At 44.8% G+C, this 144,179-nt stretch overlaps 1 protein-coding gene across 1 annotated transcript; it reads right to left on the reverse strand.

The window, feature by feature from the left end:
- Positions 1-45,448: 45,448 nt before the first annotated feature.
- On the reverse strand, positions 45,449-107,397 carry LOC143766939 (uncharacterized). The gene is made up of 7 exons (XM_077254955.1): positions 107,353-107,397; positions 74,815-74,964; positions 74,505-74,684; positions 74,300-74,423; positions 74,119-74,216; positions 73,830-73,920; positions 45,449-46,946 (listed from the first exon to the last, which is right to left on the reverse strand). The coding sequence occupies exons 2-7, from the start codon at positions 74,890-74,892 to the stop codon at positions 45,562-45,564; spliced, it is 1,956 nt and encodes a 651-aa protein (XP_077111070.1). The 5' UTR covers positions 74,893-74,964; positions 107,353-107,397; the 3' UTR covers positions 45,449-45,561.
- Positions 107,398-144,179: the final 36,782 nt, after the last annotated feature.

Genomic DNA, 144,179 nt, shown 5'->3' on the forward strand with positions numbered 1-144,179 from the left:
AATTGTACTGTCAGAAATTTAGAAAATGGTCTGTGTTGACTAAATGGAATGATTATGCTTTGGCGGCAATTTTCAGAAAGGGTCTTTCTGAATCCGTTAAAGATGTTATGGTGGGGTTCCCCACGCCTGTCGATCTGCATGATTCTATGTCTCTGGCCATTCAGATTGATCGGCGCTTGCGGGAGCGCAGATCTGTGCGCGCTGTGGCGTTGTCCTCAGAGCAGATGCCTGAGCCAATGCAGTGTGATAGGATTCTGTCTAAAATGGAACAGCAAGGATTCAGACGTCAAAATAGGTTGTGTTTTTATGGTGGTGATGCTTCTCATGTCATTTCGCTCTATCCTAAACGTACAAAGAGGATCGCTAGTTCATTTACCATCAGTACTGTACAACCTAAATTTCTTTTATCTGTGTCCTTGATCTGCTCAATGTCGTCAGTTTCTGTCATGGCGTTTGTGGATTCAGTTGCCGCTCTGAACTTAATGGACTTTGAGTTTGCCAGGCATTGCGGTTTTTCTTTGCAGTCTTTGCAGAACCCTATTCCTTTGAGGGGCATTGATGCTACACCTTTGGCTAAAAATAAGCCTCAGTTTTGGACACAGGTGACCATGCGCATGGCGCCAGCCCATCAGGAAGAGTGTCAATTTCTGGTGTGCATAATTTGCATGATGCTATCGTGCTGGGTTTTCCGTGGTTGCAGATACATAATCCTGTGTTGGATTGGAAGTCTATGTCTGTGATTAGTTGGGGTTGTCAGGGGGTTCATAATGACGTCCCTTTGATGTCAATCTCCTCTTCTTCCTCTTCTAAAATTCCTGAGTTTCTGTCTGATTTTCAGGATGTATTCGATGAGCCCAAGTCCTGTGCCCTTCCACCGCATAGGGACTGCGATTGTGCGATTGACTTGATTCCAGACTGTATGTTTCCTAAGGGTCGACTTTTCAATCTATCTGTGCCTGAACATACCGCCATGCGGAGTTATGTTAAGGAGTCTTTGGAGAAAGGGCATATTCGTCCATCTTCTTCACCGTTGGGAGCGGGATTTTTTTTTTGTTGCTAAGAAGGATGGTTCCCTGAGACCCTGTATTGATTATCGCCTCTTGAATAAGATCACGGTCAAGTTTCAATACCCTTTGCCTCTGCTTTCCGATTTGTTTGCTAGGATTAAGGGGGCTAGTTGGTTTACGAAGATTGACCTTCGGGGGGCATATAATCTTGTTCGTATTAAGCAGGGTGATGAATGGAAAACTGCGTTTAATACGCCCGAAGGTCATTTTGAATACCTTGTGATGCCATTTGGGCTCTCTAATGCTCCTTCTGTTTTTCAGTCCTTCATGCACGATATCTTCCTGACCTATCTTGATAAATTCATGATTGTATATTTGGATGACATTTTAATTTTTTCCGATGATTGGGAGTCTCATGTGAAACAGGTCAGGATGGTATTTCAAATCCTTCGTGATAATACCTTGTTTGTGAAGGGGTCTAAGTGTCTCTTTGGAGTTCAGAAGATTTCTTTTTTGGGCTTCATTTTTTCTCCCTCATCTATAGAGATGGATCCAGTTAAGGTTCAGGCCATTCATGATTGGATTCAACCCACATCCGTGAAGAGCCTTCAGAAATTTTTGGGCTTTGCCAAGTTTTATCGCTGTTTCATTGCTAACTTCTCCAGTGTTGTTAAATAGGGTTGAGCGAAACGGGTCGATCATTTTCAAAAGTCGCCGACTTTTGGCTAAGTCGGCGTCTCATGAAACCCGATCCGACCCCTGTGCTTGTCGGCCATGCGGTACGCGACTTTCGCGCCAAAGTCGCGTTTCAATGACGCGAAAAGCGCCATTTCTCAGCCAATGAAGGTGAACGCAGAGTGTGGGCAGCGTGATGACATAGATCCTGGTCCCCACCATCTTAGAGAAGGGCATTGCAGTGATTGGCTTGCTGTCTGCGGCGTCACAGGGGCTATAAAGGGGCGTTCCCGCCGACCGCCATCTTACTGCTGCTGATCTGAGCTTAGGGACAGGTTGCTGCCGCTTCGTCAGAAGCAGGGAGAGCGTTAGGCAGGGTCCACTAACCACCAAACCGCTTGTGCTGCAGCGATTTCCACTGTCCAACACCACCTTCGGTGTGCAGGGACTGTGGAAGCTATTTTTTTTTTTTTTTCCCCTCAGCGCTGTAGCTCATTGGGCTGCCCTAGAAGGCTCCGTGATAGCTGTATTGCTGTGTGTACGCCACTGTGGAAACCAACTGCTTTTTTCAAAGCACATATCCTCTTGTTCCTTCCTTTCTGCACAGCTATCTTTTTTGTTTGTCCACACTTTTTATTTAATTTGTGCATCAGTCCACTCCTATTGCTGCCTGCCATACCTGGCTTAGATTACTGCAGGGAGATAGTAATTGTAGGACAGTCCCTGTTTTTTTTTTGTTTTTTTTGTGGGAGATTAAGATTGGCATTTCTGCTACAGTGCCATCCCTGTGTGTGCCATCTCTCACTGAGTGGGCCATAGAAAGCCTATTTATTTTTTCCGTGATTTGTGTTCTAAATTCTACCTCAACACAAAAACACTACATCAATCAGTGGGAGAAAAATATTGGCCTCAGTCAGGGCTTGTGTGCCACTGCTGTGTGTGCTATCTCTCATTCAGTGGGCTATAGAAAGCCTATTTTTTTTTTTTTTTTTTTTTTAATATTATTTGGTTTCTAAAGTCTCCCTGAAAAAAAAAAAAAAACCTAAAAAAACAGTGGGAGAGTAATATTGCCCTTTCAGCTTGTGTGCCAGTCTTGACTCCTGGGTGTGCCACCTCTCTCTCTCATTCAGTGGGCCATAGAAAGGCTATTTTTTTTTTTGGTTTTTTTAATATTATTTGGTTTCTAAAGTCTCCCTGAAAAAAAAAAAAAAAACATAAAAAAACAGTGGGAGAGTAATATTGCCCTTTCAGCTTGTGTGCCAGTCTTGACTCCTGGGTGTGCCACCTCTCTCCCTCTCATTCAGTGGGCCATAGAAAGCCTATTTATTTATTTTTTTAAAATATTATTGGGTTTCTAAAGTCTCCCTTAAAAAAACAAAAAATACATAAAAAAACAGTGGGAGAGTAATATTGCCCTTTCAGCTTGTGTGCCAGGCTTGACTCCTGGGTGTGCCACCTCTCTCCCTCTCATTCAGTGGGCCATAGAAAGCCTATTTTTTTTTTTTTTTAAATATTATTGGGTTTCTAAAGTCTCCCTTAAAAAACAAAAAATACATAAAAAAACAGTGGTAGAGTAATATTGCCCTTTCAGCTTGTGTGCCAGTCTTGACTCCTGGGTGTGCCACCTCTCTCTCTCATTCAGTGGGCTATAGAAAGCCTATTTTTTTTTTTTTTTTTTTTTTAATATTATTTGGTTTCTAAAGTCTCCCTGAAATAAAAAAAAAACTTAAAAAAACAGTGGGAGAGTAATATTGCCCTTTTAGCTTGTGCGCCAGTCTTGACTCCTGGGTGTGCCACCTCTCTCTCTCTAATTGTGGGCCATAGAAAGCCTTTTTTTTTTTTTTTTTTTTTAATATTATTTGGTTTCTAAAGTCTCCCTGAGAAAAAAAAATAAATAAATTAGGTGGGAGATTAATATTGACATTAGTGCTTGAGTGACAGTCCTGCGTGTGTGTCATCTCTGTGATTTTGTGCCACAGAAAACAGAGTGTGTAACATTGTGCCTGATTTTCCTTGTGGTCTCACCAACCTGTTAAGGGATATTGAAATCATACTGAAGTTATAGCTCACCGTGTAAGTTGTTTGACAGCAACAAATAAAGTTACTTTGGTTAAGATTTTAAAACAATGAGGAAGTCTGGTGCAAGAGGTCGTCGTGGGCGTTCATTGTCAGCTGGTAATGATGGTAGTGGTAGTGGAGCATCAGGTGGTCGTGGGGATAAAAATATTCCACCTAAGTCTGGAGCTGTGGAGCCAGTTTCGTCGTCAGGCTACACAAGGCCTCGAACGCTCTCTTTTCTGGGAGTAGGAAAACCGCTTTTAAAGGCGGAGCAGCAACAGCAAGTTTTGGCTTACATTGCAGACTCAGCCTCTAGCTCTTTTGCCTCCTCTTCCGAAACTGGTAAATGTAAAAGCAGCGCGTCGCTTGTGGATGTTCACGGTCAGGGACAAGTCGCTTCCTTGTCCTCCTCAGCAAAAACTACAACAAGAGAGAAGGATGCAGCAGGCGACACAACGGGTCACTCCATGGAGCTCTTTACACATACCGTCCCTGGCTTAGAAAGTGAAACATTTAACAGGCCATGCCCATTACAAGTATATTCTGACATGGAGTGCACTGATGCACAGCCACAGCCAGAGTACTATGCTGCTCCTTTGACTCAGACCACCACATTGCCCTCTCAGGGTACAGATCCACAATCAGACCCTGATGAGACTATGTTGCCCCACCACGAACGCTATACCACCGACCGACACAGTGACACAGACGAAGTTGCACACGAGCTCGAAGAGGAGGTAATAGATGACCCAGTTATTGACCCCGATTGGCAGCCATTGGGGGAACAGGGTGCAGGCGGCAGTAGTTCAGAAGCGGAGGTGGAGGAGGGGCCGCAGCAGGCATCAACATCGCAACAGGTTCCATCTGCCGGGCCCGTATCTGGCCCAAAACGCGTGTCAAAGCCAAAACCTGTTGGAGCACAGCGTTGCCATCCGGTTAAAGCTCAGTCTGCAATCACTGAAAAGGGATCCGAGTCTAGGAAGAGTGCAGTCTGGCATTTTTTTAAACAACATCCAACTGATCAGCGCAAAGTCATCTGTCAAAAATGTTCAACTAGCTTAAGCAGAGGTCAGAATCTGAAAAGTCTAAATACTAGTTGCATGCATAGACACTTAACCACCATGCATTTTCAAGCCTGGACTAACTACCAAACGTCCCTCAAGGTTGTAGCACCCTCGGCCAATGAAGCTAGTCAGCAACGCAACATCCCTTCCGTCACTGTAAGGCCACCATTTTCCGCACCACCGGCAGTATCTGTGCAGGTTTCTTTGCCAGCCAAAAGCAGTCAGGGTCAGGGAATCACCAGTTTTGTAGGAGGAAATATTGCATCTAGGGCACCGGCGGAAACAATACCGTCTCCAACCGTCTCTCAGTCTGCCATGTACACCGGCACACCCGAAAGTTCCACGATCTCCAGCTCTCCAGTCCAGCTCACCCTACATGAGACTCTGGTTAGAAAAAGGAAGTACTTATCCTCGCATCCGCGTACACAGTGTTTTAACGCCCACATAGCTAGACTAATCTCGTTAGAGATGATGCCCTACCGGTTAGTTGAAAGCGAAGCTTTCAAAGCCCTGATGGAGTACGCTGAACCACGATACGAGCTACCCAGTCGACACTTTTTTTCCAGAAAAGCCATCCCAGCCCTGCACCAGCATGTTAAACAGCGCATCGTCCATGCACTCAGGCAATCTGTGAGTACAAAGGTGCACCTGACTACAGATGCATGGACCAGTAGGCATGGCCAGGGACGTTATGTGTCCATCACGGCACACTGGGTGAATGTGGTGGATGCAGGGTCCACAGGCGACATCAATTTAGGGACAGTTGTGCCTAGCCCACGGTCTAGGAAACAGTTGGCTGTAGGCGTTCGCACCCCCTCCTCCTCCTCCTCCTCGTCCTCCTGCAGAAGCTACAGCTCTTCCACAGAACGCAGTCTGCCAACCACTCCATCGGCAGATGACACTGTTGCACACCAGTTGTCCCATTATGGGCCAGCTACTGCCAAGCGTCAGCAGGCTGTATTGGCTATGAAGTGCTTGGGCGACAACAGACACACCGCGGAAGTTCTGTCCGAGTTCTTGCAACAAGAAACGCAGTCGTGGCTGGGCACAGTAGATCTTGAGGCAGGCAAGGTAGTGAGTGATAACGGAAGGAATTTCATGGCTGCCATCTCCCTTTCCCAACTGAAACACATTCCTTGCCTGGCTCACACCTTAAACCTGGTGGTGCAGTGCTTATTGAAAACTTATCCTGGGTTCTCCGACCTGCTCCTCAAAGTGCGTGCACTTTGCTCACATATCCGACGTTCGCCTGTACACACCAGCCGTATGCAGACCTATCAGCGGTCTTTGAACCTTCCCCAGCATCGCCTAATCATAGACGTTGCAACAAGGTGGAACTCAACACTGCACATGCTTCAGAGACTGTGCGAACAGAGGCGTGCTGTTATTTATTTGTGGGAGGATACACGGGCAGGCAGTAGGATGGCAGACATGGAGTTGTCAGGTGTGCAGTGGTCTAAGATACAAGACATGTGTCAAGTCCTTCAGTGTTTTGAGGAATGCACACGGCTGGTTAGTGCAGACAACGCCGTAATAAGCATGAGCATCCCCCTAATGCGTCTGCTGATGCAAAGTTTGACGCACATAAAGGAGCAGGCGTCTGCACCAGAGGAAGAGGAAAGCCTTGATGACAGTCAGCCATTGTCTGGTCAGGGCAGTGTACAGGACGAGGTAGCGGGCGAAGAGGAGGTGGAGGACGAGGAGGATGATGGGGATGAGTATATTTTTAATGCCGAACCTTTCCCGGGGGCACAGGAAATTGGTTGCGTGTCACGGCCGGGTTCTGGTTTTTTGAGGGACACAAGTGACGTAGATTTGCCTGCAACTGCCCCTCAACCAATCACAACCGGAGATTTGACAACTGGAACTTTGGCCCACATGGCGGATTATGCCTTACGTATCCTAAAAAGGGACACACGCATTACGAAAATGATGAACGATGACGATTACTGGTTGGCCTGCCTCCTTGATCCACGCTATAAAGGCAAATTGCAAAATATTATGCCACATGAGAACTTGGAACTAATATTAGCAACCAAACAATCAACTCTTGTTGACCGTTTGCTTCAGGCATTCCCAGCACACAGCGCACGTGATCGTTCTCACACGAGCTCCAGGGGGCAGCAGACTAGGAGTGTTAGGGGTGCACACATCAGAAGTGGCGTTGGACAGAGGGGTTTTCTGACCAGGTTGTGGAGTGATTTTGCTATGACCGCAGACAGGACAGGTACTGCTGCATCAATTGAAAGTGACAGGAGACAACATTTGTCCAGTATGGTTACTAACTATTTTTCATCCCTTATCGATGTTCTCCCTCAACCGTCATTCCCATTTGATTACTGGGCCTCCAAATTAGACACCTGGCCAGAATTGGCAGAATATGCATTGCAGGAGCTTGCTTGCCCGGCAGCAAGTGTCCTATCAGAAAGAGTATTCAGTGCTGCAGGTTCAATATTAACCGAAAAAAGGACTCGTCTGGCTACCCAAAATGTTGACGATCTAACATTCATTAAAATGAACCACAACTGGATTTCGAAATCTTTTGCCCCACCTTGCCCGGCCGACACCTAGCTTTCCTATGAAAGGCTCTTGCCTGTGAATTACTTTTCTAATGTCTAATTTGCTGCAGCTGATTGTACAGCATACGACATGTTTACACCTCCCTAAATGGCCAAACTCCCCACACGGGGCCGTGGTATCGCGACTTGGCGCAAGCACCCGTGAGACTGCTGTTTGTCTGAAGAGGTGGGTGTGCTCGCTTTTGGTTGACGGCATTGCTACTGGGTCCCTCATAGTACAATGTAGTGTCTCTGGCGGTGGTGGTGCGCACCCAACGTCAGACACACCGTTGTAACATGAGGGGCCCTGGGGCGGTCCCGCCGGCCTCTAGAGAGTTCCCCCCTACCCCAGCTCAAAATGTGCTCTACCACATGCAAAATTATGTCGCACAGCTCCACCAATCTTTAGTCTATTCGCTGACATCATTCAATGTCTGGCACTGACAATACAAATTTGTAGACATCTATGATGCAACTTAAAGTAGTCTGTGTCTGTGTCCTATATTGGCACCATTAAATAGTTACTGCCAAATTACTATGTCAGAAACTCAGCAGATGAGCCCACCCCTGTACCTAAGTATGCCACCTTTTTTTTTGTTTTGGTTGTTTTGCGAGACATTAACATCTATTTATATTTTGGGAGTACTGGGACAGACACTCCTTGCACTACTCCTCCACTCACCACCAAGCTGCCCGTGTATCCATGTAACCGCTGTAAAACTGCCATGAGCCTATTGTTTGTTATTTTAGGCCTTTGAAGCCTGTCTGCGGTCCCTCCTTCCACTAGTCCTCCACTGACCAGACCACTGCTGCCCGTGTACCCCTGGAACCAATTATAAAGTGCCTACAGCCAGCCCATTTTTTTATGTTAGGCCTTTGAAGCCTGTCTGCGGTCCCTCCTTCCACTAGTCCTCCACTGACCAGACCACTGCTGCCCGTGTACCCCTGGAACCAATTATAAAGTGCCTACAGCCAGCCCATTTTTTTATGTTAGGCCTTTGAAGCCTGTCTGCGGTCCCTCCTTCCACTAGTCCTCCACTGGCCAGACCACTGCTGCCCGTGTACCCCTGGAACCAATTATAAAGTGCCTACAGCCAGCCCATTTTTTTATGTTAGGCCTTTGAAGCCTGTCTGCGGTCCCTCCTTCCACTAGTCCTCCACTGACCAGACCACTGCTGCCCGTGTACCCCTGGAACCAATTATAAAGTGCCTACAGCCAGCCCATTTTTTTATGTTAGGCCTTTGAAGCCTGTCTGCGGTCCCTCCTTCCACTAGTCCTCCACTGGCCAGACCACTGCTGCCCGTGTACCCCTGGAACCAATTATAAAGTGCCTACAGCCAGCCCATTTTCTTATGTTAGGCCTTTGAAGCCTGTCTGCGGTCCCTACTTTAAATACTCCTCCACTGACCACCAAGCTGCCTGCCCGTGTATCCATGTAACCGCTGTAAAACTGCCATGAGCCTATTGTTTGTTATGTTAGGCCTTTGATAGCCTGTCTGCGGTCCCTACTTTAAATACTCCTCCACTCACCACCAAGCTGCCTGCCCGTCTATCCATGTAACCGCTGTAAAACTGCAATGAGCCTATTGTTTGTTATTTTAGGCCTTTGATAGCCTGTCTGCGGCCCCTACTTGCAATACTCCTCCACTGACCACAATGCTGCCTGGAGTGCCTGCCTGTGTATCCATGTAACCGATGTAAAACTGCCATGACTGCCTACTGTTTGTTATTTTAGGCCTTTGATAGCCTGTCTGCGGCCCCTACTTGCAATACTCCTCCACTGACCACAATGCTGCCTGGAGTGCCTGCCTGTGTATCCATGTAACCAATGTAAAACTGCCATGACTGCCTACTGTTTGTTATTTTAGGCCTTTGATAGCCTGTCTGCGGCCCCTACTTGCAATACTCCTCCACTGACCACAATGCTGCCTGGAGTGCCTGCCTGTGTATCCATGTAACCGATGTAAAACTGCCATGACTGCCTACTGTTTGTTATTTTAGGCCTTTGATAGCCTGTCTGCGGCCCCTACTTGCAATACTCCTCCACTGACCACAATGCTGCCTCGAGTGCCTGCCTGTGTATCCATGTAACCGATGTAAAACTGCCATGACTGCCTACTGTTTGTTATTTTAGGCCTTTGATAGCCTGTCTGCGGCCCCTACTTGCAATACTCCTCCACTGACCACAATGCTGCCTGGAGTGCCTGCCTGTGTATCCATGTAACCGATGTAAAACTGCCATGACTGCCTACTGTTTGTTATTTTAGGCCTTTGATAGCCTGTCTGCGGCCCCTACTTGCAATACTCCTCCACTGACCACAATGCTGCCTGGAGTGCCTGCCTGTGTATCCATGTAACCGATGTAAAACTGCCATGACTGCCTACTGTTTGTTATTTTAGGCCTTTGATAGCCTGTCTGCGGCCCCTACTTGCAATACTCCTCCACTGACCACAATGCTGCCTGGAGTGCCTGCCTGTGTATCCATGTAACCGATGTAAAACTGCCATGACTGCCTACTGTTTGTTATTTTAGGCCTTTGATAGCCTGTCTGCGGCCCCTACTTGCAATACTCCTCCACTGACCACAATGCTGCCTGGAGTGCCTGCCTGTGTATCCATGTAACCGATGTAAAACTGCCATGACTGCCTACTGTTTGTTATTTTAGGCCTTTGATAGCCTGTCTGCGGCCCCTACTTGCAATACTCCTCCACTGACCACAATGCTGCCTGGAGTGCCTGCCTGTGTATCCATGTAACCGATGTAAAACTGCCATGACTGCCTACTGTTTGTTATTTTAGGCCTTTGATAGCCTGTCTGCAGCCCCTACTTGCAATACTCCTCCACTGACCACACCAATGCTGCCCGTGTACCCCTGGAACCTATTTAAAAGTTCATAGAGCCTAGTTATATATTTTATTTACTATTAATAAGGCCATGATGGACTACGCTGTACCACGCTACAAGCTAACCAGTCGACACTTCTTTTGCGAGAAAAGCCATCCCAACCCTCCACCAGCATGTAGAAGACCGCATTGTCCATGCACTCTGGCAATCTGTGAGTACAAAGGTGCACCTGACAACAGACGCATGGACCTGTAGGCATGGCCACGGAAGATTACGTGTCCATTACGGCGCAATGGGTTAATGTGGTGGATGCATGGTCCACAGGGGACAGCCTACTAAGTCTGTCTGCAGTCCCTAATTCAAATTGTCCTCCACTGTCTAAATCGGAGCTTCCACCTTCTGGCTTTCGGCCTATAGTATCAGAAATTAAACTGCATTTGGCCTTCAACTTTGGTTAGGGCCTACTAACGGCTTCTGCCCCTCCCTGGTGTTGCCCTCAACTAAATAAAGCTGAGCTTCAACCTTCTGCTCCAAATTACCATTTTAAAAAATGCAATAGGCTTTTCCGGCCTACTAAAGGTGTCTGTCTGTGTGCCCCTGCCTGGTGTTGTCCTCAACTAAATAAAGCTGAGCTTCAACCTTCTGCTCCAAATTACCATTTTAAAAAATGCAATAGGCTTTTCCGGCCTACTAAAGGTGTCTGTCTGTGTGCCCCTGCCTGGTGTTGCCCTCAACTAAATAAAGCTGAGCTTCAACCTTCTGCTCCAAATTACCATTTTAAAAAATGCAATAGGCTTTTCCGGCCTACTAAAGGTGTCTGTCTGTGTGCCCCTGCCTGGTGTTGTCCTCAACTAAATAAAGCTGAGCTTCAACCTTCTGCTCCAAATTACCATTTTAAAAAATGCAATAGGCTTTTCCGGCCTACTAAAGGTGTCTGTCTGTGTGCCCCTGCCTGGTGTTGCCCTCAACTAAATAAAGCTGAGCTTCAACCTTCTGCTCCAAATTACCATTTTAAAAAATGCAATAGGCTTTTCCGGCCTACTAAAGGTGTCTGTCTGTGTGCCCCTGTCTGGTGTTGTCCTCAACTAAATAAAGCTGAGCTTCAACCTTCTGCTCCAAATTACCATTTTAAAAAATGCAATAGGCTTTTCCGGCCTACTAAAGGTGTCTGTCTGTGTGCCCCTGCCTGGTGTTGTCCTCAACTAAATAAAGCTGAGCTTCAACCTTCCGGCTCTCATTAAGTGGTTTTAAAAAAAAAAATGGTGGTTAGGGCCTACTAACGGCTTCTGCCCCTCCCTGGTGTTGCCCTCAACTAAATAAAGCTGAGCTTCAACCTTCTGCTCCAAATTACCATTTTAAAAAATGCAATAGGCTTTTCCGGCCTACTAAAGGTGTCTGTCTGTCTGTGTGCCCCTGCCTGGTGTTGTCCTCAACTAAATAAAGCTGAGCTTCAACCTTCTGCTCCAAATTACCATTTTAAAAAATGCAATAGGCTTTTCCGGCCTACTAAAGGTGTCTGTCTGTGTGCCCCTGCCTGGTGTTGTCCTCAACTAAATAAAGCTGAGCTTCAACCTTCCGGCTCTCATTAAGTGGTTTTTAAAAAAAAAAATGGTGGTTAGGGCCTACTAACGGCTTCTGCCCCTCCCTGGTGTTGCCCTCAACTAAATAAAGCTGAGCTTCAACCTTCTGCTCCAAATTAACATTTTAAAAAATGCAATAGGCTTTTCCGGCCTACTAAAGGTGTCTGTCTGTGTGCCCCTGCCTGGTGTTGTCCTCAACTAAATAAAGCTGAGCTTCAACCTTCCGGCTCTCATTAAGTGGTTTTAAAAAAAAAAAATGGTGGTTAGGGCCTACTAACGGCTTCTGCCCCTCCCTGGTGTTGCCCTCAACTAAATAAAGCTGAGCTTCAACCTTCTGCTCCAAATTACCATTTTAAAAAATGCAATAGGCTTTTCCGGCCTACTAAAGGTGTCTGTCTGTCTGTGTGCCCCTGCCTGGTGTTGTCCTCAACTAAATAAAGCTGAGCTTCAACCTTCTGCTCCAAATTACCATTTTAAAAAATGCAATAGGCTTTTCCGGCCTACTAAAGGTGTCTGTCTGTGTGCCCCTGCCTGGTGTTGTCCTCAACTAAATAAAGCTGAGCTTCAACCTTCCGGCTCTCATTAAGTGGTTTTTAAAAAAAAAAATGGTGGTTAGGGCCTACTAACGGCTTCTGCCCCTCCCTGGTGTTGCCCTCAACTAAATAAAGCTGAGCTTCAACCTTCTGCTCCAAATTACCATTTTAAAAAATGCAATAGGCTTTTCCGGCCTACTAAAGGTGTCTGTCTGTCTGTGTGCCCCTGCCTGGTGTTGTCCTCAACTAAATAAAGCTGAGCTTCAACCTTCTGCTCCAAATTACCATTTAAAAAAATGCAATAGGCTTTTCCGGCCTACTAAAGGTGTCTGTCTGTGTGCCCCTGCCTGGTGTTGTCCTCAACTAAATAAAGCTGAGCTTCAACCTTCCGGCTCTCATTAAGTGGTTTTAAAAAAAAAAAATGGTGGTTAGGGCCTACTAACGGCTTCTGCCCCTCCCTGGTGTTGCCCTCAACTAAATAAAGCTGAGCTTCAACCTTCTGCTCCAAATTACCATTTTAAAAAATGCAATAGGCTTTTCCGGCCTACTAAAGGTGTCTGTCTGTGTGCCCCTGCCTGGTGTTGTCCTCAACTAAATAAAGCTGAGCTTCAACCTTCTGCTCCAAATTACCATTTTAAAAAATGCAATAGGCTTTTCCGGCCTACTAAAGGTGTCTGTCTGTGTGCCCCTGCCTGGTGTTGTCCTCAACTAAATAAAGCTGAGCTTCAACCTTCTGCTCCAAATTACCATTTTAAAAAATGCAATAGGCTTTTCCGGCCTACTAAAGGTGTCTGTCTGTGTGCCCCTGCCTGGTGTTGTCCTCAACTAAATAAAGCTGAGCTTCAACCTTCCGGCTCTCATTAAGTGGTTTTTTAAAAAAAAAATGGTGGTTAGGGCCTACTAACGGCTTCTGCCCCTCCCTGGTGTTGTCCTCAACTAAATAAAGCTGAGCTTCAACCTTCTGCTCCAAATTACCATTTTAAAAAATGCAATAGGCTTTTCCGGCCTACTAAAGGTGTCTGTCTGTGTGCCCCTGCCTGGTGTTGTCCTCAACTAAATAAAGCTGAGCTTCAACCTTCTGCTCCAAATTACCATTTTAAAAAATGCAATAGGCTTTTCCGGCCTACTAAAGGTGTCTGTCTGTGTGCCCCTGCCTGGTGTTGTCCTCAACTAAATAAAGCTGAGCTTCAACCTTCTGCTCCAAATTACCATTTTAAAAAATGCAATAGGCTTTTCCGGCCTACTAAAGGTGTCTGTCTGTGTGCCCCTGCCTGGTGTTGTCCTCAACTAAATAAAGCTGAGCTTCAACCTTCTGCTCCAAATTACCATTTTAAAAAATGCAATAGGCTTTTCCGGCCTACTAAAGGTGTCTGTCTGTGTGCCCCTGCCTGGTGTTGTCCTCAACTAAATAAAGCTGAGCTTCAACCTTCCGGCTCTCATTAAGTGGTTTTTAAAAAAAAAAATGGTGGTTAGGGCCTACTAACGGCTTCTGCCCCTCCCTGGTGTTGTCCTCAACTAAATAAAGCTGAGCTTCAACCTTCTGCTCCAAATTACCATTTTAAAAAATGCAATAGGCTTTTCCGGCCTACTAAAGGTGTCTGTCTGTGTGCCCCTGCCTGGTGTTGTCCTCAACTAAATAAAGCTGAGCTTCAACCTTCTGCTCCAAATTACCATTTTAAAAAATGCAATAGGCTTTTCCGGCCTACTAAAGGTGTCTGTCTGTGTGCCCCTGCCTGGTGTTGTCCTCAACTAAATAAAGCTGAGCTTCAACCTTCTGCTCCAAATTACCATTTTAAAAAATGCAATAGGCTTTTCCGGCCTACTAAAGGTGTCTGTCTGTGTGCCCCTGCCTGGTGTTGTCCTCAACTAAATAAAGCTGAGCTTCAACCTTCCGGCTCTCATTAAGTGGTTTTTTAAAAAAAAAATGGTGGTTAGGGCCTACTAACGGCTTCTGCCCCTCCCTGGTGTTGTCCTCAACTAAATAAAGCTGAGCTTCAACCTTCTGCTCCAAATTACCATTTTAAAAAATGCAATAGGCTTTTCCGGCCTACTAAAGGTGTCTGTCTGTGTGCCCCTGCCTGGTGTTGTCCTCAACTAAATAAAGCTGAGCTTCAACCTTCTGCTCCAAATTACCATTTTAAAAAATGCAATAGGCTTTTCCGGCCTACTAAAGGTGTCTGTCTGTGTGCCCCTGCCTGGTGTTGTCCTCAACTAAATAAAGCTGAGCTTCAACCTTCCGGCTCTCATTAAGTGGTTTTTAAAAAAAAAAATGGTGGTTAGGGCCTACTAACGGCTTCTGCCCCTCCCTGGTGTTGTCCTCAACTAAATAAAGCTGAGCTTCAACCTTCTGCTCCAAATTACCATTTTAAAAAATGCAATAGGCTTTTCCGGCCTACTAAAGGTGTCTGTCTGTGTGCCCCTGCCTGGTGTTGTCCTCAACTAAATAAAGCTGAGCTTCAACCTTCTGCTCCAAATTACCATTTTAAAAAATGCAATAGGCTTTTCCGGCCTACTAAAGGTGTCTGTCTGTGTGCCCCTGCCTGGTGTTGCCCTCAACTAAATAAAGCTGAGCTTCAACCTTCTGCTCCAAATTACCATTTTAAAAAATGCAATAGGCTTTTCCGGCCTACTAAAGGTGTCTGCCCCTCCCTGGTGTTGTCCTCAACTGAACAAAGCTGAGCTTCCACATTCTGGCTTTCGCCCTATACTATCAGATATTAAACTGCATTTGGCCTACTAGTGTGGTTAGGCCCTTGAAACAGTGTCTGCTGCTCTTGGGTTTGCTACTCCACTGAACAAAGCAATGCCGCCTGTTTAGTCCTGTTACCAATTTTGAACTGCATTTAGCCTACTTTATTCTTTGGCCCTATATCTGTTTCCTCCTCATCCTGCCCATTGCCCAGCCACTGCTAAATGAGTCTGCTGGTACATTGACCTAGACCACTACATTCCCCTTGTACTCTACACAGCCAGAATCTGACCCTGCTGAAAGTAAGGTTCCCCTTCCCGCATGTTATACCACCTTACACAAGGACAAAGAGGAAGGTGCAGATGAAAGTGCAGGTTCCTTCATCAGGTGGGGGGGCATACTCGTTGGCGACGTCACTGGCACAGGGCCCCTCAGAGTACGCAAAAGTGTCGCTGCTGGTGGGAGGCGCCCCCGCCATGCAAACACACCGCCGTACTTTGAGGGGCCCTGTGCCAGTGCCAATGCGAACGAGTGGGCCCCCCCCTGCTTGCTCAGGATCACAGCACTTGCAACGTTTAAATACTTACCTTTCCCTGCAACACCGCCGTGACGTAGTCCGCATTTCCTGGGCCCACGAAAAACTTGAGCCAGCCCTACTCCCCCCACAACTTTCCCCCAATTCCCTATGCCCAACTATTATTATACAGTTAATTAAGATTGGCAAGCTTCAGAAACAAGAATGGATGTTTTTGGCATTAAAATGGGCACTGTAGGTGTTTTCCTGGCCTCCACTCACTGCCGACTATGCTTCCCCATTGACTTGCATTGGGTTTCGTGTTTCGGTCGATCCCCGACTTTTAGCGATAATCGGCCGACTGCACTCGACTCGACTCTGGACAAAATCGGGTTTCCCAAAACCCTACTCGATCTTAAAAAAATGAAAGTCGCTCAACCCTATTGTTAAACCCTTGACCAATTTGACGAAGAAAGGCGCTGATGTGACGAATTGGTCCTCTGCGGCCGTCTCTGCCTTTCAGGAGCTTAAGCGCCGATTTACTTCTGCCCCGGTGTTGCGTCAACCGGATGTTTCTCTTCCGTTTCAGGTTGAGGTTGACGCTTCTGAGATTGGGGCAGGGGCCGTTTTGTCCCAGAGGGATTCTGTTGGTTCCTTGTTGAAAAAGTGTGCCTTCTTTTCCTGTAAGTTTTCACCTGCTGACTGCAATTATGATGTCGGCAATCGGGAGTTGTTGGCTATGAAGTGGGCGTTTGAGGAGTGGCGACATTGGCTTGAGGGAGCTAAGCACCATATTGTGGTCTTGACCGATCATAAGAATCTGATTTACCTCGAGTCTGCCTGATGGCTGAATCCTAGGCAGGCTCGATGGTCCTTGTTTTTTTCCCGTTTCGATTTCGTGGTCTCGTATCTTCCGGGTTCTAAGAATGTTAAGGCTGATGCCCTCTCCAGGAGTTTTTTGCCTGATTCTCCTGAGGTCCTTGAACCGGTCGGCATTTTGAAAGAAGGGGTGGTCCTTTCTGCTATTTCCCCTGATTTACGACGGGTTCTTCAGGAATTTCAGGCTGACAAACCTGACCGCTGTCCAGTGGGGAAACTGTTTGTTCCTGATAGATGGACTAGTAGAGTGATTTCTGAGGTTCATTGCTCTGTGTTGGCTGGCCATCCTGGCATTTTTGGTACCAGAGACTTGGTTGGTAGGTCCTTTTGGTGGCCTTCTTTGTCACGTGATGTGTGTTCTTTTGTGCAGTCCTGTGGGACTTGTGCGCGGGCCAAGCCTTGTTGTTCCCGTGCTAGTGGTTTACTTTTGCCATTGCCGGTCCCTGAGAGGCCCTGGACGCATATTTCTTTGGATTTCATTTCTGATCTTCCTGTTTCCCAGAGGATGTCGGTTATCTGGGTTGTTTGTGACCGGTTCTCTAAGATGGTTCATTTGGTGCCTTTGCCTAAATTGCCTTCCTCTTCTGATTTGGTTCCGTTGTTTTTCCAGCATGTGGTTCGTTTGCATGGTATTCCAGAGAATATTGTGTCCGACAGAGGTTCTCAGTTTGTTTCTAGGTTTTGGCGAGCCTTTTGTGCTAGGCCGGGCTTTGATTTGTCTTTTTCTTCCGCATTCCATCCTCAGACAAATAGCCAGACCGAGCGAACTAATCAGACTTTGGAGACTTATTTGAGATGCTTTGTGTCTGCTGATCTGGATGATTGGGTGGCTATCTTGCCGTTGGCTGAGTTTGCCCTTAATAATCGGGCTAGTTCGGCTACTTTGGTTTCGCCCTTCTTTTGTAATTTTGGTTTTCATCCTCGTTTTTCTTCAGGGCAGGTTGAGCCTTCTGACTGTCCTGGTGTGGATTCTGTGGTTGACAAGTTGCAGCAGATTTGGGCTCATGTGGTGGACAATTTGGTGTTGTCTCAGGAGGAGGCGCAACGTTTTGCTAACCGTCGTCGGTGTGTTGGTTCCCGGCTTCGGGTTGGGGATCTGGTCTGGTTGTCTTCCCGTCATTTTCCTATGAAGGTTTCTTCCCCAAAGTTTAAGCCTTGGTTTATTGGTCCTTATAGGATTTCTGAGATTATTAATCCGGTGTCTTTTCGATTGGCCCTTCCGGCTTCTTTTGCTATCCATAATGTTTTCCATAGATCCTTATTGCGGAAATATGTGGTGCCCGTTGTTCCTTCTGTTGATCCTCCAGCCCCTGTGTTGGTTGATGGGGAGTTGGAGTATGTAGTTGTAAAGATTTTGGATTCTCGCTTTTCGAGGCGGAAGCTTCAGTGTCTTATCAAATGGAAGGGTTATGTGTTGTGAACTCCGTTTTCAGGCTCCCTCTTGTGGTCACAGATGGTATTGTGTGACTTTGGTTTTTTGGCTCCCCCTGGTGGTTTGGTTTATTATCCTGCGGGTCTGCTGTATCAGCTGCCTCGTTATTCACCAGGGAGGCTCCTATTTAGCCCTGCTTCACTTCCACTTGTTGCCGGCTGTCAATGTATTCAGTGCTATTCTGATTACTCCTGATTATCTCATTTTCTGCCTCTTCAGGATAAGCTAAGTTCTGTTTGAATATTTTTTGCTCATCTGCCTGCAATATGATTTCTGTGTATGATGAGTCTAGTCCAGCTTGCTAACATGTGATTTCTTTTTGCTGGTAAGCTCTGGGGTACGGAGTTGCTTTCCCCGCACCGTTAGTTGGTGCGGGGGCTCGAGCAATCTCTGCGTGGATATTTTTAATAGGGTTTTTTATTGACCGCACAGTTTCCTTCTATTTTCTGCTATCTAGTATTAGCGGGCCTCATTTGCTAAATCTGATTTCATCTCTGCGTTTGTGCTTTCCCCTTAACTCACCGTTAATATTTGTGGGGGGCTATTCTATATCTTTGGGGTCTTCCACTGAGGCAAGTGAGCACTTACTTTCCCTCCAGGAATAGTCAGTTTCTCAGGCCGTGACGAGACGTCTAGGATTTTTTAGGTAACGTTCCACGGCTGCCTATAGTTGTTTGCGGATAGGATCAGGTTGCGGTCAATCTAGTTACCACTTCCCCAGAGCTAGTAGTCTGTTCAGTTACTTAGCTAGTCCGACCTGCGATCCTTGCCACTAGGATCATAACAGTACAGCCGGCCAGTAAAGTGTTAATTGCATGGCAGAAGCAGGAGAAAAGAAGCTTGGAGATATTTTTTTTTTTTTTTTGCTGCCGTGTGTCTAGCTGCTGTGTGTCTAGCTGCTGTGTGTCTGGCTTCTCTCCTCCTCTTAATCTTGGTGTGGCTCTGAGTTCAGCTGCTGATATGGATATCCAGAGTTTAGCCTCCAGTGTAGATCATCTTGCTGCAAGGGTACAAAGTATTCAGGATTTTGTTGTGCACAGTCCTATGTCAGAGCCTAGAATACCTATTCCGGAGTTGTTTTCTGGAGATAGATCTAGGTTCCTGAATTTTAAGAACAATTGTAAATTGTTTCTTTCTTTGAAACCTCGTTCCTCTGGGGATTCTGTTCAGCAAGTTAAGATTATTATTTCTTTCTTGCGTGGCGACCCTCAAGATTGGGCCTTCGCATTGGCGCCAGGGGATCCTGCATTGCTCAGTGTGGATGCGTTTTTTCTGGCCCTTGGATTGCTCTATGAGGAACCTAATCTTGAGAACCAGGCTGAAAAAGCGTTGTTGGCCCTCTCTCAGGGGCAAGATGATGCAGAGGTGTACTGCCAGAAATTTCGGAAATGGTCGGTGCTTACTCAATAGAATGAGTGTGCCCTGGCTGCAAATTTCAGAAAAGGTCTTTCTGAAGCCATTAAGAATGTCATGGTGGGGTTCCCTACGCCTGCAGGTCTGAATGAGTCAATGACTCTGGCCATTCAGATTGATCGGCGTTTGCGGGAGCGCAAACCTGCGCACCATTTGTCTATGCAATGTGATAGAATTCTGACCAGAAGTGAACGGCAAAATTATAGACGGCAAAATGGGTTGTGCTTTTACTGTGGTGACTCAGCTCATGTTATCTCAGCATGCTCTAAGCGCACAAAAAAGATTGATAAATCTGTCACCATCGGTACTTTACAGCCTAAGTTTATTTTGTCTGTTACCCTGATTTGTTCCCTGTCATCTTACCCGGTTATGGCTTTTGTGGATTCAGGTGCTGCCCTGAGTCTGATGGATTTGTCATTTGCCAGGCGCCGTGGTTTTGTTTTGGATCCTTTAAAATTCCCTATTCCACTAAGGGGAATTGATGCTACACCATTGGCTACGAATAAACCTCAGTACTGGACACAAGTGACTATCTGCATGACTCCTGTTCATCAGGAGGTGATTCGCTTTCTTGTATTGCATAATTTGCATGATGTTGTCGTGTTGGGCCTGCCATGGTTGCAGACTCATAATCCAGTCCTGGATTGGAAAGCAATGTCTGTGTCAAGTTGGGGTTGTCAGGGAATTCATGGCGACGCTCCTGTGGTGTCAATTGCTTCATCCACTCCTTCTGAGGTCCCTGCGTTTTTGTCAGATTACCAGGATGTATTTGATGAGCCCAAACTCAGTTCTCTACCTCCTCATAGGGATTGTGATTGTGCTATAAATTTGATTCCTGGTAGTAAGTTTCCTAAGGGACGACTTTTCAATTTGTCAGTGCCGGAGCATGCTGCTATGCGGAGTTATATAATGGAGTCTTTGGAGAAAGGACTTATTCGCCCCTCCTCCTCCCCTCTTGGTGCGGGGTTCTTTTTTGTGGCTAAGAAGGATGGTTCCTTGAGACCTTGTATTGATTATCGCCTTCTAAACAAAATCACGGTCAAATTTCAGTATCCTTTGCCATTGTTATCTGATCTGTTTGCTCGCATTAGGGGGTCTAGTTGGTTCACCAAGATAGATCTTCGTGGTGCGTATAACCTTGTGCGTATTAAGCAGGGTGATGAATGGAAAACTGCATTTAATACGCCCGAAGGCCATTTTGAGTACTTGGTGATGCCTTTTGGACTTTCTAACGCTCCTTCTGTCTTTCAGTCCTTTATGCACGACATCTTCCGCGAATATCTGGATAAATTTATGATTGTGTATCTGGATGATATTCTGTTTTTTTCGGATGATTGGGAGTCCCATGTTAAGCAGGTCAGGATGGTGTTTCAGGTCCTGCGTGCCAATGCTTTATTTGTGAAGGGCTCAAAATGTCTTTTTGGAGTCCAGAAGGTCTCTTTTTTGGGTTTCATTTTTTCTCCTTCTGCTATTGAGATGGACCCAGTCAAGGTTCAGGCTATTCATGACTGGACTCAGCCTACATCTGTTAAGAGTCTTCAGAAGTTCATGGGTTTTGCTAATTTTTACCGTCGCTTCATCGCTAATTTTTCTGGTGTTGTTAAGCCATTGACGGATTTGACCAAGAAGGGTTCTGATGTTACTAATTGGTCTCCTGCGGCTGTGGAGGCCTTTCGGGAGCTGAAGCGCCGGTTTTCTTCGGCTCCGGTCTTATGTCAGCCAGACGTCTCCCTTCCTTTCCAGGTCAAGGTTGATGCTTCTGAGATTGGAGCGGGGGCTGTTTTGTTGCAGAGAAGCTCTGATGGCTCTGTGATGAAGCCATGTGCTTTCTTTTCAAGAAAGTTTTCGCCTGCCGAGCGGAATTATGATGTTGGTAATCGGGAGTTGTTGGCTATGAAGTGGGCATTTGAGGAGTGGCGACATTGGCTCGAGGGAGCTAAGCATCGTGTGGTGGTCTTGACTGATCACAAGAATTTGATTTATCTTGAGTCGGCCAAGCGGCTGAATCCTAGACAGGCTCGTTGGTCGTTGTTTTTCTCTCGTTTTGATTTCGTGGTCTCATACCTGCCTGGTTCGAAGAATGTGAAGGCTGATGCTCTTTCTAGGAGTTTTGTGCCTGACTCTCCTGGTGATTCAGAGCCAGCTGGTATCCTCAGAGAAGGGGTGATTTTGTCTGCCATCTCCCCAGATTTGCGACGAGTGCTGCAGGAGTTTCAGGCGGATAGACCTGACCGTTGTCCACCGGAGAGACTGTTTGTCCCGGATAGATGGACCAGCAGAGTTATTTCCGAGGTTCATTCTTCGGTGTTGGCAGGCCATCCTGGGATTTTTGGTACCAGAGATTTGGTGGCTAGGTCCTTCTGGTGGCCTTCCTTGTCGCAGGATGTGCGTTCCTTTGTGCAATCTTGTGGAATTTGTGCTCGGGCTAAGCCTTGCTGTTTTCGTGCCAGTGGCTTGTTGTTGCCTTTGCCTGTCCCGAAGAGGCCTTGGATGCACATTTCCATGGATTTTATTTCAGATCTCCCTGTCTCTCAGAGAATGTCGGTCATTTGGGTGGTGTGTGATCGTTTTTCTAAAATGGTTCATTTGGTGCCCTTGCCTAAGTTGCCTTCCTCCTCCGAGTTGGTTCCTCTGTTTTTTCAAAATGTGGTTCGTTTGCACGGGATCCCTGAAAATATTGTTTCCGACAGAGGATCCCAGTTTGTGTCTAGATTTTGGCGGACCTCTTGTGCTAAGATGGGCATTAATTTGTCTTTTTCGTCGGCCTTCCATCCTCAGACGAATGGCCAAACCGAGCGCACTAATCAGACTTTGGAAACCTATTTAAGATGTTTTGTTTCTGCTGATCAGGACGACTGGGTGACTTTTTTGCCATTGGCCGAGTTTGCCCTTAATAATCGGGCTAGTTCTGCTACTTTGGTTTCGCCTTTTTTTTGTAATTCAGGGTTTCATCCTCATTTTTACTCGGGTCAGGTGGAGTCTTCTGACTGTCCTGGAGTGGATGTTGTGGTCGATAGGTTGCATCAGATTAGGAATCATGTGGTGGACAATTTGAAGCTGTCACAAGAGACGGCTCAGTGCTTTGCCAACCACCGTCGCTGTGTGGGTCCCCGACTTCGCGTTGGGGATTTTGTGTGGTTGTCTTCTCGCTTTGTTCCTGTGAGGGTCTCCTCTCCTAAGTTTAAGCCTCGGTTTATCGGTCCTTATAAGATTTTGGAAGTCCTTAACCCTGTGTCATTTCGTTTGGACCTCCCGGCATCGTTTGCTATTCATAATGTGTTCCATCGGTCGTTGTTGCGGAGGTATGTGGTGCCTGTGGTTCCTTCGGTTGAGCCTCCTGCCCCTGTGCTGGTTGAGGGAGAATTGGAATACGTGGTGGAGAAGATCTTGGATTCTCGTATTTCTAGACGGAGGCTTCAGTATTTGGTTAAGTGGAAAGGCTATGGTCAGGAGGATAATTCCTGGGTTGTCGCCTCTGATGTTCATGCGGCCGATTTGGTTCGTGCCTTCCATGTGGCTCACCCTGATCGCCCTGGGGGTTTTGATGAGGGTTCGGTGACCCCTCCTCAAGGGGGGGGTACTGTTGTGAACTCCGTTTTCAGGCTCCCTCTTGTGGTCACAGATGGTATTGTGTGACTTTGGTTTTTTGGCTCCCTCTGGTGGTTTGGTTTATTATCCTGCGGGTCTGCTGGATCAGCTGCCTCGTTATTCACCAGGGAGGCTCCTATTTAGCCCTGCTTCACTTCCACTTGTTGCCGGCTGTCAATGTATTCAGTGCTATTCTGATTACTCCTGATTATCTCGTTTTCTGCCTCTTCAGGATAAGCTAAGTTCTGTTTGAATATTTTTTGCTCATCTGCCTGCAATATGATTTCTGTGTATGATGAGTCTAGTCCAGCTTGCTAACATGTGATTTCTTTTTGCTGGTAAGCTCTGGGGTACGGAGTTGCTTTCCCCGCACCGTTAGTTGGTGTGGGGGCTCGAGCAATCTCTGCGTGGATATTTTTAATAGGGTTTTTTATTGACCGCACAGTTTCCTTCCTATTTTCTGCTATCTAGTATTAGCGGGCCTCATTTGCTAAATCTGATTTCATCTCTGCGTTTGTGTTTTCCCCTTAACTCACCATTAATATTTGTGGGGGGCTATTCTATATCTTTGGGGTCTTCCACTGAGGCAAGTGAGGACTTACTTTCCCTCCAGGAATAGTCAGTTTCTCAGGCCGTGACGAGATGTCTAGGATTTTTTAGGTAACGTTCCACGGCTGCCTATAGTTGTTTGCGGATAGGATCAGGTTGCGGTCAATCTAGTTACCACTTCCCCAGAGCTAGTAGTCTGTTCAGTTACTTAGCTAGTCCGACCTGCGATCCTTGCCACTAGGATCATAACAGTTATGGCCAGGAGGATAATTCTTGGGTTTTTGCTTCTGATGTCCATGCTGCTGATTTGGTCCGTTCCTTTCATCTGGCTCGTCCTGATCGGCCTGGGGGCTCTGGTGAGGGTTCGGTGACCCCTCCTCAAGGGGGGGGGGGGTACTGTTGTGAATTCTGCTCTTGGGTTCCCTCCGGTGGTTGCTGCTGGTAATGCAGTTGTCCCTGGATTGTAATTCTGCTCAGGTGTCCCTGCTTATTGCTTTCTTGCTGGGTATTTAGGTTTGCAGGATCCTTTAGTCCTTGCCAGTTGTCCATTGTTCTTGGAGGATTCACATCTCTGTCTGGTTTCTCCTGCTCTGCTGCCCAAATCAGCTAAGATAAGTTCTGGTTTTGTTTCTGCAGCCCACATGCTGTGTGCCTTACAGTTCAGTGCTTTTCAATGTTTTTTCTTGTCCAGCTTAGTCTGTGTAAGGATTTATTCAGCCAAGTTGGATTCTCTGGAGATGCAGATTTACCTTCCATATCTTTAGTTAGATGTGGAGTTGTTGTATTTTCTGCTGTGGATATTTTCTAGTGTTTTAATACTAACCGCATAGTATTCTGTCCTATCCTTTACTATTTAGCTAGAGTGGCCTCCTTTGCTAAATCCTGTTTTCAGTCTGCGTGTGTTTTTTCCTCTCCTCTCACAGTCAATATTTGTGGGGGGCTGTCTATCCTTTTGGGATTTTCTCTGAGGCAAGATAGTATTCCCTTTTCTATCTATAGGGGTATTTAGTCCTCCGGCTGTGTCGAGGTGTCTAGGGAGTGTTAGGTACATCCCACGGCTACTTCTAGTTGCGGTGTTAAGTTCAGGGTTTGCGGTCAGTACAGCTTCCACCTTCTCCAGAGAACGTCTCATGCTGCTCCAAGGTCACCAGATCATAACAGAAAACTGAACACAGTAGAGGCACGGGGCAACAACATGGCCGATATGGCAGCCAAAGAAGCCGCCAAAGGAAGACAATATGGAGAAGTGGGAGAGGTCATAGAGCCGGACGGCTACTACGTGGCAACTGAGGACAAGACACCAGATGAGATGACGTCTTGGGATCTATTCAAGAAATTGCAAGAGCAAGCTCCAAAGGAGGAGAAGGAGAGTTGGATGCGGAAGGGTGCAACACATCAAGAAGGAAGGGTATACTCAATGGACTATAAACCCTGTGTACCCCGAAGCATGTGCCCTATGGTGGTCCAGTGGGCACATGGGCCCACGCACAGATAAAAGACACAGATGAATGATCTGATGGGTGCTTACTGGTTCGCTCCAGGGATCTCCACCCTAACAGCCAAGTTCACAAGAAGCTGTCTGACCTGCGGCAAATGCAACCCTGGAAGAATGACCACATCCAGATGCTGCCAAGTGGAGGACTCGAATATGCCCTTGTGGTCATGGACGTGTTTTCAGGATGGCCAGAAGCTTTCCCAGTGAGGAGTCAGTCAGCAAAGACTACTGCAAAGAAGCTACTCTCAGAGATCGTGTGCAGATACGGGGTCCCAGAAGTGATAGAGAGTGATCAGGGTCCTGCATTCACAGCAAACCTCACAAGGGAGATTTGGTCAGCAGTAGAGTCAGACTTAGGCCTACACACACCCTACCACCCTCAGAGTAGCGGGAAAGTAGAAAGACTAAATGGGACACTTAAGAACAGGATGTTGAAAGTTGCCCAAGAGACACGCAAACCATGGCACGAAACCCTTCCCATTGCACTGTTTAGTGTAAGGCACACTCCCCGGGGCCCAGAAAAGCTGTCACCACATGAGATTCTGTTTGGGTCCAGCCCTAGGTTAGGGGTATTTTTCCCTCAGCAGTTGGCAATGTAATATGATACTCTGTCTGCTTATGTAATTCAACTGACCAAAAAACTAGCTGATGTCCATTCTCGAGTTTTCTCTTCATTACCAGATCCAGGAGCGGTACCCGGTACGCACTCCCTGAAACCAGGAGACTGGGTATTGGTAAAGAAGTTCGTCAGGAGAACGCTCAACCCCAGATTTGACAGTCCCTTCCAAGTGCTGTTGACGACACCAACCTCTGTGAAACTAGAGGGAAAACCCACTTGGATCCACGCATCGCACTGCAAGAAGGCTCCCATACCAGAAGATATGCCAAAGCCAGAATGATCCTGTATATCCTCTGTGTGATACATATTCTGGGGGCAGAAGCTCCACGTGCCCCACCTCTGGGAGGGGAGATCACCAAGGATGGGGACTACACCATTTTCTGGTTCGATACATCAGCACACATAATTACATACCTGTTTGATTACTGTGATGTGGTACACTGCCCACCCACACTGCTGGACAGCTTGGGGCATGGGACTCAGTATATTTGTGTTGCAGATAAATATTGGGGAGACAAATGTGAATACTGGGGAGCGGCAGCATGGAACACTGGTGACAGTTGGGGGTACAAACCCCCATCAGCCCTAAACAGAAAAGATAAAGATGGCAAGTCACTAATTGACTGTATGCGCCTAACAAAGCAGGCTTTCAGGAAGGGGTGCAGCACCAGGGGAGAATGCAACCGACTCATACTTAGCATTGAAAACCCCTCCCCAGGTGATGCCGGTACTTATATAATGAGCAGTACACCTCCAAGTGGAGAGCGCAAACCCCCCGTGCAGTACTCAGGAAAATTCAAGCTGGCAAATGTAGCTGACAAGCCCAATGTGACTCAGGAGACCCCTAGTAACGTAATGGTACTGACAGACCCGACCTATGAGGAGACTTTAGCAGTAGAAACTGGGTTTTCTGAAACCAATTACTGGCTAGAATGGGTAAGATACACAGCCCAACAGCATAATGGGAGTGGCTGTTATGCATGTGCCGGAGCCAGACCCCATCTGGGCACAGTGCCACTTGACATCCCAGAATCCCAGCAGGCCTGTTTCCTCAGCATATACACTAAGGCTAGGGTCACATTGTGTTATGTGACCGCGTTTAACGGACTACGTTACACCGCGGCATAACGCGGTGTTAACATAGTCCGTTAACGCCGCCATAGCCTGTAATGGTGAACGCGTCGCTAGCGCCCGCCCACATTGGGCGCGCGCTAGCGATGTGCCGTCATTTGAGTGATGGACCACGAACGCTGCTTGCAGCATTCGCGGTCCGTTCCTCGCTAGTGCAGATCGGGGATCTGCGCTAGCGGGATCGGCTAACGCGATCCCTTTTGGGACATTGCATTAGCGCAGTCCGTAGCGCTATGCGCTAAACGGACTGCCGTAACGCAATGTGACCCTAGCCTAACTCATCTCATTCTGCATCCTGTGAAGACTGGAAGTCTAAGTACCCACTCATGACTAAAGACACATCCCCAGGGACTGGAATAACAATATATCCTGGTAATTACACCTGTTACACACGCAAAGGGGCTGGCAGGGATGTAAAAAACTTCACCAAGGGGTTCTGCTCAGAGTACAGTACCACCACTGACAACCTAATTAATCATGTGGTTTCCCTAGGTGACATATACTGGATCTGTGGTGATTAGTGTTGAGCATTCCGATACTGCAAGTATCGGGTATCGGCCGATACTTGCTGTATCGGAATTCCGATACCGAGATCCGATATTTTTGTGATATCGGGTATCGGTATCGAAACAACATTAATGTAAAAATGTGTAAAAGAGAGAATTAAAATAAAAAATATTGCTATACTCACCTCTCCGACGCAGCCTGCACCTTACCGAGGGAAGCGGCAGCGTTCTTTGTTTAAAATTCGCGCTTTTCTTTCCTTTACGTGAGTCCCGGCTTGTGATTGGTTGCGTGCCGCCCATGTGACCGGGACGCAACCAATCACAGCAAGCCGTGACGTAATTTCAGGTCCTTCAGGATTTTAAAATTACGTTCCGGCGTTGTGATTGGTTGCGTCGCAGTCACATGGGAGACGCAACCAATCACAGCAAGCCGTGACGTAATTTCAGGTCCTTAAGGATTTTAAAATTACGTCCCGGCTTTGTGATTGGTCCGCGTCACGGGAGGCTGGACACGCGCGCTTTTTAAAATGGGCGCGTGTCCAGCCTCCCGTGATGTCCCGGCTTGTGATTGGTTGCGCCGCGGTCAACCAATCACAAGCCGGGAGGCTGGACACGCGCCCATTTTAAAAAGCGCGCGTGTCCAGCCTCCCGTGACGTCACGGCTTGTGATTGGTTAATGGCGGCCATGTTGCCGGGACGCGGACCAATCACAGCAAGCCGTGACGTAATTTCGTCACGGCTTGCTGTGATTGGTCCGCGTCCCGGCAACATGGCCGCCCTGACCAATCACAAGCCGGGACTTCACGTAACCAAGTAAAAGCGCGAATTTTAAACAAACAACGCTGCCGGTTCCCTCGCTGAGGTCCAGGCTGCGTCGGACAGGTGAGTATAGCGATATTTTTTATTTTAATTCTTTCTTTTACACATTTATATGGATCCCAGGGCCTGAAGGAGAGTTTCCTCTCCTTCAGACCCTGGGAACCATCAGGAATACCGTCCGATACTTGAGTCCCATTGACTTGTATTGGTATCGGGTATCGGTATCGGATTGGATCCGATACTTTGCCGGTATCGGCCGATACTTTCCGATACCGATACTTTCAAGTATCGGACGGTATCGCTCAACACTAGTGGTGATATGAAGATACGTAGTAGACTGGAAGGTGTTTGGGTAGGCCAATGTGCACTGGCAAAAATTCTGATGCCCTTCCACCTTTTTCCCTACACCCATGAGTCCTCACCCAGTACTGCAGTAAACAGACCAAAACGGGCATGTGCCCCAAAAGACAGTTTTGATCCACATGATTATATAGACACCGTAGGTGTGCCTAGGGGGGTACCTGATGAATTTAAAGCCAGGGACCAGGTCAAGGCAGGATTTGAGTCATTGTTGCCAATAATAACTGTGAACAAAAATGTTGATTGGATAAATTACGTGTATTACAACCAGCAGAGATTTGTTAACTACCCCCGAGATGCTCTGAAAGGTCTGGCAGACCAGTTGGGCCCCACTTCCATCATGGCATTCCAGAATAGGATGGCCTTAGACATGATTCTAGCTGAGAAAGGAGGTGTTTGTAAAATGATCAAAGACACCTGTTGCACCTACATCCCAGACAATACTGGTCCCAATGGTAAAGTCACGGTGGCTATACAGAAACTCACCGAGCTATCAGAGGAATTGAAACAAAACTCAGGAGTGAAAGATCCTTGGGACCAGTACTTTAGATGGATGAGTGGATGGCAAAGGTTACTAGCACAGATTGGGGCAGCCATACTTGTTATTTTTGTTCTTGTGATAATTTCTGGTTGCTGCGTAATCCCTTGTATCCGCAGGACGATGGAAAAGACAGTCAAGGAAACAACAAACCTGATGCCACATCTCCTCCTGGACAAACCTATCCGAATCCAGATTCACCCACCTGACGGCTCCTCCAACCCTGATGATGATGAATATGTGGAACTGATTGGACAAGTTCGCCAATATGAGACTATGCATACTTCTACCCCCCTTTAGGGACAGATCTCCTGACCGCCCATTTGCGAAAAGTCTGTACGGGGTAGGGCATGTGCGTTAGGCATATGTCAGTTCGCCGGCAGCACAAAAGATTTGCAGCGCTTTGGGACAGGAGGCTAGGATTAGGGCAAGTGATATGTAAGGGGGGCTTGTGATAGAAATATATATATCATGTAGATCTCACTTGCATGTATACTCCTTTAAATCATATATACTTATAATAAAAAGCAAATATATAACTATATACTCAGCTACTTTATAATCAATTGCTCAACTTAATTACATGAGTTAGGCAAGATGGACCTTGGTACTTTCCACTATGTCTAAATCGCCAGAAAACGGGAAGTTAAAACAGATGGTCCGCAACTAATGTCTAAGAATGTTGCTGACTAGCAGGATAAGGGTGACAGCTATTTCCGAGAGTGCTAAATCAGCTTGTTGCTAGGTAGACCATAGTTCGAATATGCCATGTACTCAGTTAAATACATTATATACTCAGTCAGCCAATGAAATAATAGCTAAATTGTATGTTAATTTACTAACCACTCCCTTTTATATGCTTTTATAAAACTATGTATCAAGGAATAAAGTTCCAGAGATGGAATGTTAGACTGTCACCTTGTGTCTGAATTCATTCTTTCTTGAGCGCTCAATATATCTGATCTGGTAATAATTGGGAATGGACACAGCATACACACAGGGGGGTAAATTCACCCCGAGCCAAATTTCCATATCGTATATATGTATATATATATATATATATATATATATATATATATATATATACATATATATATAACTAGTGTTGAAAAATGCCATAAAAGGGCAGTGTGGGTGGATTGAAAAGTGCAATCTATATATATAATTGTCTAAGGGTTTTTCCGTCTGTCTGTCTGTCTGTCTGTCTTTCTGTCTGTCTGTCCTGGAAATCTCGCGTCTCTGATTGGTCGAGGCCACCAGGCCTCGACCAATCAGTGACGGGCACAGCATGGCGACGATGATGTCATAAAGGTTGCCTCGACCAATCAGCGACGGGCACAGTCTGCCGCGAATTCGCCTCGACCAATCAGCGACGGGCACAGTATCGACGTAGATGTCATAATGGTTGCCATGGTGATGATGATGTCATAAAGGTTGCCTCGACCAATCAGCGACAGGCACAGTGTGCCGCGAATTCTGGAATCATCATTGCCCATATACTACGGGGACATGCATATTCTAGAATACCCGATGCGTTAGAATGGGGCCACAGTCTAGTCTATATATATAATTGTCTAAGGGTTTTTCCGTCTGTCTGTCTGTCTGTCCTGGAAATCCTGCGTCTCTGATTGGTTGAGCACAGCATGGCAACGATGATGTCATAATGGAATTCCCGCGTGTCTGATTGGTCGAGGCCGCCAGGCCTTGACCAATCAGCGACGGGCACAGTATCGACGTAGATGTGATAATGGTTGTCATGGCGACGATGATGTCATAAAGGTTGCCTCAACCAATCAGCGACGGGCACAGTCTGCCGCGAATTCTGGAATCATCATTGTCCATATACTACGGGGACATGCATATTCTAGAATACCCGATGCGTTAGAATCGGGCCACAGTCTAGTAATATATAAGTGTGCATTATATGAAAAATATGAAAATTAATATGTGCCAAAAAGAAAATGAAAGCAGCACTATATATCTATATATATAATTGTCTAAGGGTTTTTCCGTCTGTCTGTCTGTCTGTCCTGGAAATCCCGCATCTCTGATTGGTCGAGGCCGCCAGGCCTCGACCAATCAGCAACGGGCACAGCATGGCGACGATGATGTCATAATGGAAATCCCACGTCTCTGATTAGTTGAGGCCGCCGGGCCTCGACCAATCAGCGACGGGCACAGTATTGACGTAGATGTGATAATGGTTGCCATGGCGAAGATGATGTCATAAAGGTTGCCTCGACCAATCAGCGACGGGAACAGTCTGCCGCGAATTCTGGAATCATCATTGTCCATATACTATGGGGACATGCATATTCTACTGTAGAATACCCGATGCGTTAGAATCGGGTTACAATCTAGTATATATATATATATATATATATATATGTACGTACATATGCATCACATCTATATACCTAGTGCACACACCAAATGCATACAAATAATTAAACGATTGTATATACCTTTGTGCCCGATGTCCCAAGTACAATGCACCCCGATGCGCGTTTCGGATATACCTTCGTCAGGGGATGGTGTACGAGCAGAACCGGGGGGTATATAAACAAAAGAACTGCCGATAGACGTGAGCAGTAGCCATCGCGGTGTGCCCTCCGCCAGGAGGACCCGGAAGTACACAGAGCCAGCATCACGCAGCTCGGCAGTGAAGGAGAGCCGCTGCCAAGGCAACAAAGACGCTGGATGCGCACAAACAGGGACACAGGCGACACACGCGCACAACCACATCTACACTCCATGGGCACAATGCAGGAGAGGAGACAGCACTATGTCTGGGAAAATGTAAAAAAGATGTGGTAATCTAATATATAAAAATGAGAGTGTATGTGTGTCCGGGATTGGCATCTGCACCGTCGCAGCTACAGCCACAAAATTTTGCACAGTCACACGTCTGGACCCCGAGAGAGTCATAGGCTATGTTGTGAGGTGAAATTTTAACCCCGTGCGTTCTAATTCACCAAACAATTTTGCCCCTATCTACATAATGGGGAAAAAGTGAAAGGAAAAGTGTTTGGAGGCAAATTGACAGCTGCCAGATGTGAACAAGGGGGACTTAAAGAGTGAGAGCGATGGCGCCAAAGAGTATATACCGTACAGTTGCTAAGGTGAGGCCCTGGCATGGGATACTCACCACACACGGGGAGATGAACACACACACACAAAATGCACCACACACTACCAAGTGCTAGAAAACATATACCACCCTCAGCACACATTTCACCACACACACCAACCTCGCCACATAAAAGTCAAAACACAAAAGTCGCCACTAGGGTTGAGCGACTTTTACTTTTTTAGGATCGGGTCGGGTTTCGTGAAACCCGACCTTCTCAAAAGTCGGATCGTGTGAAATCCGACCCGAAACCCAATGCAAGTCAATGGGGAATAATTTTTTTTTTTATTCACTCACTCTCTCTCTCTCTCCTCCGTGCAATGCATAGGTTGTGTTGTTCTGTGCAAATCGCTACATCCCAAACAGTAATATGGCTCTGTGACGCCGCAGAAAGCAAGCCAGAAACGATGTCATCACGCTGCCCACACTTCTTCATTGGCTGAAAAAATGGCGGGAAAAGCGTCATACGAAACGCGACTTTGGCGCAAAGATCGCCGACCGCGTGGCCAATCCCACGCTGGGGTCGGGTCGGGTTTCACGAAACCCGACTTTGCCAAAAGTCGGCGACTTTTGAAAATGACCGATCCATTTCGCTCAACCCTAGTCGCCACTCAAAACTCGCAACATGCAAAATTCGCCACATGCAAAACTAGGTTCACGCAAAACTAGCCACACGTGCAAAACTCACCTCATGAAAAACTCACCACACGCAAAACTTGCACACGCGGAAAAATTGCCACATGCACAAAAGTTGCAACACATGCAAAAGTTGCCTCACACAAAACTTGCACATACTCAAAACTCACCACGCGCATAAAACTGGTCACACGCAAAACTCGCCATGCGCAAAACTTGCTGCACACAACTTGCTACACTAACCTGTCACATGCAACTCGACACACAAAAAGTTGCTACACGCATGTCGCCACACAAAACCCATCTCACAAAAGTCACTACATGCATGTCGCCACACGCAACTCAACACACACAACTTGACAAATGAAACTCACCCTAAAACACACACAAGTCTGGTATTATCCTTCAAAAATAAAAATCTGATTAATAAGCAGACAAACTACAAGAGCAACAAATGTACCATATAGGAAATACTGCAGCTGTCAATCACATGACCTGTCTATTATGTGTATGTGTGATGTTATGGACTGGTGATTAAGGGGCGACATGCGACGAGCTCTGAGCAGGTGGGAACTATACTGACCGCAGTTCCTGATCTCAACACAACATTAGAAGTAGCCGTGGGATGTTCCTGTCACTCCCTAGACACCTCGTCACAGCCTAAGAACTAACTACCCCTAAAGGTAGAAACAGGAAAGCTATCTTGCCTCAGAGAAAAAACCCCAAAGGGATAGACAGCCCCCCACAAATAATGACTGTGAGTGGAGAGGGAAATGACATACGTAGAATGAAACAAGATGTAGCAAAGGAGGCCAATACTAGCTAGACAGATAGTACAGGACAGAACACTGTGCGGTCAGTAATAAAAAACTAGAAAAAGCCACCGCAGAGATTGTAAAAATCTCCACACCTGACCAATAGGTGTGGAGGGCAAAATCTGCTGCCCAGAGCTTCCAGCTTAGCTGAATAGTTCGATACTGATAAGCTGGACAAAAACAAACATAGAATGTGCTGAACAATAAAGTCCACAATAAGTGGACTGCAAAAAGAGAAGCAAGGACTTATCTTTGCAGACTGGTCAGAGTGTCAGGGAAATCCAAAAGAGCTGTGACTCAAGCAAGAACCATTGACAACTGGCATTGAGTCAGGGATAAGGCCAGAGTAAAATAGCCGAGCCAGAAAGACGATCAGTGAAGGCAGCTGCTGATGCTAAATCCAAGAAGCAGCCATACCACTCAAAACCACAGGAGGGAGTCCAAGAGCAGAACTCACAAAAGTGCAACTTGCAACCACCGGAGGGAGCCCAGGAGCGGAATTCACAACAGTGTGAGCTAATATATACTGCCAGGGGGGAGGGCTTCCTGTTGGCTGGGGATTTATCAGGCTGTCAATAGCAACTAATCACAGCTCAGCTTCTATTTTGCTACAGTTAATTAATCTGAGCTCTGATTGGTTAATATAGGTAACAGAGGACATTCTCAGTATAACAAAGCTTGTGTGAGGTAATAGCATGTCAGTTAGGGTGTTTTGGTGGAAAGGCTGATGTCAGTCACATTTAGTGTTGAGCGATACCGTCCGATACTTGAAAGTATCGGTATCGGATAGTATCGGCCGATACCCGAAAACTATCGGATATCGCCGATACCGATACCCAATACCAATACAAGTCAATGGGACACCAAGTATTGGAAGGTATCCTGATGGTTCCCAGGGTCTGAAGGAGAGGAAACTTCCCTTCAGGCCCTGGGATCCATATTAATGTGTAAAATAAAGAATAAGAATAAAAAATATTGATATACTCACCTCTCCGACGCAGCCTGGACCTTACCGATGTAACTGGCAGCCTCCGTTCCTAAGAATGAGCGCTTGAAAGACCTTAGATGATGTCGCGGCTTGTGATTGGTCGCGTGAGCGGTCACGTGACCGCCACGCGACCAATCACAAGCCGCGACATCATCTAAGATCTTTCAAGCGCTCATTCTTAGGAACGGAGGCTGCCGGTTACATCGGTAAGGTCCAGGCTGCATCGGAGAGGTGAGTATATCAATATTTTTTTTTTTTATTCTTTATTTTACACATTAATATCGATCCCGATACCGATTCCCGATACCACAAAAGTATCGGAACTCGGTATCGGAATTCCAATACAGCAAGTATCGGCCGATACCCGATACTTGCGGTATCGGAATGCTCAACACTAGTCACATTACCTCTATGTGAGAGGACATAGAAACTGCCAGTTACAGAGTATTTTTACCACAATAATGCCTCATAAGAAAAGGAATTCCATGGCACGAATGTCAGCTGATGCGAAAAGAAAAGCTGCATTATGGGCCAATGAAAAATGTGAAGACCGAGAAACAAGGCTGACACACATGAGAACAGCAGCTTCTTCATCAAGAGCCAATGAACTTTCTGAGGAGAGAGAAGCGAAGCTTGCAGACAAGAGAACAAGAGCTGCTTCCTCAAGGGCCAATGAACTTTCTGAGGAGAGGGAAGCGAGGCTTGCAGACATGAAAACAAGAGCTGCTTCCTCAAGAGTCAATGAACTTTCTGAGGAAAGGGAAGCAAGGCTTGCAGACAAGAGAACAAGAGCTGCTTACTCAAGGGCCAATTAACTTTCTGAGGAGAGGGAAGCGAGGCTTGCAGACATGAAAACAAGAGCTGCTTCCTCAAGAGCAAATGAACTTAGTTTTTGCCTTTTAATAATTACATTTCTATCTATTTGTTTTGTGGTTTTTGTGTGCAGAATAAATTTTTGTTAACACATTCTATTTTGCTAACAGCAGTTAATAACCCTGGCGAAGCCGGGTGGTACAGCTAGTTATAACTAAATAGAAAATGCAAGGGATAATAGAAAAAGGTGAAAGTGATAAATGAAAATAAGGGGAATAATAATAAATAATTTAAAATGAGAATAAGAATAATAAAAATCTATGATATATATCATGGTAGAGAGGACAAAAAGGAAAGAGAAGAAAATAATGGTGGTGAAAAAATAATAATAAGAAATAATAAGAGTAAAAATTATTATATATATATATATATATATATATATATATATATATATATATATATATATATATATATATATATACTGTATATAAGGTGTTCGCAAAAGTCAGACCGCATGTGCCCCTGAAGTATGCATACAAACAGCGGCGCACACACTAATAAGAAAATTGAAAATAATGAATATAATTTAGATACAACAACATAATAATATGGCAACTTTTATTTCAGAGCAGGTGGTCCATCTGTCCACGGACTTCAACCATAGTCCTCTTCACCTGAATCCCTCAGATCAGAGAAGATTCAAATTTGGCACAACATCCCAGAACAGGCAAATCAAGGTAAATCAAAAACTAAACGAAATAATAAAATATATAATTAAAAATTCCTGCATGAGAAATTACAAAAAGAGAGAAATCTGGAAATAAAATATATATATATATTATATAGAATAGCTACACAAATGTACACAACAAGAATAATATATGTGTATATTAGTAGAAGGGCATAGAACAGAGTACACTTGTTCAAAAAGTGAATGCATCACACACAGTGTGATTATATGTGTCCCTATACTTGCAAAATATACATATGTACACATGCAAACACACATTCAGTCAAAAATCACAGGTGTATAATAAAAAGCACGAGTACTCACGTGTGGGTATCATATAAACACACCCATAAAAAATAGTACTTAAATACACATATAAGAGAAAAATATATGAAAAAAATAAAAAAAAATTATTATAATAAATGGACACACGTGTGTGTATCATACACACATAGAAGAATAGTACGTGCATATACAAATAAAGAAAAATAATAAATAAAAAAATAAAAAATTAAAATATTATAAATATACTCATGTGTGCGCACACACATAAGGACAAAATTTGCGCCAACATGTACATAAAATATACAAATAAGTGTATACATATTTCCATACTTGATGTGATTAAAAAAGTTTGGTTATGTACAAACTGTAAAAAAAAATATAAAAAATATTTAATATAAAAGGTTTTAAGCGAACACATATACATATACCTAGATACATATATATATGTGTACACATACACATGCATATGGTTCACAAAAAGGAAGCAAAGCTCAGGTTTTCATTCAAACCTAAAGGTGAAACAGTCTTAAGGGTCCAAATCCATTTGGCCTCCATCCTGGCCAGAGGTGAACTTACCTTACCGCCCCAAATAGTAGGGTTAATCATGTCAATAAATCCAAGAAAGAAACAGAAAGGCAGCACTCACCGATCCTTCCGAGACAGGTATCTTTATTTGTACATGATAAAAATCTTCACGGCCGGCAGTACAGATGTAAAGAGTGCGGCAAGCCTGACGACGGCCGTTTCGCGCCCTCCTGGCGCTTCTACGGGCGCTTCCCGGCCGTGAAGATTTTTATCATGTACATATAAAGATACCTGTCTCGGAAGGATCGGTGAGGGCTGCCTTTCTGTTTCTTCGTTGGATTTACTGGCATGTGTGTTTGGCTGAAGCACCCGGGATCCGGCGGTCACATTCCTATTGCAGGTGAGCAGGCTCAGCCAAACTAATAGGCAGTAGTGCGGTCTACTTTGTTTCTTAATAGATTGACTTAATCATGTCAATCCCGATGACTTGCAAAAGAGAGGCATCGGAGTTGTGCTGGATGTTAAAATGCTTAGGAAGAGTTTTAAGTGTGAATATATCATCAATCTCTTTTGCAGCAATAGTACCCAACACATGTTCTCGAATACGAATATTTAACTGTCGAGTTGTCAGGCCCACATAAATCAAGGAACAAGGACAAGTGTCAAAGTATACTACTGCCTTAGTATTACATGTTATTGAGTGCATTATCTTGTAGGTATTTGAGCCATTTGAGCTGGAGAAAACTTTGGCCCTTACAGTATTAGGACATGCCACACGTGTCATCTCCTCCTGTTTATAGTATATACCTGTGTGTCATCTCCTGTATGTAGTATATATCTGTGTCATCTCCTCCTGTATACAGTATATACCTGTGTGTCATCTCCCCTGTATATACCTGTATGTCATCTCCTGTATATACAGTTAGGTCCATATATATTTGGACAGAGACAACATTTTTCTAATTTTGGTTATAGACATTACCACAATGAATTTTAAACAAAACAATTCAGATGCAGTTGAAGTTCAGACTTTCAGCTTTCATTTGAGGGTATCCACAATAAAATTGGATGAAGGGTTTAGGAGTTTCAGCTCCTTAACATGTGCGACCCTGTTTTTAAAGGGACCAAAAGTAATTGGACAATTGACTCCAAGGCTATTTCATGAACAGGTGTGGGCAATCCCTTCGTTATGTCATTCTCAATTAAGCAGATAAAAGGCCTGGAGTTGATTTGAGGTGTGGTGCTTGCATTTGGAAGGTTTTGCTGTGAAGTAAACATGCGGTCAAAGGAGCTCTCCATGCAAGTGAAACAAGCCATCCTTAAGCTGCGAAAACAGAAAAAAACAAGCCGAGAAATTGCTACAATATTAGGAGTGGCAAAATCTAAAAATCTACAGTTTGGTACATCCTGAGAAAGAAAGAAAGCACTGGTGAACTCATCAATGCAAAAAGACCTGGGCGCCCACGGAAGACAACAGTGGTGGATGATCGCATGATCTCCATGGTGAAGAGAAACCCCTTCACAACAGCCAACCAAGTGACCAACACTCTCCAGGAGGTCGGCGTATCAATATCCAAACCTACCATAAAGAGAAGACTGCATGAAAGTAAATACAGAGGGTTCACTGCATGGTGCAAGCCACTCATAAGCATCAAGAAGAAAAAGGCTAGACTGGACTTTGCTATAAAACATCTAAAAAAGCCAGCACAGTTCTGGAAGAACATTCTTTGGACAGATGAAACCAAGATCAACCTCTACCAGAATGATGGAAAGAGAAAAGTATGGCGAAGGCGTGGTACAGCTCATGATCCAAAGCATACCACATCATCTGTAAAACACGGCAGAGGCAGTGTGATGGCTTGGGCATGCATGGCTGCCAGTGGCACTGGGTCACTAGTGTTTATTGATGATGTGACACAGGAATGAATTCTGAGGTCTTCAGAGCCGCCATACTGTGTGCTCAGATCCAGCCAAATGCAGCCAAACTGATTGGTCGTCGTTTCATACTACAGATGGACAATGACCCAAAACATGAAGCCAAAGCAACCCAGGAGTTAATTAAATCAAAGAAGTGGAATGTTCTTGAATGGCCAAGTCAGTCACCTGATCTCAACCCAATTGAGCATGCATTTCACTTGTTAAAGACTAAACTTCAGACAGAAAGGCCACAAACAAACAGCAACTGAAAACCACCGCAGTGAAGGCCTGGCAGAGCATCAAAAAGGAGGAAACACAGCGTCTGGTGATGTCCATGAGTTCAAGACTTCAGGCAGTCACTGCCAACAAAGGGTTTTCAACCAAGTACTAAAAATGAACATTTTATTTAAAATTATTGAATCTGTCCAATTACTTTTGGTCCTTTTAAAAACAGGGTGGCACATGTTAAGGAGCTGAAACTCTTAAACCCTTCATCCGATTTTAATGTGGATAACCTCAAATGAAAGCTGAAAGTCTGAACTTCAACTGTATCTGAATTGTTTTGTTTACAATTCATTGTGGTATTGTCTATAACCAAAACTAGAAAAATGTTGTCTCTGTCCAAATATATATGGACCTAACTGTAGTATATACCTGTATGTCATCTCCTCCTGTATACAGTATATACCTGTGTCCTCTCCCCTGTATATAGTATATACTGTACCTGTGTGTCATCTCCCCCTGTATATAGTATATACCTGTGTGTCATATCCTCTGTATATAGTATATACCTGTGTGTCATCTCCTCTGTATATAGTATATACGTGTGTCATCTCCCCCTGCATATAGTATATACCTGTGTGTCCTCTCCCCTGTATATAGCATATACCTGTGTGTCATCTCCCCCTGTATATAGTATATACCTGTATGTCATCTCCCCTGTATATAGTATATACCTGTATGTCATCTTCCCTGTATATAGTATAATCCTGTGTCATCTCCCCTGTATATAGTATATACCTATGTCATCTCCTGTACATAGTCTATACATGTGTGTCATCTCCTCCTGTATATAGTATATACCTGTGTGTCATCTTCTCCTGTATATAGTATATACCTGTGTCCTCTCCCCTGTATATAGTATATACCTGTGTGTCATCTCCTGTATATAGTATATACCTGTGTGTGTCCTCTCCCCTGTATATAGTATATACCTGTATGCCCTCTCCCCTGTATATAGTATATACGTGTGTCATCTCCCCTGTATATAATATATACCTGTGTCCTCTACCCTGTATATAGTACATACCTGTATGTCCTCTCCCCTGTATATAGTATATACCTGTATGTCCTCTCCCCTGTATATAGTATATACCTGTATGTCATCTCCCCGTATATAGTATAAAACTGCATGTCATCTCCTGTGTATAGTGTATACCTGTGTGTCAGCTCATCAGTATATACAGTAGTATATACCTGTGTCATCTCCTCCTGTATGTAGTATATACCTGTATGTCATCTCCTGCTGTATATAGTATGTACCTGTACGTCATCTCCTCCTGTATACAGTATATACCTGTGTGTCCTCTCCCCTGTATATAGTATATACCTGTGACTTCTCCCCTGTATATACCTGTGTGTCATCTCCTGTATATAGTATATACCTGTGTGTCATCTCCCTTGTATATAGTATATACCTGTATGTCATCTCCCCTGTATATAGTATATACCTGTGTCCTCTCCCCTGTATATAGTATATACCTGTGTCACCTCCCCTGTATATAGTATACACCTGTGTGTCATCTCCTCCTGTATATAGTATATGTGTCATCTCCCCTGTATATAGTATATACCTGTATGTCATCTCCCCTGTATATAGTATATACCTGTATGTCATTTCACCTGTATATAGTATATACCTGTGTCCTCTCCCCTGTATATAGAATATACCTGTGTCCTTTCCCCTGTATATACCTGTGTCATCTCCTGTATATAGTATATACCTGTATGTCATCTCACCTGTATATAGTATATATGTGTGTCCTCTCCCCTGTATATACCTGTGTGTCCTCTCCCTTGTATATAGTATATACCTGTGTGTCATCTCCTCCTGTATATAGTATATATGTGTGTCATCTCCCCTGTATACAGTATATACCTGTATGTCATCTCACCTGTATATAGTATATACCTATATGTCATTTCACCTGTATATAGTATATACCTGTGTGTCCTCTCCCCTGTATATAGTATATAGCTGTGTCATCTCCCCTGTATATAGTATACACCTGTGTGTCCTCTCCCCTGTGTAAAGTATATACCTGTATGTCATCTCCCCTGCATATAGTATATACCTGTATGTCATCTTCTCTGTATATAGTATATACCTCTATGTAATCTCCCCTGTATATAGTATATACCTGTGTCATCTCCCCCTGCATATAGTATACTAGATTGTGGCCCGATTCTAATGCATCGGGTATTCTAGAATATGCATGTCCCCGTAGTATATGGACAATGATGATTCCAGAATTCGTGGCAGACTGTGCCCGTCGCTGATTGGTCGAGGCAACCTTTATGACATCATCATCGCCATGGCAACCATTATGACATCTACGTCGATACTGTGCCCGTCGCTGATTGGTCGAGGCCTGGCGGCCTCGACCAATCAGAGACGCGGGATTTCCAGGACAGACAGACAGACAGAAAGACAGACAGACAGACAGATGGAAAAACCCTTAGACAATTATATATATAAGATACTTGTATGTCATCTCCCCTGTGTATAGTATATACCTGTATGTCATCTCCCCTGTATATAGTATATACCTGTGTCATCTGTTGTGAATTCTGCTCTTGGGCTCCCTCCGGTGGTTATAAATTATACTGTTGTGAGTTCTGCTCTTGGGCTCCCTCCGGTGGTTATAAGTGGTACTGCTACTCCTTTGGATTTCAGCAGTTATCAGGTGCTTCCACTTATTACCAATTCTGACTGGGCTATTTAGTCTGGCTAGATCCTTTAGTTAGTGCCAGTTGTCCATTGTTTCTTGGTGGATTCACATCTCTGCCTGGATTCTCCTGCTATTCTGTCCAAATCATCAAAGATAAGTCCTGGCTTTGTTTTTGCAGTCCACATGCTGTGGACTTTATAGTTCAGTGCATTTCTATGTTTTTTCTTGTCCAGCTTTGTCTGAGTAAGGATTTATTCAGCCAAGCTGGAAGCTCTGGAGAGGCAGATTTACCCTCCATACCTTTAGTTAGGTGTGGAGATTTTTGTATTCTCTGTGGTGGATATTTTCTAGTATTTTAATACTGACCGCACAGTACTCTGCCCTGTCCTTTCTATTTAGCTAGAGTGGCCTCCTTTGCTAAATCCTGGTTTCAGTCTGCGTATGTTATTTCCCTCTCCTCTCACAGTCAATATTTGTGGGGGGCTGTCTATCCTTTGGGGATTTTCTCTGGGGCAAGATAGTTTTCCTGTTTCTATCTTTAGGGGTATCTAGTCCTCCGGCTGTGTCAAGGTGTCTAGGCCATGTTAGGTACATCCCACGGCTACTTCTAGTTGTGTTAAGTTCAGGGTCTGCGGTCAGTACAGGTACCACCTCCTCCAGAGCACGTCTCATGCTGCTCCTAAGCCACCAGATCATAAGTCATCTCCCCTGTATATAGTATATACCTGTATGTCATCTCACCTGTATATAGTATATACCGGTGTCCTCTCCCCTGTATACAGTATATACCTGTATGTCATCTCCCCTGTATATAGTATATACCTGTATGTCATCTTCCCTGTATATAGTGTATACCTGTGTCATCTCCCCCTGCATATATTATATACCTGTGTGTCATCTCCCCTGTATATAGTATATACGTGTGTCATCTCCCCTGTATATAGTATATACCTGTATGTCATCTCCCCTGTACATAGTATATACCTGTATGTCATCTCACCCTGTATATAGTATATACCTGTATGCATCTCCCCTGTATATAGTATATACCTGTGTCACCTCCCCCTGCATATAGTATATACCTGTGTCATCTCCCCTGTATATACCTGTGTGTCATCTCCTCTGTATAGTATATACCTCTATGTCATCACCCCTGTATATAGTATATACCTGTGTGTCATCTCCCCTGTCTGAAAATGGAGTTTAGTCTAGGATGATTTGTCTGCACTACTAATTAACAGCTGTTACAATACCAAATTAGGGCAGTCCCTATAGGAGAAAAACACAAGAATTATACTATACTAGATGGCAGCCCGATTCTAAAGAATCGGGAGTCTAGAATCCATATATACTTTATTTATTCAAATGTAAGAATAATACAATTAATAAATAATAGTAAGAAAGAACAAAAAATGGCTGCACTCACCAGCTCTTGACAATTCTTGACAGTACGGCAGTCGCTCGCGGCAGGCGGCAACCAATCAGAAAAGTGCCGCGCACCACGAAGGCATATATCTTTGTCCACCCTGAGCGGGTGTAGGACGCTGGTGACGTCACTTATCTCCGGACATTATCTCCGGACAAAGCCACGGAAGTTGGCACAAATTGCAGGAAGTAGTATTCTAGGCAATTATATATTAGATTTTAATGTTATCAGTGTTTACCTTTGAACGTTTATATTGTATTGTCCTGTCACCAGCCATGTGTACGATTATCGGCCGAAAGCCTCTCTGGAACCAATAATCACCCCATGTAAAGGTATCTTTATAAGTTAAAGATTCAGAATACTATGACTTTTATCATATCCTGAACAGTCAAGTTTTTTATGAACCGTTAAGGTTTTCTGGTTGAAGTAAAAAAAACTCTGTGTTTACAGTTTGAAACCATAAAATGTTGAAAAATTATGTCATTCTTGAGTATATCACTCAATGGTGCTCATAAACGTGTCAAATTTGATCTATAATATACTTTAATATACGTTACTTTAATCTTTAATATACTTAAGAACAGGGCCCCAGACATCACACAGGGGGTCTGAAACACCGCACAGTGGTCCAAAATATCGCTGTGCTCTGCCTGGGGCCCCATATGCTGCCTGGGGCCCCTGTGCTCTGCCTGGGGCCCCATATGCTGCCTGGGGCCCCTGTGCTCTGCCTGGGGCCCCTGTGCTCTGCCTGGGGCCCCATGTTCTGCCTGGGGCCCCTGTGCTCTGCCTGGGGCCACTGTGCTCTGCCTGGGGCCCCATGTTCTGCCTGAGGCCACTGTGCTCTGCCTGGGGCCCCATAAGCTGCCTGGGGCCCCTGTGCTCTGCCTGGGGCCCCTGTGCTCTGCCTGGGGCCCCATGTTCTGCCTGGGGCCCCTGTGCTCTGCCTGGGGCCACTGTGCTCTGCCTGGGGCCCCATGTTCTGCCTGGGGCCACTGTGCTCTGCCTGGGGCCCCATAAGCTGCCTGGGGCCCCTGTGCTCTGCCTGGGACCACTGTGCTCTGCCTGGGGCCCCATATGCTGCCTGGGGCCCCTGTGCTCTGCCTGGGGCCACTGTGCTCTGCCTGGGGCCCCATATGCTGCCTGGGGCCACTGTGCTCTGCCTGGGGCCCCATATGCTGCCTGGGGCCCCTGTGCTCTGCCTGGGGCCCCATATGCTGCCTGGGGCCCCTGTGCTCTGCCTGGGGCCCCTGTGCTCTGCCTGGGGCCCCATGTTCTGCCTGGGGCTTCTGTGCTCTGCCTGGGGCCACTGTGCTCTGCCTGGGGCCCCATATGCTGCCTGGGGCCCCTGTGCTCTGCCTGGGGCCCCATATGCTGCCTGGGGCCCCTGTGCTCTGCCTGGGGCCCCTGTGCTCTGCCTGGGGCCCCATATGCTGCCTGGGGCCCCTGTGCTCTGCCTGGGGCCCCTGTGCTCTGCCTGGGGCCCCATGTTCTGCCTGGGGCCCCTGTGCTCTGCCTGGGGCCACTGTGCTCTGCCTGGGGCCCCATATGCTGCCTGGGGCCCCTGTGCTCTGCCTGGGGCCCCATATGCTGCCTGGGGCCCCTGTGCTCTGCCTGGGGCCACTGTGCTCTGCCTGGGGCCCCATAGGCTGCCTGGGGCCCCTGTGCTCTGCCTGGGACCACTGTGCTCTGCCTGGGGCCCCATATGCTGCCTGGGGCCCTTGTGCTCTGCCTGGGGATACTGTGCTCTGCCTGGGGCCCCATATGCTGCCTGGGGCCCCTGTGCTCTGCCTGGATGTAGGACACTGGTGATGTCACTTATCTCCGGACATTAGCTCCGGACATTATCTCTGGACATTAGCTCCGGACATTATCTCCGGACATTAGCTCCGGACAAAGCCACGGAAGTTGGCACAAATTGCAGGAAGTAGTATTCTAGGCATTTATTATACTATATTGTCACATACTATCTATTCCTGACACTGGAGTGGCTTATAAACTTACGAAGTATATAGTTTGAGGTCTGGGGTCTGCCAATATGTGGCTGGTTTTCTGACTGTTTCCGATAACATGATACATGATTTTTTTTTTTTTGTCTAGTCTCGCTTGAATATAGGTCAATATTAAATAGTCTCCTGATGAGTCTCCTTTGGTGAGGATGATGAAACCCATAGAAATGAGAGGCTTGGAGAGTGAGTCTGTATACGTCACCTCACCCTATATACTGAACTGTGGGGTACATGTTTTTTCTATTAGTCACCTACTGATTAACCTTCAGGGGGTAAATTATAGGTATAGTTTTACATTTGGCATTAATAAAGTTTAGTTGTATCCTTTTGTCAGCAAGCATGAGGAATTACAAGAGACAACGCATTTAAGAAGATTCAATTTTTATTAAAACTATTCCAACATTATGAACATAAAAAAGGCTTCTCCCCTATGTGACATCTCTGATGTTTATTAACAGTTGATTTCCAAGTAAAATATTTTACACATTAAGAAAATGAAAAAGGCTTCTCCTCTATGTGACTGCTCTGATGTCTAAGAAGAAGCGCTTTCCGGTTAAAACATTTCCCACATTCTGAACAGGAAAAAGGCTTCTCCCCTGTGTGCGTTCTCTGGTGATTAACCAAATCTAATTTCCGGTTAAAACATTTCCCACATTCTGAACAGGAAAACGGCTTCTCCCCTGTGTGAGTTCTATGATGATTAACCAAATCTGATTTCTGGATAAAACATTTCCCACATTCTGAACATGAAAAAGGCTTCTCCCCTGTGTGAGTTCTTTGGTGTCTAACAAAATGTGATTTACGTGCAAAATATTTCCCACAGTCTGAACAGGAAAATGGCTTCTCCCCTGTGTGAGTTCTCTGGTGATGAACAAGATTCACTTGCTGGTTAAAACATTTCCCACATTCTGAACAGGAAAAAGGCTTCTCTCCTGTGTGAGCTCTCTGGTGGATAACAAAATTTGATCTATTTGTAAAACATTTCCCACATTCTGAACAGGAAAAAGACTTCTTCCCTTTGTGGGTTATTTGATGGCGATCAATATCTATTTTCCATTTAAAACATTTCCCACATTCTGAACAGGAAAAAGGCTTCTCCCCTGTGTGAGATCTCTGGTGGTTAACAAAATTTGATCTATGTGCAAAACATTTCCCACATTCTGAACATGAAAAAGGCTTCTCCCCTGTGTGGGTTCTCTGGTGACAAACAAGATTCCATTTCTGGTTAAAACATTTCCCACATTCTGAACATGAAAAAGGCTTCTCTCCTGTGTGGGTTCTTTGGTGTTCTACAAGATGCCCTTTGTAGGCAAAACATTTCTCACATTCTGAACATGAAAAAGGCTTCTGTCCTGTGTGAGTTATTTGGTGTCTAACAAGATTCTCTTTGCGGGAAAAACATTTCCCACATTCTGCACAGGAAAAAGGCTTCTCCCCCGTGTGAGTTCTATGGTGATTAACCAAGTCTGATTTCTGGATAAAACATTTCTCACATTCTGAACAGGAAAAAGGCTTCTCTCCTGTGTGAGTTATTTGGTGTGTAACAAGATTACATTTATGGTTAAAACATTTCCCACATTCTGAACATGAAAAAGGCTTCTCTCCTGTGTGAGTTCTTTGGTGTGTAACAAAATGTGATTTTTGCTTTTTAATGCCTCTTTTGTGACTTTGATTTTCCTTAGTAGTCAGTAATGAATCAGAAGATGGGACCTGTTTCATAGGATCAGATGTTAGATCTTTGCTTTGAATGGATGATGATATATCTGGAGTAATGGCATTCACTTCAGTTGTATCTTGTAGGATCTTGAGATCATCATATTTAAAAATTGAAGATGTCAACTGTCCCTCTGATCTCCTGGTACAGTCATCTGCTAAGATAAAACAATTATTTTTTAATAAAATATCCTTGAGTTTTATATTTTTGAACATTTCTATTTAAACTGTCCATAAAATGGCAAGCTATGTAAAAACTTTAATTAAACTACGTAACAATTTTTGTTTCCTTGGTAGAAAATGTGTTTTCCTAACCCGTTATGCCTAAAACAAATAGAAAATAGTTCTTGTTCCACTAAAACTTTCTGTGATCAGAACAATGAAATTTAGAAATTTGTCTGTTTTTGGTTAAAAATCTCGATTCGTATTCAATACCGAGTAGTCTTTTAGAATGTTCTTGAACTGCTAGAATTGTGCAGAAGTTTCCACAATTTTCCAGAATTATCTAGAAGTTTTGAGAAGCTTTTTGAACTTTCTAGAATATTCTTTGACTGTTCAATAGTAGTCACACAATTATAAAAGCACAGAAGACACGAACCTACATTTCGATTTATGCTATTGCTGAGTAAGAGAATAACGAAATCGTAGTTAAAGAGCAATTATATTTTTTAGATGGCATCAAGGGGTTGTTTGCGCCCAGCAGATGCATTTTGCTAGGTGTGTGGACAATTTATAAATACAAGAGTGAGAATGTATTCCATGAACATAGTAACATAGCTATTAAGGTCGAAGGAAAACTTTAAGTCCATCTAGTCCAACCCATAGCCTAACCTAACATGCCCTAAAATGTTGCTCCAGAGGAAGGCAAAAAAAAACCATGTGGCAAAGAGTAATCTCCACATTGGGGAAAAAAATTCCTTCCCGACTCCACAACGGCAATCAGACTACTTCCCTGGATCAACGCCCTATCAAGGAATCTAGGATATATACCCTATAACATTATACTTTTCAAGAAAGTCATCCAGTCCCCTCTTAAATGTTAGTAATAAATCACTCATTACAACATCATACGGCAGAGAGTTCCATAGTCTCACTGCTCTTACAGTAAAGAATCCGCGTCTGTTATTATGCTTAAACCTTCTTTCCTCCAGATGTAGAGGATGCCCCCTTGTCCCTGTCTCAGGTCTATGATTAAAAAGATCATCAGAAAGGTCTTTGTATTGTCCCCTCATATATTTATACATTAAAATAAGATCACCCCTTAGCCTCCATTTTTCCAAACTAAATAGCCCCAAGTGTAATAACCTATCTTGGTATTGCAGACCCCCCAGTCCTCTAATAACCTTGGTCGCTCTTCTCTGCACCCGCTCCAGTTCAGCTATGTCTTTCTTATACTCCGGAGACCAGAACTGTGCACAGTATTCTAAGTGTGGTTGCACTAGTGACTTGTATAGAGGTAAAATTATGTTCTCCTCATGAGCATCTATGCCTCTTTTAATGCATCCCATAATTTTATTTGCCTTTGTAGCAGCTGCCTGACACTGGCCACTAAATATGAGTTTGTCATCCACCCATACTCCCAGGTCTTTTTCATTGACGGTTTTGCCCAGAGTTTTAGAATTAAGCACATAGTTATACATCTTATTACTTCTACCCAAGTGCATGACCTTACATTTATCCCCATTAAAGCTCATTTGCCATTTATCAGCCCAAGCTTCTAGTTTACACAAATCATCCTGTAATATAAAATTGTCCTCCCCTGTATTGATTACCCTGCAGAGTTTAGTGTCATCTGCAAATATTGAAATTCTACTCTGAATGCCCCCTACAAGGTCATTAATAAATATGTTAAAAAGAAGAGGGCCCAATACTGACCCCTGTGGTACCCCACTGCTAACCGCGACCCAGTCCGAGTGTGCTCCATTAATAACCACCCTTTATTTCCTATACCTGAGCCAGCTCTCAATCCACTTACACATATTTTCCCCTATCCCCATTATTCTCATTTTATGTAACAACCTTTTGTGTGGCACCGTATCAAAAGCTTTTGAAAAGTCCATATACACTAAGTCCACTAGGTTCCCTTGGTCCAGTCCGGGACTTACCTCTTCATAGAAGCTGATCAGATTAGTCTGACATGAACGGTCCCTAGTAAACCCGTGCTGATACTGGGTCATGAGGTTATTCCTCTTCAGATACTCCAGTATAGCATCCCTTAGAATGCCCTCCAGGATTTTACCCACAGTAGAGGTTAAGCTTACTGGCCTATAATTTCCGAGTTCAGTTTTTGTCCCCTTTTTGAATATTGGCACCACATTTGCTATACGCCAGTCATGTGGTACAGACCCTGTTATTATGGACTCTTTAAAGATTAAAAATAATGGTCTATCAATGACTGTACTTAATTCCTGCAGTACTCGGGGGTGGATCCCATCCGGGCCCGGAGAGTTGTCAATTTTAGTGATTTTTAGACGCCGCTGTACTTCCTGCTGGGTTAAGCAGGTGACATTTAATTGGGAATTTTTATCACTAGTCATTTTGTCTGCCATGGGATTTTCTCGTGTAAATACTGATGAAATAAAGTCAGTTAGCATATTGGCTTTTTCCTCATCCTCATCCACCATTTTACCCAGACTATTTTTAGGGGCTAACACTTTCGTTTTTTAGTTTCTTACTATTTACGTAGTTAAAGAATATTTTGGGATTATTTTTACTCTCTCTGGCAAGGAGTCTCTCTGTCTCAATCTTTGCTGCCTTGATTTGCTTTTTACAGAATTTATGTAATTTTTTGTATTTATTTAATGCCTCATCGCTACCTACTTCCTTTAACCCCTTTCTGACATCAGACGTACTATCCCGTCGAGGTGGGGTGGGCCCGTATGACCACCGACGGGATAGTACGTCATACGCGATCGGCCGCGCTCACGGGGGGAGCGCGGCCGATCGCGGCCGGGTGTCAGCTGCATATCGCAGCTGACATCCGGCACTATGTGCCAGGAGCGGTCACGGACCGCCCCCGGCACATTAACCCCCTCAAACATGATCGCGGTGTACCGGCGGTACAGGGAAGCATCGCGCAGGGAGGGGGCTCCCTGCGGGTTTCCCTGAGACCCACGGAGCAACGTGATCACATCGTGTTGCTCCGAGGGTCTCCTACCTCCCTCCTCGCTGCAGGTCCCGGATCCAAGATGGCCGCGGCATCCGGGTCCTGCAGGGAGGGAGGTGGCTTACCGACTGCCTGCTCAGAGCAGGCGCTGGTAAGCCTGCAGCCCTGCACAGCAGATCGTCGATCTGATAGAGTGCTGTGCACACTGTCAGATCAATGATCTGTAATGTACCCCCTGGGACAAAGTAAAAAAGTAAAAAAAAAAATCCCCACATGTGTGTAAAAAAAATAAAATAAAAAAAATATCCTAAATAAAGAAAAAAAAAAAATTATTCCCATAAATACATTTCTTTAGCTAAATAAAATAAAAAAACAATAAAAGTACACATATTTAGTATCGCCGCGTCCGTAACGACCCAACCTATAAAACTGCCTCACTAGTTAACCCCTTCAGTAAACACCGTAAGAAAAAAAAAAAAACGAGGCAAATAACAACGCTTTATTATCATACCGCCGAACAAAAAGTGGAATAACACGCGATAAAAAAGACTGATATAAATAGCCATGGTACCGCTGAAAATATCATCTTGTCCCGCAAAAAACGAGCCGCCATACAGCATCATCAGCAAAAAAATAAAAAAGTTATAGTCCGGAGAATAAAGCGATACCAAAATAATTATTTTTTCTATAAAATAGTTTTTATCGTATAAAAGCGCCAAAACATAAAAAAATGATATAAATGAGATATCGCTGTAATCGTACTGACCCGACGAATAAAACTGCTTTATCAATTTTACCAAACGCGGAACGGTATAAACGCCTCCCCCAAAAGAAATTCATGAATAGCTGTTTTTTGATCACTCTGCCTCACAAAAATCGGAATAAAAAGCGATCAAAAAATGTCACGTGTCCGAAAATGTTACCAATAAAAACGTCAACTCGTCCCGCAAAAAACAAGATCTCACATGACTCTGTGGACTCAAATATGGAAAAATTACAGCTCTCAAAATGTGGTAACGCAAAAAATATTTTTTGCAATGAAAAGCGTCTTTCAGTGTGTGACGGCTGCCAATCATAAAAATCCACTAAAAAACCCGCTATAAAAGTAAATCAAACCCCCCTTCATCACCCCCTTAGTTAAGGAAAAATAAAACAATTAAAAAATGTATTTATTTCCATTTTCCCATTAGGGTTAGGGTTAGGGCTAGAGTTAGGACTAGAGTTAGGGCTAGGGTTAGGGCAAGGGTTAGGGCTAGGGTTAGGGCTAGGGTTGGGGCTAGGGTTAGGGCTAGGGTTAGGGCTAGGGTTAGGGCTAGGGTTGGGGCTAGTGTTAGGGCTAGTGTTAGGGCTAGTGATAGGGCTAGGGTTATTGCTAGGGTTAGGGCTAGGGTTAGGGCTAGGGTTGGTGCTACAGTTAGGGTTGGGGCTAAAGATAGGGTTAGGATTACATTTACGGTTGGGAATAGGGTTGGGTGTATCTGGGTTAGAGGAGTGGTTAGGGTTACTGTTGGGATTAGGGTAAGGGGTGTGTTTGGATTAGGGTTTCAGTTATAATTGGGGGGTTTCCACTGTTTAGGCACATCAGGGGCTCTCCAAACGGGACATGGCATCCGATCTGAATTCCAGCCAATTCTGCGTTGAAAAAGGAAAACAGTGCACCTTCCCTTCAGAGCTCTCCCGTGTGCCCAAACAGGGGTTTACCCCAACATATGGGGTATCAGCGTACTCAGGACAAATTGGACATCATCTTTTGGGGTCCAATTTCTCCTGCTACCCTTGGGAAAATACAAAACTGGGGGCCCAAAAATAAGTTTTGTGAAAAAAAAAAAAAATTATTTTCACCGCTCTGCGCTATAAACTGTAGTGAAACACTTGGGGGTTCAAAGTTCTCACAACACATCTAGATAAGTTCCTTGGGGGGTCTAGTTTCCAATATGGGGTCACTTGTGGGGGGTTTGTACTGTTTGGGTACATCAGGGGCTCTGCAAATGCAACGTGACGCCTGCAGACCAATCCATTTAAGTCTGCATTCCAAATGGCGCTCCTTTCGAGCTCTGTCATGCGCCCAAACAGTGGTTCCCCCCCACATATGGGGTATCAGCATACTCAGGAAACATTGGACAACACCTTTTGGGGTCCAATTTATCCTGATACCCTTGTGAAAATACAAAACTGGGGGCTAAAAAAATCATTTTTGTGAAAAAAAAAAAGAATTTTTATTTTCACGGCTCTGCGTTATAAACTGTAGTGAAACACTTGGGGGTTCAAAGCTCTCAAAACACATCTAGATAAGTTCCTTAGGGGGTCTACTTTCCAAAATAATGTCACTTGTAGGGGGTTTCAATGTTTAGGCACATCAGGGGCTCTCCAAACGCAACATGGCGTCCCATCTCAATTCCAGTCAATTTTGCATTGAAAAGTCAAATGGCGCTCCTTCCCTTCCGAGCTCTGCCATGCGCCCAAACAGTGGTTTACCTCCAAATATTGGGTATCAGCGTACTCAGGACAAATTGTACAACAACTTTTGGGGTCCATTTTCTCCTGTTACCCTTGGTAAAATAAAACAAATTGGAGCTGAAATAAATTTTTTGTGAAAAAAAGTTAAATGTTCATTTTTATTTAAACATTCTAAAAATTCCTGTGAAACACCTAAAGGGTTAATAAACTTCTTGAATGTGGTTTTGAGCACCTTGAGGGGTGCAGTTTTTAGAATGGTGTCACACTTGGTTATTTTTTATCATATAGACCCCTCAAAATGACTTCAAATGAGATGTGGTCCCTAAAAAAAATGGTGTTGTAAAAATGAGAAATTGCTGGTCAACTTTTAACCCTTATAACTCCGTCACAAAAAAAATTTTGGTTCCAAAATTGTGCTGATGTAAAGTAGACATGTGGGAAATGTTACTTATTAAGTATTTTGCGTGACATATGTCTGTGATTTAAGGGCATAAAAATTCAAAGTTGGAAAATTGCAAAATTTTCAAAATTTTCGCCAAATATTCGTTTTTTTCACAAATAAACGCAAGTTATATCGAAGAAATTTTACAACTATCATGAAGTACAATATGTCACGAGAAAACAATGTCAGAATCGCCAAGATCCGTTGAAGCATTCCAGAGTTATAACCTCATAAAGGGACAGTGATCAGAATTGTAAAAATTGGCCCGGTCATTAACGTGCAAACCACCCTTGGGGGTGAAGGGGTTAATTCTCTAAATGCTTTCTTTTTGTCCCTTATTGCGCCCCTTACAGCTCTATTTAGCCATATTGGTTTCCTCCTATTTCTAGTATGTTTATTCCCATACGGTATATACTGTGCACAGGTCCTATCCAGGATGCTAATAAACGTCTCCCATTTTCTTTGTGTATTTTTGTGTCTCAGGATATCGTCCCAGTTAATTGCACCAAGATCCTCTCTCATCCGTTGGAAATTTGCCCTCCTGAAGTTTAGTGTCCTTGTCACCCCTCTGCTACACATCTTATTAAAGGAGACATGAAAACTTATTATTTTGTGATCACTATTCCCCAAGTGACCCCCAACCCTTATATTTGATATGTGGTCTGGCCTGTTGGTTAATATTAGGTCTAGCAGTGCCCCCCTCCTTGTTGGGTCCTGAACCAGTCGTGAAAGGTAATTGTCTCTTATAGTTGTCAGACACCGATTACCTTTGCTGGAACTGCAGGTTTCTGTTCCCCAATCAATTTTAGGGTAGTTGAAGTCCCCCATAATAATGACTTCTCCTTGAGTCACAGATTCATCTATTTGCTTTACGAGGATATTCTCCATTGCTTCCATTATTTTTGGAGATTTATAACAAACCCCTATCAGTAATTTATTATTTTTTCCCCCTCCCCTTATCTCCACCCACAGGGACTCTACATTTTAATTAGATTCACCTATATTATCATGCTGGATGGGATTTAAGGATGATTTTACATACAGACACACCCCACCCCCTCGCTTATCTGTTCGGTCATTTCTGAAAAGGCTATAGCCCTGCAAGTTAACAGCCCAGTCATGGCTCTCATCCAGCCACGTCTCAGATATCCCCACCATGTCATAATTATGCTCCAACAACATTAATTCTAATTCGTCCATTTTGTTGGCGAGGCTTCTGGCATTAGTATACATGCACTTGATGTTCCTCTCTGTACCTCTATTCCTTCTTAAATTATTAACTGTTCTAACCCCACCCCCATGCCACCGCCACCCCCAACTTCCTTATTTGTGCCCAGGTCTCTATCTGCACTATCTTCCCCTCCTATAAATTGAATACCCTCCCCCCCAATCCCTAGTTTAAACACTCCTCCAACCTTCTAGCCATTTTCTCCCCCAGCACAGCTGCACCTTCCCCATTGAGGTGCAGCCCGTCCCTAGCGTAGAGCCTGTAGCCCACTGAGAAGTCGGCCCAGTTCTGCAGGAACCCAAACCCCTCCTTCCTACACCAATTCTTGAGCCACTTATTAACCTCCCTAATCTCCCGTTGCCTCTCTGGCATGGCACGTGGTACCGGCAGTATTTCGGAAAATACCACGTTAGAGGTCCTTCCTTTCAACTTGTAGCCTAATTCCCTGAAATCGTTTTTAAGGACCTTCGACCTACCTCTAACTTTGTCATTTGTGCCAATGTGCACCATGACTGCTGGGTCCTCACCAGCCCCTCCCAGAAATCTGTCCACCCGATCAGCGATGTGTCGGACTCGAGCGCCAGGTAGGCAGCTGTTATGATCCTTAGTGGCTGAGGATCACAAAACGGACTAGCTAAGTTAATGAACATAGACACGAGCTCTAGGGAGGTGGTAACTGGACTGACCCCAAACCTGATCCTAACCAAACACACTAAAGGTAGCCGGTGAACGTGCCTAAATTCCTGGACGTCTCGACGCAGCCTGAGAAACTAGCTACTCCTAGAGGGAAAGTAAGACCTCACTTGCCTCAGAGAAATTACCCCAAAGATATAGGAAGCTCCCAACAAATAATAACGGTGAGGTAAGGGGAAAATACAAACGTAGAAATGAAAACAGATTCAGCAAATGAGGCTCGCTAATACTAGATAGCAGAAGACAGATAGGGAACTGTGCGGTCAGTAAAAAACCCTATGCAAAATATCCACGCTGAGAATACAAGAACCCCCACACCAACTAACGGTGTGAGGGGAGAGACTCAGCCCCCTAGAGCTACCAGCAAGCAAGGAAATCACATATTAGCAAGCTGGACAAGGAACAAAAATAAACCAAGAAACATATGAACACTGATGATCAAAAAAAATGAACAAACAGAAACTTAGCTTCTCTTGAAGAGACTGATAACGAAGGAATGCAGGAGATCTCAAAATAGCACTGAAGACATTGACAGCAGGCAACCACTGAAAGTCCAGGTGAGCTAAATAGGAAACCAACTACCAGATAACGAGACAGCTGATCCAGCCACAAACCTGCAGAAAGACACAAAGAGCCACCAGAGGGAGCCCAAAGACAGCACTCACACAGTACCACTTGTGACCACCAGAGGGAGCCCAAAACATAGAGTTCACAACAGGCAGCACACCGTGCGACAATCCCTGTCTGTGACATATTGCCCTATCTGTTCCCCTAATAATTGTGTCCCCCACTACCAGCACCTGTCTGGCCTGTACTGCTCTCCTATTTCCCTCCTTACTGTAGCAGTCACTCCTCTGGCTTTCAGAGGGCATGCCTGGCTGCAGCAGTGCTACCACTGTACTGGCACCCCCCTCATCCGCCAACTTAGCAAACTTATTGGGGTGTGCCAGATCAGGACTAGCCTCCCTGGCACTCTTCCCTCTACCCCGCTTCCTAACTGTCACCCAGCTTGCTGCTTCACAGTCCTGCAGCTCCATCCTACCATCCCCCCCCCTCATCTATCCCATTGAGCGTCTGCTCAGTGAGCAGAAGACTCCTTTCCATATTGTCAATGGATCTCAGTGTTGCCAGCTGCACATTTAGATTCAGAATCTGGGTTTCCAAATGCTCAACGTACTCACATCTCGCACAGCAGTATGCACCCTCGACCGGCTGATCAAGGATTGCATACATGTGGCAAGATGTGCACTGGATGGCATTAACAATAGTGAAAGCATGTCGTAAGATGTGCAAGGCCTAAAAGGCATATTTCGGCATGCCTGTTGGGGATCAAGACAAGTCCTGGGCACCTCATTTCACATGCGACTGTTGCAAGAAAACTCTTGAAGGTAAGGTGAACAATTACATACAGTAGTTATTAAGGTTGAAGGAAGACTTTAAGTCCATCTAGTCCAACCCATAGCCTAACCTAACATGCCCTAACATGTTGATCCAGAGGAAGGCAAAAAAAACCCATGTGGCAAAGAGTAAGCTCCACATTGGGGAAAAAAATTCCTTCCCGACTCCACATACGACAATCAGACTAGTTCCCTGGATCAACGCCCTTTCAAGGAATCTAGTATATATAACATTATACTTTTAAAAAAAAGTCCTCCAGTCCCCTCTTAAATTTAAGTAATGAATCACTCATTACAACATCATACGGCAGAGAGTTCCATAGTCTCACTGCTCTTACAGTAAAGAATCCGCGTCTGTTATTATGCTTAAACCTTCTTTCCTCCAGACGTAGAGGATGCCCCCTTGTCCCGGTCTCAGGTCTATGATTAAAAAGATCATCAGAAAGGTCTTTGTACTGTCCCCTCATATATTTATACATTAAAATAAGATCACCCCTTAGCCTTCGTTTTTCCAAACTAAATAGCCCCAAGTGTAATAACCTATTTTGGTATTGCAGACCCCCCAGTCCTCTAATAACCTTGGTTGCTCTTCTCTGCACCCGCTCTAGTTCAGCTATGTCTTTCTTATACACCGGAGACCAGAACTGTGCACAGTATTCTAAGTGTGGTCGCACTAGTGACTTGTATAGAGGTAACATTATGTTCTCCTCATGAGCATCTATGCCTCTTTTACTGCATCCCATTATTTTATTTGCCTTTGTAGCAGCTGCCTGACACTGGCCACTAAATGTGAGTTTGTCATCCACCCATACCCCCAGGTTTTTTTTCATTGACGGTTTTGCACAGAGTTTTATTTTCCCCATAATCCTGTAAAATGTAAGCCCGCAAGGACAGGGCCCTCGCCCCTCTGTATCAGTCTGTCATTGTTAGTTTGTTTACTGTAAGTGATATCTGTAACTTGTATGTAACCCCTTCTCATGTACAGCACCATGATATCAATGGTGCTACATAAATAAATAATAATAATAATAATAATAATAAAGCACAGCTATACATCTTATTACTTCTACCCAAGCGCATGACCTTACATTTATCCCCATTAAAGCTCATTTGCCATTTATCAGCCCAAGCTTCTAGTATACATAAATCATCCTGTAATATAACATTTAGATGGCAGTGCTTTATTTTGTAGAATTTCAATGATTTAGATCCAGTAGTTGAGGAGTTGCAATTGACAACATTTTCACATATGTCAATGCACTATAGGAAAATATGTATTAAGTAATGTGTAAAATTTCATGCTTTTAAATTCATACAATTATATCTGCTATGTTACATTTTGGTAGTTTGCTATCCCGCGAATTTGGTGGCAACCGACCGACCAATCAAGCAACTGCTACTTCTGCATGGTGGATCCTGCCAAACATCGCACAGGCAAGAACGCGCCTCAAATCGTTTATCCAGACATTCCTTCTTCCATTGCCCCAGTACCACCATGCTCCAAGATGCCTGTTCCAACCCCCCTGAAGAGGGATCAGCCATCTTCAGGAAAAAGCAGCAAGTCGGACAGCGACGAAGATATTGGAGATCAAGATTATGTTTTCACAGATGCGGTTGAGGAGAGAAGGCCATACTTTCCTAACCAGAAAGACGTCAACGTTCTAATCAGAGACCTTCGTCTTACGAAGTCCAATGCTGAGCTTCTGACATCCAGGCTCAAGCAGTGGAACTTATTGGATGAAAGCGTGCAAGCCACAGATCAAAGAAAGCGTAAAACATTTTCCTATTTCTTCTGTTGAGAAGATGGGTTGTGCTTCTGCAACAATGTGTCCGGTCTTTTGAGGCTATAGGTATCACCTGTAACCCGAGTTAATGGCGCCTATTCATAGACAGTTCATCCCGGAGCCTCAAAGCCGTGCTGCTTCACTACAAAAACAACTACCCGTCTCTCCCTATGGCTCACTCTTTGTATCTCAAAGAGGACTACACCAGTGTCAAGATGTTGTTGAGTGCCTTGAAGTATGACGACAATGCATGGGAGGTCATCGGAGACTTTAAAATGGTGTCATTCCTGATGGGCCTTCAAGGCGGTTTCACAAAATTTAATTTGCCTCTGAGACAGCCGTGACACTAAGGCACACTATCACAGAAAGGACTGGCTACAGCGGACCTCTGAGGGAAAGAGCAACAACAAGTGGGAGCAGCTAATAGAACCTCTGAAGGTGCTGATGCACATCAAGTTAGGCCTCATCAAGCAATTTGTCACAGCTTTGACAGAGTCAGTAGCTTTCAAGTACCTCCAAGGTCTCTTTCCAAAGCTGTCCAAGGCAAAGATCAAGGCTGTTATCTTCGTCGGACAGCAAATCAAGAAGATCATAGAATCTGACAAGTTCGCCAAGCTACTGAACAGGATGGAGAAAATGGCTTGAAACAGCTTCATTACAGTGTTTCATGGCTTCCGGGTAATCACAAGGCTAAAAACTATGTGCAGTTGGTTCAGACTCTCAAAGAATTATGCCATAATGGGATGCAAATGTCTCTCCAAGTCCATATCCTTGACGCTCATCTTGACAAGTTCAAGGAGAATCTGAGAACTCAGAGGAGCAAGGCGAGCGCTTTCATCTAGATATTTCAACGTCGTTACCAAGGACAGTATAATGAAAACATGATGGGGGACTACATTTGGGGGCTTCTTCGAGGAAGGGATTTGCAGTACACTGGCAAATCTAGAACACCTACTCATTTCTGAACCTTTGGGAAATTTTTGACTGTTTTTGTCTATTTACCATGCAAGTGTTTTTTATCAGACCATATAAACAAAAATATAATAATTTCCTTTTTTTGCCAAATAAATACAACATTTTTCTGGGTTGTGGTCATAAAATTAAAGTTTGTGCTGAATGTAGTAGTTTTTCCATAGTCTTTAAACATAAGCAGTTGAAATATTACACTTGGAAGCCAGGAACAAAAATTGTGTTACATGGTGTTATTTACCAAGACAATGACTGTTCATAGTCTAATAGAAAACCTTGTTGGATGAACCAGTAGTGTGTGGTGTTCAAGTGTTTGTTCATTCTGCCTCCCAAATATCGAACAAAAAGAAACCAATCAATGTTATGTAGGCGAAAATAATACCAATTCTCATCTCACAAAAAACAAGTCCCCACTCAGGTCCATCATCTGTCAATGGAAAAACAGAGGTTCCCACACTATTAGTGGCTCAAAGGCCGTTGAAAAGTAAAAGAGTTTCTATAAACCAATTCAGCAAAATCCGCTCTCACTTCTGAGTCTTGCAGTGTGCTCAAACAACATTTAGGATCCCTGTATTTAGCAATATTATAGTGAGAAGAATCCACTTAATATGCAGTGTGTCTCCGGGAGCACAATCTGGGCACTAGGTGCTGGGTAATAAAATGGCAAATGTGTAATTTTCACTCTCCAGCATCCACTATGTGTTAATTTCCGGAAAGTGGCTGTGGAGTCAGAATATTCATTCCTCCTACACACGTGTTGTAAATTGTTGGTCCCCCTAGTTTAGTGACTCAAAAACCCACAATGGTCACAGAAATAACTTGAATCTGACAAAAGTAATAATAAATAAAAAGTGTGAAAATGAACAAATGAAAGTCAGACATTGCTTTTCAACCAAGCTTCCACAGAATTTAAAAAAAATAAAACTCAAGAAATAGGCCCTTAACTTAATATTTTGTTGCATAACCTTTTGAGGCAATCAGTGCAAGCAAACGATTCCTGTAACTGTCAATGAGACTTCTGCACCTCTCAGCAGGTATTTTGGCCAACTCCTAAGGAGCAAACTGCTCCAGTTGTCTCGTGCCTGAAGGTTCCCTTTTCCACACGGCATGTTTCAGCTCTTTCCAAAGATGTTCAATAGGATTTAGGTCAGGGCTCATACAAGGCCAATTCAGAATAGTCCAATGTTTTCCTCTTAGCCATTCTTGGGTGCTTTTAGCTGTGTGCTTTGGGTCATTATCCTGTTGCAAGAACCATGACCTGCAACGGAGACCAAGCTTTCTGACACTGGGCAGCACAATTCTCTCTAGATTCCCTTGATAGTCTTGAGATTTCATTGTACCCTGCACAGATTATAGACACCCTGTGCCAGATGCAGCAAAGCAGCCTCAGAATATAACAGAGCCTCCTCCATGTTTCACAGTAGGGACAGTGCTCTTTTCTTGATATGCTTCATTTTTCCATCTGTTAACATAGAGCTGATGTGCCTTGCCAAAAAGATCCATTTTTGTCTCATCTGTCCATAGGACATTCTCCCAGAAGCTTTGTGGCTTGTCAACATGTAGTTTGGCAAATTCCAGTTTGGCTTTTTTATGATTTTTTTTAACAATAGCATCCTCTTGGTCGTTTCCCATGAAGACCACTTAGGCTCAGACAACAAAGGATGGTGCGATCTGACACATATGTTCCTTGAGCTTGAAGTTCACCTTTAATCTGTTCAGAAGTTTTTCTGGGCTCTTTTGTTACCATGCGTATTATCCGTCTCTCTGATTTGTCATCAATGTTCCTCCTGCGGCCACGTCCAGGGAGGTGGCTACAGTTCCATGGATCTTACATTTCTGAATAATATGTGCAACTGTAGTCACAGGAACATCAAGCTGCTTGGAGATGGTCTTATAACTTTTACCTTTAACATGTTTGTCTATAATTTTCTTTCTAATCTCCTGAGACAACTCTTTCCTTCACTTCCTCTGGTCCATGTTGAGTGCGATACACACCATGTCACCAAACAGCACAGTGAGTATTTGTAGCCCTATATACAGGCCACTCACGGATTCCAAGATTGTAGACACCTGTGATGCTAGTTAGTGGTCACACCGCGATTTAACATGGTCCTTTTGTCACATTATTTTCAGGGGTACCATCATTTCTGTCCAGGCCTATTTCATGAGTTTTATTTTTTTTAAATTCTGTGGAAACATGGTTGAAAAGCAATGTCTGACTTTTGTTTGTTCATTTTCATGATCAGATCTTTTGTTTCTTATTACTTTTGTCAGATTCATGTTATTTCTGTTACCATTGTCAGTTTTTCTGTCATTAAACGAGGGGTACCAACAATTTTGACCACGTATGTATAGATTATAACCCTCAGTGAATTAATTTATAAAATGGAATCACTTTATGGGGATTTCAACTTTTCTGGCTTTCTATCATGTAGTCATATTAGGGCTTCTGCATATGGTCCAATCTCATCTGGGATCTGTTCCTGCTCTCCAGCTGGAGTAATCTGCTCCCTACTTCAGCCAATTGGAAAGTACCACACCCTACTAAAGGTCAAAGCACATGGCCGGAATCTGCCAGATACAGCGTTGTTCTCCTCTGGTTCAGTCCTCTGTGCTCAGCTTGTGGCTTGTGTATTTGTTTACTTTTGTGACCATGGCCCATTTAGTGACTACTCTTGCATCTTCTGATTCTGTATTCTGTCCTTCCGGTTCTGACCCAGCTACCTGACTATTCTTCTTGCCATCTAATACCACAGAATAGCAGGTAACTCTTAGGATTTGAACCTGTGACTCTTTGTTTGTTAGTCTATTCCTTTGCTTAAGGAGCTATTCGGAACTTGCTTGACTTCTGTCTGAAACCATATGAACTTCGCCTGGATAGAGATCATCACCGCCCTGTTGATTTGTCCCCGCCCTGACTGAGCTTGATTGGACCTGCTATATATACCTGGCCCTGTGCAGCTTCCTGTTGCTGAGTATTTTGTGTGCTCAGTCTAACTGAATGAAGCAATCTCTGAGCTCCTGGTTGGAAGGTGTCTTGCTGGCATCTCTCTGCTTCTTAAGGTACCTTCACATTAAGCGACGCTGCAGCGATAGCGACAACGATGCCGATCGCTGCAGCGTCGCTGTTTGATCGCTGGAGAGCTGTCACACAGACCGCTCTCCAGCGACCAACGATGCCGAGGTCCCCGGGTAACCAGGGTAAACATCGGGTTGCTAAGCGCAGGGCCGCGCTTAGTAACCCGATGTTTACCCTGGTTACCAGCGTAAAATGTAAAAAAAACAAACACTACATACTTACATTCACGTCCCTCGCCGTCCGCTTCCTGCAATGACTGAGCACCGGCCCTGACAGCACAGCGGCGATGTCACCGCTGTGCTGTACTTTCACTTTACGGCGCTCAGTCAGTGTGGACTGTGGGAAGCAGACGCCGGGGGATGCGCAGGTGAGTATGTAGTGTTTGTTTTTTTTACATTTTACACTGGTAACCAGGGTAAACATCGGGTTACTAAGCGCGGCCCTGCGCTTAGTAACCCGATATTTACCCTGGTTACCAGTGTAAAACATCGCTGGTATCGTTGCTTTTGGTGTCAAACACGACGATACACGCCGGTCTGACGACCAAATAAAGTTCTGAACTTTGTTCAACGACCAGCGATATCACAGCAGGATCCTGATCGCTGCTGCCTGTCACACTAAACGATATCGCTAGCCAGGACGCTGCAACGTCACGGATCGCTAGCGATGTCGTTTAGTGTGAAGGTACCTTTACTGATATTCTGCTGCTATTACCCTGAACTCCTGCTGCTCATACGGACTTTGTGCACATGTGTAATACAGGCCGGCCCTTGCTCGGGCTGCTGCCTGCATCTGCGGATATATTGGACTACCACTGTCAAATATTGCATCTCCAGAGGTCTTTCCACGGTCCGGTCACTTGTATACATCTGCTTCGGCCACTAACCTTCAGTCCTGTATCGCCAGTAACGTGACAGTAACGCCATGGTCCAAGCCTAGGGGTCACAGTGTAAGTCCAGATCCATGTAATGGTGTTAAAGGGCAATGAGCAAGGCAATCCTTGAGATATGGAAACCAGAGAAGATAGTGCCAAGCATGTTCATGGTGGAGATCTTTTGAGCTGCCAGTTGACCATGAACAGTGCTCCCAATACTTTGTGTCTGCAAACAATTCCAGCTAGATCTGCATTCAAACAGCTAAATGGCGCTCCTTCCCTTCTGAACACTGCCATGTGCCCAGAGAGTAGTGTACAATCTGTTAGAATCTGTTTTGTTTTGACCATCCGCCATCTTGTTGTGGTTTTCTGGCTGCTGGTCTTTTTCCCCTGGTGCTGGGTTGTCTAGGTCAGGTGATTGTATCACCCTTTATTACCCAGCACCTGCCTCCCATTCCTTGCTGGATAACAGTGTTAATCCGCTTGAGTTCTGGCTAGGTGCTTAGACAGCTTTCTGTGTTCGATATTTTGCAGTTCTGGGATCTCTGGTTCTGCTATCTTTTGTTTCTGTTTTCAGTTTGTTTCTGCAGCCTTCTCTGCGTTCCCTATTAGGAGGTGACCTGTTTTTTTGTACCCAGTCCTTAGATATTTTAGGAATCTCCTTCCCCTTATCTATAGGTGTTCACTGAGTTTAGACTAGGATCGTCGGTCGGTCTATTCGCAAGGAATGGGTTGCCCACTCCATAGAAGGGTTTCAGCCTAGTCTTAGTGCAGTGTCAGTTTTCCCCTTCTCTCCTAGCTCTGTGCTGCAGTTTTGTAACACAATCGTATGTAGGGTATTGTGAGAAGTTGGAAAATAATTTGTAAGATCCATTTGTTTTCTATTATCCTTTGTGAATAATTCCAAAGTTATCACCACATAAAGTGACACATGTCAGATTGTAAAAACGAGGCCTGATTTAGAATACAAAACGGACTGTGGGAAGAAGTTAAATCAGAGGATTTTGGACACTAATGTAATCAAAAACTGTGACTATAGACAATAACACAACTACTGAAATGATCAAACTGAGAGATGGCATCCGCCCCCAGGCCACTCTCTCCTCAGTTTGTTTCAGAGTATGGAAGATGACCGCTTTGTTAGTACACACTCATATCATATTTACATTGTATAGCTGTTTATTAGCTCTTATCTATATGTTCCAAAGTATATATATATATATATATATATATATATATTTATTATTATTTTTTTTTTTTGTGAATCACACAACCATCACCAAGATAGGGCGGGAATTAATGCGGTGCTGTCATGGTTCTGGAAAATCAAATTACCCGTAATTATCATTTTTTCCCTTCACCATGACAGCACCGCACATGAGAGGAAGAAATAGAAGACTCCTTAGGGTGGGACAACAGCAGATGGTACCTTTCTCCCGAAAGACAAGTTTGATAGACCTAAGTCTAGCCTATAATGTCGGAAGAAGGTAGAGGGTGAGGACCATACTGCCGCTCTACAAATCTGTTCCACCGAGGCGTTTGCCCTTTCCGCCCAGGATGTGGCAATAGAACGCGTGGAGTGGGCCGTAACACCCTGTGGGGGGATTTGGCCAGAAGAGGAATACGAAAGTGAAATAGCTGTACGCAACCACCGTGCAATAGTTGTCTTTGAGGCCTTTTTTCCCCTGTTTGTCCCCTGGAAGGTGACAAAAAGGGCTGATGACTGACGCCAAGATTTTGTGGCTTCTATGTATTGAAGCAGGCAGCGTCTGACATCAAGACAATGGAAGGTTTGCTCTCCCTGGGATTTTGGTTGAGGACAAAATGAGGGTAAGATAATTTCCTGGTCCCTATGAAATTTAGAATTGACCTCTGGTAGGAAGGCCGGGTCAGTTTTGATAACTACTCTGTCATCCTGGAAGGTAGTGTAAGGGGGGTTCACTGAAATAGCCTGCAGCTCGCAAGTACGGCGGGCTGAAGTTAGAGCAACCAGGAGGACAATTTTAAGTGTCAAAGATTTTATTGAAATAGAATCAAGAGGCTCAAAGGGGGAAACAGTTAGAGCAGTGATGGCGAACCTATGACACGCGTGTCAGTGCTGACACGCGTAGTCATTTTCAGTGACACGCCGGCCGCCGGCCGCGGCCCCATAGAAATTGCATCTTTACATTGCATGGCATCCGATCCGATTTTTTTATCGGATCGGATGCCATGCAGGAGGTCTGTGGGTCCAAACAACAGAGCTCCGGCACAGAGCGTCTAAGCCTGGGACTTCCGGTAGGTCCGGCGCAGCTCCCGGAAGTCCCAGGCCTCCGCGCGGGTCGGATGCCATGCAGGAGGTCTGTGGGCCCAAACAACAGAGCTCCGGTGCAGAGCGTCTAGGCCTGGGACTTCCGGTAGGCCCGGCGCAGCTCCCGGAAGTCCCAGGCCTCTGCGTCGGAGCTGTGTTGTTTGGGCGGCATTGCGCTGCTCCCTGCTTCGCCGGCCGGAAAGATCGGACCTACCGGTCCCATGCCTAGAGTCCGCTCTGCGCCCTAGCTCTGTTATTTGGGTGGCATTGCGCTGCTCCCTGCTGCGCCGGCCAGAAGTCCCAGGCTGCACTTCTGAGGCCTGAGGAGATCGCTGTCTGGAGGCCCTGTGATTGCTGTCTGCAGGCCCTGTGATTGCTGTCTGAAGGCCCTGTGACAACTACAGCAACCATCATCCAGTGAACTGTGGGGTGTCATTGGCCATTACTAAGATAAGTGAGGGGGAGGCTGGAAGAGGCCTGTGCTATGGGTGCCGTTTCCCGCCATTAGGAACGCCATCTTGCAGCATAGTACCGACTTCATTTCACCACCATTACTGTTTGTGGTGCATCCTTATTAACCCCTATTTCTGCTAATTGCCTGCAGGGCTAACTATAAATCTTCTCTCATGGAGAAGCCACAAAATAAAAAAACAAAGTTAAGTAAAGGGAGTGGTAGTAGTAGCAGTAGCCGACCCTTTCAAGAGACATGGACTGAGATGTATGGCATTATAGAAAAAAATGGCAGATCATTTTGCGTTTTATGTAGTGAAACGGTAGTAAGCAGAACGTGGAATGTAAATAGACATTTTGAAACTAATCATCCCCAGCTCTTGAAAAAAAGTGAGGATGAAAGGAAGGAATACATTTCCAGGCAGCTACACCTTCATAAGAGCCAATCTAATTCCATCCTTAAATTTGTAAAAAGCTCTACAAATTTAACATCTGCAAGTCTGAGCATTGCTCACTCCATAGCTCAGCATGGAAAAGCACTCAGTGAGGGAGAATTTATTAAAGATACTCTCTTAAGATGTGCACCAGCTCTATTTCATGATATGCAGAATAAAGATGCAATTATTAAGAGAATATCTGAGTTACCACCGCAACCGCTGGAGTGCCACAGGTTCGCCATCACAAGAATTCCCCCTCCCCCTCACTTATCTTAGTTCACGGCACCCCGCACAAGTTAAATAATAGCAAGACCAACAAAAGAAACCAACTGACAGATGAACAAAGAAGTCACTAAGCAGGTAAGTTAAATAATTATACATATTTGTTATTTAAACTATACATGTCGCAAAATTATGTTTTTTTTATCAAGGTGACACACCACCCAAGTTATGTTCGTTTTTTTGGCGAATTTTGACACACTGAGCTCAAAAGGTTGCCCATCACTGAGTTAGAGCATTTAAAACTAAATTTAGATCCCAGGGAGCCACCTTGGGTGATAATTTTGAGGGTCTAGATGCAAAAGAGGCTCGGATGAATCTATAGACCCAAGGGTGGACAGCAAGTTTTTGATCAAACAGCGCACCCAGGGCGGAGACATGCACCTTCAGGGTGCTAGTAGATAGCCCTCTCTCCAACCCTTTTTGGAGAAATTCTAAAATTTCTTTTACCGGGACTTCTTGGCTTGTCTGGGACAACTGTCGCCCCGAGAATTCCAGGAATTTTTGCCAAATTTTTTGATATTTTTCTGAGGTGACTTTTTTCCTGCTAGCGAGCAATGTGGTTACTAAAGGGTTCGAGAATCCTTTTGCTAATAGAAGTCCCCTCTCAAGTTCCAGGCGGTGAGATGTAGCCTGTGTATTTGAGGGTGTTGAACTGGTCCCTGGTGTAGGAGATCCGATGTATCTGGAAGGATCCACGGGTCCGAGATAGACATGCGTCTGAGCCACGTGAACCATGCTCTTCTCGGCCAAAAGGGAGCTATGAGTATCACTCGTGCCTTGTCTTCCCGAATTTTCCTGAGGACTGTCGGGATTAACGGTATTGGGGGAAATGCGTATGCACTCCTTCCGGGTGTTCTCTTGGGTTTAGAGAATAAAACTTCTTCACTTTCCGATTTTGTTTTGTGGCGAATAAGTCTATTTCTGGAACGCCCCAGTTGGCACATATTTCCCCAAAGACTTCCCGGCTCAGGGCCCACTCCCCTTGATGTAATGGGTGACGGCTTAGGAAGTCGGCTACTTGATTCTCTGATCCTCTTAAGTATGTTCCGGTTAGAGAGAGAAGGTTGCTTTCGGCCCACAAAAAAAGCTCTTTGGCTTCTGCCATCAGGGATGGTGATCTTGTGCCCCCTTGGCGATTTATATAAGCTATTGTTGTGTTGTTGTCGGATAACACCACCACATGCCTTCCTTGTATTCTTTCTCCTATTTGAAGAAGTGCTTGTCTCACCGCCGACAGTTCTTTTAGATTGGAAGACGCTGCTGTCATTGAGGTCTCCCATTGACCCTGTAGGACCTGATCCTCCACGTGCGCTCCCCATCCCCATGGGCTCGCATCGGTGGTGAGGACTACTGGATTTTGTAATGACCACGGTACCGCTTTGCTTAGATTTTCTGGTTTTAGCCACCATTCTAGTGAGTCTTGGACCCTTAGGGATAGGAGAATCTTCCGATTCAGATTGTAAGGATTCCTCGCTTGCTCGGCTAGTATCTGCCATTGCAACTCTCTCGTATGGCTTTGGGCCCACCGTGTTGCTGGAATTGTCGCCGTTAGAACTCCCAGGAGCGACATTGCATTCCGTAGAGAGATAGATCGCTGTAGCTGAAGCAGTTGTACTTTCTGTTGGATAGATTGGATATTCCTCTGTGGGAGGATACATTCCTGTTTGATAGAATCTAGTAGGATCCCGAGGAATTCTTGAGACTGTGTTGGGACAAGTCTTGATTTCTTCAGGTTTATCATCCATCCTAATTTCGTTAACACGTCTAGTACTGTTGTGACTGCTTTCTCGCAATCTTCTTTGCTGTTTGCTATCACCAAGAAATCGTCCAAATAAGGCACCAGCAATATGTCTTCTTTCCTGATGAAGGACGCCACTTCGGAAATAATTTTGGTAAATACGCGGGGTGCTATGGCTACCCCAAATGGAAGACATTGATACTGTAGGTGGGTGGGGGTCTTTCCGAGGTTTACCAGCAGTCTGAGATATTGCTGATGTTGGACAGCGATTGGCACATGGTAGTAAGCGTCTGTACTGCCATATAACAGTTTGGGTTGAGCACTTTTATCGCCGTCCTTAGAGTCTCCATCTTGAATTTCTCTATTTGAATGTAATGATTTAAAGCCCTCAAGTTGAATATCACTCTCAACGAGCCGTCTGGCTTTGGCGTTAGAAACAGGGTGCTGTAGAACCTTTTCCCTATTTCCTGATGAAGAACCTTTTCTAATACCTCTTTTTGTATGAGGAGATGAACTTCTCTTTCCAGCGTGGCCTGATTTTTTTCTGCCACTTGGGTCATTGTTACACGATTTGGTGGGAGGTTGGAGAATTTGAATTTCAGACCCTCCGATAATAGGTTGGTTATCCAGTGGTGGACAAACCATCGGAGTCTTCCCCCCCCCCCCCCCCCGGAATCCTGGCGTCATTGGTGTTTGGGATCAGATTTGGGGGGAGGTTTGTTGAAAAGGAATCCCTTTTCTTTTCGATCTCTCCAAGGTCTGCCTCGGCCAGACCTGTCATCTGAACGGCCGTGGGTCCCCCTGTATCCAGATCCCCGAAAGGACGAATGGGAAGTCTCCCATCGGCGTCTAGGAAAGGAAGGAGGTGGAAACCGCTTCTTCTTGTCTGACGATTTTTCAAGAATCTCGTCCAGAGCTTTACCAAAAAGATATTGTCTTTCACAGGGTACTCCACAGAGTTTGATCTTCGACTGGAAGTCAGCCGCCCAATTCTTCAGCCATAATGCTCTATGACCAGAGTTGGATGAAGCACAAGCACGTGCGGCACCTCTGACAGAATCAATTGATGCATCTGCCAGGAATTTTGCGGCACCTTGTAGGGAGGGCAATGCCTCCAGTAGTCTTTCTCGTGGGCACTTATTTTTGATTTGGTCACTTAACTCCTCTAGCCACTTGACCATAGCACGTGCCGTGCAAGTGGCTGCAACCCCGGGTTTAAATGACCATGTTGATGCCTCCCAAGCCGATTTTTAGAAAGGCATCTGCCTTCTTGTCAAGGGGGTATTTTAGGGCTCCCATATCCTCAAAAGGCAATGCTACCCCTTTAGAGGTGCTGGCTATGGCGGTGCCTAATTTAGGGGCCTTTTCCCACTTTTCACATACCGCTTCAAAGGGGTACTTGCGTTTTAAGGCTTGAGGAACAGAGATCTTTTTATTGGGCTTTTTCCATTCTTTCTTAATTAAATTAACTATATTATCATTGAAGGGAAAAACCTTACGCTTCTTCCCCTCCAAGTTACTGAACATGCTATCCTGAACTGACCGCGGCTCCTTTGGGGATTCCACCCCCATAGTTGCCCTGACGAGTTTGAGTAGTTTTCCAATATCCTCTGACTGGAAATACGGGTGGCCATACTCCTCATCCAAGGAGTCTAAGTCTGAGACATCAGAGGGGGTTAATGCTCCCGGCTCATCCCCTGAATCTATGTCCGACCCCTGTTCACTTGCTGGGGGAGGGGGGTTTTCTTTTGCTGTATGAGGTTTCAGCTGCTCTTTAACTGTAGATTTAACTTCTTCCCGTATTATTGTCTTAATGTTCTGTAATAAGGAAGGTGATTCTTCTGCAACTGTTTTATCTATACAGGCCTGGTAGATTCTTTTGGTATATAGCTTAGGGAGTGTCTCCTTACATAGTGGACAAACCCTATTCTTTTGTTTGGAGGTGGCCTTCCTTCCCTAAAAAGACACAGTATATATATCAGTGTGTGTGATTTTGCCTTACAAAGGCACTCACCCCTCCAGGACCCCGGATACCGCGGTAGCTTGCGCCTCATCAGACATTCTGGGTGCAGGCATCTCCAGATCCATTGCTGGTTCGGTCATTCTAGCAGGCAGACTGCGTGCTGTAGGGGACCAGCGGCTTATCGGTTGCTCCCAGTATATAGAAGGAGCAGTGTGCGCGCCTCTGGAACAGCTTCCGCCCGGAAGTGTCCAGCACACCAGCTCCTTCGGCGTGTGACGTCACTTCCGGCGCGACCGGAAGTCGTCATCCTTCACTTCGACGGCCAGCGTCAGTGAAGGACACGCCCCCTACCCCGGACCTGCCTCCTGCCCAGAGCGGTCGCCGGGGAGTCCAGCGAGGGGAAAAAGGCGCGGAACAGCAGCTCCTTCACCCGGACAGCACCGCACGCAGTGCCGCCGAGCATGGCTGGTCCCCCCCGCGGACCTCGGCCTCCGGACCGGAATCATCAGAGGGGTATCCCTCCGGAGGTAGGAGCTCTGCCACAGGCATCCACCTGCAGGAACAGGAAACCAAACTGAGGAGAGAGTGGCCGCCCCATTCTTTTATCTCTGCTGCAGGTTTCCTGTTCCTGGGGGTGGATGCCATCTCTCATGTGCGGTGCTGTCATGGTGAAGGGAAAATTAGTAGCTAGTGGTGAACCTTTGGGGTAATTAGAGCATGGGGCTCAGTGATTTCACAATCTAAACTATCGTGAGGTCTGATATTTTCTGTCAGATGAGTTTCAAGAAGCTCTAAACAAACCTACTTCTCTTCTCTCATATCCTCCCTGTCTCACAACCCTGAACAGTTATTCAACACCTACAATTCTCTCCTCCGTCCCCCAGCACCCCCTCCACTCATCTCAGCTGAAGACTTTGCCTCATTTTTCAAGCAGAAGAATGATAACATCAGAGACAGTTTTGGTCGACAACCCCCAGAGCCCTTCCTCCCAGTTGCCTAGCCCTGCACCTCCAAAACCAACCATTACAGATCAACTCTCCACTCTACTCTCAAGATCGCATCTCACCACCTGTGTACTTGACCCAATCCCATCCCACTTCATCCCAAACTTCGCCACAGTCTTCATCCCAACCCTAACCCATCTCTTCAACCTATCATTAACAACTAGTGTTTTCCTCTCAAGGTTTAAACATGCCTCAATCACACCAATCCTCAAAAAGCCCTCTCTTGACCCATCCTCTGTATCTAGCTATCGCCCTATATCACTTCTCCCCTATGCCTCAAAACTACTGGAACAACACGTCCATCTTGAACTGCCCCCTGACCTCTCTTCTTGCTCACTCTTCGACTGCTTACAATCTGGCTTCCAGTCACACCACTTCACTGAAACTGCACTAACTAAGGTCACCAATGACCTATTAACCATCAAGAGCAAGCGACCCTACTCTGTCCTCCTCCTCCTGGATCTGTCTTCTGCCTTTGACACTGTGGGCCATTCCCTATTATTACAGACCCTCTCATCCCTTGGCATCACAGTCTTGGCCCTATCCTGGATCTTGTCATACCTAACAGACCGGACATTCAGCGTCTCCCACTCACACACCACCTCCTCACCTCGCCCCCTATCTGTTGGGAGTCCCGCAAGGTTCAGTCCAGGCTCTGTGGCCTCCCCTCCAACACTCTTGCACCCCTCCAATCTATTCTAAACCCTGCTGCCCGACTAATTCACCGGTCCCCCCATCTGTCATTCCCTTCACTGGCTCCCCATTGCCCAGAGAATCCAAAACAAAACTCTAACCATGACATAAAAAGCCATCCACAACCTGTCTCCTCCATACATCTGTGACCTCGTCTCCCGGTACTTTCCTACAGGCAACCTCCGATCCTCACAAGATCTCCTTCTCTACTCCCCTCTTATCTCCTCTTCTCACAATCGTATACAAGATTTCTCTCGCATATCACCCCTACTCTGGAACTCTCTACCACAACACATCAGACTCTCGCCTACCATCAAAACCTTCAAAAAGAACCTGGAGACCTACCTCTTCCGACAAGCCTACAACCTGCAGTAACCACCGATCGAACAAACCGCTGTATGACCAGCTCTATCCTCACCTACTGTATCCTCACCCATCCCCTGTAGATTGTGAGCCTTCGTGGGCAGGGTCCTCTCTCCTCCTGTACCAGTTATGACTTGTATTGTTTAAGATTATTGTACCTGTTTTTATCATGTATACCCCTCCTCAAATGTAAAGCGCCATGGAATAAATGGCGCTATAATAATAAATAATAGCAATAATAATATTACACATCTAAAGAGAACTGTGTATAATAGTGCAGAGCTGAGATGGCTTAAAAGGGAACCTGTCAGCAGGATTGTGCTCAGAAAACTACAGACAAGGTCAGGTCGGTGCCATTATCCTGATTACAATGATACTTGGTGATGAAATCCATCTTGTGGTTGTTGTGTAATCTGGATTTGTAGTTTTCTGTTAATGAGATTCTCGTGCTCTGGGGCGGGGCTGTGGGCGGGGCTTTATGTGGCGCTCTGATTACATATTCATCTGTATTGGCTTATTAACAGGTCATAAGGTCAATTGTGGTGCTTGGACAGTAGCATCTATAAGTAAGAGATATATGCTACTGGACAGGAGCCGCTGGTGTCATTTTGCTGGATGTAATTTTTTTTCTAAGCCTCCCAATAGCCACAATATTATAGGCATTATCAACAATAATATCAACACTATTATATGTATTATGTAAAAATAGGGGCAGGTCAGTGAGGGATCAGCGACCTGTCATAAGCCAATACAGATGAATATGTAACCAGAACACCACATAAAGCCCCGCCCCAGAGAAACACAAAGCCCCGCCCCAGAGCACCACAAAGCCCCGCCCACAGCCACACCCAGAGGACGAGAATCTCATTAATTGAAAACTACAAATACAGATTACACAGCAGTAAACCAGAGTTGCTTTCCTTTATGGTGGACCATTGGAGCTACTAGGAATCCTGACCAGAAGATTAGAGGAAATAATATTGCTCCCCATTCCAGGAGAGATTGTGCAGAAATCTGAATTTCTTAGGATAAAACAATGTAATTTATGAGGTGGAGTGAATCCATGAAACCAGGGCTGGAGCCAACACATCTCCTGCAGGCGGGAATAAATGTATATTACAGCCATCAGCCACGCACAGCTCAGAGATATATCATGGCACCGGTGTGATGGGTTTATGTAGATTATCACAATCCTCCTGGAAGTTAGTCGGTTTTAATACAAAGTGAAAAGTCCGGATAAAGGGAAACTCTGTTATTGTCCAGAAATTCACACTTGGCCTCACTGCACATTTACTGTTGTCCATCATAAAAGTGAAGTTTGGCCAGAAAGACTGGACCTGGTCTTGTAGGGACCATATGATCACATTCAGCAGCACAGAAGGGAGAGAAGGGAGATTCATCCGATAAGATCTCAGGGTTCTAGGAAGACAACAGCATCATTACCCTCCGCTTTCTCTTACAGGACCATCAGAATATTTTTCTCCAAGTGATTTTCTATCTTGTCAGCACATTCTACGTACGCTGTCATTTGGCTTTATAGTTCACAGATCTGGGCAGGTAACAGCGTCTCCTAAACCCAGGGGGTAGGTGGATCTACCAGGTTATAAGTTCTATAGAAAAGGGCTTTCAATGCCCAAAGTCATTTGAACAGTTTTGGGTGGAGGAGAATGTTGTGGTCTAGAGGTAAAATGGTGATCATGGTAATACGGCCGGACTACACCACCGATAAAGCAGCCACAGCCGGTGATGAGAAGAATCTGTGACTTCTCTGCATTTAGTGGTTACTACTCACCTGGGTAGTCATATGTGGGAATCTCCTCTGTACACCACTCATCCCCCCTCACATATGTCTGTGTAGTATTAATATGGGTCAGATCTTCACCCTGAAACAAATAATGTAAAAGTCACCGACAGATGGAGAAGTCCCATCTATGATCAGCTCTAATCCTGCCATCTCCACCATTCTCATCACACAAGTATAAAACATATAATACTGGTGGATAAAACAAGACTGAGCACAAGACCTTCACTGGCGTCCACACATCATAGGGGAGATCTCCTGCCACCTTCTCTCTATCTACCTGATGGTCCTGAGGAGCATTGGGATCTTCTTGCTTGCAGTCCTGTGGAAGAAGAGGACGGGGACATCTCTCTGGTGTTGTCCTCTTACTGGATAGATCTGGAGGAAACACATACAGGGAGTGAATTCATTCTTTACATACAGATAATTATAGGCCGTGTGTATTTAGTTCTGTCTATTACCTGGAGATGTGAGGGGCTGGGGAACCTCCATTATGACGTTCTTGTACAGATCTCTGTGTCCTTCTAAATACTCCCACTCCTCCATGGAGAAATAGACAGCGACATCCTGACACCTTATAGGAACCTGACACATACAATGATACCGTCATCCCCGATCCCTTCATAGTGTTACTGTATAATGTCCCAGCATTCCCAGCAGTGTCACCTCTCCAGTCAGCAGCTCAATCATCTTGTAGATGAGTTCTAGGATCTTCTGGTCATTGATGTCCTCATGGATCAGGGGGTGAGGTGGAAGCCCCGTGATTGGGCTCAGGGGTCTTCCCCATTCCTCAGACACAGGGTCCTGACAGCGATCACTAGAGGTCTTCTTCACCACTGTGTAATCCTGGTAATGGAGAGACACATTAATAAAATCTCACTACAGACATTTCCAGAGTCCTCACCTCTCCAGTTCTGTCCATCTGTTATTCCCATAGATAAGAATGATGTAATGTGACGTCATCAGAATCTCTCACCTCTCCAGTAAGCCGGAAGAGGATCTCTAGGGTGAGGTGTAATATCCTCTCCGCCATCTTGTCTCTGTCCATATCCATCTGTGATGGGTAAATCAGGAAAATTCTCTTTTGTAGAAAATCTTCACTGAGAGGATCCGATATTGTAGAGACCTGAATGAGAAGATGAGCCGATGTAACATCATAAGAATCCTGTAATAATACAATTACTGGAGATAATAAGGGAAACATATGAGGAGATTTATTATTTTACAGTATTTAGTTTCCTTCTTTACATCTACTAATAAAACCTATATATTTAGGCCACAGACAACAAGCAGTTTCCTCCTCGGAGTCGGCAGCTGAATACGTTCCTCATAGACTCATCTTCCATAACGCTAATTCTCGTCTCATTTACCGACCCTGGAATCGGCATTAGCAATACTGCAGGAGATATTCATTACACGCGACATGAGAAATAACTACTTCATGATGAGGACGACATCTTCATCTTCTACTACGGCTCTAGAGACATATGTGGCCAGAGTCGGTCACTGACTCCATCACCACCGGCCTCTATATGAAGGTTTCCCGTCTTCTCCGCACTGTAATCTTCTATCACCTTAGATCTCAGCTCTGATTCACACACAGAAGTTTGAGGCTTTTAGGCCATGTGCACACGTTCAGTATTTTTCGCGTTTTTTTCGCGTTTTTTCGCTATAAAAACGTGATAAAAATGCGAAAAAAAACGCTTACACATGCCTCCTATTATTTTAAGTGTATTCCGCATTTTTTGTGCAAATGTAGCCTTTTTTTCCGCGAAAAAATCGCATCGCGGAAAAAAAAGCAACATGTTCATTAAAATGCGGAATTGCAGGGGATTCCGCACACCTAGGGGTCCATTGATCTGCTTACTTCCCGCACGGGGCTGTGCACACCATGCGGGAAGTAAGCAGATTATGTGCGGTTGGTACCCAGGGTGGAGGAGAGGAGACTCTCCTCCACGGACTGGGCACCATATAAGTGGTCAAAAAATAAGAATTAAAATAAAAAACAGTCCTATACTCACCCTCGATGTCTTCCCGCCTCCACTGCATGCTGCCGTTCGGTTCCTGTAGCTGGTGTGCGGCGAAAGACCTGCCGATGACGTCACTGTCCTGTGATTGGTCGTGAGCGGTCATGTGACCGCTCACGTGACCGTGACGTCACGGAAGGTCCTGTGCGCACAGACCAGCTAGGAAGAGGAACGGACGCCGGTGAGGAGATGTCTGGGTGAGTATAAGCATTTTTTTATTTTTTTTATTATTTTTAAACATTCTATCTTTTACTATAGATGCGGCATAAGCTGCATCTATAGTAAAAAGTTGGTCACACTTGTCAAACGCTATGTTTGACAAGTGTGACCAACCTGTCAGTCAGTTTTCCAAGCGATGCTACAGATCGCTTGGAAAACTTTAGCATTCTGCAAGCTAATTACGCTTGCAGAATGCTAAAAAAAACGCGAAAAAAACGGAAAAAAACGCAAAAAAAAAATGCGGATTTCTTGCAGAAAATTTCCGGTTTTCTTCAGGAAATTTCTGCAAGAAATCCTGAACGTGTGCACATACCCTTAGAAAAGATTTTTTGTTTCCACAATCAACGCGGACAGAAATTATCTGATCCCAAAGTCTCCAGGTACAGAGATTTATGGGGATTATTTCTGGCCTTAGGCTTTACTGTAATACAGGAAAAACACCAGAATCAAACAGATTAAATGTTTCTAAAGAAAATTGGCTCCAACAATTCTTGTTAAAAGAAAAAACAAGAGAAGACACATTTTATCATTTTTAACATGTTAAACATTTATTAAAAAGAAATTAATCTTTTTGTGCCCAGAACATAGATGTGCACCGCAGGGACGGCACAGATGAGGCTTCAACAAAAACCCTGGCAGTTTATCCACTTGCTGCTGTGAAAAGCAAACATGGCATCTAAAGGCCCCGTCTCACATAGCGAGATCGCTGCTGAGTCACTAGTTTTGTGACGCAACAGCGACCTCAGTAGCGATCTCGCTATGTGTGACACGTACCAGCGATCAGGCCCCTGCTGCGAGATCGCTGGTCGTGTCAGAATGGCCTGGACCTTTTTTTGGTCGTTGAGGTCCCGCTGACATCGCTGAATCGGTGTGTGTGACACCGATCCAGCGATGTCTTCACTGGTAACCAGGGTAAACATCGGGTTACTAAGCGCGGCCCTGCGCTTAGTAACCCGATGTTTACCCTGGTTACCCGTGTGCTGCAGGGGGACTTCGGCATCGTTGAAGACAGTTTCAACGATGCCGAAGTCGTTCCCCTGATCGATGGTCGCTGGAGAGAGCCGTCTGTGTGACAGCTCCCCAGCGACCACAGAACGACTTACCAACGATCACGGCCAGGTGGTATCGCTGGTCGTGATCGTTGGTAAATCGCTATGTGAGACGGGGCCTTAAGAAGGTGTGACAGAGTTTGGCTGAATGCCCCCCGCCCCCAAGTACTCGATAGTATGGGGCGGCCTAGTTATTACGATACACAATCATAGTTTCAGTAACAAGAAATATCCATCACTATATGGAAAGCAGAGTCACTGACAATGTTAGTTACGTCTCGTCCATAACTACTTTATTATACTCTATTATCCTGTACACAGTGGAGGAGATAGAAATCACAGGTCCGACAGCAACAGCTGGAATTGGGCCCTCCAACGTAAGGAAAAAATCTATATATATATATATAAAGCTGAGTGTATGTGTGTATGTGTATGTGTGTGTGTGTGTGTGTGTGTGTGTGTGTGTGTGTGTGTGTGTGTGTGTGTGTGTGTGTGTGTGTGTGTGTGAAGCCACGCCCATTCCACATAGCAACCAATCACTAAGCATCTTTCATTTCACCAGAGCAGTGTAAAAGAAGCTGAGCTGTGATTGGTTGCTATGAGCAACAGTTTTCCCACTCCACAACACCTCAGCAGACACTGACCGGGTGGGAGAAATCTCGCATCCCTGGGAACATAAGCTCCAGCCATTGTCTGCCCCAGGGGCGGACACAAGCAGCAATGGGCCCCTGTGCAGGAAATACGTCGAGGCCCCCCTCATGCATGTACACTGTGTATAAAATGCCTATAATAACATATGCGTATACACAGCAGAAGATACACACACACACACTAGCCCTATATACATAGCAACACACACACACACACTAGCCCTATATACATAGCAGCACACACACACACACACACACACACACATACACTAGCACTATATACATAGCAGCACACACACACACTAGCACTATATACATAGCAGCACACACACACACACTAGCCCTATATACATAGCAGCACACACACACTAGCGCTATATACATAGCAGCACACACACACACACACACACACACACACACTAGCACTATATACATAGCAACATACACACACTAGCACTATATACATAGCAGCACACACACACTAGCCCTATATAAATAGCAACACACACACACACTAGCACTATATACATAGCAGCACACACACACACACACACTAGCACTATATACATAGCAGCACACACACTAGCACTATATACATAGCAGCACACACACACTAGCCCTATATACATAGCAGCACACACACACACACCCTAGCACTATATACATAGCAGCACACACACACACACACACACACACACTAGCACTATATACATAGCAGCACACACACACACTAGCACTATATACATAGCAGCACACACACACACACTAGCCCTATATACATAGCAGCACACACACACACACACTAGCCCTATATACATAGCAGCACACACACACTAGCGCTATATACATAGCAGCACACACACACACACACACACACACACTAGCACTATATACATAGCAACATACACACACTAGCACTATATACATAGCAGCACACACACACTAGCCCTATATAAATAGCAACACACACACACACTAGCACTATATACATAGCAGCACACACACACACACACACTAGCACTATATACATAGCAGCACACACACTAGCACTATATACATAGCAGCACACACACACTAGCCCTATATACATAGCAGCACACACACACACACCCTAGCACTATATACATAGCAGCACACACACACACACACACACACACTAGCACTATATACATAGCAGCACACACACACACTAGCACTATATACATAGCAGCACACACACACACTAGCCCTATATACATAGCAGCACACACACACACACACACACACACACACTAGCCCTATATACATAGCAACACACACATACACTAGCACTATATACATAGCAGCACACACACACACTAGCACTATATACATAGCAGCACACACACACACAAGCACTATATACATAGCAGCACACACACACACTAGCCCTATATACATAGCAGCACACACACACACTAGCACTATATACATAGCAGCACACACACACACTTGCACTATATACATAGCAGCACACACACACACTAGCCCTATATACATAGCAGCACACACACACACACACACACTAGCCCTATATACATAGCAACACACACATACACTAGCACTATATACATAGCAGCACACACACACACACACACTAGCACTATATACATAGCAGCACACACACACACACTAGCACTATATACATAGCAGCACACACACACACACTAGCCCTATATACATAGCAGCACACACACACACTAGCCCTATATACATAGCAGCACACACACACACACTAGCACTATATACATAGCAGCACACACACACACACACACACACACTAGCACTATATACATAGCAGCACACACACACACACACCCCCTAGCACTATATACATAGCAGCACACACACACACTAGCACTATATACATAGCAGCACACACACACACACACACACACACACACTAGCACTATATACATAGCAGCACACACACACACACTAGCACTATATACATAGCAGCACACACACACTAGCAGTATATACATAGCAGTACACACACACACTAGCCCTATATACACACAGAGCAGTATACACACACACACACACACACACACACACACTAGATAGACCAACATACATCACATGGAATGTGTACCTACAGAGACTGCAGTTGCAGGGAGCTGGTCCGTCCCAGAAGAACACAGGAAATGAGCAGGGGAGACATGGAGCCTGTCCACTGCTCTCAGCCTTACAGACTCCCGACGGGCCGCCCTTCACCTACCTAGAGCAGTGATTCCCCCTCCTCCTATTTTCATGTGTATCCCAGTCCTGCCGATCATTGGGGCTCTGGGAAGAGTGCACACGTGCACAGCAGCAATCAGTCACAAGCAGAGCCGCAGCTTCAGTGACTCACTGAGGGACCCTCACTCCTCTCTTCCTGCATCTGCCGTTACCGCGAAGCACCAGTGACAGCCGGACAGCAGCTAAATGTATGCTAACAGGTGAGGTCAGGAAGGGGGCCCCTTTTGACCGTCATATCACATGTGCGCAGCAGAGCGGGCCCCCTGCTTCTCCTGTTAGCAATAATACTGCCACCGGCTGTCATTCACCTCATTGCTTTGTATCTCCATCAGGGCCCCCTCCCACTCTGGGCCCCGGTGCAGTTGCACCGGTTGAACTGGCGGTATGTCCGCCCCTGGTCTGCCCCCCCAGAAAGGAGCAGAGAGCACATGACAGAAATGAATCCCCCTCCTCTATTACTGCCGCGCTCTATTGTTACCGGCGTAGAAAATCTCATCATCAGCGGCCGCACACAGAGCCGCACTGCCAGGTTACATAACAGCACATCTCCAGGAACTCCCTGCTCAGCGCCACCCAGCTCGGGACTATGGGATGGAGGATGTGTGATGGGTATATGGGCACGGGACTATGGGATGGAGGATGTGTGATGGGTATATGGGCACGGGACTATGGGATGGAGGATGTGTGATGGGTATATGGGCACTGGACTATGGGATGGAGGATGTGTGATGGGTATATGGGCACGGGACTATGGGATGGAGGATGTGTGATGGATATATGGGCACGGGACTATGGGATGGAGGATGTGTGATGGGTATATGGGCACGGGACTATGGGATGGAGGATGTGTGATGGGTATATGGGCACGGGACTATGGGATGGAGGATGTGTGATGGATATATGGGCACGGGACTATGGGATGGAGGATGTGTGATGGGTATATGGGCACGGGACTATGGGATGGAGGGTGTGTGATGGGTATATGGGCACGGGACTATGGGATGGAGGATGTGTGATGGGTATATGGGCACAGGACTATGGGATGGAGGATGTGTGATGGGTATATGGGCACGGGAATATGGGATGGAGGATGAGTGATGGGTATATGGGCACGGGAATATGGGATGGAGGATGTGTGATGGGTATATGGGCACGGGACTATGGGATGGAGGATATGTATGATGGGTATATGAGCACTGGACTATGGGATGGAGGATATGTGTGCTGGGTATATGGGCACTGAATTATGGGCTGGAGGATGTGTGATGGGTATATGGGCACTGGACTATGGGATGGAGGATGTGTGATGGGTATATGGGCACGGGACTATGGGATGGAGGATGTGTGATGGGTATATGGGCACGGGACTATGGGATGGAGGATGTGTGATGGGTATATGGGCACTGGACTATGGGATGGAGGATGTGTGATGGGTATATGGGCACTGGACTATGGAATGAAGGATATGTGATGGGTATATGGGTACTGGACTATGGGATGGAGGATGTGTGATGGGTATATGGGCACTGGACTATGGAATGGAGGATATGTATGATGGGTATATGGGCACTGGGCTATGGGATGAGGATATGTATGATGGGTATATGAGCACTGGACTATGGGATGGAGGATATGTGTGATGGGTATATGGGCACTGAATTATGGGCTGGAGGATGTGTGATGGGTATATGGGCACTGTGCTTTAGGATGGAGGATATGTATGATGGTATATGGACACGGGACTATGGGATGGGGGATATGTATGATGGGTTTATGGGCACTGGACTATGGGATAGAGGATATGTATGATGGGTATATGGGCACTGGACTATGGGAAGGAGGCTGTTTGATGGGTATATGGGCACTGAGCTATGGGATGGAGGATATGTATGATGGGTATATGGACATGGGACTATGGGATGGAGGATATGTATGATAGGTATATGGGCACGGAACTATGGGATGGAGGATATGTATGATAGGTATATGTGTACTGGACTATGGGATGGAGAATGTGTGATGGGTATATGGGCACTGGACTATGGGATGGAGAATGTGTGATGGGTATATGGGCACGAGACTATGGGATAGGGGATATATACGATGGGTATATAGGCAATGGACTTTAGGATGCAGGATGTGTGATGATCTCCCGCTTTGACTACTGCAACAACCTTTTCTGTGGCCTCCCCGCTAACACCCTTACACCTCTCCAGTGCAACCTTAACTCTGCTGCCCGACTAATTCATCTCTCTCCTCACTACTCCTTCGCTTCTTTTTTCTGCAAATCTCTTCACTGGCTCCCATTCCCTCATCGTATTCAGTTCAAATTACTAATAGTGAACTACAAGGCCATCTATAACCTCTCTCCTCCATACGTCTCTGAACTAATCTCCCGATATCTTCCCTCACGTAATCTCCGGTCCTCCCAAGACCTCCTTCTCTCCTCCACACTTATTCGCTCCTCACCCACCCGCCTCCAAGACTTTTTCTGAATATCCACCATCTTCTGGAATTCTGTGCCCCAACACATTCGACTATCAACCACATTTGGATCCTTCAGACGGAACCTGAAAACTCATCTCTTCAGGAAAGCCTACAGCCTGCACTGACCCCACTGCCTCCTCATCACTACCGGAGCTACCGCCTCTCCAACATCGGAGCTGCTGCAACCCCCAACCTATTGTCTCCTTCCCCACCATCCTGTAGAATGTAAGACCGCAAGGGCAGGGTCTTCGCCCCTCTGTATCAGTCTGTCATTGTTGTTAGTTTACTGTAAGTGATATCTGCAATTTGTATGTAACCCCTTCTCATGTACAGCACCATGGAATCAATGGTGCTATAGAAATAAATAATAATAATAATAGTATATGGGCACTGGACTATGGGATGGAGGATAATCATTATAATTTGTTATAAGTAACCACAGTTAGTAACTATGCCCCGGGCAATGCCGGGCTCTTCAGCTAATAAATATATATATATATATTAGAGTCACATCTCCTGACTCTGCAGATTGCATGCTGTCCTTGTAGGCCCAGAGCAGATGGTATGGAGATGAATGAGGGAGATCAAAGTTCAAAAATAGACTTTCCTTTACTTAACAAGAACTTGCTGAGAAGTATATACATCAGATAGCAGGCACAACACTTTATGAATGCTTCTTCTGCATTGTGCAGAATCAGGAACTTTCCGGTTACATGTGGCGGTACATAACTTTTGCTATAAGCCACAATAGTGCAGCAAACCTGAGCTAATGACCTCTTCCTGCTCTTTGTCTCCACTATGCTCCCTGCCTGGAATCCGAATTCTTACTGCCATTATATCTTTGCTTACCTTCAGGACGTACTATCTGATGTCTCCCTCCTGGCACCATATCAATTCAGGAGGACTGCAAACATATAGACCAAAGGTCTGTACTCCTCACTTTATATCTGACTCATCACAAGGAAATTGCTCTCCTGTGTGCCCATGTAGCTCAGTATGAGGTCTCCACACAGTATAACGGCCCCACAGCACCTCACACAGTATTATGGCTATAGGTGAGCGAATATTTCAATGTTCTGTTCGGCTCACCATCGCCGAATTTGCAATATTCACCAACTTAATTGTCAATTAAATAATCAAATATAGCCGAACATACACAGCACAAAAGCCGGTGTTTCCCAAGCTGTGTGACAGTGTGGTAATCACCGGCATAGCGCTTCTGATCGGGGGTAAATTCATCCCCGCCGGTCAGAGAGCCGCGGTTCCCACCCTGTCAGAAGACAGCGTGACCGCTCAAACTTTTTACCTCCGCTCACTGGTGTCAGCTGATGGGACTACAGCTCCCATCATCCGACACCTACAGCCGCTAATAACAGTGAGAGCCGGAGCAGCTGATGGGTGTATTCATCATACGCTACTGCGCTGTAAATAAATAATAAAAAAAGAAGCTGCGTGGGTTCCCCTGTATTTTTGATAACCAGCCAGGCAAAACTCACAGCTGGGGGCTGCAACCCTCAGCTGTCAGCTGTCAGCAAGGTTGGCTATCAAGAATAGAGGGGTCCCCCCAAAAGCCGGCAATTCATGTGCCGCCTTCAGTAATATCACAGCGTGACAGGTTAGAATAGATAGAACAGATATATGCACATAGAATATATAGATATACAGTATAGAGGTCAGTGACACTCTCACACACACATATAAATATATATATTTATATACAGTATATTAGATTGACAGATAGAAGAAAAGCCGGTAGTTCAGCAGCCGCGGTAGTGTAAAATCACGACAGGAACCGACAGGATAGAAGACATGGATTACATACAGTAAATGCAAATAGAATAGGTAGATATACAGATGTCTGTGATATTAAAAAATTAGAACAGTGTGTGTGCAGCTTACTGCACATGTATTTAATTAATAAAAGATTATTTTCCTGAAAAAAATGGCGTGGGCTCCCGCATAATTCTCATAACCAGAAAAGGGAAGCCGATGGCTGGGGGCCGATATTTATAGCCTGGGTATTATTATTATTATTTATTTACATAGCACCATTAATTCCATAGTGCTGTACATGTGAAAAGACAGCTGCATATTGATATTAATAGCCTAGGAAGGGGCCATAGATACTGGCCACCCAGGCTAAAAACATCAGCTCTTAGCCACCCTGGAAAAGGCACATTTCTAAGATGCACCAATTCTGGCACTTAGCCTCCCTCTTCCCACTTACCCTTTAGCGGTGGCAAGTGGGGTAATAGTTGGGGGGTTGGTGTCACCTTTGTATTGTCCAGTGACATCAAGCCTCGAGGTTAGTAATGGAGAGGCATCAATTTAAACTAGGGATTGGGGGGAGGGTATTCATTTTATAGGAGGGGAAGATAGTGCAGATAGAGACCTGGGCACAAATAAGGAAGTTGGGGGTGGCGGTGGCATGGGGGGTGGGGTTAGAACAGTTAGTAATTTAAGAAAGAATAGAGGTACAGAGAGTAACATAAAGTGCATGTATACTAATGCCAGAAGCCTCGCCAACAAAATGGACGAATTAGAACTAATGTTGTTGGAGCATAATTATGATATGGTGGGGATATCTGAGACGTGGCTGGATGAGAGCCATGACTGGGCTGTTAACTTGCAAGGCTATAGCCTGTTCAGAAATGACCGTACAGATAAGCGAGGGGGAGGGGTGTGTCTATATGTAAAATCTTCCTTAAAACCCATCCTGCGTGATAATATAGGTGAATTTAATGAAATTGTAGAGTCCCTGTGGGTGGAGATAAGGGGAGGGGGAAAAAATAATAAATTACTGATAGGGGTTTGTTATAAATCTCCAAAAGTAATGGAGGCAATGGAGAATATCCTCGTAAAGCAAATAGATGAAGCTGCGACTCAAGGAGAAGTCATTATTATGGGGGACTTCAACTACCCTGAAATAGATTGGGGAACAGAAACCTGCAGTTCCAGCAAAGGTAATCGGTTTTTGACAACTATGAGAGACAATTACCTCTGACAACTGGTTCAGGACCCAACAAGGAAGGGGGCACTGCTAGACCTAATATTAACCAACAGGCCAGACCGCATATCAAATATAAGGGTTGGGGGTCACTTGGGGAATAGTGATCACAAAATAATAAGTTTTCATGTAACCTTTAATAAGATGGGTAGTAGAGGGGTGACAAGGACACTAAACTTCAGGAGGGCAAATTTCCAACGGATGAGAGAGGATCTTGGTGCAATTAACTGGGACGATATGCTGAGACATAAAAGTACACAAAGAAAATGGGAGACGTTTATTAGCCTCCTGGATAGGACCTGTGCACAGTATATACCGTATGGGAATAAACATACTAGAAATAGGAGGAAACCAATATGGCTAAATAGAGCTGTAAGGGGCGCAATAAGGGACAAAAAGAAAGCATTTAGAGAATTAAAGGAAGTAGGTAGTGAGGAGGCATTAAATAAATACAGAAAATTAAATAAATTCTGTAAAAAGCAAATCAAGGCAGCAAAGATTGAGACAGAGAGACTCATTGCCAGAGAGAGTAAAAATAATCCCAAAATATTCTTTAACTATATAAATAGTAAGAAACTAAAAAATGACAGTGTTGGCCCCCTTAAAAATAGTCTGGGTGAAATGGTGGATGAGGATGAGGAAAAAGCCAATATGCTAAATGATTTTTTTTCATCAGTGTTTACAAAAGAAAATCCCATGGCAGACAAAATGACTAGTGATAAAAATTCCCCATTAACCCCTTCCTGACATCCGACGTACTATCCCGTCGAGGTGGGGTGGGCCCGTATGACCGCCGACGGGATAGTACGTCCAGCGCGATCGGCGGCGCTCACGGGGGGAGCGCGGCCGATCGCGGCCGGGTGTCAGCTGCCTATCGCAGCTGACATCCGGCACTATGTGCCAGGAGCGGTCACGGACCGCTCCCGGCACATTAACCCCCGGCACACCGCGATCAAACATGATCGCGATGTGCCGGCGGTGCAGGGAAGCATCGCGCAGGGAGGGGGCTCCCTGCGGGCTTCCCTGAGCCCCCCGCAGCAACGCGATGTGATCGCGTTGCTGCGAGGGTCTTACCTCCCTCCCTGCCTGCTCCAGACCCGGATCCAAGATGGCCTCGGATCCGGGTCCTGCAGGGAGGGAGGTGGCTTCACAGAAGCCTGCTCAGAGCAGGCACTGTGAAGCAGCCTGCACTTCTCGCAGATCGGTGATCTGTCAGAGTGCTATGCAAACTGGCAGATCACCGATCTGTATTGTCCCCCCCTGGGGCAAAGTAAAAAAAAAAATTTCCAAATGTGTAAAAAAAAAAAAAAAAAATATTCCAAAATAATGAAAAAAAATATAAAATATTCCCATAAATACATTTCTTTATCTAAATAAAAAAAAAAAAAACAATAAAAGTACACATATTTAGTATCGCCGCGTCCGTAACGACCCGACCTATAAAACTGGCCCACTAGTTAACCCCTTCAGTAAACACCGTAAGAAAAAAAAAAAAAAAACGAGGCAAAAAACAACGCTTTATTATCATACCGCCGAACAAAAAGTGGAATAACACGCGATCAAAAAGACAGATATAAATAACCATGGTACCGCTGAAAGCGTCATCTTGTCCCGCAAATAACGAGCCACCATACAGCATGATCAGCAAAAAATAAAAAAGTTATAGTCCTGAGAATAAAGCGATGCAAAAATAATTATTTTTTCCATAAAATAGTTTTTATCGTATAAAAGCGCCAAAACATAAAAAAATAATATAAATGAGGTATCGCTGTAATCGTACTGACCCGAAGAATAAAACTGCTTTATCAATTTTACCAAACGCGGAACAGTATAAACGCCTCTCCCAAAAGAAATTCATGAATAGCTGGTTTTTGGTCATTCTGCCTCACAAAAATCGGAATAAAAAGCGATCAAAAAATGTGACGTGCCCAAAAAGTTACCAATAAAAACGTCAACTCGTCCCACAAAAAACAAGACCTCACATGACTCTGTGGACCAAAATATGGAAAATTTATAGCTCTCAAAATGTGGTAACGCAAAAAATATTTTTTGCAATAAAAAGCGTCTTCCAGTGTGTGACGGCTGCCAATCATAAAAATCCGCTAAAAAACTCGCTATAAAAGTAAATCAAACCCCCCTTCATCACCCCCTTAGTTAGGGAAAAATAAAAAAAATGTATTTATTTCCATTTTCCCATTAGGGTTAGGGCTAGGGCTAGGGTTGGGGCTAGGGTTAAGGCTACAGTTAGGGTTGGGGCTAAAGTTAGGGTTAGGGTTGGGGCTAAAGTTACGGTTAGGGTTTAGATTACATTTACGGTTGGGAATAGGGTTGGGATTAGGGTTAGGGGTGTGTCAGGGTTAGAGGTGTGGTTAGGGTTACTGTTGGGATTAGGGTTAGGGGTGTGCTTGGATTAGGGTTTCAGTTATAATTGGGGGGTTTCCACTGTTTCGGCACTTCAGGGGCTCTCCAAACGCGACATGGCGTCCGATCTCAATTCCAGCCAATTCTGCGTTGAAAAAGTAAAACAGTGCTCCTTCACTTCCGAGCTCTCCCGTGTGCCCAAACAGGGGTTTACCCCAACATATGGTGTATCAGCGTACTCAGGACAAATAGGACAACAACCTTTGGGGTCCAATTTCTCCTCTTACCCCTGGGAAAATACAAAACTGGGGGCTAAAAAATAATTTTTGTGGGAAAAAAAAGGATTTTTTATTTTCACGGCTCTGCGTTATAAACTGTAGTGAAACACTTGGGGGTTCAAAGTTCTTACAACACATCTAGATAAGTTCCTTGGGGGGTCTAGTTTCCAAAATGGGGTCACTTGTGCGGGGCTTCTACTGTTTAGGTACATTAGGGGCTCTGCAAACGCAATGTGACGCCTGCAGACCATTCCATCTAAGTCTGCATTCCAAATGGCGCTCCTTCCCTTCCGAGCCCTCCCATGCATCCAAACGGTGGTTCCCCCCACATATGGGGTATCAGCGCACTCAGGACAAATTGGACAACAACTTTTGGGGTCCAATTTCTCCTGTTACCCTCGGGAAAATACAAAACTGGGGGTTGAAAAATAATTTTTGTGGGAAAAAAGTTTTGTTTTATTTTTACGGCTCTGCATTATAAACTTCTGTGAAGCCCTTGGTGGGTCAAAGCACTCACCACACATCTAGATAGGTTCCTTAGGGGGTCTACTTTCCAACATGGTGTCACTTGTGGGGGGTTTCTACTGCTTAGGTACATTAGGGGCTCTGCAAACGCAATGTGACGCCTGCAGACCATTCCATCTAAGTCTGCATTCCAAATGGCGCTCCTTCACTTCCGAGCCCTCCCATGCATCCAAACGGTGGTTCCCCCCACATATGGGGTATCAGCGCACTCAGGACAAATTGGACAACAAATTTTGGGGTCCAATTTCTCCTGTTACCCTCGGGAAAATACAAAACTGGGGGCTGAAAAATAATTTGTGGGAAAAAATTTTTGTTTTATTTTTACGGCTCTGCATTATTAACTTCTGTGAAGCCCTTGGTGGGTCAAAGCGCTCAAAACACATCTAGATAAGTTCCTTAGGGGGTCTACTTTCCAAAATGGTGTCACTTGTGGGGGGTTTCAATGTTTAGGCACATCAGTGGCTCTCCAAACGCAACATGGCGTCCCATCTCAATTCCTGTCAATTTTGCATTGAAAAGTCAAACGGTGCTACTTCCCTTCCGAGCTCTCCCATACGCCCAAACAGTGGTTTACCCCCACATATGGGGTATCAGCGTACTCAGGACAAATTGTACAACAACTTTTGGGGTCCAATTTCTTCTCTTACCCTTGGAAAAATAAAAAATTGGGGGCGAAAAATAATTTTTGTGAAAAAATATGATTTTTTATTTTTACGGTTCTGCATTATAAACTTCTGTGAAGCACTTGGTGGGTCAAAGTGCTCACCACACCTCTAGATAAGTGCCTTAGGGGGTCTACTTTCCAAAATGGTCACTTGTGGGGGGTTTCAATGTTTAGGCACATCAGGGGCTCCCCAAACGCAACATGGCGTCCCATCTCAATTCCAGTCAATTTTGCATTGAAAAGTCAAATGGCGCTCCTTCGCTTCCGAGCTCTGTCATGCGCCCAAACAGTGGTTTACCCCCACATATGGGGTATCGGCGTACTCAAGACAAATTGTACAACAACTTTTGGGGTCCATTTTCTCCTGTTACCCTTGGTAAAATAAAACAAATTGGAGCTGAAGTAAATTTTTTGTGAAAAAAAGTTAAATGTTCATTTTTATTTAAACATTCCAAAAATTCCTGTGAAGCACCAGAAGGGTTAATAAACTTCTTGAATGTGGTTTTGAGCACCTTGAGGGGTGCAGTTTTTAGAATGGTGTCACACTTGGGTATTTTCTATCATATAGACCCCTCAAAATGACTTCAAATGAGATGTGGTCCCTAAAAAAAAATGGTGTTGTAAAAATGAGAAATTGCTGGTCAACTTTTAACCCTTATAACTCCCTAACAAAAAAAAATTTTGGTTCCAAAATTGTGCTGATGTAAAGTAGACATGTGGGAAATGTTACTTATTAAGTATTTTGTGTGACATATCTCTGTGATTTAAGGGCATAAAAATTCAAAGTTGGAAAATTGCAAAATTTTCAAAATTTTCGCCAAATTTCCATTTTTTTTGCAAATAAACGCAGGTAATATCAAAGAAATTTTACCACTGTCATGAAGTACAATATGTCACGAGAAAAAAATGTCAGAATCACCAAGATCCGTTGAAGCGTTCCAGAGTTATAACCTCATAAAGGGACAGTGGTCAGAATTGTAAAAATTGGCCCGGTCATTAACGTGCAAACCACCCTTGGGGGTGAAGGGGTTAAATGTCACCTGCTTAACCCAGCAGGAAGTACGGCGGCGTCTAAAAATCACTAAAATTGACAAATCTCCGGGCCCGGATGGGATCCACCCCCGAGTACTGCAGGAACTAAGTACAGTCATTGATAGACCATTATTTTTAATCTTTAAAGACTCCATAATAACAGGGTCTGTACCACAGGACTGGCGTATAGCAAATGTGGTGCCAATATTCAAAAAAGGGGCAAAAACTGAACTCGGTAATTATAGGCCAGTAAGCTTAACCTCTACTGTGGTTAAAATCCTGGAGGGCATTCTAAGGGATGCTATACTGGAGTATCTGAAGAGGAATAACCTCATGACCCAGTATCAGCATGGGTTTACTAGGGACCGCTCATGTCAGACTAATTTGATCAGCTTCTATGAAGAGGTAAGTTCCGGACTGGACCAAGGGAACCCAGTGGACGTAGTGTATATGGACTTTTCCAAAGCTTTTGATACGGTGCCACACAACAGGTTGTTACATAAAATGAGAATAATGGGGATAGGGGAAAATATGTGTAAGTGGGTTGAGAGCTGGCTCAGGGATAGGAAACAAAGGGTGGTTATTAATGGAGCACACTCGGACTGGGTCGTGGTTAGCAGTGGGGTACCACAGGGGTCAGTATTGGGCCCTCTTCTTTTTAACATATTTATTAATGACCTTGTAGGGGGCATTCAGAGTAGAATTTCAATATTTGCAGATGACACTAAACTCTGCAGGGTAATCAATACAGGGGAGGACAATTTTATATTACAGGAGGATTTATGTAAACTAGAAGCTTGGGCTGATAAATGGCAAATGAGCTTTAATGGGGATAAATGTAAGGTCATGCACCTGGGTAGAAGTAATAAGATGTATAACTATGTGCTTAATTCTAAAACTCTGGGCAAAACCGTCAATGAAAAAGACCTGGGTGTATGGGTGGATAACAAACTCATATTCAGTGGTCAGTGTCAGGCAGCTGCTACAAAGGCAAATAAAATAATGGGATGTATTAAAAGAGGCATAGATGCTCATGAGAAGAACATAATTTTACCTCTATACAAGTCACTAGTTCGACCACACTTAGAATACTGTGCACAGTTCTGGTCTCCGGTGTATAAGAAAGACATAGCTGAACTGGAGCGGGTGCAGAGAAGAGCGACCAAGGTTATTAGAGGACTGGGGGGCCTGCAATACCAAGATAGGTTATTACACTTGGGGCTATTTAGTTTGGAAAAACGAAGGCTAAGGGGTGATCTTATGTTAATGTATAAATATATGAGGGGACAGTACAAAGACCTTTCTGATGATCTTTTTAATCATAGACCTGAGACAGGGACAAGGGGGCATCCTCTACGTCTGGAGGAAAGAAGGTTTAACCCCTTCCTGACATCCGACGTACTATCCCGTCGAGGTGGGGTGGGCCCCCATGACCGCCGACGGGATAGTACGTCATAGCCGATCGGCCGCGCTCACGGGGGGAGCGCGGCCGATCGCGGCCGGGTGTCGGCTGCATATCGCAGCTGACATCCGGCACTATGTGCCAGGAGCGGTCACGGACCGCTCCCGGCACATTAACCCCCGGCACACCGCGATCAAACATGATCGCGATGTGCCGGCGGTGCAGGGAAGCATCGCGCAGGGAGGGGGCTCCCTGCGGGCTTCCCTGAGCCCCCCGCAGCAACGCGATGTGATCGCGTTGCTGCGAGGGTCTTACCTCCCTCCCTGCCTGCTCCAGACCCGGATCCAAGATGGCCGCGGATCCGGGTCCTGCAGGGAGGGAGGTGGCTTCACAGACGCCTGCTCAGAGCAGGCACTGTGAAGCAGCCTGCACTTCTCGCAGATCGGTGATCTGTCAGAGTGCTATGCAAACTGACAGATCACCGATCTGTATTGTGCCCCCCTGGGGCAAAGTAAAAAAGTAAAAAAAAAAATTTCCAAATGTGTAAAAAAAAAAAAAAAAAAATATTCCAAAATAATGAAAAAAAAAAAAATATATTATTCCCATAAATACATTTCTTTATCTAAATAAAAAAAACAAAACAATAAAAGTACACATGTTTAGTATCGCCGCGTCCGTAACGACCCCACCTATAAAACTGCCCCACTAGTTAACCCCTTCAGTAAACACCGTAAGAAAAAAAAAAAAAAAACGAGGCAAAAAACAACGCTTTATTACCATACCGCCGAACAAAAAGTGGAATAACACGCGATCAAAAAGACATATATAAATAACCATGGTACCGCTGAAAACGTCATCTTGTCCTGCAAAAAACAAGCCACCACACAGCATCATCAGCAAAAAAATAAAAAAGTTATAGTCCTGAGAATAAAGCGATACCAAAATAATTATTTTTTCTATAAAATAGTTTTTATCGTATAAAAGCGCCAAAACATAAAAAAATGATATAAATGAGATATCGCTGTAATCGTACTGACCCGAAGAATAAAACTGCTTTATCAATTTTACCAAACGCGGAACGGTATAAACGCCTCTCCCAAAAGAAATTCAGGAATTGCTGGTTTTTGGTCATTCTGCCTCACAAAAATCGGAATAAAAAGCGATCAAAAACGGTCACGTGTCCGAAAATGTTACCAATAAAAACGTCAACTCGTCCCGCAAAAAACAAGACCTCACATGACTCTGTGGAGCAAAATGTGGAAAAATTATAGCTCTCAAAATGTGGAGACGCAAAAACTTTTTTGCTATAAAAAGCGTCGCTGGTTTCACACTTGCGTTTTTGTCTGCAGCGTTTTTTGCACAAAAAAACGCATGCGTTTTTTCCCTATATTTAACATTGAAAACGCATGCGTTTTTTTTGTACACGTTTGGTCGCGTTTTCAAACGCATGCGGTATTTTTCTGCATGCGTTAATTTTCAGAAATACAACCTGCAGTATTTTCTTGCGTTTTTAAGCACATGTCTTTGTTTGCGTTAAAAACGCATGCATTTTTATCGAAAAAAAAACAGAAAACACACTGAAAAGCCACCCACCACCATCATTGTGATAAAGGGATCCAAACCCTAACCCTAACTCTACCCCTAACCTCACCCCTAACCGTTTAATGAACATTTTCTGACAGTCATAGTGCCACGTATTTCAGTGCCACGTATTTCAGTGCCACGTATTTCAGTGCCACGTATTTCAGTGCCACGTATTTCAGTGCCATGTATTTCAGTGCCATGTATTTCAGGGCAACGTATCACATATTTCAGTGCCACGTGTTTCAGTGCCACGTATTTCAGTGCCACGTATCACGTATTTCAGTGCCACATATTTTAGTACCACGTATTTCAGTTGCACGTGTTTCAGTGCCACGTATTTCAGTGCCACGTATTTCAGTGCCACGTATTTCAGTGCCACGTATTTCAGTGCCATGTATCACGTATTTCAGTGCCACGTGTTTCAGTGCCACGTATTTAAGTGCCACGTATCACATATTTCAGTGCCACGTATTTCAGTGCCACGTATTTCAATGCCACGTATTTCAGTGCCACGTATTTCAGTGCCACGTATTTAAGTGCCACGTATCACATATTTCAGTGCCACGTATTTCAGTGCCACGTATTTCAGTGCCACGTATCACGTATTTCAGTGCCACGTGTTTCAGTGCCACGTGTTTCAGTGCCACGTATTTAAGTGCCACGTATCACATATTTCAGTGCCACGTATTTCAGTGCCACGTATTTCAGTGCCACGTATTTCAGTGCCACGTATTTCAGTGCCACGTATTTCAGTGCCACGTATTTAAGTGCCACGTATCACATATTTCAGTGCCACGTATTTCAGTGCCACGTATTTCAGTGCCACGTATTTCAGTGCCACGTATCACGTATTTCAGTGCCACGTGTTTCAGTGCCACGTATTTAAGTGCCACGTATCACATATTTCAGTGCCACGTATTTAAGTGCCACGTATTTAAGTGCCACGTATTTAAGTGCCACGTATTTAAGTGCCACGTATTTCAGTGCCACGAATTTAAGTGCCACGTATTTCAGTGCCACGTATTTCAGTGCCACGTATTTCAGTGCCACGTATTTCAGTGCCACGTATTTCAGTGCCACGTATTTCAGTGCCACGTATTTCAGTCACGTTTAGGGTTAGGGGTAGGGGTAGGGTTAGGGCTAGGGTTGGAGGTAAAGTTAGGGTTGGGGCTAAAGTTAGGGTTGGGGCTAAAGTTAAGGTTGGGGCTAAAGTTAGGGTTAGGGTTTGGATTACATTTACGTTTGGATTAGGGTTGGGATTAGAATTATGGGTGTGTCAGGGCTAGGGGTGTGGTTAGGGTTACCGTTGGGATTAGGGTTAGGGGTGTGTTTGGGTTAGGGTTTCAGGTAGAATTGGGGAGTTTCCACTGTCCAGGCACATCAGGGGCTCTCCAAGCGCGACATGGCGTCCAATCTCAATTCCAGCCAATTCTGCGTTGAAAAAGTAAAACAGTGCTCCTTCCCTTCCGAGCTCTCCCGTGCGCCCAAAAAGGGGTTTACCCCAACATATGTGTTATCAGCGTACTCGGGACAAATTGAACAACAACTTCTGGGGTCCAAGCTCTCTTGTTATCCTTAGGAAAATAAAAATTTGGGGGGCTAAAAATCATTTTTGTGGGAAAAAAAAGATGTTTTATTTTCACGGCTCTGCGTTATAAACTGTAGTGAAACACTTGGGGGTTCAAAGTTCTCACAACACATCTAGATAAGTTCCTTGGGAGGTCTAGTTTCCAATATGGGGTCACTTGTGGGGGGTTTGTACTGTTTGGGTACATCAGGGGCTCTGCAAATGCAACGTGACGCCTGCAGACCAATCCATTTAAGGCTGCATTCCAAATGGTGCTCCTTCCCTTCCGAGCTCTGTCATGCACCCAAACAGTGGTTCCCCCCCACATATGGGGTATCAGCGTACTCAGGACAAATTGGACAACAACTTTTGGGGTCCAATTTATCCTGTTACCCTTGTGAAAATACAAAACTGGGGGCTAAAAAATCATTTTTGTGAAAAAAAAAAAGAATTTTTATTTTCACGGATTTGCGCTATAAACTTTAGTGAAACACTTGGGGGTTCAAAGTTCTCAAAACACATCTAGATAAGTTCCTTGGGAGGTCTAGTTTCCAATATGGGGTCACTTGTGGGGGGTTTGTACTGTTTGGGTACATCAGGGGCTCTGCAAATGCAACGTGACGGCTGCTGACCAATCCATTTAAGTCTGCATTCCAAATGGCGCTCCTTCCCTTCCGAGCTCTGTCATGCGCCCAAACAGTGGTTCCCCCCCACATATGGGGTATCAGCGTACTCAGGACAAATTGGAAAACAAATTTTGGGGTCCAATTTATTCTGTTACCCTTGTAAAAATACAAAGCTGGGGGCTAAAAAATCATTTTTGAGAAAAAAAAAAAAAAATTATTTTCACGGCTCTGCGTTATAATCTGTAGTGAAACACTTGGGGGTTCAAAGCTCTCAAAACACATCTAGATAAGTTCCTTAGGGGGTCTACTTTCCAAAATGGTGTCACTTGTAGGGAGTTTCAATGTTTAGGCACATCAGGGGCTCTCCAAACGCAACATGGCGTCCCATCTCAATTCCAGTCAATTTTGCATTGAAAAGTCAAATGGCGCTCCTTCCCTTCCAAGCTCTGCCATGCGCCAAAACAATGGTTTACACCCACATATGGGGTATCAGCGTACTCAGGACAAATTGCACAACATTTTTTGGGGTCCAATTTCTTCTCTTACCCTTGGGAAAATAAAAAATTGGGGGCGAAAAGATCATTTGTGTGAAAAAATATGATTTTTTATTTTTACGGCTCTGCATTATAAACTTCTGTGAAGCACTTGGTGGGTCAAAGTGCTCACCACACATCTAGATAAGTTCCTTAGGGGGTCTACTTTCCAAAATGGTGTCACTTGTAGGGAGTTTCAATGTTTAGGCACATCAGGGGCTCTCCAAACGCAACATGGCGTCCCATCTCAATTCCAGTCAATTTTGCATTGAAAAGTCAAATGGCGCTCCTTCCCTTCCAAGCTCTGCCATGCGCCAAAACAATGGTTTACACCCACATATGGGGTATCAGCGTACTCAGGACAAATTGCACAACATTTTTTGCGGTCCAATTTCTTCTCTTACCCTTGGGAAAATAAAAAATTGGGGGCGAAAAGATCATTTTTGTGAAAAAATATGATTTTTTATTTTTACGGCTCTGCATTATAAACTTCTGTGAAGCACTTGGTGGGTCAAAGTGCTCACCACACATCTAGATAAGTTCCTTAGGGGGTCTACTTTCCAAAATGGTGTCACTTGTAGGGAGTTTCAATGTTTAGGCACATCAGGGGCTCTCCAAATGCAACATGGCGTCCCATCTCAATTCCAGTCAATTTTGCATTGAAAAGTCAAATGGCGCTCCTTCCCTTCCAAGCTCTGCCATGCGCCCAAACAATGGTTTACACCCACATATGGGGTATCAGCGTACTCAGGACAAATTGCACAACATTTTTTGGGGTCCAATTTCTTCTCTTACCCTTGGGAAAATAAAAAATTGGGGGCGAAAAGATCATTTTTGTGAAAAAATATGATTTTTTATTTTTACGGCTCTGCATTATAAACTTCTGTGAAGCACTTGGTGGGTCAAAGTGCTCACCACACATCTAGATAAGTTCCTTAGGGGGTCTACTTTCCAAAATGGTGTCACTTGTAGGGAGTTTCAATGTTTAGGCACATCAGGGGCTCTCCAAACGCAACATGGCGTCCCATCTCAATTCCAGTCAATTTTGCATTGAAAAGTCAAATGGCGCTCCTTCCCTTCCAAGCTCTGCCATGCGCCCAAACAATGGTTTACCCCCACATATGGGGTATCGGCGTACTCAGGACAAATTATACAACAACTTTGGGGGTCCATTTTCTCCTGTTACCCTTGGTAAAATAAAACAAATTGGAGCTGAAATAAATTTTGTGTGAAAAAAAGTTAAATGTTCATTTTTATTTAAACATTCCAAAAATTCCTGTGAAACACCTGAAGGGTTAATAAACTTCTTGAATGTGGTTTTGAGCACCTTGAGGGGTGCAGTTTTTAGAATGGTGTCACACTTGAGTATTTTCTATCATATAGACCCCTCAAAATGACTTCAAATGAGATGTGGTCCCTAAAAAAAAATGGTGTTGTAAAAATGAGAAATTGCTGGTCAACTTTTAACCCTTATAACTCCGTCACAAAAAAAAATTTTGGTTCCAAAATTGTACTGATGTAAAGTAGACATGTGGGAAATGTTACTTATTAAGTATTTTGCGTGACATATGTCTGTGATTTAAGGGCATAAAAATTCAAAGTTGGAAAATTGCAAAATTTTCATAATTTTCGCCAAATTTCCATTTTTTTCACAAATAAACGCAAGTTATATCGAATAAATTTTACCACTATCATGAAGTACAATATGTCACGAGAAAACAATGTCAGAATCGCCAAGATCCGTCAAAGCGTTCCAGAGTTATAGCCTCATAAAGGGACAGTGGTCAGAATTGTAAAAATTGGCCCGGTCATTAACGTGCAAACCACCCTTGGGGGTGAAGGGGTTAAGCATAATAACAGACGCGGATTCTTTACTGTAAGAGCAGTGAGACTATGGAACTCTCTGCCGTATGATGTTGTAATGAGTGATTCATTACTTACATTTAAGAGGGGACTGGATGCCTTTCTTGAAAAGTATAATGTTACAGGGTATATACACTAGATTCCTTGATAAGGCATTGATCCAGGGAACTAGTCTGATTGCCGTATGTGGAGTCGGGAAGGAATTTTTTTCCCCATGGTGGAGTTACTCTTTGCCACATGGGGTTTTTTTGCCTTCCCCTGGATCAACATGTTAGGGCATGTTAGGTTAGGCTATGGGTTGAACTAGATGGACTTACAGTCTTCCTTCAACCTTAATAACTATGTAACTATGTAATAAGACGCCTCCATTACTAACCCCATAGTCACATTGTAAGAAATCAAAGACACCTGAAAAAAGTCCTTTAATTGAAAGAATGACACCGACTCCTTTAATAATCTCAATTAAACCATACTTACGACCTCGCCTAATTCCACCACATCCCTTGATCTCCAGTACTAAAACGATAATAAAAAAAACAACTATATACCATGCCTGTCTGTCATTCTGTCCCACGCCGTAATCCATGTCTGGGGGAGAAATAGTTTCCAACCTGGATGGTGCCAAGATGTGACCGTCCAGGCTGAGAACCACTGGTGAATGAGCTGCTGCAAGCACAGTCTAGCGGTGACATCACTGATGCTCCGTTCCCAGCCGGGCTGAACTGAGGTGACCTCCGTGAGAAACCCCGCTAGCACCGTGAGAAAGTCGCACGTGCAGAGGTGAGTTCACATGAAGAATTATTAAAAAATACAGTATGGGGACCCCTCTATTCTTGAAAACTAGCCTTGCTGAAGCTGACAGTTGAGGGTTGCATATTATCAAAAATAGGGTGAACCCACGCACGTTTTTTTAAATTTATTTATTTACCCCACACAGCTGATGAATACTCCTATCATACGCTCCTGCTCTCACTGTTATTAGCAGGTGTCGGATGATGGGAGCAGTTGTCCCATCAGCTGACACCAGTGACTGGAGGTATCCTGTATACCTCCGATCACAGCTGAGCGCTCCCGTTGTATTTTGACAGTGGGAGAACCGCGACTCTCTGACCGGCGGGGATGGTTTCACAGCTGTTCAGAAGCGGTGTTTGCCGTAACGTCATGCATATGACAGGATGTCAAACACTGTATTGTCGGACCCCCCATTCAAATTAATACGGTTTGGGTCCACTCTGCTCAATGGCAGGCTGTATGGACGCATCATGCAGCCTGCCATCTAGAGGTAGCAGAGCCGAGTGTGAGGACACATCCGGCTGTCCTTGACTTTTCTGCTGCAAAAAAAGATCAACCTGCGTATTTACAGCATTTATTTACCATCCATTTAAGTCAATGGATAAAAACGCTGCAAAAAAGCTCAAAGAAGTGACATGCTCTATGTCAAAAAAATGCTGCAAAGCACAAAATCCTGATGACAAAAAAAACAATGTGTGTATGAGATTTCAGAAATATCATAGACTTTGCTGGTAATGGAAAAAGCAGCTGAAAATTAGCATATAAAAACGCAGCAAAAACACCCAGTGTGAACATACCCGTGAGAGCAAGAGTAGATGATGGGGGGTATTCATCAGTCACTCTTGCGCTGTAAATAAATAATTATAAAAAGGCGTGGGTTCCTCCCTATGATAATCAGTCAACCAAAACTCACAGCTGGGGGCTGCAATCTCAGCCGTCAGCTTCAGCAATCTTGGTTATCAAGAATAAAGGGGTCCCCACACTCTTTTTTTAATTATTTAAATAAATAATTGTAAAAAATGGCATGGGGTCCCCCCATTTTTTGACAACCAGCCTTTCTAAAGCTGACAGCTGGGGGCTGGTATTCTCAGGCTGGTAAGTGGCCATGGATATTGACCCCCCAGCCTAAAAATAGCAGCCCACAGCTGCCCAGAAAAGGAACAACTATTAGAATCGCCAATTCTGGTGCTTAGCCCGGCTTTTCCCACGTGCCCTGTAGCGGTGACAAGTGGGGTTCAAATTTGTGTAGTTGATGTCACCTTTGTATTGTCAGGTGACATCAAGCCCACGGCTTAGTAATGGAGAGTAAGACGCCTATCCATTACTAATCCTATAGTTATATGGTAAATAAAGACACAGCAAGAATAAAGGGAATTGAAAAAATGACAGACTCCTTTAATAATCTCAATTAAACCATACTTACGACCTCGCCTAATTCCACCGAAGCCCTCAATCTCCTGTACTAAAACTAAAATAATAAAACAACAATATGCCATACCTGTCTGTCGTTCTGTCCCATGCCGTAATCCATGTCTGGGGGAGAAATAGTTTCCAACCTGGACGGTGCCAAGATGTGACCGTCCAGTCCGAGAACCACTGGTGAATGAGCTGCTGGGAATGCAGCCTGTGTCTAGCGGTGACATCACTGAGGCTGCATTTCCAGCCGGACTGAACTGCGGTGACCTCAGTGAGATCCCCGCTAGCACCATGTGAAAGTCGCACGGTACAGAGGAGAGTGAAATTCACCGCAGTGAAATTCTCCCGGTGAACTCGCCTCTGCATCATGCGACTTCCTCATGGTTCTAGCGGGATCTCACAGAGCCCACGCCATTTTTTTCAGAAAAATTATCTTTTATTAATTAAATACATGTACAGTAAGCAGCGCACACTGTACTAATTGTATTTGTCACTGACATCTATATATCTACCTATTCTATTTCTATTTACTGTATGTAATCCATGTCTTCTATACTGTCGGCTCCTACAGTGATTTTACACTACCGCGGCTGCTGAATTACCGGCTTTTCTTCTATCTAGGTAATATTTGTACACTGTGTCACTGACATCTATAGAAAAAACTTCCTTTTCACCCCCAATGGAGGTGGTCTTTGTGTCCTTTATCATTCTCGGGTCCTCTACCAGAGACCTGGAGGTCAGAGGGTTCTGCGCAGGATCTTAGTTATTCCCAGCATTGCGCTTTTCTGGACAGAGAGCTCAGATGTTGCTCCTGGGATCTGTTGTAGCCATTCTTCCAACTTAGGGGTCACTGCTCCAAGTGCTCCTATCACCACTGGAATCACTGCTGCCTTCACCTACCACATCTTCTCCAGTTCTCCTTTGAGGCCCTGGTATTTCTCCAGCTTCTCATATTCCTTCTTTCTGATGTTGCTGTCACTTGGCACTGCCACATCTATTATCATTGCTGTCTTCTGATCCTTGTCTACTATCACAATGTCTGGTTGGTTAGCCAACACCTGCTTATCTGTCTGGATGTTGAAGTCCCACAGGATTTTAGCCCTTTCATTCTCCACCACTTTTTCTGGGGTCTCCCACCTGGACTTAGGGGGATTAGCCCATATGCTGTGCAGATGTTCCTGTATACAATCCCCGCTACTTGGTTGTGGTGTTCAGTGTACGCTGTTCCTGCTTGCATTTTGCATCCTGCCACTATGTGTTGGACGGTTTCTGGGGTTTCTTTGCATAGTCTGCACCTTGGGTCTTGTGTGGTAGATTCCTGCTTCTATGGATCTGGTACTTTGTGTGGCTCTTGAGCCGCTATGATTAGTGCCTCTGTGCTGTCTCGGAGTCCAGCTTTCTACATCCATTGGTAGGATTTCTCCATGTCAGACACCTCCATTATCTGTTGATGGTACATCCCATGCAGCGGCTTGTCTTGCCATGGCGGTTCATGTTCCTGTTCTTCCTTAGAGATCTGTTGTTGTTGCTGCCTTAGGCTTTCTCTCAGCAGCTCATCTTTTGGTGCCATTTTTCTGATGTATTCCTGGATGTTCCTTGTTTCATCCGTGATGGTGGCCTGTATGCTTCTCAAGCCTCGACCACCCTCCTTTGTGTTGGTATACAATATTTGTGTGTTAGACTTTGGGTGGAGACCACCATGCATTGTGAGTAGCGTTTGTGTTTTCACATCTGCAGCTTCCATTTCTTCTTTTGGCCAGCACACTATGCCAGCAGGGTATCTGATAACTGGCAGGGCATATGTATTGATGGTGAGGATTTTATTCATCCCATTGAGCTGGCTCTTCAGGACCTGTCTTACCCTTTGATGGTATTTGTATGTTGCTGCTTTCCTTGCCTCCTCATCATGGTTACCGTATCCCTGTGGGATGCCGAGGTACTTATAGCATGTCTGTACATCTGCTATGTGCCCTGCTGGTAATTCCACCCCATCAGTCTTGCCTACCTTGTCTCTCTTTATTACCAACCGGCTGCACTTCCCCAGTATGAAGGACATCCCGATGTTTTCACTGTAGATCCTTGTCAGGTGGATCAGTAATTGATGTCTCGTTCATTTTTCACATACAGCTTGATGTTATCCATGTAGAGGAGGTGGCTGATGGTGCTTCCACTCTTGAACTTGTATCCATAGCCAGACTCTGTAATTATCTGACTGAGGGGGTTCAAGCCTATGCAGAACAGCAATGGGGACAGTGCACCACCTTGTTATATGCCGCATTTGATGGTCACTTGTGCTAGTTGTCTTGAGTTGACTTCCAATGTTGTTCTCCATAGCCCCAGTGAGTTTCTGATGAAGGTTCTTAATTTCCTGTTGACATTGTACAGAGCCAAGCATTCACAGATCCATGTGTGTGGCATTGAGTCATAGGCTTTCCTGTAGTCAATCCAGGCTGTGCTGAGATTGATCTGTCTGGATCTTGAGTCTTGAGCGACTGCTCTATCTACTATGAGCTGGTGCTTAGAGCCTCTGGTGTCAGTCCCAATGCCTTTCTGAGCTGGATTCATGTACTGGTTCATGTGGTTCTGTAGCTTGGTGGCTATGATGCCTCACAGAAGTTTTCATGTTGTTGTAAGGCAGGTTATTGGGCGGTAGTTGGATTTAACTGTTCCTTTGTGAGGATCCTTCATGATCAGCACTGTTCTTCCTTGTGTTAGCCAAGCTGGGTGGTGGCCTACTTTTAGCAAGTGGTTCATTTGCTTTGCCATGCCTTCATGTACCGCTGTGAATTTCTTTAGCCAGTAGGTGAGGATCATGTCTGGGCCATGTGCTGTCCAGCTCTTCATGTTCTTGACCCACTCTTGGATGTCTGCTTCTGTAATGGTGATTGGTTCTTGGTCTAGGTGGTTGCTGTGTTTCATTCTCAGATATTGCAGCCACATTGCACTGGTGTTGTGTTTTTTCCTTCTCCCAGATGTTCCTCCAGTAATGTTCAATCTCTGCTATTGGTGGAGTTGCTGCCTTTGTGCTGTTCCTCTGTAGTTGGGAGTACACTTTGGATGGTTCTTTGGAGAACAGGGCATTTATCTTCTTGGCCTCAGATTCTCTAATGTATCTGCCGAGTCTTGTAGTGAGTCCTGTGAGCCATTGTTTAGCAGTCTCTTCAGTTGGGGTCAGACCTTTGTACTTGTCCAGCTTGGTCTTATTCTTGATCTTTACACACTTCTGTATTTCTGATAGTTGGCTGACTTTCCTTCGTGGCGCCTTGATCTTTGTCTACAGTCTTCTTTTCTAAGGGGGCACGTACTTCTGTTGTTATTGCTGGTTGTATAGCCAAGTATTTCCATGATTGCTGAGGCAGTAGCATAGATCAGGTTATTAGTTTGTTAAGGTGGTGGTAGGTATTGATACAAGAACTGACTATTGGCATCCTCTAGCATACTGTTTGGTGGTCTTTCTTTGCTGAACATTGGCCGTAGATCTCTGGTATTGATGGTATTTAGTTTATCTAAGATCTTCTGTTTCAGACCAGCTGCAGTGCTCTCTAGTTGCAGGGTTGGATCAGGATCTTCAGGGGTTTGCACATGAGTTTCTTCCAGGTCTTCATGTGAGGTGGATCTGCAGTGCAGGTGATCCATCTCAAGTTGTGATAATAGCTTTCTCTTTATGATATTAAAACGTTGGTTGATTAGTTGTTTCTCAGTTAATGGACATGCAGGTCTTGTATCCATTCAGAGTTTACTGATAAGCTTCATATATCTTCTATTTGGTCTGCTGTTATAATAGCATTTCATCAGATCCAGGTTCTCTTGCCTTGTCCATGTATGGTTTGGTCCAGTAGCCCATTGACCATCAGATTTATCCTGGTTCCTTGACATCTGACGTGGACCTTCTTAATCCAGGCGACGTCTGAGCCGGCATGACTCTCTTTGTTCGTGATACTCACATGTTTATTGAGGTAGGCACCATAGTGTTATGGACCAATACTGGTTATTTTGTCCAACAGGGCAGAGCCAGGATTTAAACCCCAGTCTCCCACATTGGTGGCTGTGATTTTACTAAACGCGGCGCATGTATTGTCGGCTTCTATTAGGTCTTTTACTGAATGTTACCGATTTTTTTTTTCCGATCTTAAGAAAAATGCTCGTGTTACCGATCATGAATCTGAATGTACAATATTCGTGCCGAATTTATGTTTGGTGATCGTTTTCCAAACATATTCGCTCATCTCTAATTATGGCCACCACAACCTGCTACACAAAATAAAAAGCCCCACTCAGTATGGAGGCATTTACAGTCCACCACAACCCCAGTATAATGGCCCCTACCAGCCACACATTCAGTATGAGAGTCCCAACAGCTCTTCTCTTAATATGATGCCTCCACAATTCCTGATATAAACCCACACACTACTCAGCCAACCCGGTTCCTGAGGAGCGCTGCTCTGTGCGGTGTGAGTATTGAGGCTCCGTACTACAGGTGTGATGTAGTGACGTCATTGTGCCTGCAGTGCACGGAGTCTCAGACTCAGAAGTGAAGGCTGAATGGTGGATCAGGAGCTTTCCACTCCCTGATTCACTAATCTATTCAGCGGTATCATCGTCATGGGAATGTGGATATCACTAAAATTGTGATGATGAGAAGGAGAGGGTGACCAATACCACACCCCACCGAGCCCTGTCACTTCATAGGCATCATAGCAACCGAGTGGGCTACCTTTATGGATGATACACTCCTGCCTATCCAACTATCGTATGGTAAATATCTCATAGATCCTGGGTTCATTAGTATCTGCACCAAGAATGAGGCTAAGTGAGTATTTATTAACTGTCGGTGGTCGGAGGTAGTCAGTGAGGTGGATGGTACCATATTGTGCATGTAGGGGGCAGTACTGTGGGAACATTAGAAAGTGGGGGGATGGCAGTACTGTGGGGACATTGTCCTGTGTCTGTGGGAAGCCACTATTGTGGGAACTTTATACTGTGTGTGGTGGGATGATGGTACTGTAGGAACATTACACTATGTGTTACATAGTTACATAGTTATTAAGGTTGAAGGAAGACTTTAAGTCCATCTAGTTCAACCCATAGCCTAACCTAACATGCCCTAACATGTTGATCCAGGGGAAGGCAAAAAAAACCCATGTGGTAAGAGTAAGCTGTGGTGGGATGGCGGTACTGTAGGAACATTACATTGTGTGTGGGGGTATGTAGGTACTGTGAGAAGATTATACTGTGTGTGTGGGTATGGCGGTACTATGAGAACATTATACTGTGTGTGGGGGTATGGCGGTACTATGAGACTATACTGTGTGGGGGTATGGCGGTACTATGAGAACATTATACTGTGTGTGGGGGTATGGCGGTACTGTAGGAACATTACACTGTGTGTGGGGGGGTATGGCGGTACTATGAGAACATTATACAGTATGTGGGGGTGTGGCGGTACTATGAGAATATTATGCTGTGTGTGGGGGTATGGTGGTACTATGAGAACATTATACAGTATGTGGGGGTGTGGCGGTACTATGAGAATATTATGCTGTGTGTGGGGGTATGGCGGTAGTATGAGAACATTATACTGTGTGGGGGGGTATGGCGGTACTATGAGAACATTATACTGTGTGTGGGGTGTATGGCGGTACTATGAGAACATTATACAGTATGTGGGGGTATGGCGGTACTATGAGAACATTATGCTGTGTGTGGGGGTATGGCGGTAGTATGAGAACATTATACTGTGTGTGGGGGTATGGCGGTAGTGTGAAAATACATTTTTTACGAGAGATGCCAGTACTGTGGAAACATTATACTGTGTGAGCGGCATCATATATATTACATAAGGGGTGTTAACCCTCCGTCAGGGGCAACTGATCTGACAGGCGCAGCTCACTTAGTTTCATTTCTCTATTTTCAGTGGTTTGTCTGGGAAACACCCTCCTCCCAGGACCTTCCTAACTTTAAAGGCTGTGTGAAACCTGAGAAGCCTCTTGTGCTGCAGAGCTGCAGGAGAGCAGATATCAGTGTTTTGGCTTCTCCGGCTCATTGCCCCTGAATGCGTCACATATTTGACGATTAGAATTTGCTGTTTTTATTCATCCCAATTGTTTTTTTAGCTTGTTTTATGAATAGCTAGTGCTAAATTTGTAGATTTGTCATAGAAGGTTTTGTTAGAAATAAGAGTGTGCTTCTCAGGCACATTGCGCCCTAACACATATTCTCTCTCTTGCTTCAGCTTTTCTTCTGAAATGGCGAGGAGAATATTTGACTTGTCCAATGCCCTTCATGTTGAGCAAGTGCAAAATATACTGCTTGATGATGAGACAGACCCCGTACAGCTAGAAGATTTAGGGGAAGAAAGTGACATTGGTTCAGAAGATGATGTGGAAGAATGTCCAGATGTGTTTGATACAGATCAAGATGGAGAGAGTGAGGAGGATGCTCAAGACATAGAAACATATTACTTTTCTGGTTATTAAACATTTTGTTTCCACCTGATTATGTGTATTCTCATTTATTACATTCCTATTAAGGTAACTGATCACTTTTAGAGCATTGAAATTTTTAAAAAAGGAAAATATAGCCAATTTTCTAGCCTGTGCCGGACAGGCGCAATGCCCCTAAACTCGTTATGAAACATATTGCCCCTGACGGAGGGTTAAAAGGAGAGTCATAAAAAAGCCTCCTCAGGGCTGTGCTGCATTTGTACAGACTGCTATCTGCCGCCCAGACGGGACCATGTGACACCAGTGGGAAGAGGGAGGTTTCCGGAGGGAAGAGTCTAGAGGGTGCACCTGGTCAGGAGACCTTGATGGCGCAGTTACTGAGATTATAAAGGCCGGAGCCCCAAAGGCAGAACAGATTTGGCGCCAACAAAGGAAAGGGGTGCGGGGAAGACTCTGAGGTACCAGCTCCTGGTAAAGTGCCCGAGGCAGCTGGGTGTGGGGCAGAACCTGCTTACAGGGCATAATGGGGGCATTACACTGTGTGGGGCCAAGAAAGGGGCCCTGTACTAGGAGAACACTCCGCTCCTCACTTCCTGTCCTCCATAGTTGGCTCGTATGTATCTATTACAGGAAACAGAACAACAACGTTATGGTTCTTATAAAGAGTCTCCTCCGTGCAGAAGGGGTTAATGTCTCCGGCTGCGCTCAGTACTGGGGAATCTCCACATACCTCCACCTGCAGAGCCGCACTCCACAGATATGGCTGCTCTGTGCGCACAGGACCTGTGATGAGGTCACAGGGGAGGAGTCAGGGGTCACGTGATCCGCAGTGAAGACGCTACATGGAGACTTCTCCTCAGTCAGTGACATTCCCGCCATTATTCGCCCTCACTACTGGCACAATCACCTCGCGCCGCCTTTTCTACACAATGTTCTGTGTGGAATGTAACGTGTGATTTCTCTGGAGACAAATAGACCCCACACATGAGGGGATTATCACCGGTTACCGGACGTCTAGTATATGGCGGCATATGATTGTGCTATCGCCTCCACACCGGGGGCTAAAAGGCCGAAATCTCGCTTATTTACCCCCTTCCAGTGTCCGGCTAAGGGTCATATACGGCCATGCTCCTCTCCAGTCGCTGTGGGGTTTGGTAATAGGATGGAGGGCGGCGTCCATGCTTGGACCTCAGAGAGAGTAAAGGGAACCTGTCACCTGAATTTGGGGGGACAGGTTTGCGGTCATAGGGACGGGGTTTCGGGTGTTTGATTCACCCTTTCCTTACCCGCTGGTCGCAATATTGGATTGAAGTTCATGCTGTGTCCCCCGTAGTACACGCCTGTGCAAGGCAAGATTAACATTATGTTCATAATACATTTTATTGGTCGGTTCATTGGGGATCTTAATTATTTGAATATTTTTACCATACTTCTAATACTTTCATAAATGTCATTGTCATATTTATCACTCTTATTTATACCACAGTTTTCATACATTTCTACTATAATAACACAGAGTTTACTTATATCACATCGGGTAACTATTCTTTTCCTATCCCGATATATACTATATTATATACTGCACACTTGTCACCAATTCCTGTGTGTAGTTTAGTGATGGGCGAGCACTAAAATGCTCAGGTGCTCGTTGCTCGGGTCGAGGAAATTGGAATAGTCGAGTACTCGACCCGAGCAACGAGCCCAATGTAAGTCTATGGGAAACCCAAACATTTTTGCCACAATCCCCCGGGGGTCCTTTTAGGGTCTAAAAATGGCAGAAATCGATGGGGACACTGCTCAAAATGACACAGTGACATCATGGGGAAGACCCCTGGAAGCATTTCTGACTCCTTGGTCGCAGCTGTGACCAATGTTGTCAGAGTGTGACGCCACTTTTACAGGCGCACAATAAAACATAAAAAAACGAAACCAAAATGGATTTTCCTGGGAAATATAACAAGGAACATCCTTTCCAGGGTAATAATTTGTATGTAAGGCAAAATAAGAACCCCCCAAATAATGTTCCTCCACCACTTTTGCTATGTTCACACGCAGCATTTTTGAAGCGTTTTTCAACTTTAGCATTGCTTTCAAGCAATACAAATGCATTCACTGGGAAATGTCCCCCGGGGGTCCTTTTAGGGTCTAAAAATGGCAGAAATCGATGGGGACACTGCTCAAATGACACAGTAACATCATGGGGAAGACCCCTGGAAGCATTTCTGAAAATATTCCACCACTTTTGCTATGTTCACACGCAGCGTTTTTGAAGCGTTTTTCAACTTTAGCATTGCTTTCAAGCAATACAAATGCATTCACTGGGAAATGTCACTGTAATATTTAACAACCCTAGCTGGCCATGTGTGTGACACATCATCAGACCCATCTTGTTTCATTTATGAAGGAGGGACTCTTAAAGTCACAGGGCCTATTTTTATAGGGGCATCAGGCGGCATTAATATTCTTAAAGGGCCATTATTAAGCAGTGGGTCTCTTATATTGTTATTGCCTATGCAGTGATTGGCTGGGCTGCCAAAAATTAGGACGCACCCCAAAAACCCTTTCACGAGATGTACAGCATGGCCTCCTGAAAAAAATGTTCCCGTTATAAGAAAGTGGATCTCCCATACTGTTAGCCTATGCATTGAATACAAGGCCTGCATTGCCCCAAAGTTACATGCACCCCAGTTAGCCTTTGAACCCACGTACTGGATGGCTGCATGAAACCAAGTTCATATTATTATGAAAAACTAGTAGAATCCCCTTTGCCAGGTCAGATTGGGAGCCTTACACTATACGCTAAATAATGCCTGTGGCTTCTGTCAAGGTTCTCTCTCTTACTTTGTCCTGGGACAGTTCCTGCATGGTAGGCAACGCGAGCCGATTCCTTGGGGTCTCTATTCATGGTGACTCTGGGTTCTGGATGTTGCTGTACCTCAGGGTGTAATGTGGGCAAGTCACTTTCAATTTCCTGCCATCTGGTTCTGTCGTGGGACATGTAGTTCCACCCTGTCTCGGGCTCCCGGTTCCTGCGCTTCAGCTTAGAGGGAGCCCAATCGCAGCTCTCCTATAGCTCCTGACTTCTTCTGTGATGTTCACTGTTCCTTGTCTGCTCCAGACTAACTCCTTTTCCAGACCAGAATATATATGTAACTAGGGAAGCTCCCCTGAAACCGGGTTTAGAGTCCCACTTCTGGCCTGGAGTCAGAACATTTTGCATGTACAGGTTACCTGTCAAAGGGATCCCCCTCGTCTCCAGACATGGCATCACCCTCTCCGAGAGGAAAGCAATAACACTGTGGTACCTGAACTCCTGGTGTGCCACATTCCCCCCCATTAAATCCAGTACTTCCCCCATTAAATCCAGTACTCCCGGACTGGGAAAAGGAAACATAAATACAGGTTAGATATGTGCAAAGTATTTGAAATGCATATAAGCAGGTTACACAGGTACAAAACTTTTCTTCCCATTATGGGAGGCACTTTGCTTTAATGTTGCAAAACTGAAGTTATATAAGTATGACTGGTCTTATACCAGAGTGTCCTTGTTCATGAACAACAGTACCGATGCAGGATACCCGTTCTTAAACCCCAACGTAGGATTTGGGCAAGCTGCAAGTCATAACATCCAGACCTGGTCTTTGGCCACGCCAAACGGTTTTTCTTCAGTTTTCGGAAGCAAACAGGGTTCTACTCACGCTACCGGGGCGTGGTAAAACCATTAGATGCACCTTAGGAGATGCCAACTATTTACAAGTGAAGTTTTTGGGTAATTCATCGTCCATTACCCTATTGTCCAATTAAACTTTTAATAAACTTTTAAGAAGCAAAATCAAACATTTTTAAACAGGTAACACCAGTTATTGACATTTCACATTTTTAGTCCATGTAACGGGCTGGAATCTGACCTCTGGAACTGCGGGTAGATCTACATATTACATCAAGAAAAAATGGTATACAAGAGTATAATCCTTAGATTCACATTTTTTATTAATGAAATACAGTTTCTGTTTAAAAACAGAACTACTGGACACCACTCATCAAAGGAAAAAATGTGACCAGCACAACATCAATGCCTTTAGTGTAGATAGAAACAACAGTATTTAAATTATAACCTCTCAAATAAAAAAAAATCACAGATGTGATCACCAGTATGGATAGTATAAGGCTGTCAATGCAGCTCTATATAAACATCACAGTCTTAGGATTAGTGCCAATAAAGTGCATAGTGTAAAGTGCAAAAGAGCCTGAAGACCCACCTCTTCTGACAAGCCTACAACCTGCAGTAACCACCGATCGACCAAACCGCTGCATAACCTGCTCTATCCTCGCCTCCTGTATTCTCACCCATCCCTTGTAGATTGTGAGCCTTCGCGGGCAGGGTCCTCTCTCCTCCTGTACCAGTTATGACTTGTATTGTTTAAGATTATTGTACTTGTTTTTATTATGTATACCCCTCCTTACATGTAAAGCGCCATGGAATAAATGGCGCTATAACAATAAATAATAATAATAATAGTGCATGCCGTAATATCCACAACAGGCCATTAAAGTACATAATCGAACTCAAGTAAGGAGGTATGACATACTTACAAAATGTAAATAGGCAGTGTGCTGGTGACAAGTGGTCCCCGCCGCCCCAACGCACGTTTCGTCAAGACTTCCTCAGGAGGCGTGATCTACGTAGTATAGGGATTGATAATGACCTAAGCGGATTCACTATTCTTGCTACCACTGGTGTAGTGCACTCTCTTATGGCTACACTTCTAGTGATTCTACGTACCACAGGTATACTTGATTTCCTGGGGCTACCTCTGCTCACTGTGGGCATGACAGATTCACCGATAGCAGGGGGTGGATTCTCTTGCTCCACTGCTGGTGTGAGCCCACTGGTGTAGAGTCTCATCTGGTTCAGATTGATTTTGAGTCACATCTCCCTCTGGTATTTCCAACTGGTGAAAGGTCAAAACAGGCACCACTCTGGCTTGATTTACTTGAGTCCATAACTGGGGAAAGTTTCCAAGAACGGTATGGATTCTCTCTTCTTTTTCCTCCATGGGTTGAGTAGTACCTAGTCTTTCTACTTGTCTCTCAGTTGGTCAGGGCATACTTTAAAATGATCCCTAGATACTGCAGTCAAGGTTTCTCCTCCATCTTTGCTTATGAGACACACTTTAGTGTTATCAAAGTTTGATGGTAAGATGGTACATGGTTCTGCTTCCCACTGGTCATCAAGTTTGTGAATTCTTCTTCTCCACTTTAGAACTTGTTCACTTGGTGACAAGGGAATTGCAGGGGCACGTTGATTATAGTTTCTTTCTTGTCTCTGTCTTGCCTGGGACAAACTTCTTTCCATGCATTCTTGTACTGTTGTTGCTCCATATCCCAATCAGCATCTGGTGATGTTGTTTCTGGTGTTAGGACTCCCATATCAAGGTAAACAGGTAATTTACTTTGTCTTCCTCTCATTAGGTAGGCTGTAGAGCAGTTGGTGAAATTTACCGGGATATGATTGTACAGATCTACCAGATTCGGCAACTTATCTGGCCACAGATTTTTCTCTTCCAAAGGCAAGGTCTTCAGTAAGTTGATCACCACCTGATTCATCTTCTCACACATACCGTTTGTCTTTGGATGGTATGGTGTTGTCCTAATCTACTTACATCTGTACAGGTGACAGAACTCCTGGAATACTTCTGCCTCAAAGGCTGGGCCATGGTTGGTGGCTACCTTTTCAGGGTAACCGCGTGGTCAACAAAAGTGTTGTTGGACTGCCTTGGCTGCCATCTTCGCTGTCTGGTTCTTGACCGGCACGACTACCAGGAATCTGGAATAATGGTCCACTATGGTCAAAGCATAGACATAGCCTGACCAGCTTGGGATTAGTTTCACGTGGTCTAAGGCTACCAGTTTGAGTGGCTGCTTGGTCCTCATGGGCTGTAGGGGAGCTCTCTGGCTGTCATGGTCCTTTCTGCGCAGGTTGCATGGGCCACACTCTCGGCCACCACTTTTAAATGGCTCTTCTCATGCCAATCCAGTAGAACCTCCCACAAATACCTCCAACTTCTTCCATCTGAAGTGTCCTGCTCCATCGTGGCACGCTTCAAAAACCACTGGCGTATCTTGTCTTGGGACTACCACCTGCCAGACCAGCTCATGAGTATGTGGGTCGATATTCCTCCGGCACAGCTTACCATCGTAAATAAACAATTTGCCCTTCTCCTTCCACAACTGTTGAGTCTCTTGTGGAGCATCTGGACCAGGGTGTGAATCAGCTTGGGTCAACAGCTCCTTCACTAGTCGGACTGCTGGGTCACTATCCTGCATTTCTGCCCATCCACGGTGGGGCAATGGGTTCAGCGTTGCTTTTCGCCAGTCATTGCGCTTGTTTTTCACACGATGGGAATACTGGGTCGCCTCAGGGCAATGGAAGGCTGGTAACGCAATCTCTTCGAGTGCTTCTGGATGTTCTCACGCTTCTGGTAAGTGAGGCATCCTGGACAGCGCATCGGCATTTGCGTTCTTGTGCCCTGCATGGTACTTGATGGTGAATTCATAGTTGGACAACCGGGCCATCCATCGCTGCTCCAAAGCACCTAGTTTTGCCTTTTCCAGGTGAGTCAGTGGATTGTTGTCCGTGAAATGGTGAATTTCACGGAGGCCATGTAGTGTTTGAACTGCTCTGTTGCCGCCCAGCAGGGCCGTATTTGCCACTAGGCACTTGAGGGCACGTGCCTAGGGGCGCCAGGATGCAGGGGGTGGCACCTGAGCAAGGGTTGTTTTTTTTAAGTCCTTTTCAGCCCGCCCACCCACCAACAATCATTACTGAACTTTGCAATCTGACCCTGGAAACAGCACGCTCCTTCCCTGCCCATGTTCCCCAGCCGACAGCTGCTCCACACCTCTGCTACTCACATGTCCTTGGCCGGTAAGTTCTTCCCTTCCACTACCAGAATGAAGAGGGAGCTCCGTCTGGCCATGGCTGAGGGCAGAGAGTTCAGCAGCCGGCTCCCATCCTCGTCTCCCTCCACATTAGCCCTAAAGGCTCTGGTTAGCAGGTACTGCGGGCTGCAAGGAGCAGCCAGCGGCGGAGGAGGAGGGAGGGGTGCTCACGAGCAGGACCTGGTATCTACCGTTCTCCTGGGAGCTGCTGGAGTTGTGACAGGGTCATGACCTACGGTCAACCTACAGAGTGAATGGAAGGAGCGCTCTCTGCGGCTTCTGGCTGCAGAGTATTGTGGCCTTTTATATGGAAAAGCACTGATTACTCTCAGTGTAAATGCACATGAGGAAATCACAAGCTGCGCACTTCAGACTAAAGACCTGGTCAGTTCAGCTACCTCTACATGTTTCATTTGTTACTGTTTGTATGGAATGTGGAGAGCAGAACAAATACAGCGTAAGGCAGTTTCCCCCATACAAGTCAGTATCCACCCAGCTTTCCCCCATATGAGTCATTATCCACCCAGCTTTCCCCATACAAAACAGTATCCACCCAGCTTTCCCCATACAAAACAGTATCCACCCAGCTTTCCCCATACAAAACAGTATCCACCCCGCTTTCCCCCATACACATACAGTGGGGCAAAAAAGTATTTAGTCAGTCAGCAATAGTGCAAGTTCCACCACTTAAAAAGATGAGAGGCTCAGCTTTCCTCCATACAAAACAATATCCACCCAGCTTTCCCCATACAAAACAGTATCCACCTAGCTTTCCCCATACAAAACAGTATCCACCCCGCTTTCCCCCATACACATACATATCAGTATACACCCAGCTTTCCCCATACAAATTGGTATCCACTCAGCTTTCCTCCATGCAAAACAGTATCCACCCAGCTTTCCTCCATACAAATCAGTATCCACCCAGCTTTCCCCCATACAAAACAGTACCTACCCAGCTTTCCTCCATACAAATCAGTATCCACTTAGCTTTCCCCAATACAAATTGGTATCCACTCAGCTTTCCTCCATACAAAACAGTATCCACCCAGCTTTCCCCCATACAAATCAGTATCTACCCCTCTCTCTCTCATACAAATCACTATTCACTCGGCGTTCCCCTATACAAACCATTATACTTCTACAAGTACCGCCACACCATGACCAGACCACATATTGCCACCACATAGTGACTGAATATTATAATACTGTAAGGAGAGGATGGAGACCCGGAGACTGCCGTAGCCTGGAGCCCTCATTATCGTATTAATATGTCAGTTAATACATTGTTTTTCTAAAGCTTTATAGTGTAGTTTTAGGTTAGAGAGGGATGAGCTGGCAAGGTGCAGGGACAGGTAGTGATGGCTACTTGTGGACACGTGCGGCACTTGCGGTGAGACAAAAAAAACACTGCTAGCAGCAGTTTTTTCCATTGCTGCAAGTACCGCATTTGCTGGATCGCTGCAAAACTGCAAGTGCCGCACAGGTCCGCAAGTCCCATAGGGAATGAATGAGGCCGAATGCAGTGTTGCCGTAAGTGATCCGTTACACGGCAGATGTGGAAAAACTGCCGCGAATGGCAAACATCGCTGATGTGAAAGTAGCCCAAGTCACTGCCGACCGTATCTGCATTAGTCATACTCACCAATAGGGGAGGCAGCACGAAAAGTGCCTAGGGCAGCAGAAACTCTAAATACGGCCCTGTCGCCCAGACTATGGTGAGTAACTCCAGCTTAAAGGAACTGTAGTTTTAGGGGTTCCTTTTAGTGGGACGAAGCTTCCTGCTGGTGTAGGCAATTACTCTTTCCCTGCCTTTCTGTACCTGGGACAGTACTACTCCCAATCCCAAGTTGTTGGCGTCTGTGTAGAGTACAAATGGTTGGTCATGGTCAAGATAGGCCAGTACTTCATCTCCCGTGAGAGCCAACTTCAACCAAGTGAAGTATCCTTCTAGCCTGTCGTTCCACTCGAACAGAGGACTTTTGCTCTTGGCCTTCTTGGATTGGCCTACTAACAGGTCTTGCGGGGTGCGGCTATCATTTTGAAGTCCTTAATGAACCTTAATGAACCTTTGGTAGTAGCCGAGTTTGCCGAGTCCCTGATCACGGTGATCTTGTCGGGGTCTGGTGCCACACCTTCGGCGCTTACCACATGGCCCAGGTACTGCACTTTGGGCTTTAACAGGTGGCACTTGGACGGCTTCACTTTCAGGCCATAATTGGACAAGGCTTCAAACACCTCGACCAGGTGGTCTTCATAAGTCTTGGAGAAGACGATGACATCATCCAGGTACAAAAGGATGGTTTCAAAATTCTTGTGCCTGAGACAGCACTCCATCATCCTCTGGAACGTCTCTGGTGCGTTGCAAAGTCCGAACGGCATGTAGTTGAATTCTGAGTGGCCCATTGGTGTCATGAAGGTGGTCTTTTCTTTATCCGCCTCTGCCACAGGAATCCGCCAATACCCACTAGTGAGATTCTAAGGTGGAGAAATAGCAGATTTTAAAGCAGCTAATGACTATTCAATTCTGGGCAACGGGTAGGCATCCTTGTGTGTAATACGGTTTATCTGCCTGTAGTCAACACACATCCTCATGCAACACCATCTTTCTAATGAGGACTAATGGAGCTGTCCAGGGGCTGCAACTGTCTCTGATTACCCCAGCTTCCTTCTTTTCTCTCAACCTACTCTTGGCACATTGGTAGTGAGCTGGAGGTATAGGCCGGTACCTCTCTTTAATGGGTGGATGACCTCCAGTCAGGATATGATGTTGAACCCCTTTTACCTGCCCAAAATCTAGTGGGTGTTTGCTGAATACCCGCTCATACTCATGGACCACCCGGTAAGACTCATGTTTTCGGTGTGAAGGGGTAGTGTCAGTGCCCATGTGTAACTTCTGGCACCAATCCTCCAACTGTCCTGCAGAGCCATTGCCCTCCGCCTGGTCAGACTGGACCAAGGTTTTTGTTGCTTTTTTTGCATTATCATTAACAGTGTACAGTTTAGCAAGTCTGGTATATCTGGGTAAGAGGACCTCTTTCTCTCCATAATTAAGGACACGTACTGGTACCCTCCCCTTGCGGACATCAATTACCCCTCAGGCTGTCAGGACGGTGGGCCTACTATCTGAATACACAGGTTCTACCAGGGCCTGGTAGTCTTTACCTCTGAGGCCTACTGCTGCCTGACACCAGATTAACATTTCACTCCTGGGGGGTATTTCAATGGGGATCGGATCACTCACTGTGACGCTGCCAACATCTCCACCAGACAGCTCCACCTGTTGTCTCTGCATCAAGGCTCTGATTTCTTTTTGCAGGGCACGCTGCTCACTGGAACCAGCAGTTTTGGCCACCTGTTGTAACAAGACAATAACCTCGGCAAGAGTTTTCTATGACATTAGTACCTAAGGTCATCATAGGGTTACATTCTCGCTGGTCAATATAAAGAATCACCAGTCCCTTGTAGAGAATGTAAGGCATAGTCGTCACCTGAGAGCCAGTGTCCAGTAAAGCGTTCATAGGGATGCCGTCGATCACAATGGTGAATCAAAGGACAATAAAACATTCCTTATATAAGAACTGGCCCAACATTTATGGACATAACTGTTTATCACTCATGGTAATTCTGCTTCATGCCACCTGTCTTATCCATGTTTTTTTTTTCTGTGCTATGTTGTGCATAAATATGTGATTCTTCAAAATTTGTATTAGTCTATGCCTGATGAAGAGACCTGTGTAGTCTTGAAAGCTTGCAATTTGTACCATCTTTTCAGTTAGCCATTAAAAGGTATCAACCACTGAGGACTCTCAATTCTAAACATTTTTCTAAAAAATACTGAACATTTAACTTTTTTTCACAAAAACATTTACTTCAGCTCCATTTTGTTTTGTTTTACCAAGGGTAACAGGAGAAAATGGACCCCAAAAGTTGTTGTACAATTTGTCCTGAGTACGCCGATACCCCATATGTGGGGGTAAACCACTGTGTGGGCGCATGGCAGAGCTCGGAAGGGAAGGCGCGCCATTTGGCTTTTCACTGCAAAATTTGCTGAAATTGAGATGGGATGCCATGTTGTGTCTGGAGAGCCCCTGATGTGCCTAAACATTGAAACCCCCCACAAGTGACACCATTTTGGAAAGTAGACCCCCTAAGGAACTTATCTAGATGTGTGGTGAGCACTTTGACCCACCAAGTGCTTCACAGAAGTTTATAATGCAGAGCCGTAAAAATAAAAAAATCATTTTTTCACAAAAATTAAATTTTCGCCCCCAATGTTTTATTTTCCCAAGGGTAAAAGAAGAAATTGGACCCCAAAAGTTGTTGTGCAATTTGTCCTGAGTATGCTGATACCCCATATGTGGGGGGAATCACTGTTTGGGCGCATGGCAGAGCTTGGAAGGGAAGAAGCGCCATTTGACTTTTCAATGCAAAATTGACTGGAATTGAGATGGGATGCCATATTGCGTTTGGAGAGCCACTGATGTGCCTAAACATTGAAACCCCCCACATTGAAACCCCCCACAAGTGACACCATTTTGAAAAGTAGACCCCCTAAGGAACTTATCTAGATGTGTTGTGAGAGCTTTGAACCCCCAAGTGTTTCACTACAGTTTATGACGCAGAGCCGTGAAAATAAATGTATTTTTTTTCCACAAAAATTATTTTTTAGCCCCCAGTTTTGTATTTTCCCAAGGGTAACAGGAGAAATTGGACCCCAAAAGTTGTTGTTCAATTTGTCCTGAGTACGCTGATACCCCATATGTGGGGGGTAACCACCGTTTGGGCGCATGGCAGAGCTTGGAAGGGAAGGAGCGCCATTTGGAATGCAGACTTAGATGGAATAGTCTGCAGGCATCACATTGCGTTTGCAGAGCCCCTAATGTACCTAATCATTGAAACCCCCCACAAGTGACCCCATGTTGTAAACTAGATCCCCCAAGGAAATTATTTAGATGTGTTGTGAGAACTTTGAACCCCCAATTGTTTCACTACAGTTAATAACGCAGAGCCGTGAAAATAAAAAATCATTTTTTTCCTTCAAAAATGTTTTTTAGCCCCCAAATTTTTATTTTCCCAATGGTAAAAAGAGAAATTGGACCCAAAAAGTTGTTGTGCAATTTGTCCTGAGTACGCTGATACCCCATATGTGGGGGGGGGAAACCACCGTTTGGGCGCATGGCAGAGATCGGAAGGTAAGGAGCGCCATTTGGAATGCAGACTTAGATGGATTGGTCTGCAGGCATCACGTTGCATTTGCAGAGCCCCTGATGTACCTAAACATTGAAACCCCCCACAAGTGACACCATTTTGGAAAGTAGACTCCCTAAGGAACTTATCTAGATGTGTTGTGAGAGCTTTGAACCCCCAAGTGCTTCACTACAGTTTATGATGCAGAGCTGTGAAAAAAAAAAAATTTCCACAAAAATTATTTTTAGCCCCCAGTTTTGTATTTTCCCAAGGGTAACAGGAGAAGTTGGACCCCAAAAATTGTTGTGCAATTTGTCCTGAGTACGCTGATACCCCATATGTGGGGGGAACCACCGTTTGGACGCATGGCAGAGCTCGGAAGGAAAGGAGCGCCACTTGGAATGCAGACTTAGATGGAATGGTCTGTGTTGTGAAATTGGATTCTGGGCTCCCCCGGTGGCCACTTGTGGAATTGAACTTGTGTGCATCATCCCCTCTGTTCACCTGCTCCTATCAGGATGTGGGAGTCGCTATATAACCTTGCTCCTCTGTCAGTTTCATGCCGGTCAACAATGTTATCAGAAGCCTTCTGTGCTTGTTCCTGCTACTAGACAACCCCCAGCTAAGTTGGACTTTTGTCCTTGTGTGTTTTTGCATTTTGTTCCTGTTCACAGCTGCTGTTTCGTTACTGTGTCTGGAAAGCTCTAGTGATCGGAAATTGCCACTCTGGTGTTATGAGTTAATGCTAGAGTCTTAAAGTAATTTCTGGATGGTGTTTTGATAGGGTTTTCTGCTGACCATGAAAGTGCCCTTTCTGTCTTCCGGCTATCTAGTAAGCGGACCTCGATTTTGCTAAAACTATTTTCATACTACGTTTGTCATTTCATCTAAAATCACCGCCAATATATGTGGGGGCCTCTGTCTGCCTTTTGGGAAAATTTCTCTAGAGGTGAGCCAGGACTGTCTTTTCCTCTGCTAGGATTAGGTAGTTCTCCGGCTGGCGCTGGGCATCTAGGGATAAAAAAACGTAGGCATGCTACCCGGCCACTTCTAGTTGTGCGGCAGGTTTAGTTCATGGTCAGTATAGTTTCCATCTTCCAAGAGCTAGTTCTCATATATGCTGGGCTATGTTCTCTCGCCATTGAGAATCATGACAGGTCTGCAGGCGTCACATTGCGTTTGCAGAGCCCCTAATGTACGTAAACAGTAGAAAACCCCCACAAGTGACCCCATATTGGAAACTAGACCCCCCATGGAACTTATCTAGATGTATTGTGAGAACTTTGAACCCCCAAGTGTTTCACTACAGTTAATAACGCAGAGCCGTAAAAAAATAAAAAATCATTTTTTTTCCTACAAAAATGTTTTTTTAGCCCCCCAAATTTTTATTTTCCCAATGGTAACAAGAAAAATTGGACCCAAAAAGTTGTTGTGCAATTTGTCCTGAGTACGCTGATACCCCATATGTGGGGGGGGAACCACCGTTTGGGCGCATGGCAGAGATCGGAAGGTAAGGAGCGCCATTTGGAATGCAGACTTAGATGGATAGGTCTGCAGGCGTCACGTTAGATTTTCAGAGCCCCTGATGTACCTAAACAGCAGAAACCCCCCACAAGTGACCCCATATTGAAAAGTAGACCCGTAAGGAACTTATCTAGAAGTGTTGTGAGAGCTTTGAACACCCAAGTGTTTCACTACAGTTTATAATGCAGAGCCGTGAAAATAAAAAATATTTTTTTCCTACAAAAATGTTTTTTTAGCCCCCCCAAATTTTTATTTTCTCAAGGATAACAAGAGAAATTGGACCCCAGAAGTTGTTGTCCAGTTTGTCCTGAGTACGCTGATACCCCATATGTTGGGGTAAATCCCTGTTTGGGCGCACGGGAGAGCTCGGAAGGGAAGGAGCACTGTTTTACTTTTTCAATGCAGAATTGGCTGGAATTGAGATCGGACGCCATGTCGTGTTTGGACAGCCCCTGATGTGCCTAAACAGTGGAAACCCCCAATTCTAACTGAAACCCTAACCAAAACACACCCCTAACCCAAACTCCAACACACCCCTAACCCTATCCCACCTATAACCCCAACCACACTCCTAACCCTGACACACCCCTAACCCTAATCCCTACCGTAAATGTAATCCAAACCCCAACCCTAGCCCCAACCCCAGTCCTAACCCTAGCCCTAATCCTAACCCTAACACTAGCCCTAACCCTAACCTTAAACCTAGCCCTAACCCTAACCGTAGCCCTAACCCTAACCCTAATGGGAAAATGGAAATAAATACATTTTTTTTATTTTATTATTTTTCCCTAACTAAGGGGGTGATGAAGGGGGGTTTGATTTACTATTTATAGTGGGTTTTTTAGCTGATTTTTATGACTGGCAGCCGTCACACACTAAAAGACACTTTTTATTGTAAATAATATTTTTTTGAGTTACATTTTGAGAGCCATAATTTTTCCATATTTTGGTCCACAGAGTCATGTGAGGTCTTTTTTTTTTACGGGACAAATTGACGTTTTCATTGGTAACATTTTCGGGCACGTGACATTTTTCTATCGCTTTTTATTCCGATTTTTGTGAGGCAGAATGACCAAAAACCAGCTATTCATGAATTTCTTTGGGGGGGGGGGGGGGGGGCGTTTATACCGTTTCGCGTTTGGTAAAATTGATAAAGCCGTTTTATTCGTCAGGTCAGTACGATTACAGCGATACCTCATTTATATTTTTTTTATGTTTTGGCGCTTTTATACGATAAAAACTATTTTATAGAAAAAATAATTATTTTTGCATCGCTTTATTCTGAGGACTATAACTTTTTTATTTTTTCGCTGATGATGCTGTATGGCGGTTCGTTTTTTGCGGGACAAGATGACATTTTCAGCGGTACCATAGTTATTTATATCTGTCTTTTTGCTCGCATGCTATTCCACTTTTTGTTTGGTGGTATGATAATAAAGCGTTATTTGCCTCGTATTTTTTTGTTTTTTTTTACGGTGTTCACTGAAGGGGTTAACTAGAGGGACAGTTTTATAGGTTGGGTCGTTACGGATGCGGCGATACTAAATATGTGTACTTTTATTGTTTTTTTTTTATTTAGAGAACGAAATGTATTTATAGGAATAATATTTTAATTTTTTTTCTTTATTTAGGAATTTTTTTTTTTTTTACACAACCAAATTTTTTTTCTGTACTTTATAACATTGCCCCGGGGGGGCATCATGTTATAAGGTCAGATTGATGATCTGACACTTTGCAGAGCACTGTGTCAGATCAGCGATCTGACATGCAGGGATCCTGGCTTATCTAAGGAAACTGAGGTCTTTTAATGTGTGCAGCAAAATGTTAGAAATGTTCTACCAGTCAGTGGTGGCAAGTGCCATCTTTTTTGCAATCACATGCTGGGGTAGTAGTGTGCGGGCCTCTGATGCTAATAAGCTGAATAAGATCATCGAGAAGGCAAGTTCTGCTGTGGACTGTAGATAAACTTGGCACACACGTGGTCAGATGAAAGTGAGATTTAATTGAAAGAGAGAGTACATACACTATTGACGTTTCGGTCTCAGGTTAGACCTTCATCAATTAACTAAATAAAGAAAAATAGTGAAACAAAAATAAAATAGGTATATACAATAATATTTACAGTATTGTCAATCATAAATGGGTCTCGATAGAACAATGAAAAGCATAACTATCAATGGTATATGAGATATAGTTATTTTGTTCAGGATAATACCATTAGTGTCCTGATCATCATGCACTAGGAATGTGGGTGTGAGGATAACCGTTACTATAATAATGTGAACGTAGTTCGTGATTGTGCCAGTTAGGGTGAGATAATAGCAGACCGTAGTGTAGAGGAGATGAGATACCAGAAGGGGGGGAACCTACCCTCTCTGAGTATTTCACAGATTGACGTTCTAATGGGAGATTAATCTGTAGGGATTGCAAAAAACCATTAAGGGTCACTCCCGGGGACTGTGTAATACATGAGCTTAGCACAATACCATGTAAGGGTTAGCCTACCCCTCTGCTTGTGGCTGGTACAGCTATAAATAGCAGGCTATACTTGGCGCTGTATGCGTTAGTATACTGTGGTCCGGAAAAACAGTGTGTGGCCGCAGTCAGGGATCTGAATAACTTACCCGGTGCTGTGTGGTGCGGACGCGGCATCCACCGCTCGTCCTGAGTGTGAGGTGACAGCGCCGGGTGCCGCTCTATATGGGCGCGCTGTACGCAGTACTTGTCTGGAAGTGACCCCGGAGTGTGAGTGTTCCTATGGTGCGTTCCACTGTTTGCATAGTGGGTGGAGATATGAGTTCCACTACAGGCATGCGCTGTGGAACAGAACTGCTAGTGGTAACCCTTCTGAGGCTGGAAATAGTGCATCTAGAGAGAAAGTACTCAGCGTGCAGGCTCGTAGATGGTGAGGAGAGATCTCTCTATTGTAGAGGCGTGGAAATGTGCCCGATCTCAGTGGTGCTAAGAAGAGGTGGGGATCCTGTGGCTATTTAGTATAGACGGTTCTGTAAAGAGAAATATAGGTATTAGATATATGCACACAAGGAGACATCATAACATGACATTATAGAGATATTGATAAATGCATAATAGGATACAGGGTTCGCCTTAATTAGGTCATAAACGACTGGATATCATAGTCTCTGTTCAAGCCCCTTGGGGTCAAAGTCTGTAGTTCATGTATCCAGTATGCCTCCCTCTTTTTGAGGAGGCATATCCTGTCCCCTCCTCTCCGTGGTACTGTAACCTGCTCGATTACCTGAAACCTTAGTTGGGAAATAGTATGACCTTGGGCTATGAAATGATAAGGTATAGGTAATAGTGTGTTTTTACATCTTATTGTGGATTTGTGTTTAGAGATCCTCTGTTTAATAGGCTGTGTAGTCTCTCCAACATAACACAACCCACAGGGGCATTTTATCAGGTACAGTGGGGCAAAAAAGTATTTAGTCAGTCAGCAATAGTGCAAGTTCCACCACTTAAAAAGAGGAGAGGCGTCTGTAATTTACATCATAGGTAGACCTCAACTATGGGAGACAAACTGAGAAAAAAAAATCCAGAAAATCACATTGTCTGTTTTTTTATCATTTTATTTGCATATTAGGGTGGAAAATAAGTATTTGGTCAGAAACAAAATTTCATCTCAATACTTTGTAATATAGCCTTTGTTGGCAATGACAGAGGTCAAACGTTTTCTGTAAGTCTTCACAAGGTTGCCACACACTGTTGTTGGTATGTTGGCCCATTCCTCCATGCAGATCTCCTCTAGAGCAGTGATGTTTTTGGCTTTTCGCTTGGCAACACGGACTTTCAACTCCCTCCAAAGGTTTTCTATAGGGTTGAGATCTGGAGACTGGCTAGGCCACTCCAGGACCTTGAAATGCTTCTTACGAAGCCACTCCTTCGTTGCCCTGGCGGTGTGCTTTGGATCATTGTCATGTTGAAAGACCCAGCCATGTTTCATCTTCAATGCCCTTGCTGATGGAAGGAGGTTTGCACTCAAAATCTCACGATACATGGCCCCATTCATTCTTTCATGTACCCGGATCAGTCGTCCTGGCCCCTTTGCAGAGAAACAGCCCCAAAGCATGATGTTTCCACCACCATGCTTTACAGTAGGTATGGTGTTTGATGGATGCAACTCAGTATTCTTTTTCCTCCAAACACGACAAGTTGTGTTTCTACCAAACAGTTCCAGTTTGGTTTTATCAGACCATAGGACACTCTTAAAGAAGAAGTTACAGGTCTGTGAGAGCCAGAAATCTTGATTGTTTGTTTCTGACCAAATACTTATTTTCCACCCTAATATGCAAATAAAATGATAAAAAAACAGACAATGTGATTTTCTGGATTTTTTTTGCTCAGTTTGTCTCCCATAGTTGAGGTCTACCTATGATGTAAATTACAGACGCCTCTCATCTTTTTAAGTGGTGGAACTTGCACTATTGCTGACTGACTAAATACTTTTTTGCCCCACTGTAAATCACGTATGCAGAGTCACAAGTGAAGAATCCCTTTATGGGATATTCCTTACCATTGTGGGGATGGTGGAAGGTAGTGCCTCTCTGTACATTGTTGCACTGTGTACATTGCAAACATGGATATGTGCCAATTTTTGGGTTGCTGAGAAAACGCTGTCTAGATGTCTGTTGGGAAGTGCCTATGTCTGCCCTAACCAATTTGTCACGTATGTTACGTGGTCTGCGGGAGCATGGAAGAAAGGGTTCATTGAATTCCCTTATCCCTGGGTGTGCTGTCCCTAGAATATGCCAGTGGCGTCGTATAGATTTATGAAGAAGGTATGCCAGGGGATGAAAATTATGGACAAATGGGATGCGATTTCTCGTGTTCATCCTCGAGTTCGGAGGGAGAGTGGTTCTAGAAAAATCAAGAGTATGGGGTGGATAACCCCTCTCAGAAAATGTTATCCGCAACTCTTCCAATCGTTGTTCAATCGTTGTTTAGCTTATCATCAGAGACAATTTTGTGGACCCTTTGGAACTGTGATCTAGGAATTGAATTCTTCATTTTTGTGGGGTGGAAGCTGTCATAATGAAGAAGACTATTGCGATCTGTCGGCTTGATGAATAGATCTGTGGAGAGTTCTCCCTGGTCATTTTTGATAATTATGGTGTCTAAAAAATTCACTCTATTTAGATCATATGTCGTCGTGAAATCCAAGCCTGGCCAGGATGTTCTGAGGAATTCAAAGAAAGTTTCCAATGTCGTCTTTAGGCCATTCCAGACACAAAATATATCATCAATGTACCTTTTCCACACCATGGCATGTGTGCGGAAAAGGTCATTGATGTAGATGCTACTCTTTTCATAGTCAGCCATGTATGAATTTGCATAAGGTGGTGCTGCGTTGCTCCCAATCGCGGTGCCCCTTATTTGTAAATAAATTTGATCTTCAAACAGGAAGAAATTTTTAGTGAGCACTATAGAGAGCAATTCGCTGCAGAGATTAGTCTGTTCTGGATCTAAGTTAGAAGTAGTGAGTAGTTTTCTAACAGATGTGATGCCCTCTACATGTGGTATGGACGTATATAGGTCCTTTACGTCGAATGTAACTAGGAATGCTTCCTTAGGAATAGTCTTGAGCTTATCCATGAGTCTCAGAAAGGCTCCCGTGTCTAGTAGGAAAGAGGGAGTTAGTTTAATTAGAGGTGTAAGTATTTTTTCTAAGTATTTTGAGATGGGTGACAAGATTGATTCCGTTGAAGCCACTATGGGTCTTCCGGGTGGATTATTAAGGCTCTTATGGATTTTTGGCAGTACGTAAAAAAACGGTGTAATTGGGTTTTGTTTTGTTAGATATTCGCAGGTCTTTTGGTCTAATTTTCAATTCGCTATATTTAATGAGTGTATCCTGAATAAGTTCTTTGATACTGTTGGTAGGGTCCGCATCCCATTTGTCCATAATTTTCATCCCCTGGCATACCTTCTTCATAAATCTATACGACGCCACTGGCATATTCTAGGGACAGCACACCCAGGGATAAGGGAATTCAATGAACCCTTTCTTCCATGCTTCCGCAGACCACGTAACATACGTGACAAATTGGTTAGGGCAGACATAGGCACTTCCCAACAGACATCTAGACAGCGTTTTCTCAGCAACCCAAAAATTGGCACATATCCATGTTTGCAATGTACACAGTGCAACAATGTACAGAGAGGCACTACCTTCCACCATCCCCACAATGGTAAGGAATATCCCATAAAGGGATTCTTCACTTGTGACTCTGCATACGTGATTTACCTGATAAAATGCCCCTGTGGGTTATGTTATGTTGGAGAGACTACACAGCCTATTAAACAGAGGATCTCTAAACACAAATCCACAATAAGATGTAAAAACACACTATTACCTATACCTTATCATTTCATAGCCCAAGGTCATACTATTTCCCAACTAAGGTTTCAGGTAATCGAGCAGGTTACAGCACCACGGAGAGGAGGGGACAGGATATGCCTCCTCAAAAAGAGGGAGGCATACTGGATACATGAACTACAGACCTTGACCCCAAGGGGCTTGAATAGAGACTATGATATCCAGTCGTTTATGACCTAATTAAGGTGAACCCTGTATCCTATTATGTATTTATCAATATCTCTATAATGTCATGTTATGATGTCTCCTCTTATGCATATATCTAATACCTATATTTCTCTTTACAGAATCGTCTATAATAAATAGCCACAGGATCCCCACCTCTTCTTAGCACCACTGAGATCGGGCACATTTCTGTTGTGAATTTGCTTTTTGCTCCCTCTAGTGGTTACTAGTTTTTTGACTCTGGTTTTTCTGTCATTCCTTTTATCCGCACCTGGGTCGTTAGTTAGGGGTGTTGCTATATAAGCTCCCTGGACCTTCAGTTCTATGCCTGGCAACGTAGTTATCAGAGCTAGTCTGCTGTGCTCTTGTCTACTGATCCTGGTTCCAGTTATATCAGCTAAGTCTGCCTTTTGCTTTTTGCTATTTGTTTTGGTTTTGTATTTTTGTCCAGCTTGTTCCTAATCTATATCCTGACCTTTGCTGGAAGCTCTAGGGGGCTGGTGTTCTCCCCCCGGACCGTTAGACGGTTCGGGGGTTCTTGAATTTCCAGTGTGGATTTTGATAGGGTTTTTGTTGACCATATAAGTTACCTTTCTTTATTCTGCTATCAGTAAGCGGGCCTCTCTGTGCTAAACCTGGTTCATTTCTGTGTTTGTCATTTCCTCTTACCTCACCGTCATTATTTGTGGGGGGCTTCTATCCAGCTTTGGGGTCCCCTTCTCTGGAGGCAAGAAAGGTCTTTGTTTTCCTCTACTAGGGGTAGCTAGATTCTCCGGCTGGCGCGTGTCATCTAGAATCAACGTAGGAATGATCCCCGGCTACTTCTAGTGTTGGCGTTAGGAGTAGATATATGGTCAACCCAGTTACCACTGCCCTATGAGCTGGATTTTTGTATTCTGCAGACTTCCACGTTCCTCTGAGACCCTCGCCATTGGGGTCATAACAGTTTGCCAGGCCAGTATTAAATGTTTAATGCATTGCAGAAGAGGGATTATAAGAAAGAAGATTCTGAGTTTTTTTTTTCTTCTTCCCCTTTACCTCAGAGTGGCTATGCTTGCTGCAGACATGAATGTCCAGACCTTGATTACAAGTGTGGACCAGCTGGCTACTCGTGTGCAGGGCATACAAGACTATGTTATCAGAAATCCTAGGTCAGAACCTAAAATACCGATTCCTGAACTGTTTTCCGGAGACAGGTTTAAGTTTAGGAATTTCGTGAATAATTGTAAATTGTTTTTGTCCCTGAGACCCTGTTCATCTGGAGATTCTGCTCAGCAAGTAAAAATTGTTATTTCGTTCTTACGGGGCGACCCTCAGGATTGGGCTTTTTCGCTGGCGCCAGGAGATCCGGCATTGGCTGATCTTGATGCGTTTTTTCTGGCGCTCGGTTTACTTTATGAGGAACCCAATCTTGAGATTCAGGCAGAAAAGGCCTTGCTGGCTATGTCTCAGGGGCAGGACGAGGCTGAAGTGTATTGCCAAAAATTTCGGAAATGGTCCGTGCTGACACATTGGAACGAGTGTGCACTGGCCGCTAATTTTAGAAATGGCCTTTCTGAAGCCATTAGGAATGTTATGGTGGGTTTTCCCATTCCCACAGGTCTGAATGATACTATGGCACTGGCTATTCAAATTGACCAGCGGTTGCGGGAGCGCAAAACCGCAAATTCCCTCATGGTGTTGTCTGAACAGACACCTAATTCGGTGCAATGTGATAGAAAAACCGCAAATTCCCTCATGGTGTTGTCTGAACGGACACCTGATTTAATGCAATGTGATAGAATCCTGACTAGAAATGAGCGGAAAATTCATAGACGCCGGAATGGCTTGTGCTACTACTGTGGTGATTCTACACATGTTATCTCAGCATGCTCTAAACGTATAGCTAAGGTTGTTAGTCCTGTCACCGTTGGTAATTTGCAACCTAAATTTATTCTGTCTGTAACTTTGATTTGCTCACTGTCATCTTATCCTGTCATGGCGTTTGTAGATTCAGGTGCTGCCCTGAGTCTCATGGATCTCTCATTTGCTAAGCGCTGTGGTTTTACTCTTGAACCATTAGAAAATCCTATTCCTCTTAGGGGTATTGATGCTACACCATTGGCAGCAAATAAACCGCAGTATTGGACACAGGTTACCATGTGCATGACTCCTGAACACCGCGAGGTGATACGTTTCCTGGTTTTACATAAAATGCATGATTTGGTTGTTTTAGGGCTGCCATGGTTACAGACCCATAATCCAGTCCTGGACTGGAAGGCTATGTCAGTCTCAAGTTGGGGCTGTCGTGGTATTCATGGGGATTCCCTGCCTGTGTCTATTGCTTCTTCTACGCCTTCGGAAGTTCCGGAGTATTTGTCTGATTATCAGGATGTCTTCAGTGAGTCTGAGTCCAGTGCACTGCCTCCTCATAGGGACTGTGACTGTGCTATAGATTTGATCCCAGGCAGCAAATTTCCTAAGGGAAGACTGTTTAATCTGTCGGTACCTGAACATACCGCTATGCGTTCATATATCAAGGAGTCTCTGGAGAAAGGACATATTCGTCCGTCTTCTTCCCCTCTTGGTGCGGGATTCTTTTTTGTGGCAAAAAAGGACGGATCTTTGAGACCTTGTATTGATTATAGGCTTTTAAATAAGATCACTGTCAAATTTCAGTATCCTTTACCGCTGTTGTCTGACTTGTTTGCCCGGATTAAGGGTGCCAAGTGGTTCACCAAGATAGACCTTCGTGGTGCGTACAACCTTGTGCGCATTAAGCAAGGTGATGAATGGAAAACCGCATTCAATACGCCCGAAGGTCATTTTGAGTACTTGGTGATGCCTTTTGGGCTCTCCAATGCGCCTTCAGTTTTTCAGTCCTTTATGCATGACATTTTCCGGAAGTATCTGGATAAATTTTTGATTGTTTATCTGGATGATATTTTGGTTTTTTCTGATAATTGGGATTCGCATGTGGAGCAGGTCAGGTTGGTCTTTAAAATTTTGCGTGAAAATTCTTTGTTTGTCAAGGGCTCAAAGTGTCTCTTTGGTGTACAGAAGGTTCCCTTTTTGGGGTTCATTTTTTCCCCTTCTGCTGTGGAGATGGACCCAGTCAAGGTCCGAGCTATTCTTGATTGGACTCAGCCCTCGTCAGTTAAGAGTCTTCAGAAGTTCTTGGGCTTCGCTAACTTCTACCGTCGTTTTATCGCTAATTTTTCTAGCATTGTGAAACCTTTGACGGATATGACCAAGAAGGGCTCCGATGTAGCTAACTGGGCTCCTGCTGCCGTGGAGGCTTTCCAGGAGTTGAAACGCCGGTTTACTTCGGCGCCTGTTTTGTGCCAGCCTGACGTCTCACTTCCCTTTCAGGTTGAGGTGGATGCTTCGGAGATTGGGGCAGGGGCCGTTTTGTCGCAGAGAGGCCCTGGTTGCTCTGTTATGAAACCTTGTGCCTTTTTCTCTAGGAAGTTTTCGCCGGCCGAGCGAAATTATGATGTGGGCAATCGGGAGTTGTTGGCCATGAAATGGGCATTTGAGGAGTGGCGTCATTGGCTCGAGGGTGCTAAGCATCGTGTGGTGGTCGCCTCTGATGTTCATGCGGCCGATTTAGTTCGTGCCTTTCATGCCGCTCATCCTGATCGCCCTGGTGGTCGTGGTGAGGGTTCGGTGACCCCTCACTAAGGGGGGGGTACTGTTGTGAATTTGCTTTTTGCTCCCTCTAGTGGTTACTAGCTTTTTGACTCTGGTTTTTCTGTCATTCCTTTTATCCGCACCTGGGTCGTTAGTTAGGGGTGTTGCTATATAAGCTCCCTGGACCTTCAGTTCAATGCCTGGCAACGTAGTTATCAGAGCTAGTCTGCTGTGCTCTTGTCTACTGATCCTGGTTCCAGTTATATCAGCTAAGTCTGCCTTTTGCTTTTTGCTATTTGTTTTGGTTTTGTATTTTTGTCCAGCTTGTTCCAAATCTATATCCTGACCTTTCTGGATGCTCTAGGGGGCTGGTGTTCTCCCCCCGGACCGTTAGACGGTTCGGGGGTTCTTGAATTTCCAGTGTGGATTTTGATAGGGTTTTTGTTGACCATATAAGTTACCTTTCTTTATTCTGCTATCAGTAAGCGGGCCTCTCTGTGCTAAACCTGGTTCATTTCTGTGTTTGTCATTTCCTCTTACCTCACCGTCATTATTTGTGGGGGGTTTCTATCCAGCTTTGGGGTCCCCTTCTCTGGAGGCAAGAAAGGTCTTTGTTTTCCTCTACTAGGGGTAGCTAGATTCTCCGGCTGGCGCGTGTCATCTAGAATCAACGTAGGAATGATCCCCGGCTACTTCTAGTGTTGGCGTTAGGAGTAGATATATGGTCAACCCAGTTACCACTGCCCTATGAGCTGGATTTTTGTATTCTGCAGACTTCCACGTTCCTCTGAGACCCTCGCCATTGGGGTCATAACACATTTCCACGCCTCTACAATAGAGAGATCTCTCCTCACCATCTACGAGCCTGCACGCTGAGTACTTTCTCTCTAGATGCACTATTTCCAGCCTCAGAAGGGTTACCACTAGTGTTGAGCGATACCGTCCGATACTTGAAAGTATCGATATCGGTAAGTATCGGCCGATACCGGCAAAGTATCGGATCTAATCCGATACCGATACCAATACAAGTCAAGGGGACTCAAGTATCGGACGGTATCCCTGATGGTTCCCAGGGTCTGAAGGAGAGGAAACTCTCCTTCAGGCCCTGGGATCCATATCAATGTGTAAAATAAAGAATTAAAATAAAAAATATTGCTATACTCACCTCTCCGACGCAGCCTGGACCTCACCGAGGGAACCGGCAGCGTTCTTTGCTTAAAATACGCGCGTTTACTTCCTTCCGTGACGTCACGGCTTCTGATTGGTCGCGCGACGCGACCAATCACAGCAAGCCGTGACGTAATTTTCAGGTCCTCAATGCCTAATTCTAGGCATTCAGGATTTTAAAATTACGTTCCGGGTTGTGATTGGTCACGTCGCGGTCACATGGGCGACGCGACCAATCACAAGCCGTGACGTCACGGGAGGCAGGAAACGCGCGCATTTTAAAATTACATCACGGCTTGTGATTGGTTGCGTGCCGCCCATGTGACCGCGACGCGACCAATCACAGCAAGCCGTGACGTAATTTCAGGTCCTGAATGCAGAATTAGGCATTCAGGACCTGAATTACGTCACGGCTTGCTGTGATTGGTCGCGTCGCGGCCACATGGGCGGCACGCGACCAATCAGAAGCCGTGACGTCACAGAAGGAAGTAAACGCGCGCATTTTAAGCAAAGAACGCTGCCGGTTCCCTCGGTGAGGTCCAGGCTGCGTCGGAGAGGTGAGTATAGCAATATTTTTTATTTTAATTCTTTATTTTACACATTAATGTTGTTTCGATACCGATACCCGATACCACAAAAGTATCGGATCTCGGTATCGGAATTCCGATACCCGCAAGTATCGGCCGATACCCGATACTTGCGGTATCGGAATGCTGAACACTAGTTACCACCAGTAGTTCTGTTCCACAGCGCATGCCTGTAGTGGAACTCATATCTCCACCCACTATGCAAACAGTGGAACGCACCATAGGAACACTCACACTCCGGGGTCACTTCCAGACAAGTACTGCGTACAGCGCGCCCATATAGAGCGGCACCCGGCGCTGTCACCTCACACTCAGGACGAGCGGTGGATGCCGCGTCCGCACCACACAGCACCGGGTGAGTTATACAGATCCCTGACTGCGGCCACACACTGTTTTTCCGGACCACAGTATACTAACGCATACAGCGCCAAGTATAGCCTGCTATTTATAGCTGTACCAGCCACAAGCAGAGGGGTAGGCTAACCCTTACATGGTATTGTGCTAAGCTCATTTATTACACAGTCCCCGGGAGTGACCCTTAATGGTTTTTTGCAATCCCTACAGATTAATCTCCCATTAGAACGTCAATCTGTGAAATACTCAGAGAGGGTAGGTCCCCCCCCTTCTGGTATCTCATCTCCTCTACACTACGGTCTGCTATTATCTCACCCTAACTGGCACAATCACGAACTACGTTCACATTATTATAGTAACGGTTATCCTCACACCCACATTCCTAGTGCATGATGATCAGGACACTAATGGTATTATCCTGAACAAAATAACTATATCTCATATACCATTGATAGTTATGCTTTTCATTGTTCTATCGAGACCCATTTATGATTGACAATACTGAAAATATTATTGTATATACCCATTTTATTTTTGTTTCACTATTTTTCTTTATTTAGTTCATTGATGAAGGTCTAACCTGAGACCGAAACGTCAATAGTGTATGTACTCTCTCTTTCAATTAAATCTCACTTTCATCTGACCACGTGTGTGCCAAGTTTATCTACAACATAAGTACGGTTTGGGCACCTACTTGTGCACCACAATTCATAGTAGTGCCTACGGCTATCTTCCACTGCTGTTGGCTGCAATCTGGACTCTTTTGAGGAGGTAGTGGAGAGAAGAACTCTGAAAAAGTGTTTGGCAATTTTGAACAATAATGCACATCCACTATATGAGCTATTCATGAGACAGAAGAGCACCTTCAGTAACCGGCAAAGGGTATGTGTCCACGTTCAGGAAACGCAGCGTCCAGATGTTACAGCATAGTGGAGGGGATTTAATGAAATCCCGTCTCCACTGTGCATTAAAAAACGCATGCGTTGCGTTTTTTCAGAACGCAGCATGTTGCTACAATGAGCAAAACACATAAAGACCACAACTTCATGAGAAGCATGCCCATATAACAGTAATTAAGTAAAATTAAATTAAATCAAAATAAATAATGGGCCATAATGGATATACTATGGGATAATCGCCACCAGAGAATAGCTAACCATAGAAAACAAACGATCGAACACCCAACATCAATTAGATGCAAAAAAGTACTTTATTATATAAAAAATACAATGTACATATTCAGGATATTAAGGGAAAACCAGGGAGGGAAGAGATGAAAAACCTCAAGTCACAAGTGCAACAAGAAACGGCTAGGGGTGCAGGCTTGTGGACCATGAAATAATGTAACTAGTCATCAACTAGGTTCCTCCAAAAAGGATTCCTATAAAGTGCCATAGCAGGAAAGTGAAATAAAAAATTGAAAAATATATATAGAAGCTAAGATATAAATATATTACACAAAATGCACCATATTCAATAGCCACCATATAGAACAAACGATGTATATATTACCTGCAGAGGCACAATAGATAATCACGGTCCACCGCGTGCACCCACCCCAACGCACGTTTCGGCGTATGAGCCTTTTTCAAGGGGTGATGGGTAAGGGGAAGTAGGGGCATTAAAATAGCAGACACCCTCCAATCACCGCTCAAAGCATCAGCTGCATTTTATCATAACAATCAAGGAGATGCCGGAAACCTAGTGAGAGCACACATTGAGATCATAGTGACCACTCGTAATTCACTGCGCCGCCATTAGCACATGTCAGAATATCACCGCTGCAGTCTGATCACATCATCAGCTTGGCTTGGGTAAAACCCACCCACCCTCAATGACGCGGCCGTAGTCATGGAGATCATATACAACATAACACATCGTCGGCGTACTGCGTACGAGGGAGGAAGTCTGAAGCCCTACCAATCACTGTCAGTGACCGCCCACCTTAGATGACGCGTACGTCACCGAGGCAACCGAGTACTGACGCCGGCGCCGGTCGGCGTCCTCGGTTGCCTCGGTGACGTACGCGTCATCTAAGGTGGGCGGTCACTGACAGTGATTGGTAGGGCTTCAGACTTCCTCCCTCGTACGCAGTACGCCGACGATGTGTTATGTTGTATATGATCTCCATGACTACGGCCGCGTCATTGAGGGTGGGTGGGTTTTACCCAAGCCAAGCTGATGATGTGATCAGACTGCAGCGGTGATATTCTGACATGTGCTAATGGCGGCGCAGTGAATTACGAGTGGTCACTATGATCTCAATGTGTGCTCTCACTAGGTTTCCGGCATCTCCTTGATTGTTATGATAAAATGCAGCTGATGCTTTGAGCGGTGATTGGAGGGTGTCTGCTATTTTAATGCCCCTACTTCCCCTTACCCATCACCCCTTGAAAAAGGCTCATACGCCGAAACGTGCGTTGGGGTGGGTGCACGCGGTGGAACGTGATTATCTATTGTGCCTCTGCAGGTAATATATACATCGTTTGTTCTATATGGTGGCTATTGAATATGGTGCATTTTGTGTAATATATTTATATCTTAGCTTCTATATATATTTTTCAATTTTTTATTTCACTTTCCTGCTATGGCACTTTATAGGAATCCTTTTTGGAGGAACCTAGTTGATGACTAGTTACATTATTTCATGGTCCACAAGCCTGCACCCCTAGCCGTTTCTTGTTGCACTTGTGACTTGAGGTTTTTCATCTCTTCCCTCCCTGGTTTTCCCTTAATATCCTGAATATGTACATTGTATTTTTTATATAATAAAGTACTTTTTTGCATCTAATTGATGTTGGGTGTTCGATCGTTTGTTTTCTATGGTTAGCTAATGAGCAAAACACGCAGCAACACCGCAGGTGACCTATCAGTGACCTCAGGTGCATTTTTGGTCAGGATTTTACCTGCATAAAATCCTGACCAAATCCTGAAGCAAATCTGAACGTGGACACATACCCAAATACTTCTGAGGTGTAAGAAGGAAAAATATAGGAAATCGTTTGTGCCAACTGCTATGGGAATGTACAACAATAACATTAGGGTTAAATCATCAAGGTGAATGTCTACTTTATTTCTCTACATTTCAGTTCACTTGTTGTGTATGTCCTATTCTAATATGTAATGTTCTTCTGTCAACTCCACTGTCATGTCAATTAAGTAATTCATTTATGATTTTTATGATGTAAGTTGTGCTGCTGTGATACCATAATTTCCCACGGGATCAATGAAGTGTATCGTATTGTATCGTATCGTACCAGCGCCTGCTCTTTTTTGATCCGGGGCCTGCAGGGAGAAGAAGGTAGGAGACCCTCGGAGCAACGCAATCACATCGCCTTGCTCCGAGGGTCTCAGGGAAGCATGCAGGGAGCCCCCTCCCTGCGCGATGCTTCCCTATACCGCCAGAACACTGCGATCTTGTTTGATCGCAGTGTGCCGGGGGTTAATGTGCCGGGGCGGTCCGTAACCGCTCCTGGCACATAGTGCCGGATATCAGCGATAGTCAGCTGACACCCAGCCACGATCGGCTGTGCTCCCCCCGTGAGCGCGGCCGATCGCTGTGACATACTATCCCGTCCCTGGGAATTAAGTCCCAGGTCACCTTGATGGGATAGTACGTCAAATGGGATTAAGGGGTTAAAATGGTTTGATTAAAGTTTGTAAAAATGAGAAATGTTCGTGACGCCATCTGCGGTATTCGGTCAGGGGTGACCGACACTGCTTAAAGGGGTCCTCTGGGCGTGATGGTTCTGCAGCAAAGATCATCCACAGGTGAAGCTGGGTCCCGAGGGCTCCCGGTGTGTTTGGCTAGAGTGGTGTGGTGCCAGAATATACAGAGGACACAGGGTTGCAGTCTCTTTACTTGGTTTACTAATGATAAGACAGCCACAGTCCAGGGTACCAGCAACAGGTGACAGTGGAGTCCAGGCAGCTTGAAAATGGGTAGAAACCCCTTTGCCAGGTTAGATTGGGAACCTTCCACTATGCGCTAAATAAGTCCCTTGCTGCCTGTGGCTTCTGTTAAGGTTCTCTCTCTTACTCTTTGTTCTGGGATAGTTCCTGCATGGTAGGCAACGCAAGCCTATTCCTTGGGGTCTCTATTCACGGTGACTCTGGGCTCTGGATGTTGCTGTACCTCAGGGTGTAATGTGGGCAAGTCACTTTCAATTTCCTGCCCTCCGGTTCTGCCGTGGGACATGTAGTTCCACACAACTTTGGGCTCCCAGTGCCCGGTTCCTGCGCTTCAGCTTAGAGGGAGCAATCACAGCAATACCAATGTGGTACCTGAACTCCTAGGGTGTCATATTAACCCAGTGTGCTGTCAGGGACATGTACCGTTCCTGCCCACAAGCACTTGTCGACGTGTCTGGTTAGGTGGACTTTCCCAGTAACAGCATTGTTGAGGGTACGGGTAATGTTGTGGGACATGTGCTTGTGTAATGCCGGGATGGCACAACAGTAGAAATAGTGCCGGCTGGGAACCGAATACCTTGGGATGGCCGCCGCCATCAGGTTGTGGAAAGCTTCCGTCTCCATGAGCCTAAAAGGCAACATTTTGAGGGCATGAAAAATGTGTGAAATTCGGACTGTGGCCTGTGGGGGGTTGGCTGCATATTTCCGCTTGCATTCCAATGACTTTCCAGTATGGACATCTTAAGGCTGCGCTGGGACAAGGACGTGGACGTGCTTGATGATGGTGCTAGTTGAGTGTGGGCAACAACAGATTCAGAGCAGGAGGTATCTTCGCATGCACCATGGACAGGAGATTGGCTACAACAGTAGAAGAAGCAGTGGTGTCACCCTCCGACACTTTTCCTGGAGCCTGGGGTTCAGCCCATAAAGTCGGGTGCTTTGCTGCCATGTGCCTGATCATGCGGGTGGTGTTCAGACTGGTAGTTTTGCTACCCCTGCTGATGTGGGCATGGCAGGTGGTGCAAATGGCGCAAATGGCCTGTTTGGGGTTATCGGCAGAGTTTTGAAAAACAACCAGACTCTGGAAGACCTAATAGTTGGACTGGCAACTTCCATCATGTTGGTGTTACAGGGAATGGTTGCCCGTCTTCTGTCTGCAGCCACCACACTGCTTCTTCCTGCCTTGTGGGGTGCTATGCCTCCCTCCTCCAGTGTGCTGCTGTCTTCGCTCTGCATGTCCTCTTGCCAGGTTGGGTCAGTTACTATATCATCCACCACCTCATCTTCCACTTCCGCACTCTGGCCTCCTCATGACTTTCTGGCAATTGTAAAGGCACAGATGATTGGCCTCGGAGACACCATCACGTGTTTCTCAACGCAAGTAGTGAATAGCCAGGCCTTTCCCCGGGAAGGAACAACCACGGGAAGGGCAGCATCCAATAAAGGAAAACATCCAATACAGGAAAACCACCTATGCCAAGCATGGTATCCATCCACAGACAGCTGTTTCGGGGTGTTTGCCCCTCATCAGTGTGGAGTAGGAATCTGGCTATTAGGAGCAGTGCCTAGTAAAAGGCTGTAAAGGCACAGGTGATTGGCCTCGAGGAGACCAAAACATCCAACACCGCGGAGACACCATCACGTGTTTCTCAACGCAGGGAAGGAACAACCACGGGAAGGGCAGCATCCAATAAAGGAAAATTTTTGGTCTCCTCGAGGCCAATCGAGCATGCCCACAGCCTCGACCTCTGCATGCACCACCACCATCATGTCCACTTCCCCATCCCTTGCCACGCGCCTTACCCATTTTAAATGGACTAAATTATTTTCCACGATCACTACAAATGGCTAAATTTGGAGCAAACATATGTGACCAGTGTGTGGGAAAACCACAGTTTAAAATATCTGCCCTGTAGGTAACATTTTTTTTTTTTTTAGCAAACTGGTGTCAATAACTAGGGTAACACAGCAAAAAACAGTTCAATGGAGGCCTCAAATGCCACAATTTGTAGACCAGATAGATGAGGCGTGTCACGGAGATACCACACTGTAAAATATGTGGCCTGTATTTTTTGTTTTACAGCAAAATAGTGTATGGAACTAGGGTAAAACACAGCAAAAAAACAACAACCAACATGGCTGTGGCATTACAGTGTGTGGCAGACAATCCCTACATGTTTATTGGCTCTCTAAAGAGAGCCAAACATGCAGCGTGGGAACCCGAACTCCCGCCGAGCAAACCCGGAAATGCTCGGTAGGGTTGAGCGACTTTTATTTTTATAGGGTCGGGTTTCACGAAACCCGACTTTCTCAAAAGTCGGGTCGAGTGAAATCAGCTGATCCTATAAAAAAGTCGGGGTCGGGGTCGGCCGAAACGCGAAACCAATGCAGTGCAATGGGATACTATGGTTCCCAGGGTCTGAAGGAGAGGAAACTCTCCTTCAGGCCCTGGGATCCATATTTAAGTGTAAAATAAAGAATTAAAATAAAAAATATTGATATGCTCACCTCTCCGACGCAGCCTGGACATCGCCGCTGGTAACCGGCATCTTCCGTTCCTAAAAATGGCGCTTGAAAGACCTTCTAGGAAATTAGGACAATGAGAATTACGTCACGGCTTGTGATTGGTTGCTGAGCGGTCACGTGGGCCGCCGCGACCAATCACAAGCCGTGAAGCATTCGAAAGGTCTTTCAAGCGCCATTTTTAGGAACGGAAGATGCCGGTTACCAGCGGCGATGTCCAGGCTGCGTCGGAGAGGTGAGTATATCAATATTTTTTATTTTAATTCTTTATTTTACACTTAAATGTGGATTCTGATACCGATTTCCGATATCGCAAACATATCGGAACTCGGTATCGGAATTCCGATACCAGATTCAGAAGATCGACGACCTCATGGCCGAACCCACACAGGGGTCGGGTTTCATGAAACCCGACCTTGCCAAAAGTCGGCGACTTCTGAAAATGGTCGACCCGTTTCGCTCAACCCTAATGCTCGGTGCTCGCCGAGTACAGCGATGGTCGGGCCAGTAACCACCATTACCGAGTATGCTCGCTCATCACTAGTGTAGCTCGTTCCCTCAGTTTTTTTGCTGTCTCTGGCATCCAGAGTGCTCCTCCAATGGATCCTCCATTCTGTAGCCTGAGTGATCAGCCGATGCTCTTTGTATCGCATTATTCACCTCAACAACAACACCTCCCTCATTTTCTCTTACTCCCATTCAGTACACATTCTATCAGCTTCCACCACAGTAGCTGACCCCGATACATGCTCCCTAGGTTTATGTCTCCTGTTACCAGAACAGCCGCGATCAGGAACCAACACGCGCTCTTCGAATAGACAGCCGTCACATACAAGACTCAGTCACATTCTTGTGTTGTCAGCACTTCCATTTCTCACTATGTAACACCCCAGGCTGACATTCATTCTTATTACTTATTAACCATTGGGTTACGGATTTGTCTTCTGGTTCTATGGATTCTTTTCCAATAATCCTATTTCTTCAGTCCAAAGCTGATCCATCAAGTTCACTAGTGGTGCCCAGCTTTACACCACTATACCTGTGACTTCAGAACCTTCCAGAACACCAGGTCACATCTCGTATAGGAAACTACTGACACAACTCAATAACACCATTTATAAATGATTTATTTACTGGCCAGAACTTTATCATTCACATCACATACATGTTTATTCCTTCTTTTAGGTGACCTCACTTCATTCATAAGTACTTCTTAATATAATTAATGTATGTAAATGTTTTGTGTTTTTTTTTTTCATGAACCATAATTTATCTCTGACAGACTTTCTCATGAACTCTGACATTTTGTGCTTTGTTTGGCTTTTTCTTTTCATAAAGACTGCATATAAAACGTTCCAAGCTTGTCATGTTCGTGCGCTATCAGGTTTGTCCTGAGGAAGAGGTCCTGTGTGACTGTGAAACCCGTTGACTTTGAAAACCTATTTGAATAAACGTTTTTAAGGAAATCTCCATATCTGATAGTCTTCATCAGCAGTGCAGGTACAGACACATTATACCCGGATCAGCTATTCTGCTCGGTCTTTGGCCCCGTGTCCGGCAGCAGCTGATTTATGCATTGAACATGTTGCTGAGGTGCCGCTCTATCAGGTGAGTGTAATACTCCTCTATTCTCATTACATCTTGTTATCAGACCCTATTTTTCACTTGTTTGTTCCTCAGTATCTCGACTACAAGAAATCTCTGTAACGCTTTCAGGTTACTTGGTTAGAAGCCATCAAGGACTGCTTGGACCTTAGCGGGGTCCATCTGAAACCCCAATGCAGAAGCCAAATGTCCTGAGAACTGGACCTGCTGTACCACAAATTGCCATTTCTCCAGGTTAGCAAATAAATAGTTGTCACGTAGAACCTGGAGAACCTGTCTGACATGCTCACCATGCTCCTCCAGAGTACGTGAGGAACTCAATATATCATCCAGGAAAATTACCACAAATCTACCAATCAGGGAGAAAAAAATACAATTAACCCCTTAATCCCATTGCACCTACTATCCCGTCGAGGTGACCTGGGACTTAATTCCCAGTGACGGGACAGTACAAAATGGGGGGAGCGCAGCCGATCGCCAGCTGACTATCACAGCTGATATCCGGCACTTTAACCCCTGGCACACTGTGATCAAACATGATTGCAGCATTCCGGCGGTACAGGGAAGCATGGCGCAGGGAGGGGGCTCCCTGCGTGCTTCACTGAGAACCTCAGTACAAGGCAATGTGCTCACCTTGTACCAAGCGTCTCCTCCCTGCAGACCCCAGATCCAAAATGGCCGCGGGGTTATATCCGGGTCCTGCAGGGAGGTGGTTCACCGACGCCTGCTCAGAGCAAGCGCTGGTAAGCCTGCAGCCCTGCATGTCAGATCGCTGATCTGAAACAGTGCTCTGCAAAGTGTCAGATCAGCGATCTGACTCTATAACATGATGTCCACCCCCCCTGGGGCAATCTTATAAAGTAAAAAAAAAAATATTCACATGTGTAAAAAAAAAAAAAAAGTTCTAAATAAAGAAAAAAAAATGCTGTTCCTATAAATACATTTCTCTATCTAAATAATAGAAAAAATAATAAAAATACACATATTTAGTATCGCCGCGTCCGTAACGACCCCACCTATAAAACTGTCACACTAGTTAACCCCTTCAGTGAACGCGGTAAAAAAAAAAGAAAAAATTAGGCAAAAAACAACACTTTATTATCATACCGCCGAACAAAAAGTGGAATAACACGCAATCAAAAAGACGGATATAAATAACCATATTACCTCTGAAAACATCATCTGGTCCCGCAAAAAACGAGCCGCCATACAGCATCATCAGTGAAAAAATAAAAAAGTTATAATCCTCAGAATAAGCCGCATTACTTACATGACCCAGCCTATTTTGGCCTTAATGACCTTGCCGTTTTTTGCAATTCTGACCAGTGTCCCTTTATGAGGTAATAACTCAGGAACGCTTCAACGGATCCTAGCGGTTCTGAGACTGGTTTTTTCGTGACATATTGGGCTTCATGTTAGTGGTAAATTTAGGTCGATAATTTCTGAGTTTATTTGTGAAAAAAACGGAAATTTGGCGAAAAATTTGAAAATTTTGCAATTTTCACATTTTGAATTTTTATTCTGTTAAACCAGAGAGTTATGTGACACAAGATAGTTAATAAATAACGTTTCCCACATGTCTACTTTACATCAGCACAATTTTGGAAACAAATTTTTTTTTTGCTAGGAAGTTATAAGGGTTAAAATTTGACCAGTGATTTCTCATTTTTACAACAAAATTTACAAAACCATTTTTTTTAGGGACCACCTCACATTTGAAGTCAGTTTGAGGGTTCTATATGGCTGAAAATACCCAAAAGTGACACCATTCTAAAAACTGCACCTCTCAAGGTGCTCAAAACCACATTCAAGAAGTTTATTAACCCTTCAGCTGTTTCACAGCAGCAGAAGCAACATGGAAGTAAAAAATGAACAATTAACTTTTTAGTCACAAAAATGATCTTTTAGCGAAAAAATTTTTCTTTTCCCAAGGGTAAAAGGAGAAACTGGACCACGAACTTTGTTGTCCAATTTGTCCTGAGTACGCTGATACCTCATATGTGGGGGTAAACCACTGTTTGGGCGCACGGCAGGGCTCGGAAGGGAAGGAGCGCCATTTGACTTTTTGAATGAAAAATTGGCTCCAATCTTTAGCGGACACCATGTCGCGTTTGGAGAGCCCCCGTGTGCCTAAACATTGGAGCTCCCCCACAAGTGACCCCATTTTGGAAACTAGACCCCCCAAGGAACTTATCTAGAAGCATAGTGAGCACTTTAAACCCCCAGGTGCTTCACAAATTAATCCGTAAAAATGAAAAAGTACTTTTTTTTCACACAAAATTTTTTTAGCCTCAATTTTTTCATTTTCACATGGGCAACAGGATAAAATGGATCCTAAAATTTGTTGGGCAATTTCTCCTGAGTACGCCAATACCTCATATGTGGGGGTAAACTACTGTTTGGGCACATGGTAAGGCTCGGAAGGGAAGGAGCGCCATTTGACTTTTTGAATGAAAAATTATCTCCATCGTTAGCGGACACCATGTCAGGTTTGGAGAGCCCCTGTGTGCCTAAACATTGGAGCTCCCCCACAAGTGACCCCATTTTGGAAACTAGACCTCCCAAGGAATTAATCTAGATGTGTGGTGAGCACTTTGAACCCCCAAGTGCTTCACAGAAGTTTATAACGCAGAGCCATGAAAATAAAAAATTATTTTTCTTTCCTCAAAAATGATTTTTTAACCCACAATTTTTTATTTTCCCAAGGGTAACAGGAGACATTGGACCCCAAAAGTTGTTGTGCAGTTTCTCCTGAGTACGCTGATACCCCATATGTGGGGGTAAACCACTGTTATGGCACACGTCAGGGATCGGAAGGGAAGTAGTGACGTTTTGAAATGCAGACTTTAATGGAATGCTCTGCGGGCGTCACGTTGCGTTTGCAGAGCCCCTGATGTGCCTAAACAGTAGGAACTCCCCACAAGTGACCCCACTTTGGAAACTAGACCTCCCAAGGAACTAATCGAGATGTGTGGTGAGCACTTTGAACCCCCAAGTGCTTCACAGAAGTTTATAACGCAGAGCCGTGAAAATAATAAATGTGTTTTCTTTCCTCAAAAATATTTTTTTAGCCCAGAATTTTTTAATTTTCCCAAGGGTAACAGGAAAAATTTGACCCCAAAAGTTGTTGTCCAGTTTCTCCTGAGTACGCTGATACCCCATATGTGGGGGTAAACCACTGTTTGGGCACATGCCGGGGCTCGGAAGGGAAGTAGTGACGATTTGGAATGCAGACTTTGATGGAATGGTCTGCGGGAATCATGTTACGTTTGCAGAGCCCCTGATGTGCCTAAACAGTAGAAACCCCCCACAAGTGACCCCATTTTGGAAACTAGACCCCCTAAGGAACTTATCTAGATGTGTGGTGAGCACGTTCAACCCCCAAGTGCTTCACAGAAGTTTACAACGCAGAGCCGTGAAAATAAAAAATCATTTTTCTTTCCTCAAAAAAGATGTTTTAGCAAGCAATTGTTTATTTTCACAAGGGTAACAGGAGAAATTGGACCCCAATATTTGTTGCCCAGTTTGTTGTGAGTACGCTGTTACCTCATATGTGGGGGTAAACCACTGTTTGGGCGC

This window comes from Ranitomeya variabilis, chromosome 4, assembly GCF_051348905.1.
Source record: "Ranitomeya variabilis isolate aRanVar5 chromosome 4, aRanVar5.hap1, whole genome shotgun sequence".
Taxonomy (NCBI): Eukaryota; Metazoa; Chordata; class Amphibia; order Anura; family Dendrobatidae; genus Ranitomeya; species Ranitomeya variabilis.

Coding starts and splice junctions, on each gene's coding strand:
- LOC143766939 (XM_077254955.1), bottom strand. CDS start 74,892: ATGGATATGGACAGAGACAAGATGGCGGAGAGGATATTACACCTCACC. Junction 74,685..74,814: donor TCTTCCGGCTTACTGGAGAG/GTGAGAGATTCT, acceptor CTCCATTACCAG/GATTACACAGTGGTGAAGAA. Junction 74,424..74,504: donor TTGAGCTGCTGACTGGAGAG/GTGACACTGCTG, acceptor TGTATGTGTCAG/GTTCCTATAAGGTGTCAGGA.